This window comes from Anoplopoma fimbria, chromosome 22 (genome assembly GCF_027596085.1).
Source record: "Anoplopoma fimbria isolate UVic2021 breed Golden Eagle Sablefish chromosome 22, Afim_UVic_2022, whole genome shotgun sequence".
Lineage (NCBI taxonomy): Eukaryota > Metazoa > Chordata > Actinopteri > Perciformes > Anoplopomatidae > Anoplopoma > Anoplopoma fimbria.
Window position 1 is genome coordinate 11,994,464 of NC_072470.1, and position 144,179 is coordinate 12,138,642.

The following is a 144,179-nucleotide window of genomic DNA, read 5'->3' on the forward strand; positions in this document are numbered from 1 at the left end:
ATGTGTTATCCTTGCTTTTGTCATTATATGGACTATATTTGTTTATAGTATTAGTATTTTTTATTAACAACAGACAAAACTTCATCTTAATAACATTAAAGCTATGATATTAAAAGTGCCTATGAAAAGACCCAATTTTATTCACCTCGCCCTTTAACTTTTGGGCAAGTGAGTAGGCATAGGTTTGAAGCACTCAGGTTGAAGCAACTCAGTTGCCCCACGTGGCATTTTACTTGCCGCTGGCAATCTTCCAGTCCTTATTATTGAGCCCTGTATTTACATGATTAAACATTGAGGGTAACGCTACACACAGGCGCAGCACCTTTTGAGCTGCATTTCGAATATGTTGATGTGAAAAGGTTTGATGGAGGAACCCTTAACTCCACCTGTTTTTCTGCCTCCCCGCCCCGCCTGACTCTGTATGTGTGTCTTTCACTTTCAGATGATCACTATGACATTTCGCTAAGCGGACATCTGACTTGCTCGCCTCAGACTCACCTGTTATTGCCGCAACCGAGATTCCTTGCTGTCTGTCTGTCTGTCTGTCTGTCTGTCTGTCTGTCTGTCTGTCTGTCTGTCTGCTCATCTTCCTGTCTCTCTCTTCATGCTTCTTTTCACCCTCACACCCCCCAGTTCACGACCCCCGCACTTACTCCTCTGTACTTATTTAAAAGGACAGTTATTGTATTCCTTATCAATGTAAATAAAGTCTGAAGGCAGTGTGCGCCTCCTAATTATAGCACCACTTCCTTATTTTACATGGATTGTTGAAATGGCGATACATACAGTATAATATCAACATACAATATGAATCCCATGTGAATGTTTGACACTTACAAACATGATATCTAAATGTGTTGTGAGTCTGTTGGAGTGTTTGCTAGTAAGTGAAAAATGTTAATGTTTTATTATTTTTATTTTGTATGATCACTTTGTGTGTGTGTGTGTGTGGCTGTGAATGTTTATTATTCGACCATTCATATGCCTCCCCCTCCCCCCACCATTGGGCTCAAACAATAGCAAGTGACCCCCCCTGGTTGATTTCGTCCAATAGGAAATTGGCACAGAGTTCGACAAGAAGAAGGAGGAGCTTAACGAGGTGCAGGGCTTAGCCAATCAGCTCTCAGAGGCTGGAGCCGCCAATCTGGTGGAGCCCCGCCAACTCCAGCTCAACACGCGCTGGGTTGAGGTGGAGGGCAAGTTCATACCCTTCAAGAGACAATGCGTGAGTTTCAGTAGGCACGACTTCTATTTATCTACAGTACTAACAGAGAATACTCTACTAATCAGACCATGTTATGATACTAATACTACTATCCAAGCTCTAAAGACAGTGTTTGAGTCTCTCTAAGAAGGTATACCAGTTGATTTCACGAACTATTAGCATGAAATTAGCATGAAAAACTTTTAATAACAACTATCTGAAATGAATCCCCTTCAAAATGTGTTAAACAAGCTTAGTATTAACATCCTAGTTTACAATTAGATAGAGAATAACAAACAAGTTGTTAGAGCCTTTACACACCGGGGACGTTATATTTTTTCAAACTTTTTGAATAGTTTCACAAAGAACGCTAATATTACGCACAAAAAAAGCGACGTTATTGTTTTTTTAGGATGAGGTTGATTTTTCATCATGTTGTGCAGCACGGCTTGAGTTGCGTCTATATTTAAATCATGTAAAAAGCTCTGTAGTCCGAACCTAGACCGCAAACTTCATTACTCCTTCCACAAAGGGAGTGCACATCAGATCCACTCCTACTGTTCTTACCTTTCATAATAAAAAATGTATATAGATATATAATATTCTAAGGCAAGTATTTCACGTTTTTGTGCCATTTATTCGCCACGCCCCTCGATGCGTAAAGGCCTTTATGCTTAACAATTTAATAAAATATGGTTTCATTAACCAACAAGGTGTATTTAAATATATAATACACTTTAATCTCTGAGCTGAGTACAGGCTCATAATAATACCACCACCTGTAAACCCATTTTGGGAAAAGCACCTGTTGGCATTCTTTCTAACAGTTAGATGGGATGATTTGTGTCCACGTGTCTGGGTAAAATCTGAAGCTAAAGCCAGCAGTCAGTTAGCTTAGCTTAGCATAAAGACTGGAAGCATGGGGAAACCGCTTACGTGACTCAGTCCCGTAGTTTATTACAGCCTCCTGACTCTAGAGCCTCCTGCTAGCAACATAGGAAGCTTATTTTTGGTAGCTAGCTAGTTAGCATTGTTAGCTAACTATGGTGCTATTTATTAACTTGTAAGTTATTAATTGGATCCTGGTAGGTTGAATTTTTTTACTTTAGGTGATGCTAGATAGCACCATAGTTAGAGTACAGACATACGATCTTCTCGTCTAACTGTTGGCAGGAAAGCAAATAAGTGTATATTGCAAAATATTGGGAAATACACTGAAATCAAATCAGTTGAAAAATAAATTTATCTATATTCACCTGTAGCAATAAATATCTTGTGTTTAGGTTATTATTGTCAACAAATCCCATGAAAATCACCAGACTTATCCTTTAAGATAATATGAATCTTATTCAATTAACATATTTTCACTAATATCGGTTTTATAAATTATTTTAAATATAAATCAGGATTAGATTGTTCCCTTTCAAAATAAAATGTGAGTTGCTCTTTATTCTTTTTTTTTTCTTTGCAACTTCTCATTTACATGTGTTAATGTGGTCATGTGAAGCACGTTCACATGTCCAAATCTCATTGGTTGCTCTCTCTGGCTCTGTGTCACCGCATGCTCTCCCCTCACACCACTCGGCCTGCCAACCAATCACATTACACCATCACAGTTCCCTAATCTGCCAATCACTGAAGATGTATGTATACTGTCAACCAATCACGTGAATCAACCTCTTACACTTACACCACATGGTATCAACTTGGACAAATGCACATCTGAACTGTCAGATTTTAGATTTCTCCAGGCGCACTGAGAGGAATCATAAACACAAATTTATTTGTGAGACCACTCATTCGTTCTCAGTGATGGTGTGCTTCAGTGTTGTACAGTGAGGCCTCTGAGCTGCTCCATTCCAATTGTTTAGCCACTTCGCCACATTGCTTAAGGACTCTTGAGCAGTAATGGGTGCACTTACTTTCCCGTACTCTCACAGCTGGGTTCTCCCTAATAATAGACCACAGCCCTTGAAAACGTATGTAACATACATGCACATGCAGAGTTTGAAGTTGTAAGTGTCCACAAAGCATCTTCCCAGTGTCCTACAGTATTTAACTCATTACAGCCATCATATACGATTGCTTCATGAGAGGAATTTTGATGGGAATCCAGGCATTCCTGTATAAATTTAACAGTAAATCCATGCAGCCTGGTCTCTTAAAAATCCCTTTCCCAGACAGCAAACGCCATTGTCAATAATGTCTGGAGAGAAACAAAACTTTTTCGCTAAATACAATTGTTTTGTCAGTTTTAGAAATGCATATCGAATCAAAGTCCGTTTAGGGAGGAGGTAGGGTGGATGGATAGGTAAGACAAACACAGGACTTTCACCCAGACAACTGCTTTTGGTGACCTGTGTGAAACCAAAAGTCCAAAAATGACTAAGCTTTTTTGTTGCATTTTTATTTTGCTTTGTTCCAATCCACATGTTTTAAACTGACCGTAATATGGGAAAGAATATGACTTCCACAAACGTAACTGAAAATGCAGCTTAGTTGTATGGGAAAGTTAATTTTAGGAGATAGGGTTGAGCTATAGGATCTAAAAGGAAGAAATAAGGAGAACCTGACTCATTGTAAACATTTAGGTGGATTGTACAAAAAAAAAAACTTACAAATTAGAAAGATGTTCATTGTAAAATTTGACATTTAGGGCTCTTTTTCAAGAAGCCCGTTGTTGGTAACATGACGGCAGGGTGCTGCTGGATCACCAAAATTCCAAACCAACTCCTTGCCACACCAGAATGGGGCTGAGCAGCACCAAATCATTGTGGCATGCTAGACATGCAGCATAAAATATAATATCCTAATACAATACAAATTCTTATACAATGTATATTATGAAAACATATACAGAAAGATGTGTATTCAGTCCAAGTAATGTAGAAGACAGAGAGGAGTAGACCAGATCATGAGAGTAGGAGCCATTTTTGGGTTAGTTTCTTTACTCCCTTGAACATTTTGGTGTGCAGTCAACTAAAGACACAAATACAAGCATTGAATTTGTAAAACAAATTTTAATTCTCTGTGTCTTGAAGAGCAACATCAGGCTACTAAACTGAGATTCAAAACAGCAAAAGAAGGCAATTAAAAAACTGCACGCCTACACTGGTTTAGTTGTAAGATGCAGGAAAGGAATCTTGGTCTGTTGGCATCACTCTGAAATCTAAACAAGACTAGAATAACTCCTTGGGCCAAACTTCACAGTGATAGTGAGACGCACTAACCTGGGGACTAAATCTTCTGTAATGTCCACACAGTGGCAAGCTGTTTTATTGTTTCCTTTCCAATGTTATTCAATTTTCAGGATGTCTATTCTGGGACAGACCACATGCTACTTTAAACCTCTTCCTCTCATCAGCTAGATCTGCTCTGCTCTCATGTCTCAGCTCCACACATTAAAATCACAAACACATGTATAAAAACGCTCAAAATTGAAACATGCAATGTGTGAACAGGTTGGTCTATGTGTGTGTGTACACTAAGACAGGTTTGAGTTTTTACTATGAATGTGATTTAACAGATGACGGATAATGTGTAGGTTTGTCACACTGGATTAAAATAATTAGTTGCAAACATAGAAATCAAATATACTTGTAAGATTCATGTGCAACCCTGTTACTGTTTTTATGATTCAGTGATGGCCACAATATTTCCTTTAGACCTTAAAGGATGAGTTCACATATTAATTTAACAGTACTCCCTCCCATATAAACATTGAAAGAATGGTAAATGTCATAATTCCTCCTGTCCATAATGGCTGTCCCTGGCCTTTTTTAACTTTTAGTGAAGACATGGGGGACACAATCCACAGTCCTAATTCTGTGTAAGATTTCTATGACACGTATAATGGCCATTGAAGGTGAAGCCAAGCGAGAGGGTCAAAATTCTGACAAAAGAAAGCTATAAATTTGTACGATTTTAATTTATAAATCCACAAGATAATAACTTGGATATGCTTTGAGATTAAAGTGGTAAATTTATGAGGAAAAAACTTGAATATCCACTTGGATTTTTACATTCATAAACTCACAAGAAAAAAAGAAAAAGTTTGGGTCAACCGCATCACACTACAGATGCCACCGGTAGACACTGGTAATGTGAGTCACCCAGTGAGTAACAGTGGTAATGCTAGCTGCTGTGTGAGTTTTGTTGTGCCTAAAATAGTGTGTTTATGGTAAGGTTCTGAAAGATGCATATGCATGCTTTCTTTTGTGTTCTTTTATGAACAGAAATAAATACTAATAGTATATTTTGCTCACGTGCCTGTGTTAATGGTGGAGTGTGTGGAGTGATGAGATTGATCCACCTGTGCAAAGTGAAGGTTTCGTGACAAAAAAACATGGAAAATGTCATGGAAATTTGTCACTTTAATCTCAGAGATTATTTTCTTGTAAAATTCTCAAAATGTACAACTTTATCACCAAATATATATATATAGATATACACTTTGTAAATTATTTTTTTTCTTGGAAAATAGACAATGGCCCTAATATGGAGTAGAAAATTCAGTAGAAGTAGTCATCAAATAAAATCAAGTTGGAATCTTCCAAAGATACAGCCTTTTTAGTATCAAATTCTGTTTGCTCATTTGTTAAATCAAAAGAAAAATGTGTGAAAATGTTTGGCTAAGTTGTGGTAGGCTAAGCTAATCGGCCGCATGCTCTAGTTTCCCATTAAAGGTACCGACATGTTAGTGGTATCGACCTTCTCATCCAGCTCTCAGGAAATGTTGAGCTATTCCTTCAATATATTCCCCATTGTAGAACAAACTTTACCTCCGTATAGCTACAGCAGCTAGACAATGCTAATAGGCAGCAGGGAAACTGAGGAATTCAACACTCAGGCCTTCCATTTCACCTCATAACACACATACCCGTGTCAGATGCCTCCTATATTGCTGTGCAAAACAGCTGTTAAAGGGGCACTTCCCTTCCTAGTCCGCAAAAATAGTTGTAAAATATCTCCTGTGGCTCTCAAGGAGCTTTATCAAGTCTGAGGAAATAACCCAGATGATGTCATCAGGGTTATCTATAACAAATTTAAGCTTGCGTTACAAACTGAGGATGGAGTTTGAAGGGAATTCACCAGGCAGGGAGGGTTTAACGAAAAATGCTATTGAGTTGTGTTATGGGAAGTGTTATTTTTTTGGTGTCTGACCCATACTAGGGACTAAAGTCAGGATATCTTGGCCTCTGCTGCCTCCATTTTGTCTCCAAACTTTATGGAAGTGCAATACTAAATCACAGGAGTGCCTTTTAAATGATGCAGAAGTAGCAAATTTACATTTCGTTCCTGCAATAAAAGTAAGAAGCCACCAGATTGAACAGTTGTATCCCTTCAGAGGACATTCAGTCCGTCAGCTAGTGAGTGATTCAGCTTGTGCACTCCACACCCCTTAAAGACATTTTTACTGTCGCACCCGGCAGAGCTGACTCTTTAATGCCGGTGGCGATCATTAACATTATTTATTTATTTTCTTAATAATCCTAATGTGTGTTTTTTATTTGGGGTCAATTAAAAAAAATGTCCTGAAGCAATTGCTCAGGTGACAGGAGCATGACAATGAGGTGAAATGAACAGAGGCGAGTGTTAATACCCCAGTATCCCTAAGGAGCTTCAGTTGCAGAGGCAGCTTCGTCTGCAATGCTTAGAGTATTGTGCATCGTGGTCAAGGGAAATATAACATTTATTTCAATTGCCATTTCAAAATTTGACTCATAATCAAAGACTTAAATTACTCATTAATTATTTATTAAAAGTGAGTTGAGACAAGCTTGAAAATGATCATGATACACAATACAGATTGATAATGTGTTTGAAGAGCAATTTTCGGTGAAAGATCACATGGTATCTGCTGGCCTTGATACTATCTGGGGCTTCATTTGTCAAAGCTATTAGTTTGTCATCTAAAGTTTATCTACAATAAGTAATTTGCATATTTATTATTAAATACTTTTAGTTTTTACCAAACAATACATAGATCACCACTCTCACTTGCCTCTCAGGACTCCCGTAGTTATACATTTTCTCATTTATGTATTTTTTTTAATTACATGGAAATTCATTGGCATCCAATGGACTCTTTTAATAATTGAAGTCCCAGATCACTTTCTCAATCAGTTGAAAATAAGATTTGTCTCCCTTAAAGCTAGATTTAAAAATGTTGCCTGGTCAGATACATGAACTAGCATGATATGAAACATAATTTATATGAAGCAATAATATCTTCTTTTTCTGATCTACCTCTCTTCTTTGTGTGTTGGTGTTTACTCCTTCCTGTTTGTGGGCGTCCAGGAGTACGTAACAGGGCTGCAGGCATTGCTGCGTTCGGTGTCAGAGACAGACTTCAAGCTGAACTCTCCTGAATACTGGCCCGCAGCGTATTATAACCTGCCTCAGCAAGAGCACTGCCTGAAGGTCAGCACCACTTTAATGTTTATGCCCGAGAACCACAGAGAATATTTCTCCGGTGATAATATCATGAACAGTCAAGCAATAGCTAATAATGTAATGAAAAATATACACAGTATAAACACATATAGTTTTTTTCCCAAATATTTTATTTGTTTGAAATCACAGGCAGCTTATTCTTCAGAGAGGTAGAGTATGTGGAGAAGAAGGGCAGTCAGGTCTTCACTGCTGATAGACACAGGGTGGGATACTGGTGCTGAGACTGTGAACTAGGCTGAGAAGATTTATACAATCTAATATCTGTCTGTTCCATATGACAGTACAGCCAGTTAGCTTAGCATAAATACTGGAAGCATGGGGCAAACATTTAACCTGGCTCAGACCTGAGGTAACAAAATCTACCTACCACACAGGAGGTGAAGGGGAACATCGACGAGTTGCGAGGCCCGGTGGAGGGAGCGTTGGCTCGCAGAGAGGAGATGGTGTCTGGGGCTCGGCCTGTGGAGGGTCAGAGGATCCAGGAGACCGCCGCCCTCCTCAATACTAACTGGGACAAACTGAACAAGCTCTACCATGACAGACTAAAGTAAGGAGGCGATGGAGGGATTTTTGTGTGATTGCATGAATATTGACTCATTTTTGTGCACGCATTTGAATGAAATTCTGTGTGTGTGTATTTGTAGGCGTTGGCAGGATTGCAACGCCAAATGGCAGAAGTTTGTTTCGGATCAGAGGGCAATGGAGGAGTGGCTGAATGACGCAGAGGGCTCTTTGAGACTGGCCGAGAGTGAGCCCGCAGGAGTCAAACAGCACCTCAAGGTAACTCGCATATAAAGATTTGTTTGCACGCACATGGCTGATCGTACCCAGAAAGCTGCCAAATGTATTCCAGCTGAGTCATATTTAATCTCCAGTGTCCACCAACACTGCTAAAGTACCCTTTAGCAATGGCACTAAATTCAATCTGCTAGCGCCTGCACTTTCTTTTTCTTAGTTTTCTGTCTAAACTGAATTACATAAAAAGAGACACATTCCCTGTCACATCATGATTAAGTAGCACACATGACATGACCTAACAAGATATGACATATCATTGCCTAACCTCGTATCAAGACATGATCTGGCATCCATGACATCAAAATGTGTCATTGTGATTAATTCATGGTCTATTTGATGTGAAACATCATATTATCATCTCCTGATTAAATCATTAGTTAAATATGCATCAGGACTTCTGTCTTCACTCTTAAAGACCTGGTTTAACAAAAATAATTATGTGATTTGAGTTTATCACACCGAACAAAAACGTGTTTTTAACCACACAGCCAAATTTGAATGATTTCAAAAAATCGTCAAGAATATAAAATTAAGTTTCAGCAGTATTATACACTGCTGGCATGCCAGCTGGAGGAATGAGATTTTAAAAGATATTTATATAGTCTGAGAAAAAAAACACTGAGAGTAAATCTTTTTCACAAGTTAACACTAGTTTCAGCAAAATGTTCATCCGTATTAGCCATCTTTGCTATATGTTGGGCTACTAGCTGGTCTGATGAGGTTCCATTCTGTAAAATCCTATTAGGGGGTTGTACCTCCTACACAGTAGTTAGTGGACAAGGCATTTGAAACACTTTACACTCAGGGACAGGAAGATGAAGGCTCAGAAGAATCGGGTGTAAAAAGTTCATTGCAGTGGTTGGTGTTGGTGGTGATCCTCAGCTCTCCATCAAGGTGGCTCTTGACAAAATAATCCACACTTTTCTTTATGTCATAATTTTCTGTAATTCAAATATGGTGACCGAGCTTTTTATAAATCCTGGCATCCAAGGAATGTGCATTTGCTGTGGTATGTACGTAGTATTGTAACTCGCAATTGAGCAGCAGAACCACTGATGTTGGTGCGTCGTTGAACCATGCTTTTATGCCCGCCGAAAATTCCTGAACAAACAATGGCAGGTCTAATTCAACAATTCAGTACAATATAGTTCAGTTTTTATATATTTTTTCAGCAATTATTTTCTCACATATGTGTATTAAAGGCACAATCAGTAGGGTTTTTTGTTAAAAACAATGTCGTGCCCCCATGTTTGAAGAAATCACAGGCCTATGGTAGATATAAAATGCTAAGGTGCCCTAAATGGTGGGCCGTTGTGCAAGAAAATGTGATGAAGTTCCCTCTATAGTGTCCTTCAATTGGAGAAAATGTGCTGAATTGTCCTCCAAAAAAAAAACAGATGTAGTGCAATAATGTGTTTCCTAAAAATAGAGAAAGTGTGATCAAATGCCCTCGCGGGTGCCTATAAAATTGAGAAAATGTTATGGAATGCCCTCGAGGGTGCTCTTCCAGTGGAGAAAGTGTGACGAGGTGTCCTCAGTGGTACCCTTTATATAGAGAAAACATTATGAAGTGGATACACTTTCAGTAAAGAAAATGTTGTAAACTGTCCTCTAGACAACTCTCCTCCTTCCGGTTGGAAAAGAGTGATGAGGTGTCTTCCAGGGTACCCCTAAAATGGAGAAAACATTGTCGTCCAGGATGCCCTTTTAGTGGAGAAAGCTTAATTGGTGCCCTTCAGGGTACCCTTAAAATGGGGAAAACATATGATGTGCCCTCCAGGATGCCCTTTTAGGAGAGAAAATGCAATAAACTGCCCTCCAGGCTGCCTTTCCAGTGGAGAAAACGTTATGACTTTGTTTTTTAGTATAAATGTAGTGTGTTTTGATAATACATGTAATAATAACACCTAAAAAAGAGAGCCAAAACAGACATGACATGATATGACATCACAACATGTCAAAAGCACACACACACACACACACACACACACACACACACACACACACACACACACACACACACACACACACACACACATATGCTTGAACCAGATGGTAGATGTCGAGAGGAAAAGGCAGTGAGGGTCTGACAGTGCAGTCAGCCTTGATACAAACAAAACACTTTCCTTTTTAGGCCTTATGTAACAATATGATGTCATCAAATTCGACATTTCAATGTGACATCAACCCCAAAAGCTGAAATTGAAGGATTATGAAAAGCAATTTAACACAAGCATAGAACAACGGACTTTTACATCACCGAGACACGGATGAATAATGTATGAGGGATCATTCTCAGAAATGCATGAGGGGATGCTTTCACAGACGTTTCAATGAGTTGACTTTAATCCCCGGTTGCTGTGGTTAAACTGATGCAGATATGCACTCAACCTTGCATATGAAGTATTGCTATATGTATGTATGTATGTGTGTGTGTGTGTGTGTGTGTGTGTGTGTGTGTGTGTGTGTGTGTGTGTGTGTGTGTGTGTGTGTGTGTGTGTGTGTGTGTGTGTGTTTGCATCATCAGACATGCCCACTTCACTTTGGGCTGCTGTGATCAGCTTGCAATGTCCACCTGCACAGACGAGGATGCCAATGAAGTGCCAACCAGTGTGTGTGTGAGAAAGAGAAAGGGTTGTTAAGTGACAGAAAACCATCTGGTTCCCTTAATTCAAAAGCTGCCACCTGAACCTCACACAAGCCTGATCCCCCATTGTACAAGCACACACTCACTGACTGAATTGGTGTTGATGAACTTGTTGGGGCATTGTATTCACTTTGAGGTGACTAACCTCAACCTCAAATGGTTGGTTCACATTTTAAAAAATAGTACTAAAAGCATTTAAATGTATAGTCCACCATTTTGAGAAATATAGAAGAAGTTGTGCAGATCGATGTCAATCTCATATCTCTGTGCTTAATCTAAAGCCAGGAGGCAATTAGTTCAGTTTAGCGACTGGCCAGGTCTAGAAAAAAGTTCCAGCACGCAACTCCCCATAATACTACAAGTTGTGACACCGTTTTAAACAAAAACGATGTATGTGTTAATTTAAGTACTTTTGACCTTTTGAACTGTTTCCCACAGTTTCCAGTCTTTATACTAAGCTGATTTAACCACCCCCGGGCTCGAGCTTCATACTTAACAGTTAGATATGAAAGTGGTATCAATCCTCTAACCCCCAGCAAGTAATTGAACACATTTCCCCTAAAATGCTAAACTATTCCTTTAAAAGTAACAATTCATATTCAAAACAAAATGTCTGACCAATACCTCAAGTGTGCATGGTTTAAGGGCTTTTCATATGGCAAAAAAACTTCAAATTGAACAAATAATGTGAATGCCTTAAATTTATGAATATCATTAAAAAGGCTTAAATTAATTCATTTCAATTAAGGTGGAAATTATATTCATTATTTGGTGAATCCAAACTGTTTGTACCCTTAAAGAAACCCTCAAACCATGCAAGTAATACATTAAAAAGACCACATTTGGACCGAACTACTGAATTTGCATCCTAATTGAATGAAAAGCCTTATTAAAGGTACGAAATATGGGGTATTAATTGATCTCTGGCTACCATACCCATTATTTAATGGAATTTCAGGAAATTGAAGGACAACCATGGTCTACAACTGAGCAACAGTCACCCTGAGGTGGAACTGTAAAACAGAGCAAAGGTCATAGTAGTATTTCCATTTTCTTTTAGGCTTTTACAAACACAAGTCATCCAGCATCATACACACTGCTGTTGTTTTTTTACATTCTTGTTTCTGGAAGTTTCGAGCACCTCTTTGCCAATGACATCACGCACTTCGTGAAAGACGGAAAGCTTCAATGGGGCCGGGACCAACGTGTAGTAGAGTCATGTCTCTCGGCCAAGTCACAACAAGAAATTTGGACTTAATAATCACCTGATCTGACATAGTGATCATCGTAACGGATAAAAATATCCTGAAGTCTGAACCTTAAAATAGGACCAAGCATGTAAACAGACAAACCAAACAATGAAAAAGCTAATCACCCATTTTGTGTGTTTGGTCAGGACCTGACGGAGGCCATACCCCTCCAGGAAGTGGTGTTGTGCAGAGTGAACTCCGCTGGAGAGGACATCAGCCAGTTGAGCACGCCGGACGATGCCTTGCAGTTCCGAACGCAGCTTCAATTACTCAGCGCTCGCTGGGCTAACGTATGCCAGCAGCTCAATGAGCGCAAGAGGAGGTGTGTTTCATAAATAATCAGTGTTTGTTTCACTTTCAAATGCCAAATAAAGTTCATTTTTATGGAGCATTTTGTCGGCACATTGGTGCTCTTAGTGGCCCCAAAATGTGGACCAACTCAATGTAAAAACATTGCTGCCTGATAGTCAATTAAAATCAAGAACAGGAAATGGTGAAATAGTGTAGGGGAGAATTGAAAGTTTTATTTTTGTTCTTTTTGCATTGTTTAAATCTGGGGTGGGGGGGGGGGGGGGGCACTCTGTTGTGTGCCTTATGCGACTGAGTCATCAGGACTTTGTTCCATAGGGGGCATTCCTATCTCACCCTCCTTTTTGTCTCGCTGTCGCCCCCAACTCCTGCAGGTCTGCAGAGGCACGCACGGCGACTGCCGAGCTGCAGGAGAACCTGGGCTCCATGCTGGGCTGGTTGGACAAAGCGGAGGGCGTCCTGGCCATCCCTCTGCAGCCTGCTGAGCCACAGCACATCAGAGACACTCTGGGCAAAGTCCAGGTAAATCATCGAGACACAACACAGCAGTTATAATTAGCTGCGCGTGTGTTTGTGTACAGGCGTGGGTGTGTTGATCAGTGTAATTTAATTTAGCTGCTATCATAGTCTTAATGAGATACAGTTCTTTATTATTACACTCAGCGTTTAAAAGAACATTTGCAGGCACTTACATGTGTGTGTGTTGGTTTGTTTAATTCAATTCAGAGGGTATTATGTTTTCCAATGAGTTTCTATAATGTTTAATTCTGAAATCCAACCTCGAAAACACTTTATTGTTAGTGTGTATGTGTGTTTGGTTTTGTTGGTTTAGATAATTAGATTGAAGGAGCGTGTGTCCTACATTGAGTTGCTGCAATTATTTCTTCTTAAATTCAGCCTGTGTGTGTGTGTGTGTGTGTGTGTGTGTGTGTGTGTGTGTGTGTGTGTGTGTGTGTGTGTGTGTGTGTGTGTGTGTGTGTGTGTGTGTGTGTGTGTGTGTGTGTGTGTGTGTGTGTGTGTGTGTGTGTGTGTGTTGTCAGGCACATGTGGAGGAGCTTCCTGCCAAGAGTGGGGCGATGGAGGATCTGAACTCCAGGCACAGACAGATATCACTTCCTGCTGAGAGACAGAAAGATATCAGGATGATCAACACTCGCTGGGCTCAGGTTAGAGGCAACCACTATGAATGCTACGGCTAACAATACGCCAGCGTTCTTTTTTTTAAATAATAATCTTTTCTCATCAGTGAAATACAGAAGCCCTGAGAGGCAAGTGACCAAAAGAATATGGTGACGCATGTCTTATTTTAATGGTTTTCTCACATCTTAAAAACAAGTAAAAAAATAAAAATAAAAAAAAGGATAACCAGGATTACCTTTCTAAGTTCCTCCATGTATGTGAAACACGTAGGGAACAAAAGATTTGCCAGGCTAAAAAATAAGTTTTAACATCATTAAAAATGTTTTGTATTTGTTGTTGTAATACTAATTTTTCCATTTGGCAAAACTTTATAAATAAACAAAATACTTTTTTTTTTTACCTAAAACAATCTGACAATCTAAAACAATTTAGATCGGACCAGAATTCTTATTTTGCTCACTTGCTTCTTAGGGCTTCTGTAGAACAAAGCTGTACCAGAATATAAAATCATACCACGTACGTCATGATGTTTTGCAGCAGCACCAAACATCCAACAGACACAAGTTATAAACAAGCTGGTGACAATTTGGACAGTGGAGCAGTCGTTTGTAAAGACAAATATTTTTAATTTAATTTTGTTATTTGCTTTAATTTATGTTATTTTTTATTACATTTTTATATTGTGTTTTTAATTTAATTTTAGCAAACAAGAATGTGTTCATTATCATATCACAAATCCTGTGTACTAACAACCAAATAAATAAATTTAACCTGAATAAATCACAGCCTGTTCCTGTTTAGGTGTCCAAGGCTCTGCCTGAGCGTCAGCTGGAGATCGAGGGTCTGCTGAGGGAGCTGGAGAAGTTTCAGGGTGAGCTGGACGCCCTTTCAGCCTGGGCGTCAAGCACAAGGGACAAGCTAGAGCACAGCCCAGAGGAGCCGCCACCAAGGGTGGGACGCGCACACACACAGCACTAATGCCCTATTTTGAAAAAAGTAAATTCCGTCCTGTTTGAATAAAACCATTCCCCATTCATTTTCTCCAGCTCATTGAGGAAGTGCATGTAAAGCAGCCAGACGTGGGGTTAGTTTTGAAGCGAGCCGATCAACTGTACAAGGACAGTCCTCACAGCCAACCGGACAAGGTGAGGAAATAAAAACAACCTGGAACTCTGTTGAAACAAAACCAACAGCATTCTTGTTGCATATATGCTTTTTAATATTCCCCACCTGAAGTTTCGATATATAAAATCAAAGACTTTAATTGCATCAGTACATCTCATTTATCTCTGACTTTGTGTTTGTGGTGACAGATGAGGTACGTCAAGTTAAGGGAAGACTGGACTGTGATCCTGGAGCTGGTTCGGCAGCATAAGGAGAGGATGGCTGCCATGCTAGTGGCCAAAAAAGCCAGTAAGACTTAATTTTCTCCATGTAGATGTAACTTTAAATGCAGTCACTTGGTTTGGATTTGTTGGGGGGAAGCCTTATTAAACATCTGTATATGGTTGGATAGTTTCACAACTTAGCTAGAGCAAATGTTTGGACCACTTTATCAAAGCTATACACCAGTCTGGATAGTTGGCTTTGTTTGTGTGTGTCGTGTTGCTGTTTCATAAATTGTCAAAAAAAAAAAGTAAATGTCCATATGCAATAAGTGACCTCTATTATGTAGCTTGTAGCGGTCCATTACAGTCTGACTAGTTTTCGGGAGATTCCTTCTCACAATGAGAAAGACGTTAGGTAAATATGGCCGCCATGTGAATATTGTCTGTTTGCAGGTTTAGTTGTGGCTTTTTGCAGGTTATTGTTCAGGTGTGAACACGCTCTCTCTATCTATATATATGTATATGTATGTATGTATGTATGTATGTATGTATGTATGTATGTATGTATGTATGTATGTATGTATGTTAGTGTATGTGTTTGTGTGTGTGTGTAACCTCCCAACAAACAAAATAAGCCTGGGAAGAGTTGATCCTGAGTTACAAAATGACAGAAAGAAAGAGAGGGAGAGTTTCAGTCTGTAAATCATAGACTGTAAATGGAGGGGATGTAGTCATTGTGACGTCACCCATTGGACTTCCTTTTGAAGCCTCAAGTTTGACAATTTCGGCATCGCCATCTTTGATAACGGTTGTTGCCATGTTGTGTTTTGGCAACCAATGAACGAAAGTTACCATATTTGGAATTCGGAGGAGTGAGGTAGTGACGGCTTATACGTCTCTGGTAGCGGCAACAACCTGTCAATCACAGTAAGCCCGACCTAAAGTATACCCTGCTTTATGGTTTATTTGGCTCTAAAGGGACCATCATTTACTAAATGAACATCATGCGGTATTGAAGAAGACTTGAAACTAGAGATTGAGATCATAAACAATGTTTATTGAGGGAATAAATCAAGTGAAAAGATGGGTCACTTTTGCAACTGGAGGCATCCCCCCCTGCTGGTCAGTAGAGAGAATGCAAGATTTAAGACACATCCGTATTTGTATTACACAGCAGAACCGAAGGTTGCCGTCTGCTATAAATGGAAATAAATAAGGGGTTTTAAACATTGTCCGGTGTGTGTGTCCCAGATGAAAGTCTGACAGGGAGTTCCATGCCTGAATCTGCAGCACTGGCTCAGTTCAACAAGTCCTGGGCAGAGCTCACCGACTGGCTTACTATGCTGGATAACATGGTGCAGAACAAGCGTGTGGTTGTGGCCGACCTGGAGGACATCGACGAAAACATCGGCAGTCTCAAGGTCAGGCCCTCAGAGATTACTGTTAACAGCCAACACGGAAGGACCTGTTGTGGTCTGTGTACAAAGTAGTGATTCATTTGATCTGCTAAAGTGCACTAATCAATGTTAGAAAAAACAATAAATTATAAATATTGATTCTGGTGTTTTCAGGTGTCTCTGCAGGAGATGGACCAGCGACGCCCCCTACTGGAGAGACAGGTCACAGCAGCCCAGAACCTGAAGAACAAAACCAGCAACCAGGAGACCCGCAACGCAATCACTGAACGCAGTATGTCTCACACACACACACACACACACACACACACACACACACACACACACACACACACACACACACACACACACACAGACACACACACACACACAGACACACACACAGACCAAATCTTATTCAAAAAGCCTGTACCTTATCTGCAATTGACATGACATTTTCACCAGATGTCGGTAACAACCCAAGTAATCCATACATACAAAGAAAACCAAACAAATAAATTCAGAAATTAAGTTATGTGTAATAAAATGGAATGACACAGGGAAAAAGTATTGAACACATGAAGAAAGGGAGGTGCAAAAAGGCATGGAAAGCCAAGACACCAGCTGAAATCTATCAGTAATTAGAAAGCAATCCTGCCCCTTGTCAGTGCAAATTAATATCAGCTGGTTCAGTCCCAACTGATGGCCTATAAAAAGGTGTCTCATTACCAAGGTGCCACACAAGAAACATCTCATGATGGGTAAAAGCAAAAAGCTCTCTCAAGACCTTCGCAACCTTATTGAGGCAAAACATACTAATGGCATTGGTTACAGAAGGATTTCTAAACTTCTGAACGTTCAGGTGAGCACTGTTTGGGCCATAATCCGGAAGTGGAAAGAACATAATTTCACCATAAACCGGCCACGACCAGGTGCTCCTCGCAAGATTTCTGACAGTGAAAAGAATTATCAGAAGAGCCAAGGACCACTTGTGGAGAGCTTCAGAAAGACCTGGAATTAGCAGGTACAATTGTTTCAAAGAAAACAATAAGTAATGCACTCAACCGCCGTGGCCTGTATGCACACTCACCACGCAAGACTCCATTGCTGAAGAAAAAGCATGTTGAAGCTCGTTTATAGTTTGCTGCACAACATTTAGACAAGCCTGTGAAATACTGGGAGAATATAGTCTGGTCAGATGAGACCAAAATTAAACTCTTTGGATGCCATAATACACACCATGTTTGGAGGTCAAATGGCACAGCACATCACCCAAAAAACACCATGGTGTGGGGCTGTTTTTCAGCATACGGCACTGGCAAACTATAATTGAAGGAAGGATGAATGGAAAAATGTACCGAGACATTCTTGATGAAAATCTGCTGCCACCTACCAGGATGATGAAGATGAAACGAGGGTGGACATTTAAGCAAGACTATGATCTCTAACACACAGCCAAGGAAACTCTCAATTGGTTTCAGAGAAAGAAAATAAAGCTGCTAGAATGGCCCAGCCAATCACCTGACTTGAATCCAACAGAAAATCTATGGAAAGAACTAAAGATCAGAGTTCATAGAAGAGGCCCACGGAACCTTCAAGATTTGAAGACTGTTTGTGTGGAAGAATGGGCCAAAATCATACCTGAGCAATGCGTGCGACTAGTTTCTCCATACAGGAGGCGTCTTGAAGCTGTCATTACCAACAAAGGCTTTTGTACGAAGTATTAAATAAATTTCAGTAAGCGTGTTCAATACTTTTTCCCTGTGTCATTCCATTTTATTACACATAACTTAATTTCTGAACTTATTTGTTTGGTTTTCTTTGTATGTATGGATTACTTAGGTTGTTACCAATATCTGGTGAAAATGTCATGTCAATAGCACCTATAGAAATATATTTACTGAGAAAAATGGTGACGTGTTCAATACTTATTTTACCCGCTGTATATTAATGATGATTGCAACTTTTTGACCGCTCCTTCTTCCAAATTGCGACCGGATAGAGCATTATCGCCAACATTTGACTGCGATTGTTTGACGCAAAAATAACTGCCAGCTTTCGTGCTTACTTGACAGTTGTGACTTGACTTTGATTAATGTGTTGCTGTTAGCATTTTCACTAGTTTGATGGTCCTTCCCCTTCGGCCACGTAGCCAAGATGGCGACCATTGAGGATGAGAAATGTCCAGCGTTCCACACTCTTTTCTTGCACTCGCTATTTATATTTGTGAATCAGTGTTCTGCAGTTTGAATAATGAAAACTGCTTTTAAAAGTGACAAATAATTGTCTTTTTTATTTATATGCATTTATACTGAGTCTGCATATGCTATTTATACAGATCCAATCCAACAATGACTATATCTACTAACAAGTATTGTATACTCATCAAAGCCAAAGCAAAAATATATATCTTCCTTAGCTGTGCCATATATGGAGCTGTTATTTCTATATTTATTTTAAGAGGTTTTGTTTTTTTTTGTGAAAGAACCCTGTCAACATTTCCCAACTAATGTGAATGCCAAACGAGTAGTACTCTTTAACCCAACCCTATAAGGAAGAATTATGTTTTTCATTTTCTTTCTTATTTACTTTTGAAAATAAAATGACAATATACCAGCGGCCATACAATTTCTTTTACCATAATAAATACAGCGGCTACCATTTCTGGAATCATGTTTGTGCAAAGCAGAGCTGAGAGTGAGCCATTACCTTTCTAATGCTAGCTAAAACTGAGGCGATGACCACTGCGGTCTGCCCACGTTAAGCTATCTACTTAGCTGTAGCTATAAGCTTTAATACTTGCCATTTGCTTTCTTTCTGTCATTGTAGTTGACAGGCTTCAGACTCACTGGGAAGACTCTCAGACGAAACTCTACGACAGGACAAAGCAGCTCCACAACATGATGCAGGACTCCACCAATTGGCTGGATGCCAAGAAGGGAGTGGATCACCTCATCAAGCGGGCCTGTGAGAGGATGGAGTCCTGGCAGGAAATCACGTACACGGTGGAAGCCTTGAAGAAGCAAAACGCTGAGCTGAAGGTCGGGCAAAAAGTTTGCAGATATCTGTTTTGTGTCTAAATTAGCAGAATTATTTCTCATATTTTAGATGCACACAGAGTTTTCCCACCTTGAATGTACGATATATATATATATATATATATATATAAACAAATGGCTAAAAAAACATATCACTCGCACTTGGGATGACTGTAAAAAAATTACATTGTGAGAGTGAATCATCACATTTTAAAGATCTCTCAGTCAATTTCCCTCTTGTCCTTCACCTTTCTCTTCTTAATCTTGTCCTTCCTCAGCTCTTTGCCAAGGAGCTGCAGCAGTGGCAGGGTCAGGTGGATGAAACCAACGCACTGGCTGACAAACTGCTGACACTGTACACCAATGACGACACGCACAAGGTCACCCAGGTCAACGACAACATGGTGGCCACATGGACACACATCAACAGGCGGTTAGTACACTGTACATATATATATGGGATGTCGGACTCTGTTAGCAAGTTAGTGGGCTCAGTTCAAAAAGCCTTAATGGAGTACCCCAAAGTTCTGTGCTCGGCCCACTTTTATTCTCTATTTGCTTAAACAACTTAACGGCAAATTGAACAATCCAGTGATTTTTATTACGGCTATCTAGGTTTTGTATAACTGTGGACCGAATTCATAACAGTTTGCATTTAACATTGTGCAGTCTCAGCTAGACAAAGGATGTTCCGTTTGATAAAAAGCTTTCGGATTATAAATATAGGCTAAATATTGTTTGGGACTGTTTCTCTCTTGAGGCTTCAGTAGGAGAAGGCTAGTTGCCGCTATACTTTTGACTGGATCTTTATTATGGGGAATTTTAAACATGTTGGAATTTCTGTCCAGATAATCATAGTTACTGATCATTTTGTATTATGGGCTCATTGTAATCTAGTATTGTCTTTAGCTGTATTTAAGTATTTCTTTTTTGTATATTTTGGGTCATTTATTTGAGTTCACATTATAGCAGTCATCTTTAGTTGGATAATTTTCACAGAATGAGTCATATTTTCCACTTTTCGCAATGTAAATACACAAAATAGATCATGGCTTGTTTTTCATTTGATATTTAAAAATAGAAAAAGAAATAAAAAAACTAAAGGTAACGACAGAAGGGAGTTTTGGGGAAATATGCATCACCCACTTCTCTCAAACTTCCTAAAATGTAATTTCCTGAAGCCTCACGGAGAAGGCGATTCTTTCCATTACAGATTTCATTAATGATATCATACCAGTTCTCTATAGATGGCTCGTTAAGCTTAAGCTATTTCTTTTTGGTTGCTTTTCAAGCAGTTACACTTAGTATTCCACATGTATTTTGTATTAACGTTTGCAGGTGTTGAATGTGGAAGCCCAAAAAGGAGGTTGTTACAATTAAAAGTGTTTTTTATTTCCCCAAATGTAATCCCTAATTTTATATAAATCTTTAGGCAAAAAGTATTTACTTTTGGACTTCTTCATATCCTCACAAAATTTTGTCCAGAATTAATTTGGAATGAACTGTCAGTTTCCTTTGCTTTATGTAGGTGGTGTGTTTTTAGTATTTTTTATCTGCTTTTAGTGTTGTTCTATCCATTGCCTCTTTTTGTATTATTTGTCTGTAACTATTTAAGCCACTGCCACAACGTGTCTTTTGCAAAAGAAGATACCAAATTGGGACTGTTATTATTTATAGAATATTTGAATGAAACTCAACCTGAAAACTAAAAAAAAAGAGCTTAGAAGGGGGAAAAAATGATTTAGTTGTTACCTAAACCAGCATTGAGAGATTTTAGCACCGTCCACATAGCCGCTAGTTTACCTTGGTAACATGTATCTTGTCATGTGTGTATCTGCAGTGTTTCGGACAGAGAGGCGGCTCTGGAGGCTGCCCTGAAGTTGCTGCAGCAGTCATACCTCGACCTGGAGAAGTTCCTAAACTGGCTGACGGAGGCTGAAACGACCTGCAACGTTTTAATAGACGCCACCAACAAAGAGAGAATGCAGGAGCAGCCGGAGGCAGCCAGGAACCTGCTGCAACAGTGGAAGGTAGGACACACTCTTATATATAATATATTTTCCTTTCAAAGAGAAGGATACTTACTACCTAACCGGCCCAGCTCGACACCCAGCGCCAATTTGTTTCCCAGCTCCTTATGAACAGATGTGACTAAATCTTTCCTGGGTGAGTCCACTTTTGTGGTTGCAACTAAATAAAGTTGTTTAAAACCACTATTTTGGAATCATGACAGTTATGAAAAAAATACTCCAGCTCTGAGATAACCCTGTCCCTTTCTTAAATAATGCTTATAACTCCAGTAGAAAAAAATAAATACAAAACCAGCCTGCAATTATATATTGAAAAAAAATGGCTTAGCTAGCCTCTTTAGAACAACACATCAAAAATACTTTTTTACAAATAAGCTGTTCAGCTTTTCTCTGGGATCCCTTATGATTGGAATCCCTATCGACCTCAGTGTGGGCGCTGCCTTGGTCAGTGTTTTGAAATCCTGGACGCCATGGTGCTGAAAAATCCAGATTAGCGCTGGGAATGGAGCCAGTCGTACCTCCTTGCATTTTCTCTGGATTTCAGGAGAGAAATCTTTGTCTAAATACCCCTTGACACCCTTGTATTTTACCTGTTGTTGTTGTTGTTGTTGTTGTTGTTGTTGTTGTTGTTGTTGTTGTTGTTGTTGTTGTTGTTTCCAAGCCTGTTGCAAACAATCATCTTTTGTGTAATGATCTAAGATTATAATGTAATATATATTTTTTTTCCTTTGCAACTCTGAATATCTGCAGGTTATATTTCCCCTCCAGCTTTTCAGTTTGAGTAGTAAAATCTTTCCAATTACCTTACGCTCTCGCTAGCCTCTATTAAGTACCTTCTGAGGCCTCTCTGTGTTCCATTAAGTTGATATACATGTTTGTAGAAATGCTGGTATGAAACATAAATTTTGGTTCAGAAACATTGAGATTCAACATACACATGGTTTGCAGAAACTTTCAATGCAATAAACTTGGATTCTTCCAATTGCCATAAGGTGGCGACTGCTCTGGTTGCAAAAATAAGTCTGATTGTGTAGAAGTCTATGAGGAAATGAGCCTACTTTTCAATTGATTTAAAAAAATATCCTGACAATGACTGATACATTGGAGGTGGGGGGGGTTCAAGACTGTCTTCCTTGACTGTCTGCCCGGCTGGTATGACAGGAATGCTGACATAGCAGGATAGAGAGATCTCATTGGCTGGCCAGTGCCTTGCAGACAAATCCTCCTCCCCCCACTGCACCGTGGGTGTTAAAGGGAAGGCTCTGTTCTGCGAGAGAACATATTTTGACCCTCAGCCGTCACCCTGCACCCACACACACTTTCTGGTTGAACGGCATGTGCACGATCCACTTGCACAAACACACACACACACACACACACACAAATACTAAAACAGTATGCTGCACACATTCAGTATTTTGGAAATGAATTTTCAGATACACACTTCCTTTTTGACACACACACTGTCAGTACAACAGCAGCACTGTATGCAGAGCTGAGATAGTCTTCTGTGTCCAATTATAATGGCGGGCAGCAACGCAGCGTAGCATCCACGAGCAAACACACACACACACACACACACACATTTGGCTATAACACTGAATGCAGATAACGTTTAATTGGAAAATGAGCACACTCATAGTTTATGCACCCTTTCAAGTTCTCCCTGCCTCTCTCCTCCTCTTCTCTCCTCACCCTCTCTATCGTTCAAACTCAAACTGACTCACACCCTCCGACTATGTCTCCCTTTTTTATGGGCAACTCACTCTCGCTCCATCCCTCTTGACTCTCCCTCCCTGCCTCTTCATTTCCAAATCCCTCTCTTTGTCACACACATTTAAACAGAGGGCATGCTCATATAGTCACATTCAGAGCTAATCTCGAGGGACTGGAAGAAGCAGAAGATGATGCTTCTTCTTCTTCTTCTCCGCCTCAACACCTAGTTTTGGGATTCCAGAGTAAAGTTTCGAGGATGCTGCGCAGGAAAGTCTACCATGTTCAGGTTGGGAAAGAAAATCAAGTGCTGTTCTTCTGCAAATAAGCATTGTAATCCGAAGTCAAGGCATTTTAGTTTTAGAAGAATGTGCCATCTATTCCAAAATATTTTGGTGAGGTAGCTTGTAAATTGTAGGAATTTCGACGTTTGACAACAGCTGCTGGTTGACATGTTTTTAAGTGCGTATAATTCCACTAGTTCGAAAGTTCAGTGAGATATTTTGTGTATTCACGCTTTGCTTATTCAAACTTTTAAAATTGTGGGCATAATGCTTTTCGTATAAACTAAAAATCTCATCCTACGTAAGCTGATTCTGCTCCAACGGAAACCCAAGTAGGAAAATATTGTCGCCAAAGAATTAAGTTTTACGTAAAAAATGTAAAACTTATAAAACCCACAGATGTCAACAAAAAAAACGAAAAATGATTCAGAAAACAATTCTTTCGGTTTGGCCTTTACATTTTTAGTAGTCTATCCATTCTCCCAGTTTGATCAACTAAATCAGTTGTCCTTTTTCGTGGTCTTTGTTGCTGTTTTGGGTCCTGAATAGTGCCCATTTCTTCCTATTTCCTTCCATCTGTGCTTCTTTCAATCTCAAACAATGTGTCAGTTCTTCCGTATTCCGTATCTTCAGTATTTCCTCTATCGCTACACATTGTCTCTGGGTAGGGGGATCCACCACACCCCATTTCAATATTTTGACCAACTTTTTGGTCAAAATATTGAAAAGGGCTAACAAGTTTTTTGGGGGTGTGACGATGCAATGCAAAGTTGCAGCAGTTTTTCAATAAAACGTTTGAATATATGTCTAAGGTAAATTGTTGCATAGCTTAAGCTATTGAAAGCTATTATATTGAGTTTCCTTTCAGCAAACGATGTATCGGAATTTGAGTCACCTCTGGTAAACAGTTACAGTGTTTATCGCAGTGCTTTTATTGTGAAAGGTAAGAACGTAAAGGAGTGGAGTTGTTATGGGCTAATATTTTGCTTATTTGCCTTAATATTCACACTCTGTGTGAATGACAAAAACAACAACAAATTAAATAAAGATTGCCATGTGAATTAATTCCACAAAAAAGGCCCAATGTGCAAAGACCTTTACTTCCTTTTCTTCAGTGAAATTGAAATTACACAGATAGCACCATATAGCTCATTATATATCATATCCTAGTATCCATGTTGCGTATACCATTTTCTAAAACATTAATATTTTGTGGCATTTCCAAAATATATTCGAGCAATCTGCATGTATTTAAACATAGATTCACCATGCTGGGGTTGGTGTGGAGTACTCTCCACACCAACCCCAGCATGGTGAATTTATGTTTAAATATTTATACTTGAACTTTGGTGTGATTAAGAAAATGGATACATTTTTTACAAGAGAAGTCCTTGCATTATTAATTCTAATTTTGGTTCCTTTGTACAAACTTATTATTTGGATAACGGCATTACCCTCCCTGTTCTATTTTAATCTCTGAACCCATCATCTATCAGTCTAACTATGGAGCTTTTTTCCCAGTGTGTTCTTTCAATTTGAAAGCATGTCTGATTTAATTTAAGATTTTGTAATGCTTTTCCCTATAAATCATGTCCTCCCACCAATATCTCCTATTTGTGCTTGGATTTGCTCTGTTTCCACTGAAAAAGTTTGGTCAGAAACAGAGAAAATCCAAGCTCAATCAGGGGCTATTCGAGTGTGGGAACAGGGTTTGGGGGGAAAGCATTTTCAAAATCTGAGGTTAAATCAAGTCTTGCTCTCAAATTGAAAAAAACACACCCTTGAATGACAATAGGAAAACAACTTGATATATGATGATGGATAAGGGGGAAAGGGGCTTTACTTCTGGGGTTGCGAGCAAGACTTCCTCTTTACTAATTGTTTCCAGTCCAATTAAAAACTGAAGATGCGAGACTGGAGTTGACAGATAACATGTACCACCGCATTTTTTGCAAGTAGCCAGTTTACAATCTAATTTTAAACCAGTTAATAGCTAAATCATAGTCAGCTGGTGGGTTCCCAGAATGCCTTTCGGCCAATGCATCCGGCCCCTTTTGCTCTCCACGTGGACTGTTTACATGCATTCATCCAAAGCCTGCTTCAACGCGATAGGTCAGTACTACTCAAACTACAAACGCAAACCAGAACAAATCCGATGCCAAAATCTTGCCCCGTTGTCTTCAGATTCTACATGTGAATGCATAATCTGTTTACAGGTATTAGGGCTTTTTTGACTTCAAATAAATTAAAGTGTGAATTCCTATTAAGGTTAGGGCTGGGATTGAGCAGAACAACTCACAGAGGCAGAGTGACTTGATTATCTTAGGTAGACGCTACTCCACTGTATCTTTACATAGACAATAGTTTTTTGCTTCTTTATTAATGCTCAGAATGTTAAATACACCTCTTTTAAGAGCTTCGGTAATGGATCGTCTGTTGGAAAATTGAACACAGGTGGGACTACAGCTGTCAAAGTCGCCAACTGATTCCAGGCTGAATAACACTTCCATCCACAATACATTAAGCCCTGCACTATGGCTTAATCCTGGTGGTTGCTGCTTTTAGAGAGTAAATCACTCTCAGATCCTGATCCCATTACTGGGCATTCAAGCAGGGAAAAAAAAGGAATTCCTGAAAGATGGCTGCTATTACCAAGAAAATGAAGTGTGTGCTCCAACAGAATTTACTGCTATTGCTTTTTTCCACTAACTCTTACTGTGTTTGTGTGCTACTAGGACCTCCAGGCAGAGATTGACAGCCACACAGAGCTGTATCACTCCCTGGATGAGAACGGGCAGAGGATCGTGACCTCGCTGGGGGACTCCGAGGATGGCGCTCTGCTCCAGAGACGTCTGGACAACATGAGCCAGCGCTGGAACGACCTGCGCAACAAGACCCTCAGCATGAGGTGAGGTCGGGACTCAGTCTTCTGGACCCCCAATGAGTTTATATAAAGCATAAGAGAAAAAAAAAAACTTGTCTTTGTGTTGTAAGGGCCCACCTGGACTCCGAGATGGCCCCGTGGAGGAGGCTCCACATGTCGCTGCAGGAGCTGCTGAACTGGCTCAGGCTTAAAAGTCAACAGTTGGAAAAGGAGCCGCCGGTTGGGGGCGACGTCCCCGCCGTGCAGGCGCAGCTGGACACACATCGGGTAGGAGGAAACACACATACTGTGTGGGACACGGACAATAAGACTGCCTGTCTCTGCGGCATTTTTATTGAAGAATGTGACATTTCTGCTGATTCTGGAGTTGTTTGTGAAGTTGGCCTGAAAATACAAGACGTGTGTATTTCCTTTCTATTCCATAAGTGGATACAGGTGGATGTTTTTAGTTATTAGTAACTGAACATCATCTCTGCCAGTAAGTCATTTTTAAAAAGCCAACTATAGCCATGTTTCTGTAGTGCGCAGTTTGGGTCCCAATAGAAAAGCTGTATGTAAACAGCCAAATGCAATAAAACTTCCTCAATTGTGCAAAAGGAAAATTGTTGCACTCTCTTGAGGTCGTTTTTGCCTTCGTTGAAAAAGAGTTGATGCACTAAAGGGGGAATCATCTTTTTCCGAATAAATTTGGATGTGGCGAACATATTACTCATTTGACTGATCAGCTGTTTCTGCTGTCAGCATCTTCTCGGATATTTATATTGTCCTCGTCTCTGGACAGCATTAAACACGGCCAATCGTTGCCGACATGAAAAACAATTAAAACTTGCCCAGTTGCAACCAATTGTCGAAGACCTCTCTCCTCATTTGGATTGTGTCAGTTTCTACACAGCCGTGTGTAAAGAGTTGCGTAAAGCGCCAACTTGTGACGAAAACTGCACTTCTCTTAGCCAAGTTTATTCCTGCTAGGTCCATTGATGGAAACTCGCTTAATTCACACATCCTTTTACCCCATTATCTTTAACCACGTATCCTGTTCAGGGTGGTGGGGGGACTGGAGCCGATCCCAGCTGACGAAGGCAAGGTACACCCTGAACAGGTCGCCAGACTATCGCAGGGCTGTCATATATACACAGACAACCATTCACGCTCACATCCACACCTACGCCAACTAAATCATTGGATCTAATTTATAGTTTAATTTATTATTCGAAATCTTCGGTTGGGTTACAAAAAATTGCGGTACTTACTTTGTATTTATCCATCCTGAGTCGTAATAGAAGAAAACACATAAAAAAAAACTTCAGATGATCTCATACCCGTGCAGAAAGTAACCAACAAAAAGAGCCTGATTGCTACTTTCTTAATAAAAGTTTTGTGGTTTCATTGTAAAAGCAGCCATTTACATCTGAGGCAGACTTAATGTCTCCCTGTCTAACAATATGCAGATCAAAGGCTCAGAATAAATGGAAAGAATAGTGGAACAGGTTAAAGGAAAACTCATTTTGTGCACCATTTCAGATGATTGGCTCTGCTGATTTGGTCATTTCATGTGTAAAACTACAATGAGTCTGCAAAGCTGCAAGTTCTTGCAGATATGCATTAGGGAAAAAGGCTTTTAGTCAAAGCTTTGCATAATAAATCCAGACATGTTTTAGTTTTAAGGGGACACTTGAATCTAACGGCATCATTCTACCCATGGACAGAATAAATGCAATGGGATATGTTGAATCCTGAGGCTGTTTTATGCATCCTTGCAGCATGGGTCTTTAGCTATTTTATCTCGCAAATGATCACCATGATACCTACATAATGCTACTTTCAATAAAAGGCAAAAAAACATTCATTGAAATAACTCAATCGTTTTACATTTTCTGTTATATGTGTGTGTTTGCACAGGGCTTTAGGAGGGACTTGAGAGCTAAAGAGCCAGTTGTGACCAAGGCTTTGGACGATGTGGGAGTCTTCCTGTCTGAGCTTCCCCGAGAAACACCATCACCTGAGCAGAGGGGTAACTCGCACGTTTCCAAAAAGAATTCATTGCATATAAGGATGCTGCAGGAATGAGTCATAAAAGTGGTAAAGGAGGCAGCTTTTTTTTAACTTCCGGTTCCCTTGTCTCGAAGTCAATGGGTTTTTTGAATGGGCTTTTGGTTATTGGTTGAATTAAGCATAAGAGATTTTAACGTTTTGTTTTATAACATAAAAAAATAAGTACCCCTCTGGTGAATTTTGAAGCTTTCAAGTCTCAAGTTGCTAACAAGTGGCTAAACGAGATGACTAAACGTAATCACACTAGTCCGCCTTTAGCTTAGTGGTGGTGACATGAAGTCATGTGCTCGTGGTGTAGTTTGTTTATTGGCGCTTGCCATGGGGTGCTCAAGGCGCCCAAATAAGACACAGTCTAAAGCGTAGTTTAAGACCGGCGTATTAACGCGACTCGAGGTGCTCACCCAGAAAATGACGTAATCACTGCTGGTGCGTGGTGCTTTAAGGCTTTGCAAATGGACCAGGCGCCACTTTATCTTGTGGCATCTGGTGTGAGTGGCATGTGATGTGGCTGTAAATATGTAGTGGTAACTAATATATTTGATACAGCTGTATCTGTAGGGATTTATTCCATATAGGCCGGGAAAGAAAACCAGTGCTGTTTAGTTTGATAATAAATGCTCCTTTTTTTTGGTAAAAAAGATGAGGGTATGTTACTATTAGCCCCCACCTGTTGGTCACTTTGCCACACGTATTATCTCATTAAGTGCCATCTAGTTCCAGTATATTGGTGAGAGGTCATCTCTACGACCAATCTATCGAACACTTGGCAACTCACACCAAAACAATCTTGATTGATAATTGGCACTACAAGTATGAGGAAAAATATACATATTTTTGATTTTGGGATGAACTGTCCCTCTAAAGATCCATTGATAGGATGGATTAAGATTGAAGTGTTGTAAGCAGCATAAACTCTTTTGTAGTGTTCTTTGATTAGGTTACTATGACCAAGATACATTTACACCTTGCACATTAAAATGTGGAAACAGGAAATAGCTCATTCATTACCAGAGCAAGAGCTGGATCAGCTGTAACACTTGTAGTCCTACATAAAAGGCAAATATGAAGTGAATTTATCATCTCTGACTCATACAATGATGTTTGGACCCTAGTAACAGCTTGGTAACATCCACACACGGGGGTTAACGCACACACACACACACACAAACACACACAGAGTTTCCTGCAGCAGCCTTGTGCACCATGGCTGCAGCCCGGTTACCAGGCTCGTAGAAAACAGCTGAACTTTAACTGCGGCCCGTTAAACCCATTCAGCAGCCAACTCAAACGCACTTGGAGAACACAGAAAGGAAAGGGTGAACTCCAGCTGCTAACAAGCACTTACTTCCTCTCAGAAAGCCGTTCCGTCTCTGCGGTTTGACCTTCAAATTGTCCACGGTTGGGGACAAAAACGCTGAATTGACACAGTGCTTTTGAGAATATGAATTGCTTTAAATTCAGCCGGCTTTCCTGAAGGAGAACCTGTGTCTCCACAAACAGCCTGAGTGGTTTGACATATACGTCGCTCCTAATGCTTTATTGTAAAAGCTTATCCTTGTGCCTTTCATATAGCTTTTAAAGAGGTAACAAGGCTTTTAAACTCAAATCCACATCTTGAATAGAGTATGAGCCCTGCACAGGTGAAGACATTCGATGGACAATAGCAGGACGAAATACCACTGCAGCTGCTCTACTTCTTCATAGTAATGCTTGTGTAGCAGCAGGTTTATTTTCCTCATGAGCATATGCATTTCCACACAGATTGCAGGTGGAAGTTATTAATTTCATTTCATCATTTATTCCCACAAAACTGTTCAAATAAAAAAAAAACAACAAGGAGGTTACTGCTCCGCACTCGGCAGCATTAACTCCTAAATCCTGGCCGGAGGAGGAGCCGACTCCGCTGGGCACCAAAACCACCACACTGCTGCCGTCCCTATAGAGGGAAGGGAGGCATTGGAGACCCAGAACATGAAGTGCTTGGTGTAGACTGTCAGACCCTGCTGCAGTAAAAGGAGAGGTTTAAAACTCTGGTGCTCGGAAACATCATAGCTTTTATCCACAGAAACCGCTAAAGTCAACCCAAAATGAAACTATTTTCTTACTGTTAGAACACTTTGGGGTATTTCACATGGGAGATTTGCGCTTTTATACTTGCTTTTCCCACTGGTATGAAGTGGGCGGGGCTCAGTTGGAAACAGGTGTTGCCATGCACCAAAATGGGGTTGCTGGTTTATCAAAGCTTCTCAACAGAATAAAACAACATGATCTACATTAGAATGAATTTTATAAATCACACATGCAGAGACTATCTCATTTATATAAATGGTGAACATAACAGGATCATCCCTTCTGAGGCCATCAGAGAGAGTAATCTTAATCAATTGTATCAAAGGCTTTTGATTAATTCCAAGATATTGAGAGTTCTTCTACTATCATAATTTTTTCAGAATTTCCCACAGGAATTATTTAAATATTAGATGTATTGGTGGAGAAAATAAGGTATTATAGATTTGTAGATTGTGTGCCACAGCCTTTGAGGATACAGATTGCTGCTTTCATTGTCCCCAGATGTTAATCAAGGACCTCTCCTTTCCACGACCCTCAGATATCAGCCCAGAGGAGCGCGCCCAGAATGTTGGGCGAGTCCTACGCAAAGAAGCAGACGACGTGGTGACCAAGTGGGACGGGCTCAACGTCGACTCGGCCGACTGGCAGAGGAGGCTCGAGCTGGCACTGGACCGGCTGATGGAGCTCCAGGAGGCGGAGGATCTGCTGGACGGACAGCTGAGGCAGGCCGAGATGGTGAAAGAGGCGTGGGAACCAGTTGGTGACCTGCTGATTGACTCCCTGCCGGAGCACATCGACAGAGTCAAGGTCAGATTGAATGACGCTTCAAAATTTAGCAGTATGTGGCATCAAAGTACGTCGGAAGTTCTGAGAGGCAAGGAGGGAAAAATGTATCTGTTGATCTATTTTCAAAGTATGAGTCTTTGTGTTGTAAAACTCATTTCGGCCTCAAGAGACCCATCGTCTAAATAGGACTAAAACATTAGTTTTTTCAGACAGGTTTCTAACATTTTAGTCCTATTTAGGTCGTGGTGTGGTGTTGTGTTTTAGTCTCCTGCGGCCAAGGTAAGTATTATAGCAAATACTTATCCCTTTTGTAAGGGAATCTGAACTTTGGGCAGAGCTAAGTGGAATCCTGTGTATTCACTCTTTAATGCTAAGCTAACCAGCTGGCTGTAGTTTCATATTTAGACTGCAGAGATGAGAGTAGTTTCAACCTTCTCATCAAACTCTAAGCAAGAATGTGAATAAGCGTACCTCCGAAATTGTCTTAATATTCTTTAAGAAGGAAAAATGAATACCTGTTTAATAGAAGTCTTCTTTTTATGTTGTTGTGTATACTATTTGGCATCTGCTTTTATATTAGTTTAATACAGAATGACATCCACAATTTTGATTTGTACTTAAAGGGATAGTTTGGATTTTTTGAAGGAGGGTTGTTTGAGGTACTTATCCATAGTCAGTGTATTTTCTACAGTACGCCCCCAGTTTGTAGAAACAGTCAAGAGTACCAACACTGGAGCTTATCACTGTACTGCTATGGCCTGGGGCAACAGCAAAACATACTTAAGACAACTCAAAGAAAAGCCCAATTATCGAATTCAATATTGATTTAAATGTACGCTATATTTAGAATATTTGCACGCTTTATCTTGCCGTCAGAGAGCTCTTTCCGACGGGAGGATTGAAGCCGTTCTCTACACTGTCTTCCAAGCCACAAGACCCCGTTGACATTTTACCTTGCAGTTGTTGGGGGGTTAGTTCAGATTCACCAAAGTCACACAATAACGCAAACCAACTTGAGTCAAAATTACTGTTTCTATCAATGGAGTCTTGTGGAATTTGAAGAGAGCAAAGATAACGTCTTCAGTTAACCATCGGGTAAGGCTGTCTAACGGCAAGATAAAGCCTTTGAAATATTTGAAATATAGCACTTATATACTTGTAGTAAATGTACCAGGATCTTAAAAAAAAGCCCACCTTGCATCTTTCAACCAGTGATGTTACACTGATAGCAATGTGGCATTAATCCTACTTAAGCCTGTCAGTGTTTTCCATACATCAGCAAGCATTAAACAAGCAGAATAAGTGGGGTTTACATGATGGATGCATCTGTTTCTCACTGTTAGATGAGTTGAGGTGAGAAAAAGACTGAAAGGGGGGCTACTAACAACATGTCTGCGTTTCCCATCTGTCCTCTCATCAGTGTAAACAATGCAGCGTAATACAAATGACCTGAGAATTTATTTCGACTGTGCTGTCTGTGTTCCAGGAGTTCCAGGAAGAGATTGCTCCGATTAAGGATGACGTGATACACATGAACCAGTTGGCGTCCACTTTCGGTCCGCCCGACATCCAGCTGTCGCCTGGCAACCTGGACCGCATCGAAGATCTCAACACGCGCTGGAGGCTGCTCCAGGTACAGACACACACAGACACTATTATTTAATATGAATATATGCTGTACATACATTCATCTGCAAGTCTCCTCAACATTGTGACTGGCCACATGTTGTGTTTGAGTCACCATGCAGTGATTGTGTGCCTTCTGATGCATCCGATGTCCAAACGATGTTATTTTGATTTTTGGGATCTTTGACACCTTTTATGTTAGAAGTTTCAAGTTTGAATGACCCTGCAAACTGTACATTTCTGCAGGCTCTCAGTTGTTTTATTAGATAAAATGACAAATCCAGATTACCTTGTTGAAATTGAGCGTGCACATTCTATACACTTGTGTGTGCGTTTAATGCGCTGGCTAAAAAATTACGCTACACTAGTTTTCATTGTATTTCTATTACTAACTATTTCTAACAGCCCAATGCAGAGCCCAGCAGGAGTCCAAATTTGCAACCCCCCACCCGCCTGCACCCACAATGCTCAAATACCAGAACCTTCCCGTTACCCCGCAATTATTTCCAAGTCACCTTTGATTAAACACACAGGCTGCTACAGAGTCGCTCCATTTAATGTGCTTTATTTTTTTACTGCAGTTTAAGTTGGGTTCTTGAATCACAAATACAACAGAGAAAAGTATTTTTCACTGGGGTGCTGAGTGTGCTCCATGGCCTTGTGCCAATACCCTTGAATTTATATGAATGTATTTTGTGGGTCATCCATCGGAAACCTGATCTAGTGCAGGACTCTGGCTCCATGTACACCACTTCAACACCAATGCGAAATCCAAAGCTCGACAGGCCTGTTTGTGACTTAACTTTAGGGCAATAGTGAGTTTTTATAACTTGTTGCCTTTGCTGCCTTACATGTCCAACGTTTGTGTGTATGTGTTACTTTGGGAAAGCTGTAATAAGGAGAGCAAACACACACACACACCATGTGTGATCAGAGGCAGCGCAGGGTGTGCCTCCATCAGTTTCAATAAACCCTGTGGCAGCCATGCTGGAAGTCAGACAGTGATTGTTACCGTGGGTGACAGACAGAGCCAATCAGCTGCCAGAGAGACCGACTGATGCGGAGGAGTCCCGGGCGGAGACGGGCGCCGTGGTGACACCGCAGTGACGGGACCAGACGGCCAGTCTCTCTGAAGTTAGCACCTGACCAGATGCTAGCAAACACTAAAACACACACACTTACACACATTGTCTTGTAGTGAAGGTGAGAACATCAGTGTAGTTGATGCAGACAGACAGCAGTAGAATTGAAAATGGAAAAAAAGAAGTAAATAAGTGGCCATATTATTTTGCTTTTTTAGGGACAAAGTAAAAACACACATTTTTGGCTTTGAGTTCAACTTTGGTGAACCTTGACAAGGGAATTTTGCATTGTTGACCAATAAATGTAAAGTGCTTACCTTTTGAATCCAAAAGCTAATATACCTTTTTAGCTGTGATGCAAAATTTGCTTAATTTAATAGTTTTCTGTCATAGTATGAACTGCTCCCCAAAAGAGGAATGGCTAGAAACTTAAGACACAGTAGTTGATGGTGCAAATACTGGTCTTGAATAAACTGTGAACTTATTGTCCTGTTAGCAACCAAGCTAACAAGCTTGCTAACTGACTTAGTAAACAGTTAACAAGCTTGTTTGCTCAGAAAACATTTTATCCCTCTTCAGTAAGACTCTTGATATTATGTACAAAATGTCTGGATGAAGTAAAAGGCACAGTGCAGAGAAAAATAAAAAGAAGCTCAGAGAGCTATTGTGACTGACTAGCGCTAGCGTGTTCTGGGCTGGTTAGCGGGTTAGTGGTTAGCATGCCAGCTACAGTAGTTTCGCTGCGGCAGTTTCCACCTTAAAAAATCTCTGGAGTTTACTGAAAGGAATACTTCACCCCCAAAATGTTGATTTCTATTAGTGATAAGAGATGACTGCTAAGAGCTCAAAGGATATAAAAGGCAACTTCTAGAACCTTCTTTCCTGAGGCAGTAAAACTCCTTAGTTTATCCTCCACCCTTTCACATTTTGGACAGCTTACAAACTTAATTTAGTTGCACAATCCTGTTTTATAATGACACCAAGTAAATAAATTGATATGAATGATTATTTTTGGGGTGAAGTATTTCTTTATGCAATCAGTGGATTGGTGAAATGGTCTTTGGAATGAAAGTGTAGGATTCTTACTTTCATCTTTCACTTTTAGCGGCTTCATAAATACATCCGTTGGTCAGAGATAGCGAGATACTTCTCATTTTCGCTCAGGAGAGATGCGTGATATAAAATGGTAGGAAAGTAATTAAGTATTTAATTTGGACAGAAAAAGGGATTAAACTGCCAGTTTTACAAAAGTCAGTTTCCATTGCAGGTGGTTTATTGGGAGCAGGATGTTTGCCCAGGAATTTTGGCATCAACGGCAGGGTGATGGATAGAAAATCTGTGTGTGTGTGCCTGCTCCGTGTGCTTTAATGTTTTCTTCTTTAGTAAATGTGGCTTAAATTTGGGGTGAGTGCTTATGTTTGTGCACACGCACATTCAGGTCCGTTTAGTTGGTTCAGAGTGTTCTGTCATGCCTAAAAGGTCGAAGCTGATTGGTCAGCGTGAGGACATAGTGCACTCTGAGTAATTTCAACAAATTCCTCCTCAACAATCCCGCTCCTCTTGTTTGTACAATTCTAATTAGGTTACCATGGATACGGCGAAAAGCAACTCAGACAGAAATGGATTGGGTGAGGTGGACTCGAAGGTAATTTCTTCGTTTGGTTTCATGTCACATCAAAGCCCCCCCTCCCACGCCCCCAAAAAAGGACTGGTCATCACTGTTGTATCTTCATCTTCATCTGTTCCATACCAACTATATCTCATCAGTGGGCGACTTATTTTGGTCATGGATGAAAGGTTGGCTGGTTAATCAGCTGTCCACTCAGACTGGGTAATAATACCCCATCTCAGCCTCCAGACTTCTATCAAAGAAAGTTGGGACGCCTATGAGCTTTCAATAATTCACCTTCTTTTTTTTACCTCCTGGAACAAAAATCAGTAGCTAATCAGTGTCTGCCAAAGGTCTGCCTGCCGGCTGGAGCTGCATGTGTTGCCTGGGAACGTTAGATCATTGAACATGGTGTCAGGAAGCGTCAGTGATTACAACACACAGCAGCTCCTCTGGGGACTATAAGGATCCAGCTAGCTATCAAGTATTGGTACCAGACTGAAATCCTGCCTGCAAGCATCAAATATCTTTTTAAGTGAGTTATACATCAGATTTGAAAATCTTAATGGAAGCGAATTATTTAAAAAAATTGCAGTGTGATAAATGGTGATAGAGATACATTTGCCGAATAAATAGGTTCAGAAGTGAAGGTATTGCGGCGGCTCAGAGATGGAGCAGGTTGTCCTCTATTGGGGGTTCAATCCACGGCTCCTTTGGTCACATGTTGAAGTGTCAAGATATCAAACCCAAAATGCTCCTGAAGGCTCCACCGGCGATGTATGAATGTGAATTAGTTTGAATCCTTTTTACTTTTATACATATTTAATAAACATTGTTCAGCCAGATGTTACAGTAAACCTTAAATGACAGCGACCTCCAACAGCTCATTACGTGGCGATGGCACATGAATCAGAATAACTTTTGCAGATTGAAGCCAATGCTGAAGTATCTTAAAACCTGCATTCTCAATATTGACCAGCAGGGGCAACAGGGGGCAACAACAGTCGGGTGCCGCTCCCAGAGCTGTATACTGCGTTTCTACGTCAGTCCTCCGCATTCCAAATATGGTAACTTCTGCTCATTGGCTGCAAAAAAACAATATGGCGACAGCCGTAATCAAAGATGGTTAAACCAATGGGTGACGTCATGATGACTACATCCAATTCTTATATATGCAGTCTATGGGTGGAACACACAAATTCCCAGGTTCAGCTGAAAAAGGTTTAATCAAAGTCCATGTAGGTTGAAGATCTTGGTGGATGGATGGGTCAAACACGGGACTTCCACCCAGGAGACAGGTGTTCGTGTTCTGTGTTGGATCAAAAGTCAAAGTTGACTGTGAATGTTTTTAATTATAATTAATAAATCGTATCTACACAACTTGTGATAAGTTACAAACATAGCCCACTTACTTTAACGCCTACCAGAATCTTTTCTTTCCTGAACCTAACCAATAAGTTGTAGTTGTGTCGTTGAACCTAAATGTTTCCATAATGCGCTGTTGAGAGGTCATGGTCATTTCACGTATTTCTGTGAGATCACGTTGCCTTGTTCGTGGGAGCCCTAGATCCAAGAGGGGGCCAATTACAGCTTATGGAAATGGACCCCAATGTATATTTAATGGAATTGAGTGCATTTATATAGCAGTCGTATCCAGAGCATTTTACATTTGTGCACGCTTGTTACTTTTTTTCGTGTTACATCGACCAGAGTAAATCATCTTTACAATAAGCATTGATTTTTATTACTTGGACATCACTAACTCTCATTCACACATGTATGAGTATAGATGCGCGAAGATTTACTTTCCCTGTATTCTGATACTGTAAAAAACAATCAGTTATAAAGTATATAACTGAGGAATCCTTTCTAAAGTTTTGAAATTTAAAAAAATATTAGAATCGTTAAAGTTAAAGATTTTCACGCCGGTGATGCAGTGATACTTCACATGAAGTAAATATTGTAAAACCGATCTCAACAAAAGCATCCTTGCAAAAACGGTGTTTCCTTGGATGAATGAATCTATGAGCCGGGAGACAAGTGTGTGGCACCCCGCTTGGCTCAGCCCCCTCCTCGCTGTGTGTACCTACAGAGCCGCGCTGATTTGGCACAATTATCTCAACTCCATCTAGACGGACAGCTCATTCAGAGCTGAAGGAGACTCACAGGAGACTGCATCCTCTCTAATTCCTCCACTACAAATTCAATTATCTCTTCCATGCTTCCCCCCCCCCCTTCCTCTCCCTCCGTCTGCCCATCCTTGTACTTCTGCTGGAGAATATCATGTGCCATGGTTCACAATGATACATGCAAAAAATCACTCCCAATGTATATTCACCATACCATTGCATTTTAAAGCTATTCATCACTTTCAGGAAGCATAAACTGAAAGTTTTGTTGTGGTCATAAAATGGTCGATGGATCTATCTATCTATCTATCTATCTATGGATCCATCTAAATTTCTTTCCATCTTTCTCTGTCAGATCTCCATCAATGAACATCTGAAGCAGCTGACAGACGCTCACAGGGACTTTGGCCTTCTGCACGGTGCGTAAAACACTTTCACACACAAAAGCGCACCCACACCTACCAGCAAACAGAGAGTGTTGGTCAATTGAGCAGAATCTCAGGTTGTGTGCGTGTGACAAAGAGCTAAGACAAAATGTGTTTGACCAAATGAGGCACCCACCTCCTGGCAGCATCTCTCTGAGTCAGTGGCACTCAATAAGTGACGTGTTAGTGAAAGAGAGAATGGAACAGCGCTCGTTTGTCAACAGGTCACTGAATAATGGAAGAGGGAAAGAGTATATAAAGGCTTGCCCTCATCTGGCTCCTCATCGAGCCTATGATGGCGTATTGATCTGTTTATGCAACCTGTTTATTTTAGTTTTTATCACCAAACTCCAACATCACCCAGCACTTTACCCAAAATAACCAAGGCTCTCATCCGTATCACAGTCCCATCGACAGGACCCACAGAGTGTGGGTCCTGTCTTTTTCTCCAGCGTTTCAAAAATACAAAGAACAAAAGTGGCAAGAATTAATTAAACCGTGTTTGACAGCGTTAATTTTTCCCCAAGAGTGTTATTTGCTCAATAATTAGCCTCAAACCTACTGTGCTGTGATTGGCTAGAGCTATTGGGCTGGGTTGGTATAATACCTGGCAATAGAATGCTGCAGAATACTACGCCGTGCCTGGCGTACCCTCCTCTCTTTAGCCGAGCTGCGCACCTTTCAGGCGTTTTTTAGATGCGTATAAAAGTTAAATGACTAAATAATTGGTTTTAAATAGGTAATGTAGAAATCAGAGCTAAACTTGGCATTCAAGGAAAAATGACACAAAGTTACTCTTGGAATACATTTAACATTGGAGATTAATGTTTTTATTTATTTAAGGACTTCCACCTGGAGCCACTCATTAATCTGCTAGCTGCTTTTTCTCATCAATTCTCTTTAGTTTAATTACAAGACCACAGATAACAAAGGATCACTACATCACTCATACGCTCATGGCGGTGATTAAAATTCCTGAACCACAAGGGGGCTTATAAGAAAGGGAAGAAACAACAAATGAATTAACGATTCAAATGCAAATGAAGTGGTTAATATGGCATTGACGTGTTGTGTAAGATCGTGGAAAAGGTAGGAGAACACCAACTACATGTATAAAACATCAAGATATCAAAGGACAAAACATAGATGAGACACTATTCCCAATGTCACATGTGCTCATATTTGAATGTTTCATCTAGTTTGATAATTGAGCCATAGTAAATATAGCAGGACAGTTAGAGACGGTGACAGGGTTAAAATAAAAGTGACAGTGATGATGAGAGATGCTGTGAGAATGTACACGTTTTTCATATCTTACTGCTGTGTTGCCAGGCACCGCATGTGTTCTGGCAGTTGTCCCACAAAGCATCGCTCTGTTTTTTAACTGCAGCAAATTTCACCCGTGGGGCGCAATAACGCTTATACAGCGGGTAGTTCCAGCCAAGCGATCTGATTGGTCCGAGATGCCATCCAACTGTGCTGACAATTCCCAGACAGCACAGTCTGCTTAAATGGCTGGTGTGCTAACTCTTGTGGGCATAATAAATGAGATAATTAGCAATAATTCTTGTTTTTCTGCTGTTTTTCATTATCGTGTATATATTACTTTGAAGAAAACTTTTCATTACACATGATGTTTTGCCGCATACACATTTCCTGGATGGCCGTGCTTTTGTTGGACTTACTTGATTGTGCAGTAAAATGTGCTTGTGTGTTTTAATAGCATGCATATAGTTTGTACAGTCACTTTGACCTTTGTTTCTCTGTCTCAGCAGGATCTGTAGATAGCCCCTTCGAGCAGGGCGTCTCCCCAAACAACGTGCCCTATTACATAAAGTAAGTAGCTGAGCTGTTGCCAGCAGATCTCTCAACTAGTGTACACACAAATTCTGACCGAATTATTTAGTACAAGTCAACACAGTCTCACTGCAGTTTGTGAAATAGTCACAAAATGCTCACTAGTGGTTTTGTGTATAGGGACACAAACTGTCTGGGTTTTTTTGTGACGGTCTGAACGATATTTTTCAGGACGACATTTGCTTTAAATTGTAAAGTTTTGTAAACCAAACCACATAGTTAGCATAAGGGAAAACCTCATGGTTGGCCTTAAATAGCTACATAGAGTTAGGCAACACAGCCAGAAATAGTTAGGTTAAGGCAACAAAACCAACAGTTAGGTCTAGGCGGGGAAACCACGTAATTTGGTTTAGGAAAACAAAACCACCACAATAAAACGTGGTGCCGACTGGTTGTGAGACTCCTTAACTTATCCTCAACCCTCCATATATATATTATAGTTTTTTGTTTTTGTTTGTTCTGTGTTGCCTATGTAGCAAATTGGGACTACAATCTAAATTTCGTTGAGCAACCCTGTCATACAATACATACATACATACAAATAAACCTCAACGTGGTGTAGACTGGTTGAAAGCCCTAGAAGGGTGTCTCTATTTACTCCTAGTGTTTACAGAATATCAAAAGAAATATGAATGACCATAAAAATAAAACATAAAATATTGCAGTCAACTTTTAAAAAATCTTTATCTTTACAATCAGTGGGTAAAAATTAGCAATCTCTTTTTTTGGGGATACAAAGACCTGTACTTTTATTCCGTCTCTATTGTTTATGGATAACGTAATCTTCTGAATTCCTATATAATTAACAGAGGAACAGTATTAACCCAATCGGCAGCTGTGGTCTTTGTTAGCTACAGAGCTCTCAGTTGACAGTCCTACGTCTTGTTGCTCTCGCTACCGAGGTTTTAGCTCCGAGGTTTTAGCTCCGCTGTTTCGGCTTTGTTATGCTGAAAAATCGTGCAGGAAGGCTGAAAAGGCTGAAAGTCAAATATAATCGTTTTTTACGCTACTAGTATGAGTATATTAAGTTTGGGTAACATATTACAACTGAAATGCGTTATACCTTAACCACTTAAGAGGTATTGCAGAATGTCATTGTTGTCAACTGTTAGGCTATGTTAACCAGTTACTGTGCACAGTAAGTGCCGGGTAATTACACTATAAGTTGCAGGTATTATAAAGACATCATACGACTGCTGTATGAGGATATGCTGAAGTGCTATCTGTGGCAGAAAATATATTTTAACCTTTTTACCCACTGATCGGTTAAGATGAAAGACTATTATACAAACAATATGTTAATACATTGTTAGATACATGTAATATGTTTTGTATATCTGGTCATTTATATTTATCTTGTTCATTTCTGCATCCACTAGATATATATTCCATTTTGTTTTCAATACTATGAGCCACATGGTACAATCCTAATGAAGGCAAGATTGCTAAATATTTGGTGATAAAAGAATGGTTTTCTGAAGAAGAGTTAGGTTTTACATTTTGGTGGACTTTCACTGAAGCTTGATCTGCTCATAACAATGTATGCATTCTTAAAGTTAGATAACAGAATGATATTTGTGTTCTGTGCGAAAGCATTCATCACAAAAAAGAGTTCAAAGAAATGTATTGATAAAAATGCTAATAGTGTGTCAATGCCTTGAGTTGGATCTAACTTTGTGCTGGATTGATGCAGTGACGCGCATGACTGCTGTGTTGCTCAGCCCTAATCTGTTGGCTTGCCTGATATCTCCTAATATCCTAATATCTAATCTTGTCTAATATTCATTCATTTGTCTGTCGGTCTTTCTTTGAAGAATTCATAAAAAAAGTCCTGTTTCCGTAATTATGAATCACACTACTTTTCCCGCCCCTTAGCAACTGGTTGAGGTCTGTGTCGTTGGTTGAGGTTAGGCATTGACTACGAGTGGTTAGGGTCAGGATAGCCCACTGGCAAAGGACCTGAACAAATCAGGTAACCAGTACTTTACCTGAGCATGGACGCCTGGCCAATCCTAGCACTGAATGCTACGAAGGGTCTTGCCAAGAAAAGCAATGGGATTCATAATAACACTGTCCTTTCACATTTAGTGCATTCAATCCTTTATCTGTGCATCCACCATTCAACCCATACTTTCATCCAACTATCCATCTATCCATTCAGCCCTGATAACGTTTGAGCTCAGTCCATAGGGACCTGGCTTGGGAACCGAAGTGGTCGCCGGTTTAATTCCCTGCACGGATCAAGTACAAAGTGTGGAGAGGTAGCTTGAGAGGTGCCAGTTTGCCACCTGGGCACTGCGCAAGGCCCTGAGCAAGGCACCAAATCCCCAAACTATTTGGGGCTATACTAGTATGGGCTAAATGCAGAGGTTAAACTTAAGGGTGTGCTGTGCAATGTACAATAAAAGCTGAGTTTAAATTATCATGGGTCAGACCAACTGGAAAACCTTTGTGGTACATAAACAGTATTGGCCAGTCGTATTGTTTCATTTGCCAACTGATGGAATAGCTTGTTTCTCACTGGCTGGTAACTGGATCACATTGGTGACACCTCAGAAGCGACAGTCCACTCGCTTTTTACGCAATAGATGCCTGGTTAAATTTTAAAGTCAGTGAATCCTTCAACATGATAATGTCAATGCAAGTTATACTGTTCTGCAACTCAGGTGAAACTCTGATACTAAATGGTTTAGTTGTACACTCTGCCTTTTCCCTACTGCTGACGATCATCTTTACAAGGTCCCAAAAAATCTGTTCAAAATTACATTAAAACTCTGTTAATGTCAAAAGACAAAATAGTGAGTCAAAGCTTTTAGACATTATTTCCTTCATTATGTTTCAAAACATTCTTGTGGAGTAAAGGAGTCCCCGGTGGGGCTGCAGTGCTGTGGTGAATGCTGGGAGACTGTTTACTACTCATCAGCAGATAGCTTTTGGAGATGGAGTGTGTGAGCACAGTAGTAAGCGCTGTCTTGCACCTTGTGCCTCAGTGCTGCAGAATGCACAAACTGTCACGTAACTGCTGTTGAGTAGGGACACGAGAGATAACTCGATACATTTTTTGATTTTTTTTCTGACCCTCATGCAGTTATTTGGCTTCAAATAATCCTACACAATTGGAGGAAGGCTATGGTAAATTTAGTGTGGCTTTAAACTTTTTAACCTAGTTTTGTTCAGACCCGCTGAAGTGTACGCATCATAAATCATATAAGCGTTGGAGCAAACGGATACAAAATACATAAAACCAGATCATACTTTTGAAAGAAGAATTAACTCTACTCTCCTATTACAAATTAAATGTTAAAATCATTAGCATAAAATATAGCTTGCTCAATTCAACACACTCTGGGTTTTGTCGCCACAAATTTATGACCCATGGGCTTATAGTAGCTTATGTGAGCTAACGTTAGCATATTTTGGTTAGGTATTGCTGTGTAACTTACTCTACTGAGACATTTCAATGGCTCCTCTCTACTTGTGGCACTAAATATTAGCATTTATCACCAAGGCTTCGTCAACCAGTGTCTAAAATGGTGGAATTTCATAGAAAAATTTTCTATTTTACCCTAATGGGACCATCATTTACTAAATGAACATCATGCTGCATTTAAGAAGACTTGAAACTAGAGATTGAGACCATAAACTCATGTTTACAATGTTTACGGGGCGGCTGTGGCACATGAGGTAGAGCGCTTGTCCCGTAACCACAAGGTTGGTGGTTCAAACCCCTCTACTGGCAACATGCCGAGGTGTCCTTGAGCAAGACACCTAACCCCAAGTTGCTCCCCGGGCGCTTCATTGCAGCCCACTGCTCCTCCGGGATGGGTTAAATGCAGAGAAATAATTTCCCCATTGTGGGACTAATAAAGGATTGATTATTATTATTATTATTATTTACTGAGTTAATAAATAAAGCGCAAAGTAGGGTCATTTTCTCAAAGACATCTGAACAATATGACTTAATTTTACAACCAGCAACCCTGATGGCCATTAAGAAAGAATGCACTTCCAATGTCCAATCCTTTTATACAATCTCTGTTTATTACACTTTTTGATTTGACCAAGGCCTGCAGCCTCAGTGGTCCACATATGACACAGGCTTAACTCTCCACCTGACATTCCTAATTCATTGGTCAGAATAACCCCACAGTGTCATTGGTCAACCTCGCCTCCTGCTGCTTCTCCGCTCCAAAGAGCTCACACGGTAGATTGCACGGGCTTGGTAATCAGCAACTAGCAGTTTGGTGTGTTTAAGTTAACATGTAATGACTGAGTGAGACGTGAAATTAACTGCAAGTGTGCATGTGGGGAAAAAACACTCTCGACAGAGAGAGAAAGAGGAGGAAGGAGGGAGGGGAAAGAGAAGTGACAGATTCTCCTCTCCACATGCAGTGAAAAAGCTGGACCTGACCAGATGACCGAGGCCCTGTGAGTGCCAACTGAACGCAAACACACACACACACACATCTGTCTACACACACTTAAACATCCTTTACTGTACTTGGCATACACACACAATAAATATCTATATATATTTTTTTATTGTAGAGAGAAAGAGGGAGAAAGAAAACGTATGGATTAGCATCACAGATTTACGCAAACAAACATTATGTGGCCAAAAGTATGTGGACACGCAAACATTATACTCATATGTGATTGTTGGACGTCTAATAACAGCCTCCACTGTTCTTCTTCATTTACTCATGTACTGTGTTCAAGTACATTTTGAGGTACTTGTACTTAACTGGAGCAGTTTCATAATATTCAAAAAAAAATTCTTTGACTCCCCTACATTTCAAAGGGTGACATTGCACTTTTTACTTCACTACATTTAATAATCCAACGATATGTTAAATTATAGTGACATTGGCCATTCTGTAATTCCATAATAAGTATTTTTTTTACTATTGATACCTTAAGTACATTTACGCTGTAATACTTGGGTACTTGAAAGAGGACTCCACCAACGTTGCACATACTGTAAATACCAGTTTACTATTCTCGTGTAGTACTACTTGGCCTATGTGAACGATTGAATATTGTCTTCTGTGGCTCTGGAAGACCTTTCTAAACTCAGAGGAAATATCCCTGATGATGTCATCGGATGTTATTTCAGCTTGGGCCTGACAGAAAACCTGCATTACAATCTGGAGGTGTGGAGTTTGAAAGATGCAGTTGTTTCCTAGGTCTTGAGGATCTAATAAAAGACATAATTGAGTTGCATTATGGGAGATGTAGGAAAGAGGGTTTTGGGGGTTTGATGCATACTTGACAAAAAGTCAGGATATCTCCAACTTCTCGTCTTAAATCTTCCACTTTAAAAAAAAAAAAATTGTCTCAGAGGAGTGACGGAGAGACGCCGTATACGGTTCTGGTAGCGACAGGGACCTGTCAATCAAAGTAAGCGCTAAGCACTCATGGTCTTTCTTACTCTAAGCTTGACTATAATTTACTAAATGAACATCATGCTGTATTGAAGAAGACTTTAATCTAGCGATTGAGACCATAAACAACTGTTGTTGTTTACAATGTTTACTAAGGTAGTAAATCAAGTGAGAAGAAGGGTCTTTTCGCAACAGGAGGAGTCGCCCCGTGCTGGTCAGTAGAGAGAGTGCAATTTTTAAGACACTTACGCAATGGCTTCCCTCGGCAGAACCGGAATTTGCCGCCTGGTTTCCACCAAGCAGTCCAGTTCACTACAGCGATCAGCTGACTAAGGACCCGGTGCCAAAAGTGAGTCGAATCCATAGACTGTATATAAGAAGTGGACGTAGTCGCTGTGACATCACCCATTGGTTTGTGGACTGCTATTTTGAAGCCTCGAGTTTCGAGTTTTGGCCGTTGCCATCTTGGATAATACACGACGCCATCTTGACTTTTTGCAACCAGTGAACCGATATGACCGTATTTGCACTGCGGAGGAGTGGCGTAGAGACCCTGTATACGGTTCTGTTAGCGGTAGCGACCTGTCAATCACAAGGTAGCCCCGCCCTAAAGCATACTCTGCTTTATAGTCTATTTTACTCTAAATGGACCATAGTTTACTAAACGGAAGAGCCATCCGGAAACTGCAGACACAAACTTAGAAGCATACTATTGTCTAACATTTCACTATGTATGCGTCATTGGAACTAAGGGGCTCAAACCATGAAAGCATGCTCCGAACCAAAAGTGCGCAATGTTTACAGGGGTGTCTATATACTTTTGGCCATGGGTACATTACATCCTTCACACACTTCACACCCACTCAGGCTACGATGTGCCTCGTGCATACAAACACGCTCTCACACATTCGGGGCACAGCATGACAACATATGGCCGACCAACTGCTTCTCGTGCGCGATCACTCGTCTGCTTTTGAAGACGATTTCTTTGAAACCTGCGACATCCTCCTCCTTGTTGATTCGCCTCACCGAAAGCGTGCTCCACGACGGGTGGAGTCCGTTTCAATCCGTGACCTCCTACACAAACGTGGTCAGCCGCAAAATGACATCCAAGAGCTTAAAATCAGTGATTGGGGAATTGTTTGATGTGTTGAATCCAACCCTCTCCCTCTTCTTTCTCCTTCTCCATCTGTCATCGCCTCTCTGCCACACACACACACACACACACACACACACACACACACACTCAGGTATAAAGACATGCTGTTGTGATTGGGTAAAATAACAGTTGAGACTTGCCTATAAATTACAGGCTGTTCTCTCTCTCTGCTGGTGCAACATAGCCTACATTTCTCAAGCCTTAAACACTGATTCCCAAAGCAAAGAGGACCCCCCTCCCCCTCCTTCTCCCTGCTCCTTCTCCACCCCTCTCTCTCTCTCTCTATCTTCCTGGCTCTCCTGTGTGCCTTGTAAAAGCAAGAAGCGCCTCCGCCTTCTTTCCCTTTTTTTGTCTCCCACTTTTCCTTTCTTCTTTTCAGTCCCTCTTTCTTTCTCTCTCTCCACGGCCTTGGGTGAAGAATTCTGTGTGCCTTGAAAAGCAAAGAGCCTCTCTCTCTCTCTCTCTCTCTCTCTCTCTCTCTCTCTCTCTCTCTCTCTCTCTCTCTCTCTCTCTCTCTCTCGTCAGGGAGGTGAAAAACCTCCTCGGATGGTGTTGAGGCTCCTTTTGCTTTCAGAAACAGCGGGATGGGGGGAAGGGAGGCAGAGGTAGAGGGGGCCTGAGCTCCGCCTCGTCTATCTAAACTGCGTCAAGTTTGCCAGAAGCTGAGAGGACTAAACCGGAAACTGTGCTGAGTTTAATTTCAAAATAAAGGTGTCAGCTTTTTTTTGTTTAAACACCCAGGGCTGTCTCAACCCACTTGGCAGGTGGGCCCCCAATTGACCCCTGAAGCACTTTTTTGATCACACGATTATAGTTTGTGACATGATATAACCTCAAAGTGGGGCCAAAATGATTGTATAAAGCACTGCAGAGATATGAGAGTTAAGCCACCACTTGCATTGAGTTACGTTCAGTTTAAATTGATATGGTACATTGACTCGCATGCATATAGCAACTTTCTAGTTTTCCGATCGCTCATTTCAACATTCAACCATTCACACACACACACACTAAAACACTGAGGGCAGACACTGCCATGCAAGGCCCTCCTGCTAATCAGGATCTCTTCTAAATGCTCATTTTTACACACAAACACACACAATGGTACGGCCCTCTGGAGCAATTTGGGTTTCAGTATTTTCCTCAAGGACACTTTGAAATGCGAACTGGAGGAGCCAGTTAGTGGGCAACGATGGGACCAATCTATGTGACTAGATTTTTCTTATTTCCCAAAATATAACATCCATCCATCTTCCGTAACCGCTTATCCAGTTAAGGGTCGCGGGGGTGCTGGAGCCGATCCCAGCTGTCAATGGGCGAAGGCAGGGTTCACCCTGGACAGGTCGCCAGCCTATCACAGGGCTGACATATGGAGACAGACAACCATTCACACTCACATTCACACCTACGGGCAATTTCAGAGTCATCAATTAACCTAAGCTGCATGTCTTTGGACACTGGGAGGAAGCCGGAGAACCCGGAGAGAACCCACGCTGACACGGGGAGAACATGCAAACTCCACACAGAAGGTTGTCTGGCCCGGGAGTTGAACCCGGGCCCCTGCTGTGAGGCGACAGTGCTAACCACTACACCACCGTGCAGCCCAAAATATAACATTAGTTTGTTTAAAATAACTGCAGCTTTCTAAGTGAAACTTTTATTTTTGAAGCATTAAGCGGAAGTTTTCCTCGTTTTTATTCCGGAGGGTTGACCCTTGTGTCTCGCTGGCCAGTCAGCCCGAGCAAACCCACCGCTGCTGCTTGCAGAGGAACACACACACACCGCCACACATACACATAGGCTACACAAGGTACATTTCGGACGCCTCTCCCCGGTGGTAGAGGACTCTCGGTCGGGCCGCGGAGGGGGGTCGGGACATCGCTTCGGTTCTACCCGGGAGTCGGTGTATTTCTTTTCCCGGACGCAGAGCGCTCTGATCGGCCAGCGATGCGGGAGCAGCTTCGGAAGTGAGTGCCGGGCTTGGGGGGACTGGTTCATGGCGGTGATTAATAACGGTGATGGTAATGGTGCTTGGTCGTAATGCAGTAAACCCGTTCACGCAGACAACACATCGGCTGTGGTGTGTTCACGGGCAGCGAAGAGGAGGTGAGCCGGGGCAGAGCTATCCCCCCACACTCACGCAAAATAGACATTAAAACTGGATTAGGATGCATTCAAATGCTATTTTGGACGTGGGGGGAAAAAAAAGATTTTCTGACTTCATGTTAACCCATTTCTGCAAGTCCACCCGAGATGCATCTCCTAGCATGTTAGAATATATGTTTATGGCAAAGATACTCCCAAGCATAAGTTTACAATATATTTATTTGCATTTAGGGATGGAGCCCATAGCACATGACAGGAAAAACCAAGAGGAGGAAAACTGCTGTATTCTTTGGTAGCCATTACACACACCAGCCCCTTCCTTTCACAGCGGGCGGCTGGTCGTGGTTGTACCCGGGGAACCAGGTGAGGTGTGCGGCCACTGAGGCTCTTCAACCCGCTAACCCCCGGGTCCCCGAGTCGTCCATTTCTTAATTCTGAAGCCTCTCTTTCTCTGGCTAGTTGCTGCCATGTTGGAATAAAAAAAAAAAAAAAAAAAAAAGAAGGGCATTGAGTGCTTTAAAGCAAACGGAATGCAAATGGAGCTTCTCTGCTGCCTGCCTTTTATTTACCCTTATGAATTTGGCCCGAGGTGTGTGTGTGTGTGTGTGTGTGTGTGTGTGTGTGTGTGTGTGTGTGTGTGTGTGTGTGTGTGTGTGTGTGTGTGTGTGTGTGTGTGTGCGCTCAGCTTTTGAAAGAGAGGAAAGAAAAGGGCCATACCGAGCAAAAGCGGCGATGTATCACTGTGTTGCATTCCTTCACAGTCACAAACGCGCACACGGAGGTGCAAAAAAAAACCACAATCACCTCTGTGCCGGATCGGTGTACGTGCACTGTGCACGGCGATTTGGGATGCGCTGCGTTGGATCTATTTTCGGCTGGAAAAAATGATGCCGGGCCTCGTTTTTTGGGGGGGGGGTTTTCAGCGCTAACAGCAGGTTATTAGATCCCCCCCCTGTGGTGACCATCCGCGGTCCAGATCATCTGCTGATCCGTGTTTTTAGTTGTAAAGTGGGATGTGCTTGTCCTGCACTGATAGTACATGAACACTCTGTACATATGTGTGCACTTCAGGAGTTGGTTAAATGAGAGCAGGGGATGCAGAGGACTGGCTGGTGCAGATTTTTTGGCACCAATGTTTTGTGTGTGTGTGTGTGTGTGTGTGTGTGTGTGTGTGTGTGTGTGTGTGTGTGTGTGTGTGTGTGTGTGTGTGTGTGTGTGTGTGTGTGTGTGTGTGTGTGTGTGTGTGTGTGTGTGTGCACTGATTAAATACAGCTGATGGATAAAAAGCCTTAACACACAGATTCAACTCCGGTTGCTGGATGGTGGTGCTGACGTGCTCGGGCATGATTGTTATGGCTTCTGTGTGTGCCGTCTTTGTATTCTGCATAGATGAAGCTGTAGATTAGCCCGATTAGGTTTTTTTTTTAGGGGTGCCAATTTTTGCATTCAGAGTTGGTGAGGGAAGAAACTTTCTCACATTCAAGATGCATGCCTTTTCTGTTCAGGTGTCATGTTTGAGTAATAAATTACGCTGGCTCTGGATGATCGAGGCAGCAAGAAGTCATTGCGATATAACTCTTATCAGCATGCAAGAACAAATGACTTGGCACTTACTTGTTCATTTGGTTGAAATTACTTCTAATCAGACTGGTCTTGAGAAAGAAATTGCGACCATGAATCTGTCAAAAAGTTTTAAGGTGATACTACTGTCCTCAGTCCTCAGAGGCCGATATTTTCCAAATGTTCTAAAACATTTAACGTTCTTAAAATCTGATCTGAATGGAAAATTTGGTATTGCAAATGAGACCCGATGATTTCTAATCCTGACAATTTGGATTCACATTTGGCAAAATGCTACATTTGTGTATTTCATCAATTTTAAGCAGAAATCTGGATTCATTTGACGCCAAAATTCTGTATCATTTGGATCCCACTGCAGAGGTTGATTTGAATGAGATTGACAAATACCCTGTGGCTATACTTCACTTCTAATAATCTTACGCATTATAGTAGTTACATTCAAACTCTAAAGTTGAATTTGCTTGCAAATGTTAGTGTACTCAGTAATCAAAGAAATGTTAAGCACTGTGAAATACAATACGGCAACACTTCTTCCTAGAAACACCTGGAAAACTGCTGTCAATACAATTGTTATAAAGTCTAGTTTGACATAAACACTGTAACTACATTGTTAGTGCCAAAACATCCAACATATGTTTTTTATGTTCGGTCTGTAGACTGTATATAAGAAGTGGACGTAGCCATTGTGACATCACCCATTTGTGTTTGGACTGCCGTTATGAAGCCTTGAGTTGGGCGATTTCGCCATCGCCAACTTTGATTACGGCCGTTGCCATTTTCGATAAGGAGGAGTTTTAAGACATTTCCGGATTGGCTTCACTCAGACGGACCGGAGGTTGACTCCTGGTTCGGTTAGACAAATTACATTTAAATTGCTCATAGGCCAAGGTATCAACACCTACGAACGAGTACACAGTTAGCCCCTAACAAAACAATGACAATTTAGACAAGTTGGCTACAAACAAAACCTCAAACAATTTCAACAGAAACTGACAGAAATTAACCTCTACATTTTGTAGTATAAGACACACAAAATTGATAAAGGCTCCCACTCAAGACTAGCAGAAAAGTTTATGAAAACAATCCCTTGTTCACAGAATGGAAATACTTGTATAAAATAAGATAAATTAAGATAATCCTTTTAGTCCCGCAGCGGGTACATTTACAGGATTATAGCATCATAGAGGATAGTGCAAACAAGAGACATGGTAAAACAAAAAAAACAAGATCAAAATAAGTATTATAAATAAGCAAATGAGCAATAAAAAAAGCAGTAAAGAACCAACCTGACAACCTGACAGCAGCCGGAAGGAAGGACCTGTGGTACCTCTCCTATGTATTTATTGCAATCACAACAATATGCAAAAGCGTAAAAAAAAACCTAGGAAGCTGGTTGTGAAGGATGGACAGGCTTAATAACTGGTAATCAAGGTCTTTGTCACAGGGGACAAGAAGATGGTCTGAAAAGTTAAAAAAAATAAAATAAAAATGGCCCCTGATTTATGATGGGACTTGCCTTGTAAACATCGGAAAAAAACATCGTAATTTCTGTAAATGTTACCTTCTTGTTTGTTTAGCAGTGAAGGTTATTGTTCTTTGGTGGTCCTTATCAGCATGTTTAGTACTATATAAAGTTATGTTTTCGAAATAATGAAGCAGTCTGTACACATGTAGCCTATTTAAAGAGAGTTTGCTGCTTTGGCAGGCAAATGTTTGCTAACTTGCTAGCTGGAACATTAGTTAGTATTTAGTTAGCTAGGTAGGTAGCTGACGTGAGCTTCAGCACACCTAAATCATATATCCAAAAGCTGTATTTGGGTTGGTGTTTCCATAGTCAATGTATGATGTGATTCTGAATTAATTCCCTTTTAAAAGTTGAATCGCTGACCGTCAGATACACCACAAAGCCAGCTAGCGCAACAGCCAGCTAGCGCAACAGCCAGCTAGCGCAACAGCCAGCTAGCTTGTTAACACGGAAGTCAGTGGAGCCAAGTAAACTCCTGTTAGCATGACGTGATATTCATTAGCAATTGTTATTCCCTCATCTTAAGTAGGTAGACAATACACTTTTTGTGAAATGGTCGACCAGGTTTTACTTTTTCTGTTCAGATCTCGGGGCTGGGCGTCAAGATTTAGAAATCCCTTACTGGTCATAGGGATTAATGACCTGTCAACCTGCCAATGTTTTGAGTTACTTGGACAAAGTCAGTTAGATTGTTTTGATCCTTGATTGGAAAAAGGGAGATTTCATTATCCGGATCATTCTGATCCAGATTACAACTTTTGAAATAATGGCCAGAGGGGATAATTAGCCCGCAAAAATCCTGCAGCTCACAGCCCAAAATGTGAAATATGAATGTCCTCCTACCGAGCAGGAGAAGAGCAGCTTCTGTTTTCCCTTCTTCCAGACTTTGTGGGGGTGCTGTCAGACGTGCGAACAAGCCAGAGCCACCATCACTGCAAGGAAAAGTTCACACCATACTGCGTGTATGAAAGTGGCCACTGTGCAGAATCAGTTATTATTATGAATCTACTCTCATTCAAAGTCATTTTCTCCTCCTCCGAAGGCCTGAGGTTGTATTTTAAAAATGATGAAAAATGACTTCTTGTGTGCAGAGAGTCAAACCAATGAAGCATTTAGTCTTGCCGGGTAGATAATCTGCACGTAGCCTGCAGATCTGATTAGTAGTAGTGACGATGATGCCAATGACAGATTTCACCTTCCCTCCTTCCAAGAGGGAACAGTTGTTCCAAGTGTTGTATTACCTATATTTACCAGTGATTTCAACCTCCTGAAGCCAAAAGCATCAAAAGACCTCTTTTCATGCAATTTCACATTGATGATTACAGCAAGCAGAGGCTGTAAAAACAAAACATTTGCCAAAGGTCACAAAGTAAAATGTGTGAGGAATTAATCTGTTCCATTTCGGTTCAATCATCTCTTTGTTGAAAGATGATCCACTGGTGGGAAGGCCCGCCATTTCTGTGCATGTAGCTGATTATATATCGATCAATCTGTTTTCTCGTCGATAAAATTAGGAGAAATGCCCTCACATTTTCCTAAATCTTAAAGTGATGTCATGAAATTGCTTATTTCGCCTACTAGATTGATTAATCAGTCGACAGAAATGAAAGAAAAACATGTTTTATGATGTAAATAAGACTTTGCTTTTAACAATTAGTCATGTCTGGGGGTTTTTTCCTCCAAAAAGTGAAATTACTTCGTTAACTAAATTTGCAAACACCTCCTTCTCTCTCTTTAAAAAACAGAATCTATTTCAAAAGTTCAACCGCTGGACACAAGATGTCTATTCTCAGTATGCGTGACCTGGAGGCTTCATGTTTCCACATCACACTTGTGTTGGTTACATGCCTGACAACAATTTGCTCCGAGCTAGTTGTGATGCAAATCCTGCAGGTACGTCAATGTGTTAAACTGAGATTTAAGTCGGGCTCAGACAATCTTTTCACCATTCAGCAGATTCATTTGAAAACAAGTTCTGCACAGCAAAACACTTTTTTCATGGAGGGGACGAGTAATTTTAAATGTGATTACATTTTTTATATTCAATCTTTTTATTCTTTTATATGGAAAAAGTTTCAGACATTTTGAGATTCTCAAAATACTATTGTTAAGCTTTTCTCTGTCTTGTGAATATAGTTTTGGGATTTGAATTTGAAGACGTCTCCTTGAACCTTTTTTTTTTTCAGCTATTTTAAGACTTTATATAGACCAATTGATTAATGAGTAACTAATCGGTGTACTATGACTCAATCTTGTAAACACAGTCACTGCCACAAATGCTCCCTACAGCACCAAATGTGGATTAATCCAGTGCTGAAAATAGTCCCCGACAAAAATGCACTATTTGCTTGTGATATGAGTAGTATTTTTTTAAAGCCACAGTGTCCAGCTTTTTAGGAAATTACAAAGAATTTTTTTTTCTCATTTATATGAAAACTGTCTCTGTGTTGTTTTTTAAAGATTTAAATGTTCAGTAGGAAAGGGCTTGGGGCTGAGAGCCACAGGCAGTGTTTTCCAGTAAAATGTGGTCTTTTCATTGGCTTTGTTTACAATAACTAAAATATAGATCCACCCCAAAATTATCCTTTCAAAAATCTCCTGAATATTTTAAGAGGCAGAAGTGCAATGATATTATCAAAAAGATCATCATTATTGTTTTAGCTCTGTTTGATCCTTCAGGTTTTGTCTGTACTTTTAGGTTCTCTTTCACAGACAGCTTCCTCTAATATGCAGCTGATGAATATGGCTTTCATGCCCCTTTACCCACTTTTTACTCCTGTTCACATTAGATCCCCGAAGGCCATTGTTTGAGCTCATCCAGATACCTGGGGTGCAGGAAACATTCTGTCAGGGCTCACTCTCAATGATAAGCAGAGGAAGACATCGGTATAGCCCATAAACCACCTTTTAATCATTCATCCAAGAGCCATAATTGACTGCAGCGAGAAGTGACACTCGTGTCTCTGTGCGGATCCATTATTTATAACACCTATCTGTCACCGCCACAAAAAGCTTTTCAGCTGCCTGTTAACTGTAATATGGAGCATTGTGTTTTCAGGGCTAGGGCGTGTGGCGTGTGGGTGTGTTATTGTGTGACCAAAGTGTGTAATTTTCTATTCAAGCCAACTACAAGTTATTCTGCACAGAGGACGGCCTTATATTTTCTGAAAGAAAGAAATGCCCTGAGTAATAAAGTGATTAGATTCAGACTTTTTCTTCAACATCCAGTGATTGTTGTATCGTACAGTGTGACGTCTAGCAGCATAACCTTATATAATGTAAATTTGCCCAAATGCAAACATTTTAGACTCTAGGCTGAAAACATGGAGGTGCTTGATAAAGCTGGTTCCAATGGAAAGGCACATTCACACCAGATCTGGCCACGCGGCTAATACGCCAGTACCAGGTAGTGCGGTCGAGCAACACTTGGATCTTTATTTAAAGCCAGTTTCTTATGTTTTGTTTTTTTCCCTCTCAACTAAAAAAGGGCCATGATACGTTTTCTAAGGACAGTGTCAGTTTTGAAAGAGCATAAAAAAAAGTTCGTTCAGGCCACCATTGATCGTGTGTGTGTGTGTGTGTGTGTGTGTGTGTGTGTGTGTGTGTGTGTGTGTGTGTGTGTGTGTGTGTGTGTGTGTGTGTGTGTGTGTGTGTGTGTGTGTGTGTGTGTGTGTGTGTGTGTGTGTGTGTGGGTGGGGGGGGGGGGTTCTCTCTTCCGAACAAATATCTGCTTTCCTATAGGAGGCTGGAGACAGATAAGGTGTTGAGGACAGGTGGGTGGTGTGGCAGACATAGGGACGGGGAATTTGTGGTATGAAGTTAATGCGATTATGAAATGTAACACAATACTTAATTGATTTTTCTAGGGGAATCCGCTTTTGGTTTTGCCCTAGGGCTGGCCGATAAAACGGATTGAAAATTTTCACAATAAAATCTTCCACATTAACTTCTCTCTGTCTCAGACTTTCTTGGAGGCAGGCAGTTAAATAAGCAAATTACATTGTAGAAAAAAATCCCTTAAAATTTGTAGTTTGTGACAGCGTCCAAAGAAAACCTGCCCTCGCTGGTATTCACTACAGCAGAATGATTCCATTTCTGTTGGCATTGGAAGGCATACTTGAGCAATGGCACCACCATCGGTGTTTGATCTCAGCTGCTCAGGTTGTGGAGGGTAGACCAGCTCTTAAGCCTAGCAGGTCTGTTGCAGGGGTCATGGGAGTTTTCCCATCCATGTGTTTTGTGGAGTACTGCTGGAATGCAGGGTACTGGGGTCGTTGTCTCAAATGGTGATTGTGATTTTCACTGGGACGATTTGCAGCCAATTATGACGTGGTCGGTGTGAGAGTCAATACCTCCTAGTCTGAGGCCATGGTCCTCTGCTGGATAACAGTGGGTTGGGCCCTCTGGGTTGGTATTAAGTTACTTCCCCAAACAAGGGAGTTCTAGTATCTTGGGGTATATTCACAAGTGAGGGTAAAATGAAGCGCGAGTCGGACAGGCGGTTTGGTGCAGTATCAACAGTGATGCAGGCGTTATTCCAGATCGTTGTGGTAAGGAGGAAGCCGAGCACGTAGACAAAGCTCTCGATTTACCAGTCCATCTACGTTCCAACCCTTACTTATGGTGATGAGCTTTACCTCCAACTGGTAAGAGGCCCCAGGGTAGACCAAGAACACACTTGGGGGATATATTTTGTCTGGCCTGGGAACATGTCTGGGTTCCCCGGGAAGAGCTGGAAAGCTTTGCTAGGGAGATGGAGGTCTGGTATACCCTGCTAAGTCGACCCAGACCCAGATAAGCTGAAACATTAATAGATGGTTGGATGTCTTAAACTTACTGAGGGTTAGTTCTTGTCCTCCAAGGAAATCATGCAGAGGACGTATTGTAAAGTTCGGTACAGTTACATTGGATGCTTTTCAAACTTAACAGCATGAATACAAACTTCATCATTTTATCATATTTTGTGCCATTCCAGAGTACATTGAGAATTTAAAGGATGTTGAAGATTGTTTACCTGTCCAGCAGGACACTGGGCCAAATTAAACAGCTTCAGAATCAGGGATTGATCAGGTTCATTCTAAAATAGACGTGCTCCTTTTTTCGGTTGTTTGTTTCTGAGCAGCTGATGCAAACCGATGCAAGTTACGTTTATTGCTCGAGGACGTCTTGTTCGATTTTCTCAACGGATTTAGGGTATTGAACTACAACAGTTAAAAGCATCACATCTCAGCGACTCAGAGTGTTCGATTCTGAACGGCCACTAAAGCATCTGGGCTCATAGCGGCTAGCCATCGACGAGCCCGGTGTGACTGAGCCCCCCTCCTCATTATCTGGAGTGGGAGTGCGGGAGAGAGGAAGGAAAGAGGAAAAACAAGGGCAATGGAAAAAAACACAGCATATGGATTATTATTTGGCTGCTTTTCAGACAAAGGTTAACTTCAGGTGTGCTTGTGTGTGACCAACTCAACATGTGTTCTTTTAACTAGCCGGGAAAGGGTTGCAGTTGTGTACAAACACGCCCCAGGCCAGAATTATGAAGCGGAAAACAGGGCTTTTGTCTGTGAAGGAACGCTGAACAGCACTGTATTTTAAACAGCTCTGCTGTGTTTTTTTTTGCTGTTTGTTTTGTTCACCTTGAAGTTTTATTTTTTTTCCCCCTTGACCCACAACACCCACTGTGCTCAGTGGCCGCCCACTTTGCACACCTACTATTCACATGTATGTAAGCCTGATCATACACACCTGTTCTGAAGAAATGGGAATCTGTGTTTGGTCTTACAGATGGAAGAATATCTTTAATTTGAACTATTTTCTCCGCCGCCAGCTGTTGTCTCATTTTCACCATCATATCAGCCGTCAAAACGGCTCTAATATTTCATTCTAGCTGGCGTTGAATAGGCATTTAACTGTCCTATATTTAACTTAATGACGAAAGCGTCACAGACACATTGATTGACACATACTCTTAAATAAGAAAGCCGCTCTCATTTCCAGGATTGCAGAGAGCCAAATGTCTATTTATTAACCATCTGACATATAAAGTGGAAGGCACTAGAAAGTATTTCTTAAGATACCACTGTTCTTCATCTCCTGTGAAGGATTTTTTTCAAATATTTGATGTAATCTGAACAAAAAAAACTTAATTGCCTTGCTGGTAAGCCATGCGGCTTCCATTAGCTTTATGTAAACAGGCAGCTGGCACATTACCATCACATTTACTATCTGACATTTCTTCACACTCTACATATTTATTGTGGCAAAAAAGCATTTCATTTTTTTTTTTGCTAAAATGGAAGCACATGCTTATTAATGCGACTGGAATTAGCCGTCCAGATTTCCTTATCATGTTAGTACACTAATTATTACAACAGCAGCTAAATGGAATTAATGGCCACTTAATCTGCTCTTTGCTTTACAGTAACATAATTAGTTTTTGCTGCCATTTAATGTAAGTAGAGTTTTAATGATTTTCCAGCTGACATTTCAATTCAAAGTGGGTGTTTAGAGATGCCATGGAATGCAGATTAGAGCTCAGATCGTGACACTCGGCTGGGATTACGTTAGGTGGAAATATTGAGAGACTTGGCTTTTGTGCAACAGCAACATAAATGTATACATATTTAAGCTAATAAGCAGCAGTGAAAGATCCCCTATTATACAGCCTCTATGCATATACTTAACATATTATGAAGAAGACACATAATAGAATGTAATGCTGTTGAACGGAAGCAAAGATAGGCTAAAGGATTTGGATCTTATAAACAACTTTTAACCCCAAGCAGTTTTCTTTTTTGCTCACCGTGGCCTCGTTTTTCACTGCAATATATATATATGTCCTTCAACTCTATGGAAACAGCACAGTCATGGCTGTCAGTACAGATAACTCAAAAATGTATTTTGTGCTGAATAACACAATTATATAATAAAAAAAATAAAAATATATTTATTTTACACAAATTGGGGAAATAATGGAATCTATATGTACTTTTTTTCCAGGATCCGGTTAGTGCGAACAGTTTATTTTTGGTGAAATTTTAAATGAGAAATCTTGATAAAGCAATTCTGATGAAATACCACTGTTCACGCTTAGATTTGGTTATTTTTCCTCACACATGATTTGCTCCCCAAAAAAATTATCTTTTTTTTTTTTAAGAACAGTGTACTTTTGTGCTTTTCTTTCTTTTTAAACATTAGCACTACAGCCAGTGCTACTAAGTACTAAACAAGTTGAAATTTAAGTACCACTTTAAATTTACCATCTATCTTCTCATGTGGTGTCAATTTCCTGCGTTAAAATATAAAATGATTTCAAGTCAATAAACTTCTAGTTCACAAATTCTGAGACAACCTTCAAGTGTGCTTGGTTTCCATTACAGTTATTAGAACTTCTTTCTTGCGCTTACTGACTGACTCGACTGCTGATCCTTGGTCGAATGTTCACTTTTTCTATCCCAAACATCACTAATAGAATTTGGGGAACTTGAATGTAGCTTTTAAGCCGTCGCACTGGCGACAGGTATTAAGTTTTCGGATTGTCTCAGCTAAAGACAAATCCATTTCTTGTAGGTGTCATCATTTGAATTCTTGCGGCCTGTTTTTTAAAAATCGCTCTGAGGTGCTTTATTTCGCCAAGTGCGACGGGTCACAGGTGGAAATTGGTTCTGACCCAGGAGCGAACAGACACAATGAAGGGTTGACATGGAGAAGAATTCAGTAGGAGCTAGAATAATAGAAAGGGGTTCAAAACCACCAACAACAAGCACGAGTTCTTTAAATATCACTGCTATCATTCATATTCCGTTGAGAAAATACACGTCCCTCATTGCGTTCCCTTTTCACTTGGATCTGTTTGTCTCCTATACAAATACACACACATGCACACACATACAAGTACACAGTCTCCTATAAGCGGCGAGCAGCAGTCACGAGGACAGAATGTGTGAGGGAAGAATGACACAGCAGCCATCTCTTCCTCCCTCTGCCTCTTTTCTCTCTTCCTCTTCATCCTCTGTCACACTTCTGTGTTGCAGGGAGTGATAGAGTCTGGGAGGTTTTGTGCCACGATGGGTTGTTATTCTCAAAGATTAGAAAATGGAGGGGGGCAAACACATGAGCGACAGGATTAATGTCGTAGTAGTGTGTGTTCTTTAGGGAGTCGGATCTAATTCATCAGATTTATTTCAGTATTACCCAAAATTACTTTCCATGTCCTTTCGGTATTAGTACGCTGTTGTTTTGCTGGTTCTGATGGTCATATATACATGAAGAAACAGAAGTCTTTCAAATGTGTCTCGGTAACATGTTTATTAAATGTTAGGCACATTTCGTATTGGTATAGTGGACTTGTTTGGGTAAGCAAAGCTCTCGGTAGAGCAGAGCAAACGGAACTTTGCCTCTGTGTTGCGCTCTCTTTTGACTTGTTTATAGATGTTTTATTTCTTATTTTATCAATAGTTTCTCTTTTTTTTTACTGTATATTTATATTCACACCTACGTTTTCACTTTTTCACATAACAGTCTGGTCTATTCTTTATCTTTATCTGTCCAGCTTTTTGTTCTTATCCCAAGCTGGTATTTCTGTTGATGTGTAAAATATATGTTCTGAATATATAACTAAAGTTGTTCCGATACTGAAACAATCAAATTCGGACGCAGCAGTAGTTTTTTGGTTTTTTTGAGCTGATGATGGAAGTGGCTAAGGAGTTACCGGTTGATTTACCTCAAAAAGAATTATATGCTGAGATACAAGTGCTCTTTCCCCATGTAAGTCTATGGGAATAAGTATTTTTGGGACCAACGTCACCTTTTGGCCACGCTCATGTGATTGGTTGAAAATAGTGGAGACAACTGATTGGATAAAGATAATTCTCTGTTGAAAAAAGTGCATTTGTGAATTTGAGGGGATGTCGGGAGTTTCAAAGTGAAGTTGAAACATGAAGAGCAGTTTGTAAAGGCTTAACAGTTTCTATATAAATGTAACAACATCCAAATGTTTTTGATGGAAACTTTAAATAATTTTAACTACATATATTTTTGGATTTATATTACATGTACGTAAAACAAGAAATATTTCTATGTGCATCAGAAACATATTTTAGAATCTTGTTTTTCTTATAAGTGGGTTTTTTTTAACATTTATAATGATAACTACTTTTGGTGATAGTCATTTGTATATAAATCACAAAATACATTTGTAAATCCTTAATTAATATAGAGACTGATCTGACCCCATAGCTTACCATTCTGTTCCTTCCCCTCTCCCCCCTTCCAGCCACCAGACCCAGACAACATGCTGGGATCATCCCAAGATGGCCGAGCTCTACCAGTCTCTGGGTAAGATGCCAGTTCTCGCACACGCAGTGGAGTTTGATGATTTTCTAAGGTGTTGGTTTTGAGTCCACCATCTCCTTCCTCTACATCTCAGACTCTTCACTCTTGTTTCTCCCTCTTTAGCCGACCTGAACAATGTTCGATTCTCGGCCTACCGAACAGCCATGAAGCTCAGACGCCTGCAGAAGGCTCTCTGCTGTAAGTACTCTTGGTCTATGTATAGTTTGCATGTATATACACCTCTTCTGATTGTGTTGTCACATAGGGTTTTTGTCTCTTGCTTCAAGTACACTCCTCATCATTGAGTGTTCATCTCATTGTGTTCCAGCCCTCCTACACTCCTCCTTTGTTCTTTCTTTTCCTGCATTTCCATGTATTTATTTTTTTTAATTCACCTCATATGCCACTTCTTCTCCATAGACTCCTCTAAACTTCCTCCCTTAGTGTATTCTTTTATCCTCCTCCTTTTCTCCACTCTACTCTAACAGTGTGCGTGTGTGTGTGTGTGTGTCTGTCTATATGTGTGTTTACTCGTCCTTCTCATCTCCCGCCGGTGGAGCTGAAGAGTGTGAGCCACCTACAAGCTGTTATGCGTGTGATATGTGTTATATCGTGCTGTATTGCATAGAAGCACTATTTATGTTAGGGAGGCTTTCAAAAATAGAAATGAACAGGTTTCGTGATTAACCCTGGCGAAAGAAGTGCAGATGTGTTTTGGGGGTTTTTTCTAACCCTTTTTGCGCACATTATTCCCAGCAGGTCCCCTAGTGGGCATTTCTTTATTTTGCTTATCACTCCCTGTTTCTTATTCTCCTTTCTTTTCCTAATGGCATTCCAAAGTGGTACAAAAGAACCAGTCTTCTTTTTGTAGAATTCTCTTTTCACATGAATACAAGACAATATATACTTGCTACAGTGGCTAAAGCAACACATAGAAACCGCGATTTCATTAGAATAAGAAATAAATTATCTCTAATGCAAAAAAAAGCGAGGAAAAAAATAATAATTGATAACGTTATAACAAAAAAAAGTGCAAGAACCTGCAAAAGGACATATTTTTTGTAGACCTTCGATTTTTGTTCACCATGTTGCTTCTGGGGCTTCAAATATTTTTAACAACGGATTACATGTGTATGGCAACATTGATGCTTGTAGTGAAAAACCCCAAACTCATTTTTCCCCTCGGCTCTACAGAGTTTTCCAAGCCTAGCTGGTAAAGAGACACCGGCTGTCTTTCTGAGGAGTTGGTGCAGACCAAAACAGAGCTAAAAGAGAGTGAATATTGAAATTACATTCATGACGTAGACATAAACGCCACTCCAAATTAATTATAATGTTACTCTATAACTGCTGGAGGAGGAAATCAACTTTTTACTAGCAAGTTAGCCATAACCACCTATAACCTATATGTGTTATATTTTCAGCTTGTGGTGCTAAAATATCAATTAATGCAACTTCAAGTAGAACCACAACCTTGACGTGCAAGTTTTACTTCCTTTTTGAATTTTGAATTGAAATGAACATTTACACTATGTGATTTTCTGCCGCTCGGGGTCCTCTCGATCAAAACCTTAACAAAGGTAAGAGTTTAGTGAAGTCATAAAGTAGCGTGGGATCATGGGAGTTGTTGTCTTTACCACCATGACCGTTGATGCAGTCAGCTTCTCCAGGTTAGGCCTCCTTCAGTGTTCGGGAGGTTTTTAAAGGAAGACTTTTCAGCTCCAAAACAAATGGACCAAAACCAGTAAAAACTCTGAATAAAAATAATAGTTCTATGACAGTTTGGCTGAGCCCCTGCTAAAGTCTGCTCGGCTTCTTTCTCTGATAACTAGATCCAGAAGTTCGGTGACTAAAATAATTAGTTAAAAGAAGCCACGTTTTGAAAGTGTATTGTAAGTAAATTTATGATATCAAGCAACACTTGACGCATGCAGGGGACACATCACCATATATAATAAAATGGATCGTAACCTTAATTGAATTTACAGATTTTAACTGGGTTCGAAAATTGTTGGAAGCATTTGGGATAATGTAAGTACACAGCTCAACAAAATACATAACATTGGTTTAGTCAGTTTAATAATAATAATAATAATTGATTGTACTTGTATAGCGCTTTTCTAGTCTTCCGACCACTCAAAGCGCTTTGACATTACCAATCAATCACCCATTCACACCCATTCATACACTGATGACAGGAGCCACCATGCAAGGTGGCACCTGCACATCAGAACCCTAACTAACATTCACACGCATACATACACACACCACAGGAACAGCCTGCCGGCATGGACTGCCGGAGCCAGGGATCGAACCGCCGATCCTCTGATTGGAAGACGACCCTGCTCTCCACTGAGCCACAGCCGCCCATCAGTTTAAGACATTTTAATGCGAAAAAGTTCCATGCTATACATTTAAATCCTTTATCATCAGCATCTATTCTGTTGTGTGCTCTTAGAAGAAGAAAAGGCAGGCGAAGAACACAGCAGTTTACAGTTTTGTGGGTCAAAAAAAATCATAAGACAGCAAACTTGCAAGACAGCGTATCAGAGTTACCGCTGGCAGATTCTAATCGGAGCTCTTGTATGTAAAAGAATATTCAAAAATAAAATATTTTGTAGTCTGCAACCTTCAACCCATCAACGTTCACTGCTCATTTAGCCGTTCTTTTACCTTCCATTGACTCATTGACTGTGCCAGGCCTATCTCCTCTCTATGCCCGTCCTTTTAGTGGACTTCATGAATGATAAAGATGAATAATGTAATACTTTATTGATCCCTGGAGTTAGTCCCCCTTCTCATTACTGACCTTGAGCAGCTAAAGAACACTTTGAGCGCAGAGAATTTAAACTCAGCGGTGTCTGTTGAAGCATAGTGCAAGCTTGACCGCTAACCTCCGCTCCTCCGCTTTGTCTTTCCGTAGTGGACCTGCTGAGCATGCCGATGGCGTGTGAGGTGTTCGACCAGCATGGTCTGAAGCAGAACGAGCAGCTGCTGGACATCTCCCTGCTGGTCACCTGTCTGACCAGCTTGTACCAGCGGCTGGAGCAGAGCCACTCTCACCTGGTCAACGTCCCGCTGTGCGTGGACATGTGCCTCAACTGGCTGCTCAACGTCTACGACACGTACGTGTAGCACGCCGCAAACACAGAGAAGAGTTTTTAAAAATGATTATTTCATTGACATTTAACAAACTCTTACATGCAGTTTTTTTGTTTGGTTGATAGTGGTCGCACCGGAAAGATCCGAACTCTGTCATTCAAAACTGGAATCATCTCACTGTGCAAGGCTCACCTGGAGGATAAATACAGATGTAAGTTATAAAACACACATATATTAGTATGCACTCATATAAGGGATTCAAATGGTTTAATACATACACTCAGCAAGTGACATCACTGCTCTCATTGCTCTGGTACAACTCGGCTAATCACAGAGGAGCATTAAAACTGTGACTGGGCTTCTCCAGGAAATCACATTGTTGTCTGGATTGTGCAGAGGGGCAGGACGGGAACACACAATACCACAAATCTGCAGCCAGATGATACAGGGTTTTTTTTAACCGTTAATCAGTGCAAAAATGAATAATAGAAATAATTATAGATCATTGAAACTGTTTCTATGACCTCAGAAAACCCACCTTTTTTAGTCATAATCCTGCTGTATCTCTTGTAATGTAAGGTATCGTGATTGATTCGGTTCAGCAGCGTAATGTATTATAATTCAGAATTTTAGCTTAAAAAAAATAACTTACATTTTTAACATAAGTGGTTACAGTGTTGATGTTATGTCAAAGACGTCTATGTATGGTGTTTCACAGATATCTGCTGAAATGAGCATGCTAACCAGCTATCTCCAGCCGGCTTTCTTTTAATACCACTTGTACCTTGAAAGGCAAGAGTGAGACTGACTACGTTCACCAGTGAATCACAAATAGACACCATTCTTGGCTGTGTTTGCCTGATCTGTGCCCTAACTTAGATTAATTGTGGAAAAAGTGAAACGGCAGGAGCTGTTGTGTCATTTTGCGTCAAAATGTAGTTGTTGTTTTTCAAAGTTTTCCACCCGTGGCAGACTTGTTCGGCCGTGGGAACACAGCCTCTTTTATTCCTTCAAACTCCTTCTTGAAAAGGTCGGTGTTGCTATATTTGCTCTTATCCAAAAACCTGTTGATGTCAAAATCCTTCATCATGCTTAGAGAAGGTGTGTTTCTCCTTCAGACCAGAAATGTGGGATTTTCTTTTGGGCATGCATCTCTACTCCAGCTTTGCAAACGATTGGCTAGTTGGTTTGTGTTCAACATAGAACTGGTCGTAAACAGGAAAGAGGCTGTGGCTTTCATGAGCCACATCAAGCTCAGAATATTGACATATATTCAGAATAATGGAATAGTGGAATAGGAGTGTGTATGTAAACAAAGTCAGTGTAGCATCCAGTCTGCCCTCGTCCACATGAGAGGACAAGGAAGTAGGGCTGCCCCGAGGGCTTGTTAATCATGCTGAAGTTACAGGGTCCGTGTACTTTTGAAAGTTTGTTTATTGGATTAAATCAAAAGGAGCAGAGCATCAGAGATTTAGCGACAAGAGTCACAGAGGGCTGTGAAATGGCAGCAACAGAACGTTTGTTTGTTGATCAGGAGGGGAGACTGGGCAGTCCTCCCAAGATCAGACTTACAGCGCTCGGTCTCCTGGAGCTGACCATCTCCTCCCGGCAAAGTGTCCCGATGGCAAAGAAGACAGAACAAAAATATGAGTCGTTTTACTCGTTTCTGCCACTTTGGACAAACTATGAAACCTACATGGACCGTACAGCCCCCAGTCAGTGGCACAATATACACGAAAATAACTAATTACAGGCCAACGGCACACATGAGGATAATGAAATAGCTGTGTTATTCTGACCGGACCTCAGAGATTCAGCAGTTTGTTCCAATTTTGTGAATGCTTTCCCTGCTGTAAGTTAGTTGTTGGCTTTTTTGATGGGGATTGATGGTTTCTGGTTTTACATTTGAATCATTCTCGTGATCGGGACATTTCAGGAAACATCCACTTGGACTCTAGGATGAACTGATTAAGATTTGGTTGGCAAACACGCTTGTGGCCATAACTTAATCAATTATTGGCAAATTCTGACAATTTTAAACAAATGTCAAATAATGAGGGGATGAAGGGATGACATTTTGGGTCTAAACGGCATGTAGACTTTTATTATTATTATTTATCATTTGTGACCGTTAATTTGGATTGCATGGACCCATTCGTAGAGGTGATATTCTGCCCCCTATTAGTATGTATTTTGTGGCCAGATATTAAACAATGCATTTAAAACTTAAATACTTTATTGTACTTCAGCCAAAAAGTATGCAAATGGGGAGGAAGAAGAACAGGATTTATGAAACCTGATAATGTCTCCATCATAAACAGGGGGAATACCGAATTCTAACCGACCTGTCTGATGTGTGTGTTTGTCTCTCATTTCCCCCTTTGGATTCCTTCCGCCGTCTCTTCTCCCCCTCTCTCTCCATCCTCCAGTCTTGTTCAGGCAAGTTGCCAGTGCAACAGGTTTCTGCGACCAGCGTCGTCTGGGTCTCCTCCTCCACGATTCCATCCAGATCCCCCGGCAGCTCGGTGAGGTCGCCTCCTTCGGCGGCTCTAACATCGAGCCCTCCGTCCGCAGCTGCTTCCAGTTTGTACGTGACACACTCGCATGAATGCTTCGTTCTAAGTGTTATGTTTTGAGTTAGCAGTCCGGTTTGACTCTCTGAACCCATATGCAGTTGTAACGAACGCACTCACTAATAATAGTAACAGTCAAATGCTGCAATAGCCCGCATGTCTATTAGCACTGATGCCTAAGGCCCTACAGATGAAGGTCACATATTGGCACAGCCCCACTAAGTGTCTGAGTGGGTATTTACATAAGGTTAATTAGGTTTATTTATAGAATATATTTTTATATATATACAGTGGGTACGGAAAGTATTCAGACCCCTTTAAAAAAATTTTAAATTTGCTAAAATCGAAAAAGTTCATTTTTTTTCACATTAATGTACACTCAGCAACCCATCTTGACAGAAAAAAACTGAAATGTAGTCTGAATACTTATGACCATGTGATATTTCAGTTTATCTTTTTTAATAAATTTGCAAAAATTTCTACTAACTTTTTCTATTTTAGCAAATGGCTGCAATGAAACAAAGAGTGAAAAATTTAAAGGGGTCTGAATACTTTCCGTACCCACTGTATATGGTGATTTCCCTCCAATGTATTGACTGAATGTAAATCCATTGGTTTTTTTAACAAAGGGGATATTGTGGAAAATGTGCCGTTTTCTGAAGGGGTGGTTGTATGAAGTACTTATCCATTGTTGTCGCCTATCAGTTTGGAGAAACAGACAAGAGTACAAGCACAGGAGCAAAGCAATGTAATACTTTGAAAGGGGGCGGCAGCAAAACATATTGTGGACCCCTAAAGAAATCATTCAGAAATCCTTTTAAGCGTATGTTATTATTAAAATATTTTCACCGCTTTGCCTTGCCATAAGACAGCCCTTTCCGATGGGGAACTGAAGTTCTTATCCATGCGATCTTCGAAGCCGCTAGACTCCATAGATACAAACATAAATTTTACCATTCAGAACCTGGAAGTTGCTGATCTACCGCTGCCTCAACCAGTTAGTTGGTTTGTGTTGTTGTTTGACTTAACTGTTTTGAAGTGTCAGTTAAGATGCACCAAAGGAACAAACTAGGTAGCGGTAGACCAGCAACTCCCAAGTTCTACAAGGTAGAATTACCGTTTATCCGTGGTTCTCACAGGACAGTGATGGACAATATGATGATCTCATAGAATATGATGCATTGCTGTAGATTAAACTATCCACAAGTATATAAAGGAGTTAAGATTAGTTCAACCTCAAGTAAAAGGCAACATACACATATTAGTAAATCATTTGACTGCAGAATCAATGCTTTAAGTTTACTTGGTACAAAGTTTAGAAATTGCTTTATTTGTTATGTCTTCAAGGTGTTCACTTGTTATTTATAGCTAGATAACGCCAATCTTAATCTGGAAATAAAAACAACAACAACAACATTCACTCAAAGTTCATATGAACAGCAGGCAAAATAGACAAAGTTGAAGTATACATTGATTGCTGTGGGTTTAAAATAATTCTGAAAACTTCTTGAGAGCCTGGAAATCTTAAGCTTAGGTAGCTTGAAAGTGCTTGAAAAAGGCTTTGGATTTTACTCTTAAAAACCTGTAAGAACCTTTTAGCCTTAGCCCCATTGTTTAAGCATTATATAGTTTATGTAGCCATGAAATGCCTATTTTAGACCCTTGACATGATCTAATTCTAAAACAAGTCTACAAAGAGTAAAGAGTTTTTAAACAACTCATGAAGGTAACATTAGCTTAATTAGTTAGCTGGCTACAGCTGATAGAGCCAGCAGATGGTCGTCGGCCAGAAATGAGACGCACTTTTTTTATCAAGCAAGTCTGAAATCACAGACCCACTGGTTCTACAAGGACTAATAAAAACCTTGATATACAGTGGGTACGGAAAGTATTCAGACCCCTTTAAATTTTTCACTCTTTGTTTCATTGCAGCCATTTGCTAAAATAGAAAAAGTTCGTTTTTTTTCGCATTAATGTACACTCAGCAACCCATTTTGACAGAAAAAAACAGAAATGTAGAAATTTTTGCAAATTTATTAAAAAAGAAAAACTGAAATATCACATGGTCATAAGTATTCAGACCCTTTGCTGTGACACTCATATTTAACTCACATGCTGTCCATTTCTTCTGATCCTCCTTGAGATGGTTCTACTCCTTCATTGGAGTCCAGCTGTGTTTAATTAAACTGATTGGACTTGATTAGGAAAGGCACACACCTGTCTATATAAGACCTTACAGCTCACAGTGCATGTCAGAACAAATGAGAATCATGAGGTCGAAGGAACTGCCCAAGGAGCTCAGAGACAGAATTGTGGCAAGGCACAGATCTGGCCAAGGTTACAAAATAATTTCTGCAGCACTCAAGGTTCCTAAGAGCACAGTGGCCTCCATAATCCTTAAATGGAAGAAGTATGGGATGACCAGAACTCTTCCTAGACCTGGCCGTCCAGCCAAACTGAGCAATCGTGGGAGAAGAGCCTTGGTGAGAGAGGTAAAGAAGAACCCAAAGATCACTGTGGCTGAGCTCCAGAGATGCAGTAGGGAGATGGGAGAAAGCTCCACAAAGTCAACTATCACTGCAGCCCTCCACCAGTCGGGGCTTTATGGCAGAGTGGCCCGACGGAAGCCTCTCCTCAGTGCAAGACATATGAAAGCCCGCATAGAGTTTGCCAAAAAATACATGGAGGACTCCCAAACTATGAGAAATAAGATTGTCTGGTCTGATGAGACCAAGATTGAACTTTTTGGCGTTAATTCTAAGCGGTATGTGTGGAGAAAACCAGGCACTGCTCATCACCTGCCCAATACAATCCCAACAGTGAAACATGGTGGTGGCAGCATCATGCTATGGGGGTGTTTTTCAGCTGCAGGGACAGGACGACTGGTTGCAATTGAAGGAAAGATGAATGCGGCCAAGTACAGAGATATCCTGGAAGAAAACCTCCTCCAGAGTGCTCAGGACCTCAGACTGGGCCGAAGGTTCACCTTCCAACAAGACAATGACCCAAAGCACACAGCTAAAATAACAAAGGAGTGGCTTCGGAACAAGTCTGTGACCATTCTTGACTGGCCCAGCCAGAGCCCTGACCTAAACCCAATTGAGCATCTCTGGAGAGACCTGAAAATGGCTGTCCACCAACGTTCACCATCCAACCTGACAGAACTGGAGAGGATCTGCAAGGAAGAATGGCAGAGGATCCCCAAATCCAGGTGTGAGACACTTGTTGCATCATTCCCAAGAAGACTCATGGCTGTACTAGCTCAAAAGGGTGCTTCTACTCAATACTGAGCAAAGGGTCTGAATACTTATGACCATGTGATATTTCAGTTTTTCTTTTTTAATAAATTTGCAAAAATTTCTACATTTCAGTTTTTTTCTGTCAAGATGGGTTGCTGAGTGTACATTAATGCGAAAAAAAATGAACTTTTTCGATTTTAGCAAATGGCTGCAATGAAACAAAGGGTGAAAAATTGAAAGGGGTCTGAATACTTTCCGTACCCACTGTATGTGGGATGGCAACATCACGTCTTGATGATTTTCAGGCTGTAAAAGTCTGAGTCCTTGATTGTTTCGGCCTTTAGATTTCACAGAGCTTTTCATTGGCATTAGATGGAATAAAAAAGTTGAGAAACCTTTGCAGACTGTAAATTAACATAATGTTGTATGTTTTAGACACCTGTCATCACCTCTTATTCCAAACAATGTCACCAACAAAAGCCATTTGCTTACATTTTCAGTTATTATGAGGCTCTACACAAACACACACACACACACACACACACACACACACACACACGCGCAATGTCACACATGCACACCCCTAAGCGTGCACACCAGGTTGACTATCATCTAGCCCTAAAAAATACTCGAGATGGCTTAGCTTCATTGCAGCTGCTCCCTCTGAGGAATTTGGTGTGCATGTGGACGTGAGACAGAAAGAGGGAGATGTGGGTGGTCAATTCCAGTAAAACAAACAAAAAAAAGCTGATGGGGGAAGTGATGGATGAAGCCAATATGTTGTCTAAGATTATTCCCCCCGTCTCCGTCTCTAACACTTTCATTTTCTAGCAAGAAACATGGAAAAAAAAAAGGTTTCGTCTCTGCCTCAACACCTGGTCACTGTAGTTTTTAGCAAATAATAGGAAATTGTGCATTTGCATTTACAAATGTTTTTATTTGTTGGGGACTATTTTCAGCGTTGGATTGATCCCCAATGGGTTCTAGTGAGTATTCGAGACAGTTGGACGGTGTATGTGGGATTGAGTCAAAATAAACTTCAGCTTGTTTGTCACCCAGTGGGACACTGTGGCTCATTGATTTGTTTTTAATAGTTTTTGGACAACTCTATTGCACAGAGAGAGAAAAATACGTTTGTAGATGCATTTATTTACTGTTATCTCACATCTTAACATTCAAGGTTGTTTTTTTACTTCATAGCAAAAAAAACATCAAGACACCTGAAATATTTACTGGAGTCCACTAAATCAGTTATTTTTTTAGCTTCCATTCTTACAAAAAAGTTGAAAAAAATGAAGCTTTTTTTTTAAAAGGCTTAACGACAACGAATATGGACTGAAGCAGAATATTTTGTACCCAGGCACTCTTGTGTGTTAGGATTCATCATGGCTAAGTTGTACTAATTAGAGTTGTTTTCTGTCATTTGCAAACCATGCTAACCGTAAGTTAATTTTCCTCCCAGGCCAACAACAAACCTGAGCTGGAAGCCGCCATGTTCCTAGACTGGATGCGCCTGGAGCCCCAGTCCATGGTGTGGCTACCCGTCCTGCACCGCGTCGCCGCCGCCGAGACCGCCAAGCACCAGGCCAAGTGCAACATCTGCAAGGAGTGTCCCATCATAGGATTCAGGTCGATAGAGCCACGCACTCGCAGCACTACCACTTCTCATTCTCACAGTACAAATGTGCATTAAAGAATTCATGTTTTTTGTCTAGGGCATAATAGGTGAATGTTCCAAATGTAATCCACTATTCAAGCATCACATCTGAATGTCTAATCAAGAGAAATGGGCAGAATTGGAGCCATTTTGCCGTAGAGCATTATATTCTTCATCTCATCACATAGAGGGCAATAAAACACAAAACTAATTTCATTTTCAATTAAGCCCAAATCAAAGCAAATGAGAATTATGCTCTTTCCTGGTGCAGCACTGAACCATCGTCAGGAAGGTTGAAACTGATTTAAGTGCAATAGCTTCTGGATTTAGTGAAATAATGTTTTAATATATCAATGTGTGGTCCATAGCATAGATCAGCTATATATGTTCTTTCAGATATCTTTGCATCTCACCATAGTCTGTTTTTTTCCACTAACTGTGGAAAAGTCATTGCTTCTTATTGTAGAGATAAGAAAGAAGAGCTTTTTCATTTTGAAAGAAGAGTGAGCATCCTCGCCCCAGTAGTGTTCTTCTTTATTTAAACATTACGACAAGAGAAGAGGGATTTCTCACATTTCTTTTCATGTGTTGCACATAAAAGATAAAAAGAGAGATGGCTCCCTGGTTGGCTCCAGAAAGCTATTCTCTTTATCATGAATGTCACCCGGTGAGGTGTTTTATAACCAGCTATTTGAAACGTGATGCTTCAGCGTCTGTTCAAAGAAGCCGTATTGATAATTGCCAAATTGATGTCGCCAGGGAGTCTATTCTATTTGCAAGAAGCACTCATACGAACAGATTCGTCCTTAAGTAGCACATACAGGGGATTAAAGAGAATTTATCATGTGCGCTAATTTAGTCTTTTTTAGAATTACTAGGGAAGTCCTGCAAGGCAGGTGAGTCTGATTTTACATTTTCTCTCCTGTGTTAACAGGTGAAAAAAGGTTTTTCCAAAATAATCTTTGAAGTGCCTTTTTTTCATGTTTGAAAAGAAATCTCACCAGTTGAACAATTAAGATCTGCCAGGATAATTTTTCGAAGTTCCTTCACTTAAATTAAGCTACTAAGTTCGGTCTGTTAAAAACTGACCGGTATTTTTTTTTATTTTTTTTTCAAGTGTTTATTTTGAAAATACTAATTTTGCCCCAAATTCTTGATGGGAATAAAATCCCTGATGTTTTTTTCTGCCATGCACTCTAAACACAAAGCATTCTTGTGTGTTACGTAAATTAAAACTCCACTGGAAGAAAACATGAATGTGTTTAGTCCCCCAGCCTCTTGTGGCCGAAATGAGTATTGCAACAACAAACTTGGAATGGATCCTCACACGGCCTTTCAGGGCTTCCATAGTTTTCACATCTGCACATACAAAACTGTTTGTTGTATTTCAGTAAAAACAAATTAGCTTCACACTTTGATAGAGTCATCGAAGTTGAGATCCAGCTGTGAACCTATATATCTCCTAAAACTCATTTCAACAGCAGCAGCATGTCACCTTGTACACATAAATGATTAATGCTATGATTATTCTGACAGAACTGCAGTCAAATGTGTAACCTCGACCTTTAAAAAATGCGGGTGAAGCCCAGGAGGCTTTTTTTGGCCAACTAGAGGTTGGGACCCATAAAAGGGAGGTGTGTCTTCTCTATTGTTAGTGGGCCCCTTCATTACAAGAGCAGTGATACATTTCAATGAAGAGTCTTAGTTACTAGGCTGAAGGAATTTTAACCACTCCTAGATTGGAAAAAACAGAGCTATGAATTGAATCTCCTTTACTGATTCTCTCCCTTTCTTTTTTTTTCTATTCCTTCTCCTCCACCATCTCCCTTTTTTCTGTTTTGCTCTCATTTCTTTCACTCCCATGTCTCCCCTCTCCACCTCCTTTTGTCTCCTTCCTTTTTGCTTTCTCAACCTCCCTCCTGCATTTCTTTCTTTCTCTCCCCAGATATCGGAGTCTGAAACATTTCAACTATGACATTTGCCAAAGCTGCTTCTTCTCCGGTCGCGTCGCCAAGGGACACAAGATGCAGTACCCCATGGTCGAATACTGCACTCCGGTATAAATGTGTTTATATTCCCGCTCTGTGATGTATAAATGAAAAACTGTGAAAGATGTGAATATTTAGGTGACTTGTCGAATCATTTCATTCCTCCTGTTGTGAAGATAACCATCTGCACGCTGAGGTCCATGCAGTCTGTCCGAAAGCTTGCCACCGCAAATTCATATTGAGCGAAGAGTGTTGAGGCTTTTCCTACCAGTATACATACAGTAACAAGCCTTTTGGTTTGGTGAGCAGCCAACTTTGTACATCGGACTGCCTTCAGTCACGACAGCTAATGACCCTAATTAAAATGTAGGACTCAAATTTCCAACAAGCATGAGTGAGATTACACGCACTACATTCTGGTCTATGAGATGAGAGAAAAATGTTGGCAGTAACTTTTTCAGTTCAGTTTATTTTGTATAGCCCAGAATCACAAATTACAAATTTGCCTCAGAGGGCTTTACAATCTGTACACATGCGACATCCTCTGTCCTTCCCTCACATCGGCACAGGAAAAACTCCCCTAACAAAATACTTTAACAGGGAGGAAAAAGGAAGAAACCTCTGGGAGAGCGACAGAGGAGGGATCCTTCTCCCAGGATGGACAGAATGCAATAGATGTCATGTGTACAGAATGAACAGCAGAACAGAGATACAACACATTCAATGTATATGACATAAATGATTCATATAATAAGAGTATTAAGCAGAGTAACGAAGGAAACATTAAGAATACTTATAAAAGCAGCAATGACTATAGTAGAATTAAAATAATGATATAGGGAATAGTATTAGTAATGTGACTAATAATAATAATCAAAGTAGCAGTGGGTGTCAGCCGGGTCACAGCAGGAGGCACGGCCGTGGTTTTTTCCCCAAAAATCTAAACCACCTCCATGTCTGTATGCTAAATATGAGCTAGCAGAGGATTAGCCTAGCACTTTGTGTTGTTTTCAGGTTAAATCTTTACAAATTAAACAAACGTTATATACGTTGTAATTTGTCAATTTTGGAGTTGCTCTTTGGCAGATATTTCATAGATATTAGAATAAGCTAGCTGTTTCACCCCTATTCCAGTCTTTATACTGGGCTGAGCTAATTGGTTCACTTCATATTTAGCATACAGGCAGGAGAGTGGTATCAGCCTTCCTCAATGTATTAAAAACTTATATGAGGGGTGATGTTAACGTCTAGCTGGTGAACATAGTGGAGCATTTAGCAGCTAAAGAGCCAGGTGTTTCTCTCAGTAGATTGTAGAGACCAAGCTGCTGCACCAGGAGGGGGATTAAAATGTTTTTGAGCATGTGAATATCTCATATGATACAAAGAAGTCATGGAAACATATCAGAATTTTTATACAGGGCCACAGTGTAAACGTCAAAGAGGGCATGAACTACCTTTTTTTAACAAATGACATAACAAACACTATCTCTCTTCTGGTGTAGCAGTAAACCTGAAGCTGTAGACGCTTGTTCTAACATCTAGTGTAAATAAAGGGTTAAAGGTAAAGGGCTGAAATATAAACATTGAAGCCCTGCATCATCTTTCTTATAACTGTAATGACACACTCAGACCCAACAACGAGGGCGTTAACTTCACTCACTAGATGTATAAATAAAGGCTTAAGGGCTTGAAATATATTAGCAGTGTGTTCCACTGTACAAGGTGTGTTTGTGTGTGTGTGGGTATGTTGGTGTGTGTTTTCCCCACTCCCATGGAGTGAACAAAGCCACCTTTGTGCCCTGTCTCTCTCCAGACTACATCGGGGGAGGATGTCAGGGACTTTGCCAAGGTGCTGAAGAACAAATTCAGGACTAAGCGCTACTTCGCCAAACACCCACGCATGGGCTACCTGCCCGTCCAGACCATCTTGGAGGGGGACAACATGGAAACGTGAGACTGTCCCACACATACACACACACATCTGAAGGCAAACAGGAAGATAAACTAGGTTTTTATAACAAATTGAGACACCTGAATACCGCACTCAAAAGTCTCTGATTACTCACAGACCCATGCATGAACACACAAGGAGACCTGTTCATACACACATGGATGCATGGAAGACTAGTTTGCCAACAGATTTAGCTGTGATAGTGTTTGTGCAGTAGTGTGTACCAAATTGTTTCCAGCTCTTCATCTGAGTGTTTGCTGCCTACACAGCAAATGTTTAGATTGTTTAGTTTATGTGTTTGATGCTTCTTATTGCTGAGGGATGTGAGAGAGGTAGTGGTGATCCTTGAAGAGTCACTAAGCAAAATTTGTGATTTTAAATTCATGTTTTCAGTAATTTATGTTTTGGGTTTTCTTTTACCTGCAATGGCCCTAATACGCCATCCTAGAATACCGATGATTATGGAAATACTACAATAAACTAAAGATACCATGTCAATAATAATAATAAAGGTATTGGATCTTTAAGAATGATGAATCTGTTATTATTCATTCAAGGCTGAGTCTTCAGTGCCGCCCTGTAGATCTAAAACACAGTGACCCTGTTATGCAAATGAAGAAAGAAAAGAATGGCACCAATACACAATATTGTTAAGGTTCAGGCACTTATGGTGTATAAAGTGATCGATGACTTGAAGGCTAAAGCTACTGTGAGAGTTTCAGACACACACAGAATATACATGCTAATGTATGACTGAGTTGTGTTTGTCCCGCGATTAAAAAAACACACAGGCCTTTTATATTGTGTTCATGTGTTAAATGTTCAGGTTTGTTACATCACATCGTATGAAATGCGAATCGATAATCAGTTCCTTATGAAGTGATGGCATAGCAGATTGTTTTGTGTGTGTGTGCAATATAACTAAAATTTTATCACGCTGTTTTGTTTGTGCTGTTTTGTTTGTGTCATTCTTACCCCCCCCCCCCCTTTCTGCCAACAACCACTCCCATCATGCTTTGCTTTGCTGTGCAGTGTCCTTCCACTTCCTGTGTCATCTTGCGTTTTTTTTGTCTTTCAGTCCTGTCACTCTGATCAACTTCTGGCCCGTAGACCATGCGTGAGTACCTGGCTGGCACATGCGCATACACACTCTGGGGGGTGTAAAAGGAAACAGAGGACAAGATGCATGTATACACACGTGTGTATTTATTTGTGTGAGAAGTACAACTCGGCCATGGCCGCTCCTAACACACAGGACTGCATTTGTACAAAATATGTGCATAATAGATGAGTTTTATTAATTATAGAAAGTGGATCTAGTGAAAATAAAATAAAAAACACCAACTCATTTAATCTAATGAATCACTTTCGAAACTTCAAATAGAGGATAGGAGATATTCGCTGAACAAAAAGTGTTGGCCTACTGGATTAGAATCACAGACTAAACCCTTAAATTTGACGCCTTATGAATTATGTGGGTTATTTATGACTCTGGGTAATGCGTATACAATATAATGATTTTAGAAATAAGACTAAACACTGCACTGGAATAGAGATTTTGTAATTTGATTACTGGGGCAAGGGTCGACGCTTCAGGTCAGCATCATTAGATTCACGTGCAGTAGCACAAAGCACACGCAGACATAGGTAGTCATTAGTAGTCGTGCAAGTACTTATGAACGTCCGCATGGCTGAGTTGTACTTATCAGTACTTTCTCAGACCAGGGAACGAGGATGCAGTGAATGCAGCGGAGGCTGCATGGTCATTTCACACAGTGAAACACCACAACAGTTACAGATCCACACATACAGACACACATACACACACTTGGGACTTTAAGCAAATAATATCATGCGCTAATGTACATGCGTGTTGTCCTCTACCATTTCTAGCCCCCGATCAAAAACACACACAAACACACTCTGTACTTCTGTCTTTGTGAGGACCCTTATTTGCATAATATATTCCCTAACCGTCACAACTAAATTCCTTACCCTCTCGCTAACCTAAACCTTTTTCTTACCTGAACCTTCAACCAAGTATTAACCTTCAAACAGGCCTTTGAAGAAGTAAGGACCGGCCTAAATGTCCTCATATTCCAAAAATGTCCTCACCCTGTTGTAAACTTAATTGGGTCCTCACTACATAGCAAGTACAGGAACTCACACACACTCAACTCCACCAATTTTACAGTCATTGTGTACTGCCATTCTGTTTGTAGCTGTGGTGAGTTTACATCGTAAATAGTTTCTTGCTGCCGCTTGACCCGACATCACCATGCAGATTGTGTACGTCGGATGTGGACAGGTGCAGTGTGTTTGTGCCGCAGGCTTCCATTTAAATAACATTTATTCTGTATAGAAAGTGAAAGATCACTGTGTTACTATATATATATATATATATATATATATATATATATATATATATATTCTGTATTTAATCGTGCAGTGATGGCAGATGGACATCCGCTAATATAGCTCGTTTCTACTCGTCCAATCACCCAAAGCCCTGTGCGCTACCTGTCGTCATTCACCCATTCACACACTGATGGAAGAGGCTGCCATTCAAGGACAAACTGGAGGGTGGGTTGGGAAGGGATATCAGCTGTAACAGCCATATGAGCACGGTGCAGACCGGCGGCCGTGTTGCTAGCCGGTGAGGCACGCTCACATGTGCTAACATGCACTTTAAGGCACATGCGGCCGGCCAAGCTATGTAAACAAAGCACAGAGAAGCTCAGATTACAACATAAACAGAGGGGGAGTGACTTCTTAATACAATACCAGATAGATATTTTTAAAATAGATCCTAATATGTATAATGTCTTTAATTTAGACAGTAACCCATTGCTACAAAACTGACACATCTTAACTCAAAGCAAACAAACAAAACTCATGGCGCAAAGTTTATTTATTCCAAGCACAGTTATGTTAATTTGAGGAACTGATTTTGTAAAGGGAAAATACTCTTTTAAGTAAACATAAGCTTACAAACAAAGGCCACAAGGAGATGGATCTTCATTACCCTGCAGAACTCACACATCTAGCAACCTGAGCAGATCCGGTGCCTAAATCAGCATACCAATAACCACAAGTGGCATATAGATCATTTAGAATCAAGTATCGAATTGTAATACCAGTCCAAAGGACTTTATGTGTTTGGATTTTGGAGTGGTTCTTCCTTATTCAGTCACCTTTACTTTGTGATCAAAACTCATCCGTAAGGCTCTTGACAGACAAATCTTCCAAACCTCAAGGTGCCTTTTGTAAAACAACAATTTTTAAAAGAGTCAAACCTTTATTTCTCAAGGACTTAAACATTAAGTAAGAAAAGTTGTTATCCTCAGGGATTCACGGCTAGTGATGTCAAAATACTTTCCCTGTGCAGTCGAGGTGCGAGATCTCAGATCTGATGCATCTTTTGAAGCAAAGGAAAATGTATTCAAAAGCAAGTAGTGCAGGATACAAGCGGGGGAGATTATTTACAGAGTACTTCACACCGCCACACATCTGTGCCTCGTACTGTCACTCGCGCCATAGGTCTCCTGTAGATCATTGCGGCTTGTGCATGTATGCGCCGGAATTAATGAATCCCCCCAGGTTGGATTCAATATCTCTTTTTTTTTTATTATTCTGTTTGTTTTTCTCTCTGTCGCAGGCCTGGATCGTCCCCTCAGCTCTCGCATGACGACACGCACACTCGGATCGAGCACTACGCCAACCGGTAACGCACTATCTGCATTCAGCAGGACGCGATGGAGTAATGCTCCACTTTAGCATTCCCCGCTGCTATCCTCGGCCCTTCCGAGTGCTGCTGATAATGGCTCCTCCGGAGAGCTCTCCGAGACACCAGAAACATTTTGATTGATGAGATTTGGAATCATGAATTTGGAGAAAAACGCTAGAGCATGGCAAACTTCCCGCATTGGGATGTCTTTCTTTCTTCTCTTCTTCTTTGCAGCAGTTAACTCACAGGGGATCAGTTGCCCTAATTCCTTGCCAATGCATTCTTGGGTAGTCGCGGTCAACATTCCCATGTTCATTCCATTCAGTAGATCTAAAAGCTGATCATTAAAGAGTTTTATGGTGTTTAAAGCTGTAAGTCACAACTTCGAGGTGTTTTTACCTCAGAACAAGTCAGATTATTTTCCTCTAGTTAAAAGCTTCACCACCCACTCAGGCTTGTTTAAGTGACTCAAAGCAATTGCTCGCGACTCAGTGATCCTATTTTAGTAATTTAGTTATTATTATATGCTAACACTGAAGATGTGTACCTACCTTTCAGGCATATGTCATATACAGTTGTCTGTGTTTGCATGTGGTGCATATAGAGGCCAATTGATGTCGTTTATCATCTATATTCCACTGTAGATGAGTCTAAAGTACAGAAAACTTAACTCCCAAATGTGTTTCTTCCCACTCTGCATTTATACATCATGTGCTGTGCAAAGGATTTGAAGTTATACAAAACATTAAATTAATAAATCACAACTTAAAGCCCCACAGCACAAGCGTTCAATGACACTGAGGTACACTCAGTTTATTAAGTACGCCCATAACGCAGTGTAATACAACCGAACTGCAATAAATCCTCCCTTCATAAAGGTGATAATCTTCAGTTATTGTCCGAACTATTAACTTAATGATGGTGGGCTAAATAACAGAAACACCTGCAGTGAAAGCCTGCAGCCTCCAGAATGATTAACGTCTCTGAACAAAAACTGAAAGACTTATAATGACAACACATCAAAGGAGACGCACAGGTGAGCATAGGGTTCCCCATTTGACAAAAAAGTTTTAAAAAGTCTGAACAAGGAGCTAAAGGTATAAGTAACGGATAAAATGTAAGTAAAGAAACAACATGGGCGAACTTAACAGCAACTGATGATATTTCAGATATTTGCCAAGACAACATAAGTGATACATATTTAGTCACAATTTTGAGTTTCCGGTACTTTTAGCAGCTAAACGACTAATTCCAGATCAATATTCCAGATATTTATGACTGTTTATGTCAGTGCTTTGAAAGTAGTCTATGTACGAGTGTCTCTCTTTTGAATGGACAATGGGATATCTTGACAAACTCTATACCAACTATATACTTATCCATAGTCAATGTATTACCTACAGTAGCAATGTCTTGCTGTGGACCTATTTCAGCCACCTAAACAAATCATTATCAGTTTATGTGTATGCTATATTAACAATATATTCAGCTGTAGTTTACCTTGACATTAGAAAGCTCTTTCTGACCGGAAACTAAAGCCGTTATCCATACTCTCTTCAAAGCCACAGGACTCCTTTGACCTAACAGTAATTTTACCCTGTAGAACACGGGAGCTGCTGGTATACCGCTGCCTCAACCCAATAGTTTGTGAACGTAGTGGTCGTTGCGTGACACATTGGTGGACTGTCGTTTTGAAGCCTCATGTTCGGCATTTTGGCCGTGACCCTCTTGGATTACTGCTTTCGCCATCTTGTCATTTTGCAACCAGTGAACTGAAGTGACTACATTTGGAATGCGGAAGAGTGACGTAGGGACACCGTATCCCTGAAGCACACTCTGCTTTATGTTCTATTTGACTCTAAATGGACCATGATTTACTAAATGAACATCATGCTGTATTGAAGAAGACTTGAAACTAGCGATTGAGGCCATAAACTCATGTTTACAATGTTTACTGATAAATCAAGTGAGAAGTTTTTCAAATACTTTTATATAACCAGAGGAGTCGCTCCCTGATGGCCATTAGAGAGAATGCAGGTTTTAGACACTTCAGCATTGGCTTCACACTTCAGGACTGGAGGTTGGCACCTGGTCATAGAGTAACTTTGGGGTTAGTTTTGATTCACCAAAGTCACACAATAACATGGACAGGTTAACCAACAAAGGCAGTGGTAAAAACAGCAAATCTCACGTTACTTGAGGTAAAATGTATCAAAAGAGTCTGGGGGTTTTGAAGAGAGAAAACTTAAACAGGGCTGTCTGACTGCAAGGTGAAGCGGTAAAGATATTCTAAGCATAGTGAACACTTAAGCTGATATAGATTTTTTTAGGTGGCTAAAATACATTGATTCTACCCCTGTCCATAGCAGGGCATTGCTTTGCTCCCGTGCTGTCTGGTACTTCAAACCGGTAGTCTGCTGACCGCCTTCTATTGTAGGTAATACACTGACTATGGAAAGGTACCTCATACAATCCCACTTCAAAAAACCCAAACTTTCAAATTAAACATATTATCACTGCCTGGGTTTTTCACAACGAAGAAAAAACAGTATTTGACTAAAACTTTTTGATGATGAATGTGCTACTACTCAGTCAGGTTCTAATGAAAAGGACAAATAATATAAGGATTAACAAAAATGTCAAGATATCCCTTTGCATACAGTAGAAATGTAATCTTTTCCAATGATAAAGTGATGCATTAAGTTTTTGGTGAATAAGCGCTCTGCAGCGAGAGTCCAGTATAAGCATATGCTAATGCTTCTGAGATGTTGCTTGTGCCGTCCAGTGCGCCAGCATGTGCGAGAAAAAAAAAAGATATATAATATTGTGTTGCCACACTGAGTCAGTCAGAGCTTATTCAACAAAACGTTTCAATGTTCCTGCAGTTTGCAGTGATCCTAACTGCCTAGAAACCCACCACTGAGGGGACAAGAAGCAGTCAAATCAATCAAACCATGAGTCAATCAAGCAGTCAATCGATCGGTCATCAAATCAATCAGTCGTTAGCTGTTGGCATTCCTCTTTGGTGCCAGTATGAGGTCTGAGTTGGCTGAGTATTTTATCCCTGCCAGAGAGTACTTGACACCACTCACTGTTGCCTCGGGCTAACACACACACACACACACACACACACACACACACACACACACACACATAGAAATACACACCAGCACACGCCGACGGACACATATGCTGAGTCACACTCCCCCTCTGGCCCTGTGCTCTCAGCCCCTGTCGCGTCTAGATCTGGCGGATTCCAGATACCATCCAGCGGATTAAAGGAAGGGTGGTAGGGTGAAGAAGTAACATAATTAAGCCTCCAGTGAGCTGACTGTCCCCAAAACACGAGGTTATCTCTTGTTTCAGTAGCGTGCAGCAGAGTACAAAAACACCGGCCTGGGCAGATGTCACAGTCCATCTGCTTAAACGCTCACTGCCAAGCACCAAGCCTTTTTCTTTTATTATTTTAATGCTGATAAAGTCCCAAAATCTCTTTACTTTTCGGGCTCACACTCCAACTGATCTAGTAAAGATAGAGACAGAGCAATTTAAATCTTCGGCTTTTCGCTCGCAGCTATTTCATCGTGATCATTTTTGGGAGAAGCACAGCGGGGAGGTTAGTTTGCAAGGCCTGTCTTAATGGCCAGACTATGGTTTCTTAAAAGATAATAGCAGGGTTATTTTTCCTTTGAGAGAATTGGTTCAACAATATTACAAAAAAACATATTTTCTCACTTATTTCTAGTGGTATCTAGCCATTCATATGGTTGTTTATCTCCCCTGCCTCCACACCAATACAATATGAATATGAATGGGATTTTATTTGCCCAAAACAGGAACAGATTTAACAGTAGTGTCTTTTAAGAAACAATATGATCCTCAGATCTCACAATGAACAACCGTTTAAGGGTAAATAAGGGAACCAAAAGGGTTCTTCCTCAAGGTTTGAGGTTCAATGCAGAACCATTTCGTTGTGAAGAACCCTCTAATTCTTCAAATGTTCGCTATAAGTTTAAGGGTTCCATTAAGAAACCATTTCATCCGAAGAACCCTTTGTTGGAAAAAATAGTTCTTTATGGCTTGTTGAAAGCTTGTGTAAGTCCCACCCAGCCGAAACATCCCCCAAAACTGTGATTGTGAACCATGATTGTTGTGGGTAACGCTGCAACACATCATCCCCAGCCCTTTAAGAGCCTCATGCAGTACCCTGGGTGGATTCTAGAGGAAACTCTACTTGTTAGCACAAATGCGTAGAAAGGTTTTGGATAGAAAACTATAGAGGGTTCTTGGTGTAACCATCACACCTCACGAGGTTCTCTGTAGAACCTCTTGTAGGGGCTCTGGTCGTAACCTGGTGACAAACTGGAGGACCCTATATGGTTCTAGTTAGCTCATTTATTTCTAAAGGTGATGGTCTCTATGGAAACTGTTTGGGGCACTTGGGTAAATTGATTAACAAGTACACTAGTAGGACAAATTTCCATCACTTCCATTGGCAGCAGAAATCTCAGAGACATATTGCTCAAAACATAGACAAATATAACCAAAAACTATCTGCATGGCTGCATTTCAATCATCTAATCATCAATTAATGCTAATTACATGGCTAATTTTGGTGTACTGCGGAGAGTGAAACGAGAAAATTGTTGCCACTCTGTAAGCTAAATATTGAGCTAGAGCAACAGCTAATAAGCCTGAATGAATAACTGACACAACAAACATTGCTCACTCCAACGTTGAAAAAACCCAAAACACCTAATCGATGATTGACATGTAGTATGTTGTTTGTATTGCTCAGCTGTGGACTAGCCGTTTCCTCCTGTTTCCAGTCTTTATTCTGGTCTAAGCTGATCCACTCCTGGCTTTAGCTCCATAGATAAAGCACAGACATGGAAGTGTTAATTTTAATGGATTAAAAAGGGAACCATAGTATTGTATTATAAGAAGCCAATGTATGTCCATTCAAACTCTCCCTACTTTGGCCCTCATTGCTAATACAGCTTTTCTGTGTTAAGCATATGTTGTCATACTATTTCGTCTTCCCACATTGCATACAGTAATACTGCAGTGCTTGTGACTAATGCACCAGAAATGTGACTGCTGTAAAACAGTTACAAAGGCTGTAACACAAGCGAGTCCAACCAAATAGCCGTATTATGTTAGAGGTCTGCCGGTTGCCACTTTTATAAGGCAGCTTTCAAGGCAATTTAAGCCAACTAGTATAAAATATAAAAAGGCAAAATACTGAAGGTGCAGCATGATTTTATAGTGCAGCAGTTGTAAACACTATAATCTAAAGTGCAGAGGGTAACAGAGGGCTGCAAACAGCGTGTGGGTGTCTAAGCATTTCATCTGTTAAGGGTAAAATGATAACATATGACAAACACAGAGGAACTCCAACAGTCTCAGCACCATGATCACCAAAATCTAAATTTTTACTGCTGCTGTTTGCACACAATACTGGAGACACCAGGCCTACTTTTCCTCCATTCAGCAAAAATATTTTACCATTCATTCTGCGAAAACCAGCTTCCATGGATTCCATTTTAACCTGAAACCGCTTTATTTTGTGTTTTTACATTAACTGGATGTCGATCATTTGGGCTCCTGCTAGAAACTCTTGAATGATGAACATTGAAGGAATCCTAAAACAAGAAAACAAAAACACAGTTTGGTGATGTCCTCCAAGATACTTTAGGACATCACCAAACTGTGTCTTTTGTAATAGTTTTGATAGAAAGACCCCTAGCAGCATAAACTTACATAGTTAGTGTCTACGTGTTTTCGTATCCATCTGCACATTAGATTACCCTCTGAAGAAAACCACAATCGTATCAGTATAACATTTTAATTTTATTTGAGATGGATTTTCCCTCCACAATCTGCTACTTTGGGACTGACTGCTCTGTTTCTTCCCCCTCCACAGGTTAGCAGAAATGGAGAATCGTAATGGCTCTTATCTGAATGACAGTATCTCACCCAATGAGAGCATGTGAGAACCGCTTTTTGTTTGCTTGCTTTGTGTTTGCTAACCCACCTCACTCACTGATTGGCTCGCTATGTGTGTACCGGCTATGTCGTCTTTGGTCCCCATTGGCTGGTTGGGATATATGTCAGTGACTATGTTTGTATGTGCTCAATATCCTGGATACAACCTAATTTTATCTTATGTCATTATATTCCATACAAATTTATATACCTGATATTACCACTTACTATCATTACATCTAGTCGATTGTATTCATATTGTCCTGAGGGACAAGATTTCCTCCAGGTGATTATAATTAACAGTAAATATAAAGTAAAATTGCCGCACATTAACAAAATCCCAGGATCCCAATTAATGCTAATCTAAACGTACAATTTTCATGTAAGCATATATGTTCACAATCAGTTTAAACTCATCACTGTTACTATGCATTTGCTTTCTCTGACTCCCTTACCTCAGAAACATGTTAACTTGTTTTCTGAGTTATTAGAGCTGGTCAAAACCATTCAAATCATCATGAACGTCTCGGCCTACTTAGGCATTAAGGTCCAGTCCCACCAGAAAATGGCATGAAACGTTTAGACGGTTAATTCAAAAGACATGTTTTGATGTCAACAGTTTATACTCAGACAGAGCAGGTTGAATAAAAGTTGATGAAGCAACACTATTTTAATTTCAGACTGCTTACTAAGTCAAACTAAACCCAACGTGTAAAACTTTGCATTGATTTACTTTGCCAGTGAGCAAATCCACAGATGGCGGTGATCGATTGTAAAGACTTTTTTGCGGCGAAATGTTGCAGTTTTAAATATAACAAAATATATATTTTGAAATACATATTTTGAACAAGTTGTGAAGAAACTTTAATTGTTCAGACTTTATCCTACAGATGCACAAAGCAAAATGTCCATGTATTTTAGAATACTGTCTGCTGCCGGACTAATTTCCCCTCAAGAAAGCACCTAGTGTCGATGGCTGCATCAATATTTTCATCATACTCCCATGAAAACCGCACTTAAAAATATAATCACTATAGTAGCGTCAGGGAGTGAAGCTAGCCCAAAGTTTAGCAGCTAAGTAAGCTAGCTAGCTAGTAAACCACACCATGCTCTCATGCTAAATACAAAGTTACCTCTCATTTGGTGATAGCAATGTGCTTTCTTATGTGTGCTTGTGGATGAAGTATGTTGTTACATTTTTCTCATTTAGCAGCTTGCTGGATAGCTACATGATTCGCTACACCATGATTTAAAGCTACACTGGCTTAAAAAAAAAAGTTTTATCACTGTGTAGGAAAGCTCCTCATAAGTATGTGTTGAGGTAACGAGTACTAGCCAATCACAGGACAGTCAACGCTGTATCAGGCTTTGATCATACAGAAGTCGGCGTGGCTTCATCTAGAGTTAGTTGGAAAAACTGTAGAAGCTTCAGGGACATTGAAGCATAAAGTTTTACATGTGTCCACATGGATACTAACATGCAAAGTTAAGCCTGTAATTAGAATTGCAGAGTAAAAAAAAATGCTCCAGTGTAACACATCAACATAACTTTAAAATGCAACTTGCTTGATGAAGCGAAAAGATCTAGAGGCTATTTTAGACCAGAGCTGAGAGGGCCACACACTCCTCCCATAATTAGAGTCTTACTTTCAAGTCCGCAATCATCTTAAAGGGGATTTGTTGTTCCCAAACAGCACATATCTGCAGCTCTTATATTATTCAGAATGTGAAAACTGGCTGATTTTGAAAGCAGTGCAGTGAACACAGCAGCATTTTAAAAACCTGGCCCAATTAAAACCCTGATACCACGGGCCACACGTGTGATCTTTTTATAGTTGGCAGGGCATTGGTGAATCAAACTGCTTCAAAATATTCAGGACAAATGTGTTGTAAAGACGACAGCTCTGGCCCTCTCTCTGTCCCCACTGTGTTTTAGATTCTTCGTCTGTGGTGCAGTCTTGTTGAACAGCTCTTTCAGTCACTTGCTGATACATTTTTTTCTCCATTCTGCTGTGTGTGTGTGTGTGTGTGTGTGTGTGTGTGTGTGTGTGTGTGTGTGTGTGTATGTGTGACTATATGCGTGTGTGTACATGTTTGCCGTGTGTGTGTGTGTGCGCGCGTTTGCAGCGATGACGAGCACATGTTGATCCAGCACTACTGCCAGTCTCTGAACCAAGGCTCTCCTCTCAGCCAGCCCCGTAGCCCTGCCCAGATCCTCATCTCCATGGAAACGGAGGAGAAGGGAGAGCTGGAGAGGGTCCTCAATGACCTGGAACAAGAGAATAGGTCAGTCGAAAGACACATCTCTAAGTTATTATCTTCTGTTGGCTACGTCTTTACTCTCTGTAACAGGTTTATCTTGTATAAACCTTTACTTGGCTCAGGATCAGTTGTTACGCCGCCTTCATTCTGCATTAAATGACTCATAGATTGCAGAATCTAAAAAAGGTCACTAATTTCTACAATCTAGGTTCTTCAGAGATCTTGGGTCCACATTTTTGTGGTGCCTCTTGAAACGTCCTCCGGCCCCAGGTTGGCATAGATGCTGCAATAGCATTAGTTAGTTCAGAAGAAATGGCGAGTATATTCATTGAAAAAAAGGGATGGTTCATCCAATCACCTTCCACATTTTTTTCCCATCAAAAGAGTTTCCAATTAAGCCGTCTCAGATGGTTTCGTGTAACAAACCATCCGGTGGGTCAGGTTAATCTATAGGGGTGCTTGAAAAAGCATGATTAAGAAAATAATTTTTTATTTTATTTAAATACTGGGCATTAATAGGTTTTATTTTTATATTATAAGATGATTAGAGCTAGTGTTTAACAGTTCATAATACATTTTCTAATATCTAATTTACATTGCCGTGAAACCAAGTTTCTTGCAAAATCCTACATTTGACAAGGTAACATTTGAAAGTATTATGAGAGCGTTATAGTTTTTGTTGCATTAAAATAAATATTTTTTTAAACATGTTAAACTGAAGGCATGTTTAAAAGGTTGATTATTAATATCCCTATTGCAAACTATGCTACGTTTGTATCAAAAGAACACAATGATGAATGTTAAAATGTCAGCAACAGCAACATGTCAGAAAATTAAGAACAAAAGGTGAAAATAAAACATGTTCAATCAAAAGTCATTGTTAGAACTGTACTGGTTTTATTAACTTACTAGTACCCAAATGTAAGCTTTTGTACTTTGTCTGTAAAAAAGGCGCTATAGGTGTGTCCCTATACTCGATCAAGTAAGACTGTAGCAGCAAAGCAGTTGCTTATGAACATAACTTTTTATTCGTAAAAAGAAAATTGCAGTATTTCTTCTTTCAAAAATGACAGTGTAGCTTTAAGGAGAAGGCAACTTTTGCTTCCCTTTTAATCGTGTATACTTTAATTACCAGACAGTATTGGGAATCCCGGGATATCCCTTTTTTTAAGATTTTTTGCTAACATGTTGCCCTGTTTCCTCATGGAAATTCCTCCAAGCCGCACAGACCAAGTTTTAAATTTTCATGTTCAAGTGTTAAGTTGAATGTGTATACCTAACAGGGTTTAAAGGGATATGAAAATGTCTTTAACTTAATTATATAAATCTTCAACCCCCGTTTAATTTAATTATATAAATCTTCAACCCCTGTAAAAGTCTCTAAGTAAAAGCAACCAAGTACCAGTGTACTTGGATTTAATCAGGCCTAGAATACAAATGTCCTTAAATAGAAATCAATAAAGACTGAACATTTGACGTCGGTCTTCTTAATAGGTTTTTCTCAACTCAGCCTCCATTTGCTCATTCCAACTGGAGAATTATGTTTAACTTTGGGGGAAAGGATTTTTAAAAAAATGACTCACTGAATGATGCTTACTGGTACTGTTTTATTTATATTTTGCACAATGTTTTTCCCGTGACCCAGCCTCCCTTCTATAATCAATACAACAAAAGTTCACCTTCTCTCTTAAGCAGCGGGTGTTTGATATTTCACATGTGTATCAGAGCTTGCAAGCAGCAGATTAATTCCTCTTGCTTCCCTCGCCGCAGGAAGCTGCAGTCCGAGTACGACCGCCTGAAGAAGGCCCACGACAGAAAGGGCCTGTCCCCGCTGCCGTCGCCCCCGGAAATGCTCCCGGTGTCACCGCAGAGTGCGCGCGACGCCGAGCTTATCGCCGAGGCTAAACTACTGCGGCAGCACAAAGGACGTCTGGAGGCCCGTATGCAGATACTGGAGGACCACAACAAACAGCTGGAGTCCCAACTGCACAGGCTCAGACAGCTGCTGGAGCAGGTACTTGTTCACTCACTACGGCACCACAGTATACAAATATATAACTGTTGTTGCTGCTCAAATCAATTGTCACCCAAAACAACCTGCATGCCTCATCTTTTTGTGTGAACTGAAGGATATTCTTATTGATATTCCAGCATTTTTGAATACATAATTTTCACCTATGATTATTTACCATATCTCTTATACAAAATGAAACCCTTTAGATGCCTAGTTCTGACCATAGACTGTATACAAGAAGTAGACGTAGTCACAGCGACATTACCTATTGGTTTTTGTACTACTTTTTAGTATTTAGTAATATGGCGGAATCCCATTTTGGTTTATTTAAACTAGAACGGACATGAGAGGGATGGAACTAAGTACAATGAAACCCTAAACAAGACAAACATGTTAAAATAATCGTTAACGAACGGTGATGACATCATGAAATATAACGCAAAGGCTTCATTCTGAAACTCCCAAGAATGAATAGAAGCTTTGAATTTCAAGAAATGACAATCGGTACAGCCCTAATTGTAGCACACCCCATGGGTCAGTGTCCAATTGACAATAAGGCATAAAGTTCCACAGTCTGTAAGCACAGAGAGGACCAAGATAAGTGAGTTTAGTAACAAAGAGTAAAGCCGCTTTAGATCCCTCAGCAGACAGTGGAAACAATTATGACAAAACCGCTTCTGCCCACTCAACATCTGCTGTTAAACATGCCCCTGAGCAACGCAGTGAACTCCGGCATTGCTGCAGTGACCAGCAACAGACGCCCCAGCTACCTAGCTGATGTCCTGGATCAACAAAACAAGGGCCTCAAAGTTGATGTGAAGTTCCCACCAGAGAGCTTCCATCTCAGACCGGAGCAGCTTCCTCCACGCTGTCTGACTGCCAGTAACAGCTGACACAGAGGATCGAGCCAACTCCTTGGTCCAACACACACACACACACACACACACACACTTCGTTCGCCTTTGGACTCCTCTAATTAAGCCGTGCGGCGTGGCTGCCAATTTGCGTTGTATCTAATGTGTGCGTGTGCGTGCGTGTGTGTGTTTCAGACGGATTCCAAGGTGAACGGCACAGCACTGTCCTCTCCTTCCACCTCCTCTCAGCGCTCCGACTCCTCCCTCCCACTGCTACGTGTGGCTGCTAGCCAGACTACTGATACAATGGGTAAGGACACACACACACACACACCCACACTAATATCCTTTAATTTGCAGCCACCCTTTTAAAAACATGGAGGATATAAATAGAGATGTGTGATTTCACAGCTTGTAGATACCATGATGTTGGACGTTGTTCTACATCAGACTAAAATGTACTGTTTAAGTGTGTGTGTGCGTGGAGTTCTGGAAATGAAAAAACATCACCTCCTTGCTGTTTCAGGTGATGACGAGCTATCCAGCCCTTCCCAAGATGCATCTGGGTTGGAGGAAGTGATGGAACAGCTAAATAATTCTTTTCCACATAGCCAGGGTACGGAACAGCGAAACTTACACAAAATCCACTCACTTTAATGTTTCAAATCAGACGATTTTATTTATCTGAAAGGGCACAAAAATGTTTTTTAAGTGAAGCTTTACATAAGTCATTCAACTTAGAGTAAAATAAAAGTTGGTTTTCTTTGATTTTATTAAAAGTGTCTTTAATTGATAACTATTATGAACATTTCTAGGTAACTGTAGCACCAAAGAATGAAAAGCCAGCCTGTGATATCAAAGTAAGAGGTTTGAAACCCGTCTGGCTGGGGAAACTAAAGCGTTCTGTTCTCTGCTCACACAATGACTTGAGTGAGTTCCCATCGATCAGCAAAGCAGCATTAACAAACGTCACATTATATTCTTTTGTCATGTCAGCTATAGGTCAAGGTAACCATGAATGCGTATTCAGAGGCTAATGAAACCATCATCAGACACAGTAATGACAGTCGAACAAAACCACATAGAGAAAAGGGAAGAACAAACTGATATATATATATTATATCAATGAAATAATTGAAAAAAAAATGAACCTTTACTCAACGTGTGCGCAACTAATGATCATTTCAATCAATCAAATGAATCTGTAACCAGGGACTTGGGAGGAGCAAGCAAGATGCATTTGTAATTCACGTGTGTTTTCAATTGATATACTAATTATGGAAAGTGTAAAACAGGCTTGTTTATGATGTAATTTTTTTTTTACAGCCGACTACTTAGAGAGTCTTCTAGCACAATGCTAACGAACAATCCTGTGGTTTGTCAGTCACATGGTAGCCACGCTCAGAAAACTACCCTGCTTTTTGGTCTATTTTAGTTTAAATATGACCATGAATTCCTAAATGAAAGTCATGCTGTAGAGGAGAACCCTTGCAACTAGAGATTGATAAACTCCATAAACTCATGTTTACAATGTTTACTGAGGGAATAAATCAAGTGAGAACATTTTCTCATAGACCTTTATTCAGTTGTTCTTTAAGGCACTTCCGCATTGGCTTCTCTTTTCAGACTCAGAGGTGTAGGTTATAGGACTGCAAATAACACTGAAAGACCACGATAAACTTTTTACAGTGTAAGTAAAAAAAATATAATAAATGATACAAAATTGGAAGCAAGATTGCTAATAATAAGAAATCTAAAGCGTTATCTATAGTATCTGATTGATTGTGAAAGTAAAGCAGTGTTCAGATTCTACTTTTTGCTATTGTATCTCCTGCTTTGCTGAAGTGCATTGTGGATATGAATACTTTTTTTCCCCCTCCGATCAAATGCACACACTGAACTTAATTACATCTGTAAACCTTAAGTAAAGCGTTACTTGCCCCTCCCTTATCTTTCACCTTACCTTTTAACGACACAAGGCTGATTTTTTTTTTCTCTCTCTCTCTTTCTTCCTTTCTTTTCTTCCTTTTCCTCTTTTCCTCCATGAGCCAGCAGGGAGAAGGGGACACCCATGACAGGTTAGTGGCTCAACTTCACCTCTCCCCCTTTTTCTAATCTCATTACCCCATTTCTAAGGAGTATCTCAGCTTCATGCAAGCACCATGTTTGTACCACTTTTGGCCCCTTCAAGAACACCAAGTCACAGTCATGAGAGAAATCCCACAATTGGCCTAATAATGGGATTTCATTTTGGCTGTTGTAGCAAGTAGAATTGTGCACTAAACACGCAACAGAGTGGGAACGCCATGGTGCAGTGATGCAGTGTCCTCCCTCCCTTTCCCTCTCTTTAATTTCCTTTCCCTTTTCTGTCCTCTGTCACACTGCCGCTCTGTTGTGCGTGTGCGTGTGTGTGTGTGTGTACATAGAACATCTCTCTATGCATGTAGTTTTAGGATGAGGCGATGTGTTAATGTCACACCTCTGTTCACAATTTGGGGTTCACGGTAAGATTTAACCACAATTTAATGCCATGAAAACAGTTAGCTGTCAACAAAGTTCTTTGTTGCTCTGTCTGTTATTTATGTATTATATTATATTTAATATATTTATTGTAAAAGTGTTAAGTTTAGACATCATTACATGGTGTATTTGTTCCTGCAAACCTTCATTGCAGTCCGAGCAAACCAGTGACTTTCACAACACAAGCTGTTTAAAACTCTGCCAGTTTCTTTGTGCTCTCATTCGGCCCACTATGGGGTGCCATTGTAGCCTCCTAACCACACTTTTCACTTCATTGATTTTTTTGTTTTTCATTTGCTTAAAAAATGGGAGATGTTGGTTGGCATTTCATAGATTCATGGAACCAAGCTGGTCCCTTTTTTTTTTTTTTTTTCTCAATCAAAACCTATGCAAGAGGGAGTATGCTTGACATTTTATGACCCAAACAACATCACAGGTTACTCATTCCGGGGCTGCAGGCATAAATCATCGCCAACTTCTCTCTTTATGTAATACTGATTTGCAGATTTGGTTATCATCCTCTCCTTGATTCTTCCTAATGGGTAGTGACGAGGTCAAAGCTTCCGCACCAAATATCACAATGTACATGTTAATGTACATAGCTCCCCTAGCGATAAAACAAACTGTTCATTGTCTCACTGTGAAATTCGCAGTTCCAACATCAGATAACATGAACAAAGATAAGAGATATTTCTTGTGTTTAGAGCAGTGCTTAAAGTGGAAAAAAGGACATATCCGTGTGTGTATCTGCCGATAACAGCAGTCTCTTGCATCTTATTCTGATTGATTCATTATTTATTTAAGCATGTTATATATGTGATTTTATTATTGTTTATTAATTGTAATAGAATTATACTCAGGCTATGCATCTTCTGTAATAGGCCTATAATAATATTCCAACTGAAACATTATAGGGTTCAGGTGGTGTGTTTGTATACCTACCCATAGTGTTAATGATTACAGTGCCTTCCTGTGTTATTTGCAGTTTTTAGTATGACTTTGTAATTTAATATGGGATGCCTACAGCCTGGCATCAACAGCAGCAAGAAAAACAGGTTGTGAGCTATTCATTCAGGTCATAGCAGCCAGTCAGCCAGTCAGGATGCTTGAACATTTTAAGCAGCAGACTAAAGAGACACATTTAGATTTTCTACAGTGAATAAAAGATTCTAAGAGATATTTGAAAAAAGGTTTTTGACCTGCACGTTTTACATTTGGCCCATTTTTATTACTATGGTGACCGTGGCCATATGGTACAAACAATAATGGCACTCTTGTATTTACGCCTAAATTACGTTATTTTGTTGTTGATGAAGCAGCTACAATGTAAGCAAAGCATAGCACAAATCAATCCAAGCTCCATTCAGAGAACACGCATTTTTAAAGTTATTTGCTTACCGTCTTGCGGACAGACCTAACAAAGCATGAATTCAGACTTTTTGCAAAATCTTTTGTAGTTATTTTGCCATCTTTTTTATCTATTATTGGAATTAAATCACAGTCAAAATTAACTGATAAAAACAAAACAATTTTTTTCACCTGATAAAACAAAAGGGATATCAATTAAGATCAGATTTATAAAATGCATTAATTCTCACTAGCCTCTCAGGGCTTCCTTAAAGCAGACATGCTGTTTGCAGGTATAGTTTTTACCATGCTTTCACCAGCGTTTTTAAAATGCTAACATTTGCTAATTAGTATTTTCTCACTTGCCTCTTAGGGCTTCCGTAGTGTTGTCATCATGTAGCTTCGCAGAGCTTCTGTAGATGTCTTGTTATGTACGCAGCACACAGAATAGCCCATTTTTACCCGTACATTTTTACCCGTGAAGTTTGTCTAAGCATTCCCTTCCCCTCTCTCTCTACAGGTCCCAGTATTGGCAGTTTGTTCCACATGGCCGATGATCTGGGCCGGGCCATGGAGTCACTGGTCAGCGTGATGACGGACGAGCAGAGTGCCGAACAGCACGAGGCCCTGCCCTTCTGACGACCCCCCCCCCCCTCCAAATCTTCATCCCCGGCGGCCTCCCTCTCCTCCCCTCCCTAGCGCATGCTTTTCTAGTCATATCAACTGGATTGGAAACACAGTTTACAAAGAGAATATATAACGTCTATTTTTGTGAAGGATTGCGGTTCCAGCAACGACGCGTAAAAATACAAACAAAAGAAAAACATGTAGATTTCAGTAGTTTCTTGAAGTTGTTTTATTAATAACAGAGTTCGGTTTTTAAACTTCTATGCAATGTATAAAACAAGTATGGGTAAGGGGGGGGCAAAGAGAGATGAGATACAAATAAGTGCGGTCGAATATTTGCCATCTCTTTGTAATTGCGGACACAGCTAAAGCATTTCAGACATTTGTATCAAAAAAAGGAATGATTGTAATCATAAGGGTGCTTTCTAAGAGTAAAATGTCTTTCTAAAACAGCGTACACTACTGTCAAGGTAATGCAGGCATCCTGGATCTTTACAGTACGTTGTCTCTTGTCTCTCTCTCTCTCTCTGTGTGTGTGTGTGTGTGTGTGTGTGTGTGTGTGTGTGTGTGTGTGTGTGTGTGTGTGTGTGTGTGTGTGTGTGTGTGTGTGTGTGTGTGTGTGTGTGCCTAATTTCCACATTACACTACGGCTTTTTTGGGGGGGGCGGGGCTTTGGCTGACAAACCTCAAGTTGTATTTGAATTGTTCATTTTTATCCACCCATCTATCCATCCATTAGTCTGTTCTTCGTCCCTAGGATTAACATCTTTATGGCAACCATTTTTAATACCTGTATTTGTGTTCAATACAGTGTGCTCTGTGAATAAACAGATGCTGTAATAGGCCCAATTCAAAACTTCGACTAGTCAACAATATAACTTCAAACCTATTGCACATATCGGAAATAATTAGACGACATTAGGTTATTTGCAAATAATTAAACTACTTTGTTGAAAAGACTAATCTTTATTTTCTAGAAGAAGTAGGGAAAAATCATCTTGGTGTGTTTTTTCTTCTCCGTTTGTATCTTCTTTAGCAGCAGAAAGGCCAAGAGTTGGATTTTCTGCGTCATCCCTATTGACTTTATGTCCCCAGTACGGGTAAAGCTTTAAAAACACTGGATCTTACGTTTCCCATGATGCAATTTTGTAGCGTCTTCCAACAGACCGTCTGCCTGGTCTGTTTTATTTCTTCAGTCAGCATCAATGATGTGCGTATCAGAGTTTAAACCAATTTGAAACAGAAGAATGCTTCGTTGAACCTGTAAGGACAACCAACAGTGAATACGTTTACATGCACCAAATAATCCGTTTTTTGCCCTTCTTCTGAAAAAGACGATATTCCTAATGAGCTGTTTACATGAAAGTTAATATTCCAATAATATTCCCGTTTACACGCAGCCATGCAGATTCCAATTATTGTAACACCTCATCACCGGGGCCAGTGAATCACACGTTGGCGCCATTCTCGGCTGTGTTTGACGGGTCGATATCTTAACATGTCGTTTAAATATTGGAAAGTGGAATGGCAGGAGCCGCTTGTGCCATTTTGCTTCTTTTGTTGGGGGGTTTTTCAAAGTTTTCCACCTTTTGGCGGACTTCCTCAACTGTGCGAAACACAGCCTCCCTTTTTCCTTTGCTTCAACCACTTTCTAGAGAAGGTCGGCGTTGCGATATATGCGCATATCCAAAAACGTGTGGATATCCAAGTCCATCATCATGCTTTAAATAACTTGTGTTTCTCTTTCCAACCAGAAATGTGGGCTTTTCCTTTGGGAATATGCATCACTACTCCAGCTTTACAAACGATTGTCTAGTTGGTTCGAAGCTGGTCATAAACAGGAAAGAGGCTTTGTGTCGCACAGTGCAGTAAAAAAAAACCTATTGAGTCACATATTCTGAATGAACTTCATACATGTCCAAAGAATGCTCCTAAAATCTGAATAATATCGTCATATCCCACGTTTTAATCAAAAGATGCTCCATTCAGAATTAGGCCTAATTTACAATATCCAAACGGAATATGGTATGAACCATTTCAAATTCAGAATATTGTCATATTCAGAATAATAGTGGAATATTAGCATGTAAACGCAGTCAGTGATGTCACAGTTTTGGTAAAAGGTCAACTTTTAAAGCTGCCGATATCCACCTTCAGAAATATATCTCCAGTTTTACATCAGGCTTTGAAAGACGTCCTGATTATTGCACTGGTACATCTTAAGTTAGGATTTTATTACAGCATTTTATCATTGTCTTTTTTTTAGGGCCTGTTGAGTACACACAGTACAATGTGTATTAGTGTATACATTGACAGATTCCCCCTGTCAGAAGTACTGTAAGAGGAACTTAGAAGAATGTGATTTTAATTGAATTCGAGCACTACAGTGTTACAAGGCTGCTGGTCGAGATTATTTTTGAGGGAATTCTTCTGTTTTGAACGCTTAACAAAGAAATATTTTAGGAAGCCGAGAAGCTCTACCTCGTCTGAAACTGTCAAAGTCCGGATCAGGCAATTTCCCCACTGTACTCAACCCCACACTCCTCTCAGATTGTTGATGATTATTACTTGGCTGGGTGATTAACGGAGCCTCCAATCCGAATGTTTGGATGCATTTACTGCATTTCTCACCTCTATCAGAGATTCATGACTCAAGTATAAAAACGGCGTTTGACGCAAATCAAATGAATCCACGTGCACTACTGTCATACCTGGGTCATTAGATATTTGTTTTCTGTGTGGAGGTTGCGTTTATTATAGCAGTGTCTTTTTGTCTTCGGTTAAAAGGCTATTTTGTTTTGTGCTCCGTGAGGTGTTACGATATTAGCATGTGTGACTTAATAAACTCCAATCTTTATTTTATGCATAACCACTCAGAGGAGTCCATGGAGAGCATTGAGGCGCAATACACTTTGTTTGTTTTCAGCATCATTTTCTTGCAGCATGATCCAAGAGGTTTTTGTTTTTGATCCATACACTGAATTTGATTGATTGATTTTGTTGTTTTTTTCATTTCTAACATTTGTGTTTCATTCTCACATCATTTTTTCAAATAACGCGTCAATACTTCACAACATATCAGATTCCACCAAATATATGCCTTACTACTGTATTATAAAATGCTTTACTGTATATCAATAAAGCACGCAGTTATGTTGATTTGACTTCTTTGATTTGTTTTTTATTTTATACAGGATTCGAATAAGTGCACGGTGCAATAAAAGCACAAATTTAACAGAAGCCTCAGGTTTAACAGTAAATTACTGCACCCATATCTGGGGACATCTACATATATGAAGCAAGCACACACAACAGTCATATTACCTGTGTGAAATACCATCAAATTAGATTAATGTTGATTAAGACACACTATTATTTATTTTTTTTAAATAGAAATCAAATATTTGTACAGAAACTAATACAATAACATAGCATAATATACCATGATTTTCCTTAAGTCTGGGTCTGCGTTCTGCTTTTCAGTATAAACAATGTATTATTTTAGAAATGCTTGGTAACCAAATAAAAGTGATATGCCGAACATGGTAGCAAGCAGTTCCTTATTTCTACACCCAGCAGTCACAGATTCATTACAAGTGAAAAAGAAAATATTTGCACACTCGTCGCCACGATGAAAAATAGATATTTAATAATTTTCAACTTTCCAAATGTAGGAAAGTTAAAGAGTCTAGAATGCAGCCATATAACGACACCTAGCATTAGTTTTTTTCCCCTTATATGGATACAATATAAGGGGAAAAAACAGATCATCCTCTGGTTCCAATTAGATTCCTTAAAAAGGACACCTAGGGCTAGACATAGTATCTCAGGTAGATTTCTAAAACACATATTTAGAAAATGAGAAATATATTAGATTTTTTTTAGAAAAAAATAATCTTACAATAGCAAAATTTCGGGGGGGTCTAAATCACTTGCAATTGTCACTAAAAAATGTTTTTAAAGCAGAGAGAATTTTCCGCTGTAAATGACAGCCAGCCAGACCCGCAACAGTTTGCGCAAAGTGATTCTGTGTTGGTGTCTGTTTGTGGACCTAAATAGACCCCCTTGTGACCAATTTGATCCAGTGCCTTTTATGTGAACCTGGATTAAAGCAGTAAGTCGTCTGTCCTCTTCTTGGATCAGGTTTGAACATGTGCATGTTTGTCCGGTATGTGACGTAAAGTACGTGACATAAAGTACTTGATGTAAAGTATGTGACATAAAGCACGTGACGTAAAGTACTGGACATAAAGTACGTGACGTAAAGTACTTGACTAATGTAATGAAGGCTTTGGAACTAATGTAACATAACAAGCGTACTTATTTTACCTCAAACCGCAACCTTTTCCTAGACTTAGTCAAATCGTTTTTTTGTCTAAACCTAAGTGGTGCCAAGTGGTACCCAATCCGTTGAGAAGTGACCCAAAGGGCAATGAGTTGGGAATGAAAACAGGTTGACCCTGACCCTCAGCACTGAGTGTTTGCTCTTGTGACAGAGTGCTGCTCTACTGACGTTTGTGCCCAATGCTCCACATTCCTCTCCACATTCCTATCAAAGTGTATCGGAAGGACCTCATCCTGTACGCATACAGGATCGGGTTGAGGGCTGAGTTGGTGTGGGAAAGCAAAATGGCTGCTAGTGTGAGCGACATGGGCACGTCACACTTTGGGCAGAGCAGTAGAACGCAGTTGATGAGGTGGATGGGCATCCAACACACCATGAAGAGAAACAGGACCAAGAAGAGGGAGGTTGCCTTACGTATCTCCTGACGGGTGTGAAGGTTGGATTTGGCCTCGTTGGACTCCCCTGAAGGGGGGTCAGCAGGAGCAGAGCCGGAGCTGGTAGATCCAGCTGAAGCGATCCTGAACCCTGGTTTTGTAAAGACAGCGGTGGTCTCGGTTTCAATAAGAGACCCAATGCCAGAATCTACATTTCCCCCAGCCCTCACTTCACCCTCACATTTTCCAGCCTTTTCCTTGGCTTGTCTGCCTGTTCCGATCTCTGCTCCACCTCCCGTGGTTCTCCCAGCAAAAGAGCTTCCGGTGTCTTCTGTCCCAGTGCTCCCACTGCTTGCGCCTCTTGTGTCGTTTGCTGTTCCCCTGGCCACAGCGATGCATCTAAGCTGGCGGCGGACGGTGAGGAAGATGTGGCCGTAGATGATGAACATGGCCACCAGCGGCACCATGAGGCAGCAGAAGAAGTTAAAGTACACCATGTAGTTCATGTCCACCACACAAGTGAAGATGCAGTAGCTGGAATGACAGGGACCAAATTAAAGAGTTCATTGTCAAAGGCAAATTAAAATGGCATGTGACATGTGCATATATATCTCAATCCATCCATCCATCTGTTGCATTTTCCTACAATCTTGTGAAAGTTCCAACTCTCATTTGGTCCTTCTGTTCATCCTCCATCCATTCATCCACTCATATCATTCTCTTACTCAAAGTCTGCTGGTTGTCTCTTCCAGTCCATGAGCGGCACAGAGCCGGAGATGGCTCCCAGGACCCAGGTGACAAGCAGGGCCAGCTGGGCGTTCCTGGGGCTCATGACGCGTTGGTACTGGAAGGGCAGAAGGATGGCCATGTAACGCTCAGCTGCTACTGCTAACAGACTCAGGATGGAGCTCTGGAAGAGAAAGAAGTATTTCTTAGGAGGAGATATGCTACAGAGTCACTAGCATGATAGGAAATTGTATGAGTTCTTTGGTATCCTAATGACAAAATTAAAAAAACCTTTAAAGAAATTAAATGAAGTGTGGATTTTGGCTATTTTAAAGTTTGGGATGTGTATTTTCACATGTGGCTCAGACGTAGACCGGGTCATCCACTAATTGGAAGCTCGCTGATTTGATCCCTGGCTCCTCCATGTCAAAGTGTCCTTGGGCAAAGATACCCCACATTACTTGCGTTGGCTGTGCCATTGGTGTGTAATGATATTTCTAGAATATAGTTGGATGGTTAAAATAAGTTTTTTTGTACAGTGTTTTATCCTTTTAATGCAAAAATTGTTCCTTAAGCTAGAGATAAAAATCATGATCAGAATGCACCAAATTGCCCCATTTAAATGAAAATGTATGGTGGGCATGCACCCAGATCACCCTATCACCAGTTAATAAAGTTAATAAAAAAGTCAGTCAAAATATTTATTTTTCACCGGCAACCATTCAACGTGATAGTTATATATCATTAAAATTACGGTTTAGGCATACACCATCTTCCATCAAGTCTTTGATTCTTTTTACAGGTTTAATTATCAATAGTAGTAATAGTAATAACATTTCCAGCCTACTTCCCTCCCTATTCATTTTCATACTGTCCCTTAATCAAGTTATGCATGAAAGAACTGTGACTTTGAACCTGCATAGGGATTCTTAGTCAAAGTGAAAAGAGAGAAGCTCCAACATCTTGGGTTACATACATTGCATGTTATGTATGGGTAATGCTCTTGCCCTGCAGAAATCCAATTTGCAATCAATCACCAAAGCCACCAGGTAGGATGTTTCTACCTGTGTGAGCACCATCAGGATGCTGATCAGTACCAGGCAGAGGGGCAGGTTATGATGAGGTCGACCCAGGTCTGTCAGCACTGCACAGGGAATGGCCACCAAGCCCACCAGGATATCCGCCACTGCCAATGATACCTTCTCACACATGCACACAGAATAAAATACACTTTTGGTCCTTTAGATATCTGCTTGTAGTTTTCCCAAACCACAGGTTTGTATTTCATGATGAGAGTCCCACAATTCAGATGGGGTTGAAACAGGCTTTGCAGAAGCAGATTTCCTCACCAGGAAGTAGTTGGTGACAGTGCGAAGTTTCTTGTTCCGGGTGACAGCCAGACAGACCAGGAAGTTGCCAATGATGGCCAGCACTGCGATGATGAGCTCAGTGGCGATGTAAAGCCCCTTCATATGGGGTTGGTATCGGTACGGCATCTCTGCCGTACAGCTGCCAGGAGTCACATTCATAATGAGAGGGAGACAAAGACTCTGCAGTCATGGAAAACCTGGAGATAAGGGTATAAATTGAAAAAAAACAAAAAAAAAAACGTTTTAACTATTTCTAAAGAAAATCTTATGCAAGAGGTGTACAAATCTTCCACTTAATTTAATTTGTCCTCAGACTAAGAAGAAGAACAGTGGTTGTTATGAAGCACAGCGTGTGGCCTTTGTGTCGACCCACTGAACAGTGAAAATTGTTCCTGATAAGGGACAAAAACAGTGACACAGACACATACACACACAGACCCAAAGTGTTCACTATTTACACACACTGATAGGGATTCAAACCGGATGCTTGTTGCCGTGCCGACATGTGAATAGATGGATAGTAAATGAACGGCAACAGTTTCAAATAGGGATATCCTAACTTCCCCACAATTTAGGGAAAACAATTGAGAAAATCTGGAATTTCTACAATCAGTCTTAACTGATTAGAGACTTTACAGAAATGAGTGTTTATGTTTGACCATCCCCATGGTTATTAAAGTTTTGTTTTGGTTCACCTTGACTGAGAAAAATTGCGACAATCTCCCCCTAATTCTCAGCTCTACCCTGATTTCAACCTTTATATATTAGTGAAACAATAATTTTAGTAAGCCTAAGTTGCACATAAGGAATTCCCAGAAACATAGTAAACATAACAAATGGTGTGCTCTGTTTACCGAACATTCTAGGTGCTTTCTTCTTTGAGTCAAGAAGTGCTAAATAAACGTTTCATATCATAGGCGAATAAGGGAAAAGGCAGCAGCTATATATAGTTATATTTTTCTCTTTATTCATTAAAGGAACAGGCTGGGTTCTGCTAAACGTACATTATGTTGTAAAGATTATTCCATTTATCGATTAGCCAGTCGAGCAAAAATGCCAAATATTTGCTAGTAAAATGTGAGGATTGTCTGCTTTTCTGTGTTTCATAAAAATGTATATTTAATATTTTTAAGCTTTGGAATGTTGGTCGTACAAAACAACACAATTTAAGGCGTAACCTTGTAACCTGTGTTGGGCATTTTTTTATATTTTGTGGACTTTTAACAGGAAAATATAAAATAAATTTGATAACAAAAAATATTGTAAGTTGTAGCCCATATTTTATCACGGCTTAACAATATTTAATTAGTTCTGTTATAATGGAGACACATTTTAGTGAGCCAATGATCTATTCTGACTAACTATCAAGGACAACATCTGCTGTTTCTTAAAACTGACATATTGGTCCTGCTAGCTAAGTAACCATTTTGATGCGATTTCTGAGTAAATCTCACAAGAAAGAGTGAAAAAAATATATAAATATGGGGTATGAAAAAAATCTAAGACCCTCCCATGCCCTCCCAAAAAAATCTCCCTGAGCAAAAGGAAAAAACATATAACATAAAAAACCCTCTCCTGACCCCGCCTCCCCTCTTATCATGTTCACACAATCAATTACAGATTATGATTAAAGAACTAAAACGGGCTCGATAAACCAAGACAAATTCCTGCATGTCTATTGTTTTTGGTGGATTAAATAGTTCAGTGTGTACTCACCTGCACTGTAGACTTCAGGTGCAGTCATCACAGAGTTTGAAAGGTCCATTCCATCTAGGGCAACTAACAGAATGTGAGGATGATGGAGAAGAGGCATCAGAGTCCACTGATATGCAGGACACACTGAGAGGAAGCTGTGAAAGAAGCAGTAGGAGCATCAACTGCCTGGATGAAACCACACCCTCCTCCACTTTTTCCTCCATCCCTCTCTCTATATGAAAAAAAAAGATAACGCAGAATACGATTAATGAAGCAGAAGCAGATGCCACACGGCTCTGGATCTGGGTGAAATGGAAAACCAGATATGTTTTGATGTAAATTTCAAAACATTCAGCCAATTCAGAACAAAACAAACATGTCGTATTAGATGTTTAGATGATTTCAATTATGTATTATGTATTTCAATTATGTACGCTTGAGCTGCGCTTTCATATGGTGAAATACTTTATGATATTTCAGCAAAGAACAGTGAATGGGCCAAAACAAATAATATGTGATGTGCAGCTTAAATACGAAAAAGTGCGCCACATGAATAGGAAATGATATCTATGAATTAAAAACAAACAATTAGTTTTATTAAAGTTGTAAAAGTTCACAATGCAGAAAGATGCACACTGTGAGTACAACACAATTAAATACTCTATGATTAGATTATCATTACTGATGTATTTATGTTTAAGTAGAATTGCATCGATGAAGGTCAAGAAGGATATATTATTATTATTAATTATTACTATTAAACACAATTTCTTCTATTATATACGTATATATGATAGCCCATATATAGTATATATACGTATACTATACTGCTGGATATTGTAATATTTACTCAAAGTACAAGTACCTCGAATTTCTTCAGGAATTGAGTATATTAACTCAGTAACATTCCGTGTGTGTATATGTAACTTCCTCGTTAAATGATATATTGTAAAAGGTATGACAAAGATAAATAACTTAACAACAGTTGACTGGATAAACAAAATGCATACGTAAATATGTGATTGTTTGAATTTTCTTCACATCAGGACCTTCTCAACTTTAACGTCTTCAGAGTATTTTTGATTAATGGTTAATATATTTTTGATTTTGGAAATTAATTATAAAGTTTGAATTTATCTTTATTCCCGTTTTATAAAAACATTTGGTAGGACATATTTCAGTACTGTTTATTCCAAGGTAAGGGCCACAAAATACACAAGTATGGTGGTCGTTCCCGCTTTTTACCGCTGGATGCCGCCAAAACACTTGATATAACGCCATGCTTGACGCTATACACGGAACATTTAAAAGCAGGCAGGGTCACTACGTCATCGTGGTATTTTGCATTGGTGCCGACTTTGGTGCCAGTTCTATTAAAGTAAATGTGGCGAGCATGGCAAGTCCCACTGTAATTCATCATATCTTTGTTGTTTCACCTTTGACTAAAAATGCTTCCATCAAATAAAAAAAACAAAAAACACTTCAAGTGATGATGACTTTTTAATCAAAATGTAAGTGTTTGTTTTCATTGTCATTATTCTCAAAACAGATCATGGCTCTGTGAGCATCTACTATAGCTCAACTCAACAAGATCACCTCATCATGGAACATATGGGGCTTTACCGACCTATTATCGCTGATAAAATAAGACAAGATAAGATAATCTTTTATTAGGGCCGCAGCGGGGAAATTTACAGGATTACAGCAGCATAGGTTATAGTGCAAACAAGAGACATAGTAAAAGAAAAACAAGATAAAAAGCATCAGACTGCATTTATAAGCAAATCAATTATTTTTTTTCCCTGTTGAGGAATTTTTTTTTAAAGACCATTTATGATTTTGAGCTATACAAATAAATGGAATTAAATTTAATTAGAATTGAAGCCTCTAATTATAACTAATTTGGCCTGTCAGAATTAGGTAAATATAGCACTTGATCATATGCTACAATGCTTGGAGTTTGCCTCAATTATATCACAAATGTCATCTGGTCTATGTTTTTCAGCTAGAATATACAGTACCAGTCAAAAGTTTGGACACACCTTCTCATTCAATGGTTTTTCTTTATTTTTTTCTACATGTAGATTAACATTGAAGACATCCAAACTATGAAGGAACTGGTACTGTACATAAGCCATGACAGAATGTAGCTGGTAGAGTGACTGGTACATTTGCCATAACCTCTACGTTCACGATTTTATCTCCAAATGAATGTAGTGCATGTAGAAATAAAACTGGCGTGGCAACAACGCCAGTCCGGCTGGCGTCAAGGAACATATAAACAAGGTAGGGACCCTACCTTGTTTATATGTTCCTTGACGCCAGCCCCGGTAGTATTTGCAGATCACGTGACCCTCCGTTCAACATGCTGGTGATTTGTTTACAGCGTTACTTGAAGCGCTGCAGTCAGTGAGGAGGACGTGTTATTAACATTTGATATGTAGTTGCAGCTGTAGCGTGATATAATGCATTTTATATAAAAAAAAAAAAGATCCACTTCAACTACAGATATACAGGCGTAGTTTACGTGAACAGACAGAGATGTCCGGTTTCAGCGCTGAGCTGATCGACTACTTGGAGGGAAGGATCACTTTTGAGGAGTTTGACCAGCGGAGGGATGAGCGCAAAGCCAAGGTACATCTCAAAATGATGGTGATCATAGCGAGTTAGCTAAGCTGGCTAAACCCCCGCAGCCCAGAAGCAGAGCTGAGTTAGCATAGCTACAGTAGCTAGCTGGTGCAGCAGTATAACCCTTTACACCCTAACATTACATTAGTCTTAACTACGACCATTATGATTGAACTGTTTTTAAAAGTCCAACATTTTACTGAACTAACAATGTGCATTGTTTGTTGTGTAGGCAACATAAAGTCAATATTTTCGTTCCTCCAAAATGATGGACATCTTGAGCGAGTTAGCTTAACCGGCTAAACCCCCACAGCCCAGAAGCAGAGCTGCATTAACATGGCTAGCTGACACAGCAGCATCACCCTTTACACCTGACGTTGGTTGAACGTTAGCTACATTCGTTTTAACATACAGTACCAGTCAAAAGTGTGGACACACCTTCTCATTCAATGGTTTTTATTTATTTTTATTTTTCTACATTGTAGATGAATATTGAAGACATCCAAACTATGAGGGAACACAAATGGAATTATGTGGTAAACAAACAAATGCTCAACAAACCCAGAATATGTTTTATATTTAAGATTCTTCAAAGTAGTTGAATGAGAAGGTGTGTCCAAACTTTTGACTGGTACTGTACTTTACAACGACACTATCGCCCAATACAGTTGTGTTGAGAATGAAACGTCTGCTCTAAGATGTGAATTGTTGTTCAGGTAACGTTAACACAAAGTCTATGTCTTCCTTCCCCCTCTCTCAGGAGTCAGAGGTATCAGCCGAAGGTGTGGAGGAGGATGCTCAGCCCTCTACATCTGCACAAATCCCGGGGAACATCGGTAAAAAACTGCTTTCGGTGGGGCTTTTAATCAGGACGTAAGTTAGTCTCGGAAATCGGGGTAAACTATGAGGTCAGAGCACCTTTTTGACTCTGTGACACACTCAAAGTCTTGCTCAGTTTCCTTGAGTGAGATCTGATACTTATTGATGCATTTTAGATGCAAATCTAGATAGATGCTGCATCTTTTCTAATGAGAGCACTGTGCTTTTAACTAATAATACCTATTCAATTATTATTAATGCTATTTTACCAGTAGGGAGAGTAGTTGTTTTTTAACTCTGCGTTATAGCCTCACTATTAAAGTGCACCACGGCTGTGGCTCAGTGGGGAGCAGGGTCGTCCCCCAATCAGAGGATCGGCGGTTCGATCCCTGGCTCCGGCAGTCCATGTCGATGTCTCCTTGGGCAAGACACTTAACCCCAAATTGCTCCCGCAGGCTGTTCCTGCGGTGTATGTATGTGTATGAATGTTAGTTAGGGTCCTGATGGTCAGGTGGCACCTTGCATGGTAGCTCCTGTCATCAGTGTATGAATGGGTGTGATTGGGTGAATGATTAGTAATGTAAAAGCGCTTTGAGTGGTCGGAAGACTAGAAAAGCGCTATACAAGTACAGTCCATTTACCATTTACCACCAATTACATGGGTCAGAGTGATGGCGGTCATCTCTAAATGTTGCTGAGAACTGAAACTATCAAATGATTAGTTAATAAACTCCAGAGGAACCAATTATTCTAATCATTTAGTTACATTTTTTTTAAATTATTATTTTTATTATTTACTTTGTTTATTAATTACATTAATAAACCACACATATTGTCACATATGATGATAAACTGAATGTCATTGTTTTGGGACTGGACAAGCAAGACAAGAAAAGTGAATATATTGACTTTATTGGCTCTGATACATTTTGATGGCTGTTTTGTTATTTTGTAGAGCAAAACAAAATAATCATATTAAATTGTACTGAAAATAATTGTAAAATGAGCCCCTTACATAGCCTGAGAGGCAAAATCCAGTGTAAACTGCTCCCAATAATAATCAAAGGTGACTCCTCATCTGTATTTTTGTCAGCTGGACAGTAAGAGGACAGGGTTAAGAGAAGTGATGCAAAACAAGTATAATTATTATATTATTATATTACTTATTAGTGTTGATGACATCACTTGACAAAACTCTCTCCTCCTGTCAGAAGAGGGAGTCAGCCCGGGGGTCCAGCAGGCCTTTGCCTCCATGCTGGGAGAAAAGCCAGAACCACCATCTTCAGATGAGCAGGAGGAGGGAGAGGAGGACAGCTTTAGCTTTGTTGATGATGAAGATGATGAGGACTTCAAGCTGGAGGAAGAGGAGAAAGTGAGGATGGAAATGGAGGAGGCAGCGAAGAGGCGGAAGCGGAGAGCGAAAAGAAGAAGAGGACGGAAGGGTAGGAAACAGAGAGAGTTGGAGGAAGAGGAGGAGGATGCAGATGAGGATCCGACAGTGGGGGACGTGTTTGCGCTGGAAATGGAGCTGAACCGAGAAAACAAGAAAATGATGAGGGTAAGGAGGAGGAGGGACGACTTTGTAAGTGTGTTTCCCAGCTCTTAATGGGTCTAAGTTTATGACTTTTTGTGTTTGTCCAGGAGCGGCGTCATCGCAGCAAACTGCCGCGAGCTCTGAGAGGCTTGATGGGAGAAGCCAACATCCGCTTCGCCAGAGGAGAGAAAGAGGACGCCATCTTGATGTGTATGGAGATCATCAGACAAGGTATGAAACAACTTGTGTGTGTTTTTGGAGTTATCAGTTTTTACATTTATTACTTATCTAAATTAATTGTCTTCCCCTTCTTGTCCAGCTCCTTTGGCCTATGAGCCTTTTTCCACATTGGCCATGATCTACGAGGATGATGAAGACATGGACAAGGCGCTGCAGTTTGGTCTGATCGCCGCCCACCTGAACCCTTCAGACTGTGAGGAGTGGATCAGACTGGCAGAAATGTCTCTGGAGCAGGACAACATCCGACAGGCCATTGTCTGCTACTCTAAAGGTCAGCCTGACACTCAAAAGTATCTTTGACTTTTGAGTATATACACCTATATTTTTAAACTCAGGAAAACACAGTCTGTGGGCTCAGACTGTTCATGATGAAGTAACTGATTACAACAGACGGGTTGTATGAAATACTTTTCCATAGTCGGTGTATCACATACAGACCTACAGTAGATGGATAGCAGCAGGCTTGGAGAAACAGACAGGTGTACCAGCACAGGAGCAAAGTGATGTACTGCCTAGTAAAACATAATTTGGCCACCTGAAAAAAATCAATATCAGTTAAAGTGTGTTCTATATTAAAAATATTTACCTTTACGTAACGCAGTGAAAATAACAGACTACAATGACAAAAAAAAGTAATTTTACCTTAGAGAACACAGGAGTTGATTGTCTACGGCTGCCTAACTCTGTTAGTTTGTGATATTGTGTGACTTTGGTGTATTTAAAGGTTAAGTTTAGATTCACCAAGATCACATCAACAAAATAACCAAACGAGGCAGCAGTAAACCAAAAACTCCCATGTTCTGCCACGTAAAATTACTGTTTTTGCCAATTGAGTCTTGTGGCTTTGAGGAGAGCATATACCGATATAGCGACTTCAGTTCCTTATCTGGCAAGGTAAAGCAATGAAAGTATTCAAATATGGCGTTGTTTTTTTATAGGTGGTTTAAATATGTTTTAGGTCGTTTTACTAGTTTACGGCATTACTTTTGCCCATAAAGTAACTGCTTTTGACTGTTATCAAGGTCTTTGATTCATCAGACTGCACAACTTTGTGGCTAAATTCCTTCTCCCCATCATCACCGGGTTTCCACGACTCTGGAAAAGGATATGTTGTTCCTAAAGAAGCTTCTCTTTCCCTGCATTTTACTAAGAAGTCTCTAAACAGACTAATCCATAATGAACAAAGTTATTTGCATTATTCCCATTCTCTCTTGTCCTCTACCACCACAGCCATTAAGTATGACCCCACTAACGTGCGCTACGTGTGGGAACGCTCCAGCCTCCACATGCGTCTGGGCGAGCACAAACAGTGCATGGACGGCTACCGCAGGATCCTATCACTGCTGCCGATGGAGGACGGAGAGCACTTCATGCAGCTCTCTAAGGACATGGCCAAGTACAGTGCACACAAACCAGACCCAGTCCTCACATACATCCACAGAGGCCGGGCCTAACACAATATGTAATTTATACAATGTCAAGACTGTAGGTTACCACAAACATCTGCATCTGTGTGTGTATATATGTCCTGTTTAGGAGTTACTATGAGAGTAATGACTTGCCCTCAGCTCTGGGTGTAATAGAGGACGCTCTGGAGCGACACCCCAGCCTGGTCAGCGATGACTTCATCAACATGGCAGCTGAGCTCCTCATCGCCAACCGCCAGTACAACAAAGCCCTGCAGGTAGACCTCTATGTGTTTGTGACAGAAAAGCAATAGTTTGTTTTTGTCCTATAGGCCGAGGTAACACACAATCCGACCTACCTGATCGTATAGTGATTGAACATATTTCTTGGTCAAAAGAACAGTGGTAAACACATTCCATTTCCAATTCGTCATAATAAAAGTCCCCCATTATTTTTACTGCTTGCTCCCTGCAGTATTAAGCTTAGTTTATGGGTGCACCTCTATATTTTTGTAGCTTGGCGTGTTATTAATAGTATACTGATAAAAACACTATTCACATGTCTAGGATTATACAAAGAAGGCTAGTTCGTATTAGATACTTCTGAAAGAGAAGGTCTTAAACTTCATCATTTGAGTCTATATTTTGCAGCCAACCTTAGTTTCTTTGTAATACTTCACTTGTTTCTTTACAAGGCTTGTAAAAAGGAAATCAAGTAGTCCATAAATATGAGATATGAGTTTACAGTTAATTATACTTCCCCCATGGCACTGTGGAGGTTGGTTTATGCCGTTTTGCCGGTTACACTCGTTGTCTTCTTGCGTCTTCGCAGTACATTTGGTTTGTACGCTCTCCAGCGTTTCGGAGAATAATGCTACAAATGGCGCATTGACATAAATACCTTTGTGTACGCCGGGAGCTTCCAAGCCGTCTACCTAGGATCGGGCTACGGTGCCATGCACGAGTATAAACAAAGACTTAGTAGGGTTGTTTTATTGAAGGATAGCTGCTTAAAAAGCTCTTATGATTCTGCTAATTTTCCTGTAAATATTTTACAATAAAAGTCCCCTGTTATTTTAAGCTTTTATTTTTTATGCATTATCAGGAAATGTTGGATTTGTCATCAGCAGTAACTTAACACAGCTCAGTTTGCGGGTCTCAGCTGTGTTCCAGATCAGTTTTCCCTTTGCTTGTGCTTGGGAGACGCACACGGTGTGTGGGGTGAAGATGATGGAGACCTACATTTCATAAATTGTCCGGATTGTACCCACATGCTGTCCACACCTCATTGAGATCTCTGAGTGAGAGATCCCAGCCAGGTCACCTTGGCGTGTGCTCTGGTTGATGGAATCCCAGTGGGAGCAAGATCCAATCTTTGAGCGTACAGATTTTGACAGTTAATGTGTCCTGGCGTAAAAAGTCTCATAGAAAAGTCAACGGTAACCTTGTCCTTAGAGAAAGAAAGCAAATAAAAGGTTTATTTTGTATTACTTAATGCATATGCTTCATGTCTGTTTTCTCAGGTCTTGGTCCAGTTTGCAGGTATAGTTTTGGTAAGGGATGAATCCAAATCAGGGTGTGAGGAACCAAGACAAGAAGAGAGAGTGGCAGAGGAAATGACTGAAGAACAAGACGAGAAGGATGAGGAAGACACACAATCGAAGACTGAAGAGGAAAAAGCTGTTAAAGAAAACTGTGAGTAACTCTTTTCTTCTTGGACTGAAGAATGAACTGATTAGAGTTGGTGGTTAAATGTCAAGGCCACTGAGACCTCACAAACCTTGGTTTTGGCCATAACTTAAGAAGTCATGTGCTTCATATGACAAATGTCACACAAATGTCCAATAGTAATATTACCCATTCAAGATAATACAAGGTGATGCCAATTGTGAACTGGGTTGCGATGGTTTGTCATTTTTAAAAAGTGGGTCCATGGAAAAAGTCCTACCAAACCGGGAAACGTTGCCGTATTACTCTTGTTGCCAAAGCTGCTGTTCTTATAGCTAGGCATAGTAGTCGACCTAAGTGTGTCTATTTCAAAAATCAAATTACTTATTGTGCCCAGTCGTCCGCCCTTTGCTACTTCTTATCACTATGTTACACAGGGGCTTGGTCTGTTACATTTAATCATCAGCGGCCTGCTCCCAAAAAATTGACTATATCCAGGGTTTTTTGTTTTGTTAAATTTTATTTTTTACATAAAACCTCCCTAGACGTCCTCATTCTGCCTGAACGTGTTAGAGACACCAAAATGGTACTCAGTCATGCTGGCTTACCATCAGTGAAAAGTCAAATGGGTTGCTAGAGGATTCTACCCTTGGTTCTTTTCTTTTTAAGCTATACATAGATGACATAATTCCTCCTAATCAGTACTTTAACATCTATTTTGTGCTGATGATACCTTTCTATATGCCCCAGGTTCCACTTAAGCAAAGACTAGTTTTAAATACAGAAAAAAAACAAGTACAAGGTCCTCCACCTCCACCAGTGACACTGACTTTGCTGCCATTAAAACATTAAATGGCACTCACATTACTCTTGCTGAGTCATATAAATACATAGGAATTTGGCTTGAAAACAGACTTTTTATTCAAAATTAATATTCAACATTTGAAAAAAGAATTATCCCTAGGCTTCTTGTATAGAATTTAACGATATCTGTCTTCTAAACATAAAACTTATGGAGATATTCTGTATGGCCGTGCTGCCCAATGAAGACTTCAGTTGATAAACCCTCTGTTTCATAATGCATTACGTTTTTATCGAATGCCAAATTTCGGACTCATCATTGGACCTCGGTACAGTCAAGAAGGAAATGCAGACTCATTTTATAATTTACAAAGCTTTACTGTTGAAGCTTCCTCACTACCTCAAGTCTTCTGTCATTTATATCAAATAACTACAGTACTGATCCAGTAACTATCTAAGCTTAGATATCCCTCATGTACGCACTTATGTTGGCAAATTGGTTTCAGGTAATATGCACCTTTTTAAAAGGAACAAACTGCAAACGTCCCTCAAATTAGAGTCTTGCATTCCCCTTGGTGATTTCATATCAATTGATTAAAGTTCTTAAGAATCTTGTGATTGTTTTTAAATCCTTTTTATTGTGTAGTTGTGTTTATTCTGGTTTGCCCGTAGTGTTTCTTGTTTTCAGGTCTCTTGGAAAACAGATCTTAATCTCAATGAGGCTGCATGATTAAATAAAGATTAAAAAAATACTTTTAGCATTTTACCAGAATGAATAGAACCAGTTAACAAGCTTCATGATACCAGGTATCCAGGATCACTGATGACGGGCTCAGTGAAGCCATGTAACCTAAAGAGAGCCAGACTAAATTAAACTTGCACCATGATACAAGCACTCCGTCTGCTATCATTGATAGTGGCTACAGTAACTGTAGCTAGCTTGTTTATGTTGGCTGTCTTTTTCTGGGGACAAAGAGAAGGGCTGAAAATACTAGTTATAATTAAAATTACATTTTTATTGCCTTAAAGGAGATGTTTAATTAACCCAAGGGACACCTGTCTTAGAAAGAAAAGTGATCAAATTGCTGCTGCTTATTCAGTAGATAATTGATGAGCTCATACTTGACATTTTGAACAGAAGTCAGAAGCAAAAAGAAAATTGTTTTGTTCAAAAGCCAGTTTGTCAATGCTGCATTGTCTAACTGTCTTGAAATGTGTCAGCACCATGATCCAGTCAAATGCATACAAGTGATTATGATTATCCATGAGGAAACAATTTCTTTGTGTTCTTTCATCCATGAGCAAAATTAGCTCACACTTTTCTGTAGTGTACGCTCAAACTTCTATGTGGGTTACTGAAAAGTATTTATTTTCAAGTCATGTCTCCCTTTTATCCAGCAAGAACATATGACTCATACTTGTTCCAAAATGTGAACTATTTAAGAACCATACAATCAAATACATCTTTGTTTTTAACTCATCGTCATCATCATAATTGTCGCTTTGCTAAGCCACGCCCCCCGCCTCTACCCAGTCAAGCAGACAGAGTTACCATGGAGCCCACACTGTCAATATCTGCGCCCCTCATAGAGATACAGATGTGTTTTCAAAAAGACACATGATAGTGTAGTTCTCTGATCATCTGATAGATAACAAACAAGGTTATCAGTAATTTTTATACCTTTTGTCCAAAATAATATGCAAATAAGGTATATTTTTCTTTTAATCTGAATTTGCAGAACAATATGCTGATGCCATTGTCTTCAACTGTGATTGGTTCTGTTATAAATGCAGTCTGGACTTAAGCTCTTAGCTGTGCATTTTCTCAGACGTCCCACACTCCTCTGTTATCATAATTATTATTTTTGGAGCATAGTAACGCTGATTGAGTATGTATTTATTTGTATGTCTCCAGGTGAAATTAAGGATGTGCATGTATCAGACAGTGTCCCAGTGGACCTAAAGGCCAAGCTAACTGTCTGCCTCATACACCTGCATGTCAACACACCCCTTGAGGTAAACAAAACTTAACGATTTTCATAGCAACACTTGTATCATTTAGAAAATGAATTTGAATGAAGCTTAAAATATTGTTTTCTTTTTTTGAGACTGAAAATGAATACAAAACATCTGTCTCAATTGCTCTGTTCCCACCGTCTCACAGGGACTAGTGTCATCACTGATGGAGCAGAGTCCAGAGGAGATTGGTGACTTGTACCTGGATGTAGCTGAAGCCTACTTGGAGGAGGGCAAGTATATGATTGCCCTGCCGCTGCTATCTGCCCTCGTCATATCCGAGAAGTACAATCTGGCAGTCGTCTGGCTCCGACACGCAGGTGGGACCAACAGAAAGCAAAAGTTTAGGTGGTAATAAAATGTCATAAAGCATATAAATATGATGTGTAAAAATGATCAAATATCTTCAAGAAGTAACACTGACGGCTAGCATTTGAAAAGGGAACTGCAGGCCAAAATCTAAATATTGGTGGGAGTTGTCTCCCTCCACAGCCCTACTCCCCAGTTTCAAAGTTCACACTGGTTGCTAGGTTGAGGACATTGATGCACAAGCGTAACATTATGTTTTGCACGAGTAAAAATAACGAGTCCTACACTGTAAATTAATCAGCTAATGTTTCCAATGTATTTATTATTTTTCATAACTGTCAATGTTAACTTGATGCATTGCTGTCTACGATTATGGAAGCCAAAAACAAAAGCCCACTGCTCTGACAATACACACTCTGCAGTTTGAGTTCACTGGCTGCCGGCCTTACTACTTTCCAGACCCTGCTCAAGGGATTGTCAACCGGCTATTTGTCCTTACAGTTTAGCCAGTGTGTGCAGCCTCCCCCTGTATGCTAGTGATGGGAGCCTCTGGCTTATCTGCCAGGAAAGTCAGCCGGCTGACACAACTTTCACCGGCAAATGAGCGGGGAGCATTTTATGATCTAATACAGTAAATACATTACATATTCTTTCTTTTAAAATGAAGAATGAGGGTCAAATTAAAAAATTACATTTTTACTTTCTGTGTAAGAACATTCAAAGGAAAAAAAATGATATGTCAGCAGTTGAGCAGATTTCTTCCTTTTAATGAAGACAATAGAAAATACTTTTTGGACATTTGTGCAAAGCCTCTGGGCATTTTGTGTAGATACAGTTCAACAGCAAATAAATGTTGACCTCCAAAATGATCACATAGTTGGATCAACACATCTCTCACATAACCTTTATTGAGGAGGAATTATTGCAACCTGTTGTATTAGACTGCATTAGTTTTAGATAGATGGACATGATAAACTGGCAACTGAATGTGTATTTCTTAGCGAACTTGAAATGACAACCCTACATTTTTCAATGATTAGACAAAATGAAATGTAAACCACTGTTACATGAGCACCCTTTATCACTTCTCCCACGCAGAGTGTCTGAAGGCGCTGGGCCAAATGGAGGCGGCAGCACAGAGCTACACTAAGGTGGTTGACATGGCTCCGCAGCACCTGGAGGCTCGGCTGTCCCTGGCAACCCTGCAGCAGCAGCTGGGCCGGCCCGAGTGCGCTCTCAAGGCCCTGGAGTCAATGTACGACAGCGAAACGCTGGCACAGGACTCGTCAGCTGCACAAAAGGAAAGTGTGTTTTTGTATGGAGTCATGAGGAGCCGAGCATCTTTAGATACCTCGTCTTAAGAGGCCTACATTTTACCAGTTTTACTTCCCAGGAATATACAAGACTTGTTCTAGCGTATGGATCTAAAAAATAGGGGCCAGGATTGTTATTCTAAGTGAATACTCATAGATCTATTTACGCTGTGGTTGTAGGAACTAAAGCTGCTGCTGCATCGTTCCACACTGCTGAAGACTCAGGGACAAACACAGGACTACCTGGATGCTATGATCACCATGATCTCCATGCTACTCAAGGTAACACGCTCATAAACACACCCACATGCATAGTGGGTGTTTCATCTAAGGAGATTTTATTTCAACAGTGAGTTGGTTGATGCTAATGTGTGATCATGTGTACAGACTTTGTAGAGATAAATTACATGATTTCAAGTAAGTCCTAGCACTGGATTATATGAGGTCATACAGGGTCTTTAGTAAAACAAAAGACTTAAAAGCACAATTCCTTTTTTTCTGCTGTCTTAGGTAGCTATGCAGCGAGCTAAGGTGTGTGTGCGTACTGTATCCATGTCAGGCGAAAATCACCTGAGACTGGTGAAGGCCATCTTGCCAGAGATCGCTGACCACGAAGCTGCCTATCTGGACAACACTGGTAATGATGTACTTATGTGTGTGTATTTATTGGCTGTCTGCTTTCAAGTCACAGTGAAACAGAAGTCAAGCTTTTGCTTCTGCACTGTGACGTTTTCACAGTGAAATGGAATAAATGATTGGTGTAAAGTTACAAGAGAGATTTAAATCAAATCCTTCGCATTTGATTGGACTGCTACAAATTGTGCGGGCTTAGAGTTTAGAAGGATATGGAGCTACACACGCAGCTCCCTCACAGGAAACTCTGTGTCACTACAGTACATGCAGATGTACAGCACCAGGCCTCCCTCTATGCCGCCAGCGCCCGAGCTCAGGGACATCACAATATGGTCAGATATTAGCCCCCTTCACACAGACATTCCACGGTACTGCTGCAAAGAAGATTTTCTGTTTTCGCCGGGTATCCCAGTGCGTGATCTCAGATGCCACTCGGTCATCCGAGGAGCAAAAGCAGCATGACGTTTAACACAAAAGCTTTGGCTCGGCTCTGTGCCAACTTTGTCGCCGGCTCAGTGGCATAACAACTCTGTCCCCACATTCCACCTCCGTACCTTTCATACAGAACAGCAATGCGGAATAACAAGGCAATAGTCCCGCCTTGAACAGTTTGTGTAAAAGGGGCAAGTGTTCACTTTCAGCACTTACTCCCGGGCGTAGTCATCGTGAGGTCACCCATTGGTTTGTGGACCGCGGTTTTGAAGCCTTGAGTTCAGCGTTTTTGCCGTCGCCATCTTGGATTATGGCCGACATGTTGTTGTTTTTTTGCAACTGATTAACGGGAGTTACCATATTTCGAAAGAGGAGGAGTGATGTAGAGGCTCTGGTAGCAGCACCGACCTGTCAATCACAGAAACCCTGCATTAAAGCATACTCCACTTTATAGTCTATTTTGCTCGAAAAGGCAGCATAATTTACTAAATTAACATCATGCTGTATTGAAGAAGACTTGAAACAAGAGATTGAGACTATAAACTCATGTTTACAATGTTCACTGAGACAGTAAATCTGCAGTTCCGTAGAGAGAATGCAAGTTTTAAGACTTCCACATTTGCTTGTGTCATTCCAACTCATGATGTCATACCGATGGCATCATCTCATCCCTGTGCCCAGGTAAAACCAATGTTCTGTCCAAAGAAGACTGGTGGCAGCTGCTGGTGAGCTGCGTGCTCACACTGTGTGAGGTGAAGCGTTACGAGGAGGCTGAACTGCTGGTGGAGTCCGCCATGGAGTTCTACTCCTTCTACGACAACAAGCCCAGGAGGAAGGAGATGGAGTGCTTCGGCCTGTCCGCCACCATCCTTGACCAAAATTATTACAAGGCCTACAACTACATCAGGTAGGCTCACATGTACAGCTCCATCAGGCAGAGAATCAGCTGTTCACTAGTATGGCTTCTTTTGTGTCAGTTGTTTAAAAGTACAGTATGAATTGTCGTTTTTTTTTTTCTCTTCTCAACAGATTGATGCTGATGGAAAATGTGGATCGGCCTCAGCTTTGGAATATTTTTAACCAGGTATGTGCTTAAATATATCTTTTCAAAAACAAAGCTCCTTTAGTACGCAATATACCACTTTAAATGGATGTTTTGAAGTGGAGTTGTATGAGGCGCTTACTCATCAGTGTAACACCTACAGTAGATGGCAGATGGCCGATCCCAGTTTGGAGAAACAAACTGGAGTGTGAAAATGTCATGTTTTTTATATCAATGTTGACTTTTGTGACGATATATTTTTGATAATAATATCGCTCACTGTACTTGTTTTTTATTTTCTGATCACATTCATGAGCCTTTCATTTGTTTACCTCATTTCCCCCTTAAGCATTCACTATGGAGTGACATTACATATGAAAATCAAGTAACATTATTGTGGTAAATATTGTGTTTATCTCATAAAACGCATATACTCATGAAGTTAATCATGTATGCATTATGATTGTACATACATTTCATGTTTTACTTCATCCAATGTAACTACATGAATATATAGTGTCATTGAATGAAATAAAACAATAAATGCTGTGCGCTGACTTGATTGGTTAGTTTTGGTGTTTTAAAGGGTTATTTTACACAAACTAACTAACTGATTGAGTCAGTGATATAACAGCCACTCCTGTCTTCTGCTAGATAAAATCACTGTTTTTGTAAAAGAAGTCTGGTTGCTTTGAAGAGCAGAGATAACGGATTCAGTTTCCCATCTTAAACAGCTGTCTGACCGCAAGGTCAAGTTGTAAAAAAATATTCTAAATATGGCGTAAACTGTACAATTTTATTTTTATTTTTTAGGTGGATAAAATTAGTTTTGCAGCTCGACGGCGGTGGTACTCCTGTGCCCCACTTCCATCTGTTTCTCCAAACTGGGATAAAGCCTCGAAAACCAATTAGCAGCGACAGAAACACGAAATAGTCTTTGACACTGTCCCTGTTTCTGTGCATGTGTCTGTTCTTAGAACATAAAAACAATGTCTGAAATGTTTTTGTATTCCCCTCAGCTTACCATAACCTCCCAACACCAGCGACACCATCGCTTCTGTCTACGTCTTCTGTTGAAATATCCCGATAACCACGCCTTGTGTGTCCTGTGCGGACACAACGCCATGGTGTCGGGGAGCTTCAAACACGCTCTGGGTACCAAACACACCCACACACGCTACTACTGACTACTTGTTCTGCATGTTTCAGATAATGGAATAGTATTGAAATTCTAAGCTAATTAAGTTCAAAATGGTTTGAAAACAAATGTGTTGCAGCATCCTTCTCATATCCTTGTTGCCTTAAAAAACCCACCTTGATATTTTGTGTTTTTCCAAATTGCAGTTGCGTTACATGCAAAAAAAATTTTTAATTGCCAGCAATATGGACAAACTTAAACTTAAGTGATTCATTTCTAAATGAAGCAGGATGTAAACTAACCTGTCTAGTAGAGCTGGATCGATTTCCAGGTTCTGCTGGTTCAGTTTATAAGATTAAACTGCTTTATTTATATGCAAAACGGCAGAACTGGCATTTGCAATTATTGCAAATCAGTCTATTTATTAGTTTCTCTATTTCATACACTTCCTTTTATTTGCTTATTTGTTCTCATAGCCCCCTAGAGAGAATATATAGAGTTATACAAGTCTTTGTCATAACTAAAAGATTGCTCAGCAAATATAGATTTCTACAATCTCCTGATTACTCTCAAGTATGTAGTCTTGAGATTCATTTTAAAGGAGATCTACAAAACATTGTTACTAAAAAGAAATGCTGAAAAATATGATTGTTGGCTGATTGTTTGTTCAGAAGGCTCCCGTTAGTTTCTTCCTTAGTTTTACGAGTTAGCTTGATGTAAGGAAATGTTTCTCTATAATTTTCAATTGGTATTCCTCTAACACATTTTGTGTTTCTTTAGGCCAGTATGTTCAGGCCTTCCAGACTCACCCCAAAATCCCACTCCACAGCCTTTGTGTGGGTCTCACCTTTTTCCACATGGCATCTCAAAAGTATGTCGCCAAACGACATACGCTGGTGCTGCAGGTAGTTTTATTTTTTTGTGTGTCTTGCGTGTTAATGCGGTGGCGATCCCTTCAGATGAAACGAGCAACATCTGTATTTCCTCTACTCCATTTTTTACTCCATAAATGTGTGTTTTCAGGGTTTCTCCTTTCTGTGGCGGTACGTGGAGCTGCGTGGAGTGTGTCAGGAGAGCATGTACAACTTGGGCAGAGCGCTGCACCAGATAGGCCTCACACATTTGGCCATACATTACTACCAGACGGCACTTACACTTCCTGCTCAGAAACTGGAGGTGTGTATACAAATATCACCTAACCATTGCTTTATTCATGTCATCTATTTTGCTTAAGCGCTCTGCCTGCTGTATTATAGTTTACAAACATCATATTTCATCTCCCTCACGTTTCTTTACGACATTGATGAATGGCCCTATATCCACAACTCTCTTTATTGCCAGTTTTGTGCACAGATAATTTTCCAGTAGGCCTCAATAATGCAGCTTTCCAAGAGCTTTTCCTCTTGTTGTCTGTCCCTCTCTTCCTCTTTAAACCACTGGTCCTTCTTGCAGGGGATCCCTGATGACCATCTGGATCTGAGGAGGGAGATCGCCTTCAACCTCTCTCTCATCTACCAGGCCAGTGGGAACATGGAGATGGCCCACCAGCTCATCAACACGCACTGCATTGTTTGAAAAATGCACACAAACGGCTCATTGCTCTGTATTTTTATATGTTTTGAGTTTAAATTTGAGACTCCATGCAAGTATGGCCTTGTAAAAATACAGAGGACTAAAAACGATTATTTTTTTTATGAATAAGCAAATGGGAATAAATATTTTAATTAACAAATAGAAAAGAAAATAAATCTGATATTAATACAAACATAACTGAATCAATACATTTATATTGGTAATGAAAAAGCAAATACATGTTTTTTTTATTCATTTATACATCTATGTTGTATACATTTTGTATTTAATAGGTTTCCTTGATTGATTTTTGCGTGTTAAAGACTTTTTGATAGTACTAATTTCACTGTAGCTCGATGGGTCAATAGGATCCTTTCAGCTATATTACCAGCTGACTGGTAGAGCTGCCACTGATATTTAGCTAGCTGCAAGATCTTTAGCTAGAGCATGGTGACCAATCGTTTTTACAGTGAGGTTAGTACCACCTACCTCATTAACGTATAGATATTTAAGACTGGGGTAGTAATTGATCAAAAAAAAGAAATCTCCAGTCCTATGTCAGTTGATGTCAGATTTTCTCATATAGGATTTAATTGAGATTGTATTATATGTACATAAATGCACAGCCCTTATGTTGCAAAAAAATCTACTTTTTAAACCACTAATGCTGTCCATTTTGTGAAGCCAGCACTATTTTTGTTAATTAAACATTTTCAGACCGAGAGTCCATTAAGGTTGATTGATGTACATTTTTTTTTTTAAATCATTGTCTTGTAATTGTTATATTTATTTTTTACAGTAATGTGCCAAAAAGATGGACGGACAGACTTTTCCTTATTGTTGTTTCGACGGATTAAGGCGGGCGGATTAATTGACAAATCCCTCTTTTCTCCTATCCTAACCGTCTGCTTCCATCATGTTTCCTCCCCGGGTCACTGCACTCCATCTAGGCCAGGGCTAGGGGCGGGACAAGCCTAGTGGTGAAAGGGGGGGGAGGTTTCTTTTTTTTTGTTCCCTCAGTCACTGAATAATGTGGTAATATTGTTCCAAAACACAGTATAGAAACTGCCAAAAAGTTGACCTTCTGAGTCCTAATAAGAATTACAACATTTATTGGCAGTTTTATAATTTTAACACTGTATAATATTACAGTATTTATCCTATAATATCTCTGTCTGCATCTAGAGAATGTGGTAGAGTTTAGTATTTTATATTTGCTCCTAAATTATCCTTAATAGTGTGTGGCCCCTTTGTCTGGTGACCCTTTTTAAAGAACCACAGTTTGGGAACCCTTGATCCATTAAGGGGAGGGGGTGCAATGGCTGAGCTCGGTCAGTATGGACTCCCACACCAAGGCCTGGTTTTTGAAAGCACTTCTAACAGAAATATAATTTTTTATAATCAGAATGCGGTCAGTTTTTGTGTGTGTGTGTGTTGTTTAATCTCCCGCTAGCATGGCAGAGCGCAAGCAAAGCGGCCACGGAGTGCGGCGGAAACGGGGAGGCGGATGTGAAGCGGTCCAGACAAATAAATAAGATATGAACGCGTCTTTTCTACCCAGCCTGATAAGTCAACGACGCCGTGGAGTGACGGACATGGCAGCCACGATTCAAAAACAGGAATAATAAAACATAAAACAATACAATTTAAAAGGGAAGTTTCGCTTCGAGCGGTGGTTTTTGGTTGGGGACAGCGGCTCTGCGCACGGGCTCTGGAGCACCGGATCCCGGCTTGGAAGCCAATGAAGAGTCGGTGGTGCCCGGGCCGTATGGAGTACCGTCGTCCATAATTAAACGAGTCTCGGGGCTATTTTTTCTTCTTTTTTTGGTGTGGTGGTAAACGACGTTAGAATCGCCGTAGCAGAGGTAAGCAATGCGTCTCGTATGTAACGGTAGACATGTAGAGTGTATTGTTGATCACAGGGTGTTGCTGTGATGTGTGTCTGCTAGCCTCATACGTTGCTATCAGGCTTATGTATTTCATCACATTTTAGCTTTTTTTCCACTAATCAATCTGTGTACCGTGCTTTGTAAAGGGCCGCCTTCGACTGGGCTGGTTATTATGAGCTGATGAAGTCATGCTTTTTTATCTGCTATGGCGATAAGCATGGGCACCAGTGACAAATAAGGCCTAATAGAAACAACAACAACAAAGACAAAGCCAAAATAAAAATGACAGCATTATGCGTTGCTGTCAAACGACAATGAGCGAAAAAGTCAATGATTTCAACCTGCTCGCTCTGTTAAAGAATGCAAGACAGATCAGAGCGGTAGTGTGCTCACACAATCAGATCAATAACAGCACAGCTCATCTCCTGTTTCCTCCCTAATAGCTCCACGTTGGATCCGAAAACTAATTGTAATCCGTATACAATAAACCACAGTGAATTTTAATTTCATCAGGAGATGGATGTCAGGTCAACTGTGTGCTCCTCCTTGTTTGCTGTGATCTGTGACTGACAATTAGGCTTTTAGTTCGCACCAATAATTTGCTTGCAGATGATGGGATCCATTATTTTTGCTGAACAAAGTCCCATTTTAGTGTGGATGTGTAGTATTCCTCAGTGCATGATAAAGAAGTTTTTTGGGTGATGCTGGAAAAGATGAATGCAGGGGGATATATATTTATAATTTTCCTCATTGACACTTGAACAGGTAGTGTTCCACTGTCTTGCTCAGGGTCACTTTAGTAAAAAATCTATAAACTTCACCAACACTCTGCTGCACATTGGCATTGCTCTCCTATAGAAGGGAGATTCTCAAGTGTCCTATGCCTATTTTTGACGACAACGTATATTGACCCGATATTTGATTCAACTTTCACTATCAATTCGTCCTGCTCCATGCTTTTCCCTGAATTAAACCACCTGATCTACACCGGAAAAAGACCTTTTCTAATGTACGTATTTGTCATTTTACTTTACTTTTGTTTGTCGGATCTTTTGATGTTTTGTTGTCAGGATGAAATGAGAATTTCAACAAAAGTAAAAATGTATTATTTTGAAGACGATAAACCAACCCTATCTTTAATGTCAGGCATTGGAGTGTTTTCTAGCCACAGGAATTGAAAAATCATAATATATAGTGGGGGGCTGCATGGTGGTGTAGTGGCTGGCACTGTCGCCTCACATCCCTTTGGGATGGAATTGGGTTCAATTCCCGGGCTAGACGGCCTTCTGTGTGGAGTTTGCATGTTCTCCCCGTGTCAGCATGGGTTCTCTCCGGGTTCTCCGGCTTCCTCCCACAGTCCAAAGACATGCAGCTTAGGTTAATTGATGACTCTAAATTGCCCGTAGGTGTGGATGTGAGCGTGAATGGTTGTCTGTCTCTTTATGTGTCAGCCCTGCGATAGTGTTGTTGGACTTCATAAAGACTTTCAAAAGACATAGTCAAAACTGAAGGAAATGAGGTTAAGATATCCTGACATTTATTCCGGGTGAAGCCCTTAATTTCCGATAATGCAACTGACCCAATTTTTTCAGTAAAACCCAAATGCTCACTTCTTTCAAACGTCACAGTTTGCTTAAAAACCTTACCAGTAGTTTTGGTTTAGCTAGGCCAGTGAATCAAACGTCTTCAGCACTTTGCCGTCTGTCCCATTGGATCGGGTGCTATGGCATGCACAAGGTTAGAGGTTACTACAAGAGAGCAATGAAACAAACAAACAAACCCACTGGCACTGTGGAATGTGATGGGTGTGTATGGGACAGGAAGCTGTCGCCTTCTGACGGGTCCACCTCATTGTTCTCCAATCACGCTACAGCTATTTCAGGACTGTGTGTGTGTGTGTGTGTGTGTGTGTGTGTGTGTGTGTGAGTGTGTGAGTGAGTGAGTGAGTGAAAGAGAGAGAGAGAGATTATGTCTTTATGTGTTTATCTATGTGTAATGTTCCTTTTTTGTACAAATGTTTTCCAGATTTATAGCAGTAAATTGAACTTAAAAGACCTTTCATTTGTTGTCTATATCGCACAACACCCTACCAGGGATCGAGGGGACAGTTTATATTTTGCAGGCAGAGAAGTGTACCGCCCCAACACAACAACGCTATTTAGGCAAATAGGATACATTTCTTGGCATCTCTTCAGGGAGTCGTTCAGCCGTCTTGACTGAACGAGGCTGATACAACCAATTTTATTTTCATTAAATCAAAATCTCTCCAAGTGCAGCTTTTAAGCACTGACACTTGCATTATTCAGGCATTGTCTGCACAGCCGCGTAACTCAAAGACAGCCCCACCTAGAAGATTAACAGCAGTGTTTTGATTTCAGTGAGAGTTTTACAGTTCGAGGGATGAAAATCTCCTTTCGTCCAACCCACAAACATTTAGGTTTTATAGGAAACACTTGAATGTGCATGCTTTTCTACCTATGATTCCTATGTCTTAGCATGAGATGAAAGTACTGCCAATCCAACACAGCGTTTGGGCTGAAGTGAACTACTTTCAGTGCCTACAGCCTGTGTGCGTACCACCACCACCTGCTGTGGTGTATTGATATCAGCGTCTGTTTTCACTGGGTTGTGTGTATATTTAGTCACAAAGTCTCACCATTTATAAATAACCTGCAAACTTGAAGCTGCTGCTTCGGGATAGAGTGCACTCATCTCACACAAAACGGTGTAACACTTCAGGTATGGGGGAGCCAACTTGGACAAACTGGCAGAAGAGATTTTAGATAGATAATATTTAATATAATTGCAAGTTTCAAGTCTTCTACAATATAGCATGATGTTCATATCGTAAATTTTAGATAGATGATGAAGCAGAATATGCCTTATCATTTACAGGCTACATTGTGATGACGGGCCCTCCCAGGCCGGACAAAAGCGTTGTTGTGAGTTAGGTTGTACTTAGCACCACTCTCTCGTGTCACTTCTGCTTGAAAAAAAATAAAATGGGGACAGCCAAAAACTATGATGGCAAAGGCCAAAATTCTTAACTTGAGGTTTCATAGCCGTGTTCTGTAAACCATTGGCTGAAGTTATGGTCCACTTCTTATAAAGTCAGTGAGTTTTTAACGTGACACAGTCAACAGTGAGCTGGGGGGGACATCTAGGGATTGTACTTTTAAGCTAATGGGGTAACCCTGCCACTGCAGCAGCTCACATTGATCATAATAGCTTATGATCTCAAACACCTTAATCGAAACCCTGCTCAGATGACCACACACACTTAGAGTCTTAGAGACCGCGGGGCAGTAGAGCATTGATGAGTCAGCTCTGTGATCCAGTCTATACACTCAATCAATCCACTCGCTGTCTCCTCTCCTCTCTGTGTGTTTGTGAAAGTATTCATGTGTGTGCGACTTCACTAGTGTATGTGCTGATATCACGGCGTCAGTGCCCCCTCCCAACCACTCACCTTCTCTTACTGAATTCAGCCTGTGCATAGTTGCAGTCTGCTGAGGCGGAAATAAAGCATGACCTACTTCAAAGGAGTGTTGGTAAATCTATGTAAACTTGAAGATTTATGTGGAAACTCAGGCCTTATCCGTTTTCCTTTGATGGCAGATTTTCACAGCCCTGTGGTTAGACAGTGGACAGGTATGCAGATATATTATGCTATAATTATGAGCTATTACAAGCTCCTATCGTGGGGTTGAATGTCTCTGATCCAGTCCTTCCTTCCATTCATCATGCAGCAACTGTAATTTCATTAAATTGAAAGACTTCTTCAGTATAATTGGATTAGGAATATTTACCTGTGTGTAAATATTCCTGTGTTATGTCAAACTAATGTGGAACAGAAATGCATTGCAACACCACATGTCTGATCCCAGGCTGATAAAAGATTCAATTTTTTCACTAATCCATACTCATTCAGTGCAACTTCTACATGAAATTTGTAGTAATTCTATATTAGAATTATTAAAATTAAGAATAGTTGAATTAGTATTAGAATAACACTATTTCTACATTTTTATGACATTGCATGATATTTACTAAATGAACTTTACGCTGTATTGAAGAAGTCTTTGAACTAGCAATTGAAACCATGAATTTATGTTTACAATGTTTTCTGAGGTAGTAAATAAAGTTTCAAGGGTCTTTTTCTCATAGACTTCCAGCAGACTTTTTGCAACCAGAATCAACCCCCGATGGCCAGTAGAGAGAATGCAAGTTTAAGTTTAAAGGCACTTCTGCATTGGCTTCACTTTTAAAAATTGGAGGTTGCCGCCAGCTTGGGAGAGGCACTCAAAAAGCCGTCCTGCAAGCCGTTTGTTGGACCTGCCATGCCATCCCGACAGCACATTAAAGGTTTTTCAGTGCGTTTGAAAGGGGCCTTGTGTCCAACATTACAATGCCAATGCCCACCTGGGCAAAGCAGACGTGTCCAGCTGTATAACCCTCAACCTGAAAGAACTCTTTTAGTTCTTGGGAACAAAGGAGGTATTTGGTCTTAGTGTAGCCCCGCTACAGTCATCATAGAGCATAAAGCAACTGGGATGCACCGACAGGGCAGTAAGTTCACTCACTCTCTTAGATGAGCTGTCTTAAATGACAGAGAAGAGGTTCAAAGGGACCCTTCATCAAGTCCAGAGAACCAATGGCTGTTTCCACTGCAGGTGGGAGGCATGCATCATGCCTCCGACTGCAACTGGAGTTGCTGCAGCCGCCGCCCGGAGGTCCGTCTCATGTAGCTGCCGCATGCTCTCCTCCCGGCAAAATTGAGTTGTTTTCTTGTTTCTGCCACTTTGATTTAAATCCAGTGAACAAATGTACTCAGACCCTACAGCTCCTGGTTAGTGGCACAGTAAACACACAGATGGCCAATGTAAAACTAAAGGCCAATGCCACAGGTGAAGATTAAAAGATAGCTGTTATTTTGACAGTCTCTCAGTTTCAGCAGTTTGGTTGGTAAGGTAGTTGGCTTTTTTACTAATCGTTTCAACTCTTCCAAAATTCATTGAATCGTCTTCTGAACTTGATTGAGACTGATTTTGAAATCAGGAAACACTGCTTAAAGTTTAGATGCATAGCCACAAATGGGTCCAATCATCTCGGTGTCATCATCTCCAGAAAATATGCACAATATAGCTGTTGCATAATTTATTATTATTATTATTCATAGTAATTCAAATATCATCTTAATGTTTGGTAGCATTGGGCCTTGCTTTGCACTGGCTGACACATGCACATGCAAAGTTAAGCATTTGGTGGGACCAGCACAGTTTTATGTGGATTCCCAAATGTGGAATGCTTGGCTGTAAGACCCAGGCTGACTATGGTTAGGGGTAGGTGGGGATTTGGCAGGAGAATGTATGTTTTGAATGACCTTCCAGTCACCATACAACACTGGGGCATATAACTTTTGAAATATTATGCACCATTTTTTAACGCACTTTTTGGCATATTTGTCCTCCTCTCTCTGCCATTCCACCACGGTCGGACCACCAAAGGAAGTTTTGCCACTGCAGCATTATCTTTTAAATTTGAGGATTAATTTGTTAAAGCAGTCAGCATTTTGGTTTTACAGATGTTGACCTCCAGCTTGATATCAGTCAAACTAAGGAGCTAAACAACCTGACATATCAGGTATAATTTATGAAGGAAAAAACAACATGAAATTAAAGCTGCAAGCAGCGATGATCGGGCCCTCGCAGCGCGCGCGTCGGGGTGGCGGCGAGACGCCGCGAACTCCTGCGACAATCGGACACCACGTCCAATAGTTAGATGCCAAAAAATACAGAAATTGAACAAATTACTGTAGCGGCCCCTATTGGATGAATGGAATGAAAATTGCAGGGTTTGTTACAGGATGCGATGCAATTTTTTTTGCATTGGAATCTGTTCAGAGCTGAACCAGCATCATGCACAAGAGATTTTGGCCAGATTGGACTATGTACCTTGGAGTTACAACAACTTCCTTTTTCATGGCGACAGGCACGAAGTTGCAACAAAATGGTCGCCACGTCAAGGTCCTTGGATCAAAACTCACCATTTTGATAAATTTTGATCATAAAGGTCCCAAGACCAAATTTGAAGTTGATTGCATAAATTCTGTAGGAGGAGTTCGTCAAAGTACGCCTGAAAATGATGAAAAATGCCTTAAAATGCAGAACATTGAAAAAGTTACTGTATCGCCCCCTAGTGGTAGAATGGAATGAACATTTAAGGGTATGTAACAGGATACTTGTGGACATACGCTGCAAATTCCTTGGTTATAAGTCAAATGGTATTTACGTTATGTGTACTGATGTAGGCAGCCACGCCCCTATCAAGTTCATCGGTACATATATATTCTAAATGTAACGTGATCTCGTTTTTTTTATAACTTTTGATGAGATCGATGAAGGATCCACATGAAATTTGGTGGAAATCGGACTGAGCGTTCAGGAGGAGTTTGCAAAAATATGTTTTTCAAAAAATTCAAAATGGCGGACAATTTCGGCAGGCGGAGCTTAGGGATGTCAAATTTGGTGAGTTTTTGAGCATGATAAAGCCCTCAAAAAGGCAATTCATTTGGCAGAAGAAGAATAAGGCCCTAATAAGGAACACTACAGTTTCAATAGGGCCTTCGCGGCCCAACGTTGTCGGTGCTCGGTCCCTAAAAATAATGAAATGCCCCCACAAAATTGACAACATGGCTGCACAGGCAGCCCAGACTCCAGTTGCAGATTGAAGCTGTGTGGTAATGCAGCAGATTAAACAAGGCATTCTGTCAACCGTAAATCCCCAGCATTCTCTGTTTTAATCCTACTACTGGATCATGGACACTTACCTCCCGAGAGGTTCACGTGCGCGTGTGTGCATTTCAGTTTTATTTAAACAATAGGGAGCTGTGTGTTTTTGACAGTAGTGTTTTCTGTATGACTCTAAGGATGGAGTGAGCTGGTGTTTTGTGAGAAAGCGAGAGTGAAGGAGTGTGTTTTTAATTTGTTAGTTCAAAGCATGCGGACATCACTTTACGAGTTTGTTATGGTCTGTGTGAGTGTGTGGCGGCTATTCACAAGTGGCTTAAAACTCTGTCAGCAGCACTATGCTAAGCACTGTCCTCTCCCCTAAGCTATTTATAAATCAGTCCAGAAGAGTGTGTGTGTGTGTGTGTGTGTGTGTGTGTGTGTGTGTGTGTGTGTGTGTGTGTGTGTGTGTGTGTGTGTGTGTGTGTGTGTGTGTGTGTGTGTGTGTGTGTGTGTGTGTGTGTGCTGAGCTGCTTAGTTATTGTTTTTTGGTGTAAAAAAACATGAAATTTGTCAAATTTATTTAGAGAATTTTCGACAGTAAAAGCTTGGAATTTCTTTTGGGAAAGTAAGGAAACTGCATTGTGATTCTGACAAGAAATTATTAAGAAATTATATATATATATATATATATATATATATATATATATATATATATTCAGGCTATAATGAACTGTCACTCTTCTTTAACTAACTTTTGACTTTTAATTGTTGGATGAGTACAATGGGACTGACATAAAGGGCTTTTGCAACTTTTTCTCAACGTTTCCTCTGAAAATAAGCCTAAAATAAGCAACATTCCTGCATAAAATATTGACATCCAAATTACCTGTAAAATGTATGACTGGTTTAAAATTTGCGTTGTTATTGGACTGTGTGCAGTAGTCGGAAGGCATGAAATCTCTTGTCAATGCAGATATCATTGAGGCCTGGTCCAACAATCCAGCATTAGAAGGAGGTGTATGATGGAGCCTCTTGCAGCTTCACTTTACCCCAGTGGTTGATGGTCATCCTTTGGCGAAAGTTGTTGTTGTAGGTAACGTTGTTGTCAACCAGGACAAGCTCCACCTCCCGACTGTGGAGGTTGTCTTTTTCCTATGTCCAGTTTATGGACCCTAATAGTATTAGAAAGCTGTGTTTTATATTTGGACAGTTTTGCATAATGTAACCTGTGTGAAATATCCTCCCAGACACCAAGGTATTTTGATATATACCCGTATTTTCAATTAGAAGACCCTGTGTGGATAGGAGGATCTATGAGTAAATGCATCAAAGCATTTATTTTGTTTTTTTAAAAGGACCCATCTTGTTAACATTTTCAATCAAACTCTGCTACATGATAATGAATAAAATGAAATGCATTGTATAATGAGCTGAGCTCATCATTTCCTCAACAAGGTCGGCACTACTTGTCACATGAGTCTTCCACACACAAGAAAACAAAAACCTTTTCTCACACTTTCCCAGTCCTCTCTCTACTGTCAGTTTCTTTCTTCCATAACTTCAAGCTACCAAATTGCTTCACCCCTTTTTTATCAACCCTTTTACAAGTTTGTGCTTTGCTTTGCTTTGCCATCCCTTTCCTAAAGCTTTTAGAGAGTGTGGTAAAAACTTCAATACAGAAGAAACTACAATCTCCATGCCATTTAGCAAAAACTGTATGTTTTAACCTGAAGTTTTTCTACTTTTTATATTTACCATTTATCAAAAGAGTGCGTTGGGAGTCAGCAGGTCTATGCAACCAGTCTTTAGCCCAGATTTTCTCAAGAAAAGCAACAACTTATTTCTTTCACCATTTAACCTACTCTCATAACTTTTGACACACAAACGCAATATATCTGAGTGCAAGCATATAGTTTGAGGAAAAGCAGAGCAAATCTAAGCGCAAGCAGGAGCTTTTTGAGTGTGAGGACAGGGTTTTGATGGGAAAGCATTACTAAATCTGAGTCCTGCTCAAATTGAAAGGCCACACTCTTAAATAGAGAAAGGGGAAAACGGCTCCATGATTCATTTGAAACCTATCGTGTGAAGGAAAGCATTTAGTTGCGAGAATGCCACCACCCCCACCTCATTTAAAAGACGCCACAGGAGTGTAGTAAAGTTGTACTTTCCAATGTTTTTGAGGCATCTTGGCATTCTGAACTGCCAACTTCACCGTGTTTGACTTCACCATACCACAGACTGTATGGGTTGTAGATACTGAGGTAGTGGCCAATCACATGTCGCGTTAATTAAAATTCAAAAAATGTTTTTGATGTTGTGCTGCAAGCACAACCATTCAAATAGTTATGTGTGTTTATAGTTTGTTGCTCTCCCCCAAAGTGGTTTAAAAATAAGTAATGCAGGTTTAAATCAAGACATATGGGCATTTAAAATCTTCCATGATATATCCTCTGTCTCTTTCCCCTCCCTCCAGCTCTCGTCAGCAACACCATGCACAGCTAATTTAGGAGCTTTGGGGGATGGTATGCTTGTGTGTGAGTGCACATCCATTCAGACTTCTAATGGCAAGAAGGATAGGAGAGGAAGGAAGGGAGTGGCCGCGGATCTGTAGGTCTGACAAGACTGGTGCGGAAACTGAGACACGTATTCACCTGTCACCGTGGCAACCAAAGTGTGTGTGAGTTTGAGAGAGAGATCAATTGAGATTGAAAGAAGGAAAGACGAAGAGAGAATGTAATGTGTGTCTGTGTGTGTGCAAGTGTTTTTTTAAAGATTGCTGACAAAAAGCCCTACCTGTGTGTTGCCATCCAGAATATATTCTTTTGGTTTAGTGTTGCATTTACAAAAAACATGTTGTGTGTTTTCAATGGAAGCATTTTCTAGATTTAGGAGATTTTTTTAATAATAACGTTTTTTATATGTAAATTAAAAGCATTAGTTAGACATTTTGGAAAATGAGAGTAAGATGAGAAGATTGATTCTAAGGCTATCGCAGGGAGTGTAAAAGTTTGAAATATGCAAATCCCAGACCATCAAGAGCATGGAGGCCTCTCTCCCCTGCAAGCTGTCATTCCCAGGTTTTCAAATAACAACGCTTTGTCAGGCCCTCGGCATTTGATACCAACGCTCCAGGCAACCTGTTTGAGACGCACCAGGCTTTTCCATCCTTCCACAAGTCCATTCATTCCGTCCACGTATGGTTTAGGTCGGGGTTGATGGACAGGTCAAACAAATACAGACTATCCAAAACCATCAGTCTGCACCTCTATCAGCAGTGTCACCAATCACACACTGAAAATCTAAACCCCAAACTGATCACAAAAGCATGGATCATGGAGCAAGATAAACTTCTGCACTAATTATCAGACATAAACACACAGTTACAGTGTGCCCTGTCTTTCCTTCCTTACCAGTTTCTATGCAAATTATCCACCACCTTATCAAAATCCAGAGCTCTGACCAGATTGGTATCCATGCTTTACTTGCATGGATACCAAACAGAAGTTAATAATAAAAGTTACCACTACAATTGTGTAAAAGTAACAATTTGCCATACTGCATACAAAGTACTACCACAAAATACTGACCATCATTCTTATGTTTGTTTCCCTTGTCTTCCTCTTTCCCCTTCAACCTTTCTTACTTCCTCTCTCTCTCTGTGTCTCTGTCTCTCTCACTCTCCCTATAGGTCTTCAATCTCCCTTCACCCCTCTCCTCCCTGTGGATCATAGGAACGCCCCGTCATCACCCCTTTCTCTCCAGACAGACCAGCAGATGGATTCCCGGATCGCCTTTCATCCTTAATACCTTGTCTCTCTCTCTCTGCCCATCTCCCAACTCCACCACTTTCCTATGTCATAATGGGTACCTGGATGGTTTACAAAGTACTCTAGGTCCCTAGAGCAAGGCATTGCTCTGCTGTTGACACTTAAGTGTTTGTCAGAATGGACAGGTGTCTTGGGGTGTTAGGAGCGACAAATCAGCATCCACATTCACAATGTAAACCTGATATCCATGACGGATCTGAGAGAGGAAAGGGAAAAAAAGAAAGATAGATTCAGCTAACGTTCAAATTGCCTCGTATCATCTTTAATGACAGCTAGTGGAATCTGGGAAATCTGAAGTGCCTTGCCTAAGGGAACGCCAGCAGGGATCAAGAAATGTACATCAAGGAACCTCCAATCATCCTTTTGTACCGACACACCTCCATCCTTTTCCACAGTTTTCTTCAGTTCAGTTTGGTCTGGTGGTGTGCTTTTTAAGCTACGTGTCTCCTTCCTTTAATTCTTCCCATCCCTCTTTGTTTTTCTTTGTTTTTTTGCTCGCCTATCAGGCCTCCACCATTCGCCCCTCTCTCGCAACTGCAGTCCTCTCCCCCGCCCCTGCCCCCAGTCATCGTCCGCCTGCCTCTCCACCTCCCGTACCCCTTCCCCCCACCACCATCATCATCATCATCACCTCCACCACCACCATCTTCATCCAAAGCCCAACTCCCACCAGCACCAAAATCGCCACCACCAACTTTCCTCCTCTCCCCCTCGCTTCTTGTCCCCTCCCTTTCTTGCCTCATCTTCTGCAGAAACTATGGCTATGGCTGCCACTGCCACCTCTCCCTCATCCCCGTCGTCCTCATCATCGGCCAACGGCAGCGCCAGGGAGCACCTGCTTGCGGTGCGTCGGCGCACCCCACACACCCGGCCATACACAATTTGTCCAGATAACCTCCGCAGCCTGTCGATGCAGGGCACAGTCGGGGAAGCAGGTGCCTCTGTGTCCACCTCTCCCACTACGTCGTCAGGGAGCCAACCAGAAACAGCGGGAGTGGGGCTCCAGCGGGCCAATAGCGACACAGACCTGGTGACATCAGACAGTCGCTCATCACTCGCGGCGTCTACATACCAGCTGACTCTAGGCCACAGCCACCTGGTAATCTCCTGGGACATCAAGGAAGAAGTGGATGCCACCGACTGGATCGGCTTGTACCACATCGGTGAGCAAATTAATGGTTGGAGGGTGGGTGTTATGCTTCGACAACAAATGGTTGGTCGAGGACTGCATTATCAACAATACCCGCAATATAAGCGTTGTGCAGTGCGGCAACAATTAGCGAGCCAGTGGAACACACACACACACAGCTTCCATTCACATGATTTGTATCATATGAAGTACCATTTTGCTATCTGCATAACTTTAAGGGTACTGGTATTTGTAATGGCATTATCATTTTTTAAAACAATACTCAGCCTGATAAAGTTAGCCTAAACTCAATTATTACAGTATGCAGGACTAGCTATCACACAATTCAGAAACACTACAATGTGGATGTATTAGTCCTGAACATTGCTTTTTTCTAACTCAAAGGCAGAAATATTAATATTATTTTTGTTGAAATTCCTGTTACATTCTGCTATCATATTGACAGCCAGGCTGGAAACAGGACTTACCCCTGGGGAGAAAAAAAACCCAGAAATCCCCCTGCATGAGTCAATACCATACAAGAGGGCATGACAGATTGCACAGATTTTCTTTCCATTTCCCCCTTCACTTTACAAAAGTAAAGAGTGTATTGTGAGCTGGCTTCATCATTAGAGGACACTGTTTACTGTAAGGGTGTGTAAGAAAATTATTTGGATGAGGAGGAAGCTGAACCTATATTCCTGCAGGTTAGCTTGCTACATCTCCCCCGGCCCCAGGAGCCCTCTTTCATTGTTGATCGATTTCTTTTTTGGACTTAAATCTTCTTCTGAATGCAATTTATTTTTTATCTGGAGGATAAACTCCAGACACTATTGTTGGATGCTGTAGCTTCTGCCATGCTCCTAGTTGCTGCCGATATGGTCTCTTCCCGCTATCAAGACCTTTCAACCAGAGAGCTAGATAAAGCAACTTTGCTGTGAAGAACTGTAAGTGAGTGAGCAAGGTTGGTCGACGGCACTTTGTGTACTGCTCATATAACATTGTTGTTATTGAGTTAATAAACTACTTGTTCTCCATTCTTATGGTGTTCTCAAAGCAGTTATGTCGTCACAGACATCCTTCCGGTCCATTCTCACGAATTGAGCGACATTTGTCAATTTGGTTTAACTGATTAGAATTTGGTGTTTAAAATTCATTGTGATGTCACAAAACACAATTTTGGCCATAACTGAAGAATTCATATGCTAATTTTGACAATTTCACTTGATGTTTAATAGGATAAATTGATGACAATTCGGACATACATGGATGTTATCTGCAACAATACTGGTTGATGGAGGCATTCAAGCGCAAGGCAGTACTTCTGGTTCATTTTAATATGGTAGCATGTTTAATGTGAGATAAAAGCCAGTCTGTGTTAACAGCTGGGCTTGGTGATGCCCTGCAGTTCTCAGGCTCAGGTGTGAAAGAGCAGCTTTATGCAGCAAAATAATTACTCTACGCACCATTTTACAAAGCTAAGGGCATCTCAAACCACAGATGACCAATTTTGTGTGTGTGTTTATGTGTGAAAGAGAGTGATTGCCTGTGGGCAATCCTCTATCCGACATGGAGAAAGTCGTTGAAAGGTGATCTCTCCATCCATTCAACCTCTCTGCCGCTCTTATATGGTAGGCAGGGGGATTTCATTTTTTTTTTCTCCCCAGGGGTAAGCCCTGTTTCCAACCCGGCTGTCAGCCATGCCTGAGTTCCGTTACCTAGCCCTGGTGTGTGTGTGTGCGTGCGTGTGTGTTCAAACCTCTCAGGCTGTAGTTTATCAGGTTTGCATGACTGTAGGGTTGTCAGGTCAGACAGATGTGTGTGTGTGTGTGTGTGTGGAATTTGCCACCAACAAAGGCTTAAGAGGTTATTGATGGTGACCTGGTGTGACAGGGGGCATTGATCCATTAGGACACTGGCCATTTGTCGCAGGACGTACACATAAATGTTTGATGGCTCTACAGGCACGGACAGGGATGTGGTTTATGACCTTAGGGCAGACATTCCCTCAGGAACCAGTAAGCTCCATGCTGGTTTGTCAATGTTACATGCTCCCTAACCTGTCATATGCAAATCCCCAAAAAATCAGTGGTAATGTGGAATCACGGATCATACTCTGATCCATGATTAAATTATAATTATAATAATTATAATTAAAAAATGTTTGTGTTTCACAGATGAGACGTGTGTGGCCAACGTGTGGGACTCCAAGAATCGTGGAGTGAATGGCACACAGAGAGGACAGATCGTTTGGAGACTGGAGCCGGAACCCTACTTCATGGAGCGTAAGTGGACCCCATGGGTGCTGTGTTGGTCTTAGTTACAGTTATTTGTAGCTGTGTATAGCGTCTTCAGTGGATATGGAGGAGCTTTGTCAGGTTTGAGAAAATAACTTGATAATGTCGTAGTGATCACATCATTTCTGTCTTTGTTTTCTCCACAGCAGAGACTAAGATCTGCTTTAAATACTATCATGGCGTAAGTGGAGCATTAAGAGCAACAACACCTTGTATCACCATCAAGAATCCTGGAGTAACGGTATGTCAGTGTGTGGGTCCCATCTAAATTTCATGTTATTGGCATCCAGTGGCCAGTGATCAGTTGCCCTATTTATCAAGCATTTCAGAATGAACAACTTAATCTTGATCTTTCTCCATACACATAAAAAGCATTTATAGCATTTTATAACTACCTAATGTTTCAAATTACAATGGGCGTCACCACTTCTACATAGGAGCAAGATACACAAACATTATAGTTGTTTAGCCTCTCTATGTTGTTGTTTTCTATCTCTTTATAGTCGTTGCGCATCTTTCTGTGGTTTTGTTTCTCATTGTGGTCATTTTGTGTCTCTTTGTAGTTGTTTTTTGTTTCTTTGTGGTCAGTTCGAGTCTCTTTCTGGTTGGTATCTGTCTTTATGAGTAACATTTTTTTTAAGTGAAGTCCAGGGGACCCCTGAAATTTTGGACCCCTGGTCCTGTGCCCGGTAGGTGCGATCAGTAACCCATGTCGGCCATGGTTTCGGCTTGTTTTTAGTCTTAGGTTAACCTCTGTGTGATTCTTCAAAGGGATTAAAAAATGGGGCCTGGTTATCTTCTCCAACTAATACAGTGAATAAATAAAGGCATACGTGAGGGTCCAGTTCAGAAAAGGTGGTTTTCGAGAAGAAAATCTTCTTAACTGCGGCCTCTTAACCCAGAGACTTTATTGGGTAACATATTTTTGGCTCCACTCGGTTAAGGAAGAAGCTGGAAACAAATTAAGAGATGGAAGGGATGCAGTCAGAGTGAATGGAAGGCCGTGAATGGAGTGAAGTGGACGTCACCTTGGGTGCTTTGAAAGGCGCCCTCAAATAAAATGAATTATTATTATTATTATTGTCACCGAGCTCTTGGCAGCACAAACTGAGGCTAAAAGACATTTGCTCCAGTTGAGTCAGTAAAATGTAAAGCAGTCAGCTTGAATCAGTACTCTCTCTCTCTCTCTCTCTCATTATTCCTCACCCTCTCTGATGTTCCTCCTTTTAACTTCATGTTCACGTCATCAATTTCTTATGTTTTTTTTCTCAAAGAGTGAAGTTGGTTCACTCTAAAAATGGGAAGGGTAAGGGGTCCACTCATAATGCTCTCCCATTGGTTGTTTTTTCTCATCAGGTGGGCAGTGAAGGCCAAGTGGAGGACCAATCAGGGACTGAGCACTGTCGTAAACTAGTGAGCTTCACCCTATCCGGTATGAGGACTGATTCAGTGGAATTGTGGTGTACTTGTGGTCCAGTAAAAGATAGACACAAAAGTAAATGAATGTGTGTTTTTCCACTTCAGACATAAGGGCGGTTGGCCTGAAGAAGGGCATGTTCTTCAACCCCGACCCCTACCTGAAAATGTCGATCCAGCCCGGGAAGAGAAGCGGCCTCCCCAAGTTCACCCACCACGGCCAAGAGAGACGCTCCTCCATCATAGCCAACACCACCAACCCTGTGTGGCACGGGGAGGTCAGCACAAACACACACACCTAGAGAAATGCACACACCATGACTATCAAAAGGAATAAAATAAGGGTTGCAAAATGCACAATGTGGTGTGCTTAGGGTTGCAAAGGGTCAGAAGATTTTTAGTACATTTCCTGGAAAATGTCAAGGGACCATTCATTCAGCAGTGCACTCTTCCATTATATATCAAGCATGCCATTAAATAGGAATCTACCCTCTGCACAGATCATTCTCCCATCAAATGTACACAATCCACACTATTGAAAAACACTACTATGTAGAGCCATAGCACTACATTTTCATGTAATTACTGAACACATTTATGGAATGAATATATTTTGTATGATATTTCAGTCAACCAGCAGATATTCTTTATTGTTTTATTGTAAAACAATAAAGAATATCTTGTCCACTTAGACAAGATATGAGTTGTCCACTTAGACCCTAAGTTTGCACACAACCTACTTTCCCGTTGAATAGCCAACTAACTCACCACATGACACATTTCCCACTGTACCAAAAATCAATCGTTTTATCTGGCAAATGATTGGATCATGTCAGTTTATGATATGGTTAATCTTAATTGCATTATGTACAGTAAATACAGCCTAAACAGAATATATCCCTATATCTCCATTCTATTCCAGTAATTTCCTATCAAGTCCCATAAATTCCTGTTAATTCCCCAGCAAATATCCCCCTTGGATATTCCCAGAATGTTGCCACCCAGGAGTCATGATATATGAAAATAATGGGTTGTTTTTTATGGAAAGTAATTTATGTTTTTATACCAAGACAGCTTATTATTGTGCTCATACCATTACCATTTATCCATTTTCCCGAGACCATAGTCTGGATTTCAAAAATGACCTCATGAGGGTAAACACTATCCGCTTATGTTTTGCAGAAACAAGGAAGAGCTCTAATGTGACATTTTGTATTTTAGCTTCCTGTTTACACTTTAACTGTGAATATTTCATCTTCTGTAGTTTAAAGAGGACATTTTTTAATACTTCTACTTGAACATGTTGATATGCTTAAATGTTCAAAAACACTTTTCTCATACTTTCTGTCTGTATATACCAAAAATAACGGATGTCACTACGGGTCTGTTAATCCTGGTGACCACCAAAGGAAGTGCTTTAACCATGAATATCTGTTTTACACACACCCAGGTTGAGAATTTATATACAGCATATACAAAGTCATGTGTAACCTTGCATGACCCGGTTGGTATGGGTTCCAGTGTCATACACAAGATCATTCCCACGGAGTCTTCATGGTATTTATGGGGATAGAGTGAAAAGGCACTGCTGTGACACTAGGGCTAGGGCTTTTGCTGGAGCAGGGATGACGGTCATTTTTATCAGGCAGAAAGCTGTCGTTCCACCATTTTAGCTTGAGCCACAGCACTCTGCTAACTGTGAGAACAGGCCATGAAACAGACCGTGAGAGGGGAGCTTGGACGCTATCTGTGTCCCAATCCAGCGGCTGCAGCCTTCGGAGGACCCGGCCTTCGGAGGACCCAGCCTTCGCGGTCTACGTCGGCCGCGTCCTTTGAATACTGCAAAGGCTGGACCGAGCGGTCTCCGGAATGAGACGGTCTGGTCTACAGAGGATTTCCTGTTTGCGTCACTAGCTTTTTGCGCCCCCACCCTTTTGCCGCGCCCGTCTCCTAGCAACCAGTTGCGGTTGTCATAAAATAGTATTTTAAAATGGGTAAAGCTAAGTTGCAAGATTAAAATGGACGAGCTGTAAATAGCACAGCGGCTCCCGGTAGCGTCAGCTGGTTAGTTAATAGCGTCTCATAAATTAACCGATTATGATTTATCATCATAAGTGTGATCTGATCAGGTCTCTTGTCTTTTGTTCTAACATTTGAATCTGTACAGTGGCGGGCCGTCAGGGCCAGCAAGGCCTTCTCTGCTGGCCTAAACATCATCAGAATATAAATATATAATATATATTTTTTCCACAAATATGTATTAAATTATTCCCTATAGTCTATAGTCTAGTTGCGCTGCTTCCAGCCTCAGGTCGAGATCGGAGGGCTGGCCTTTACGTTAGAGCTTTTATCCAATCATATTTCAGCCGTCATGTGTTGCTAGGGTCCAATAAATCTGCCCTTAGGCCTTCAGAATCAACAGTGCTGGCGCCTGTAGCTTAAAGTGAACGGAATCGAAACTGGTGTTAACCGATCAGATTTCGAGTTGGCGACACCGGGGCCAGCATGCAGGCGTACAATGACGTCAGCACGGGCACGTCTTTTGATTGGATGCGCGCTAGTGAGAGGCGGAGCTACGCAGAGCTAGCAGAGTGAACCTGAACTGTTCAGGGTGAACACCCTGTGGCGACGTGAACGAGCTAATTCGTGTAGCTAGCTCTACAACCCACAATGGCTGATGGAAGATATTGTGAAGATAGATTTGGTCGCAGATATATTTACATACAACTTGTACTTACAACGCCATTTTCAAGACGGACTGTTCAAGAAAAGAAGAGGTCGGCCAACCCCGATGCTAGCGAGGATGCTAGGATGGATTTTGTGTTCAGATAAGCCGGTGTTTTTGGCAATAATCAGTCGTTTTGGTGAGTTCAAAGCATTTTTTTATTTTTTTATTAAATAAATATTAACGAAATAAAATATATAGATATATAAAAAATAAATGCTTGATGCTTCTGCAAGAGATGATGTGTGACACTGGCTCAGCTGTGCCTGCAGGGAAAGGACTCAAGGAGACTTGTTGAATTGTTTTGGTTTAACTTGTATCAAAGTTTCACCACTGTCGCAAATATATTCTCAAGAACAACTGCAAATTATTTGTTTGTTTTCTTTTATTTTCAGTGAATAGTTTGTCTTTATCATCACGTTTCTTAAATGAAACAATGCGCTGTTTAGTGAACACACTTGTTAAAGCTCACATACTGTTGGTGTTAATAAAACTTCTTAGACTAATCCCGTAAAAGCGCCTTTTATTTTAACGTGTTGAAGGTATCCAAGCGATCTTAAAGCTGGTAGTTTATCACTCTTAATTGTAAATGCGGATTTATTGATTTTAAATGCTTCGGAAATATTAATATAATTGTGTTGTACTCGACTATGTTAAGGTGATGCAACGCCCAGTTATGATGCGTTTCTGTCTAAATGTATAGTTTCTAGAGCCATGGCGTCATAATGATGGTATTAAGAGGTGGATTCATTCAGGGAGGTAGCTGTCAATATTAGCTTCCCACCAAGTTAGCCTGAGCAAAAGCACTCCGCTAACTGTGAAAGCAGAAATTAACAGGAAACAATGCACACAGTATCAACACCAGCCTTCTCTTACCAGAGTTCATCCAGGTTGGCCGGAGAGAGGACACCTGCTAATAGGAAAACAGGATGCAAGACAATTTATAACTCTACCGTGAGAGGGGATCGGGGACACTCTCTTTACTGAGAGTACATTATCAATATAGCAAACACCAAGTGGACACGCTCTCATTAGCACACTGCTAAATCAGCTTAAGCGGAAGCGCTCTGCTAACCGTGAAATACAAAAAAAAACAGTGACATGAACATTAACTTTATAGAAAACAATGTTAATGGATCTCACCGAAGGATGCTTACAAGTGGTCTTTATCACGCTAGTGATGACCGAGAATAGGAGCGGTCAGAATGGTGAATGGAATCTCTGTGTAAAAGAGGGTATAGATTCCGTTGATATATTGCTGCCCCAGTGTACGATTTTAGAAAGCATGCCAGCTTTTAATAAGTAAAAGAGGCAAGACTAATGCAACAGCGGCGAATGTAGCTCCCATACATTTTGTTAAATTTTTGTCTTGATTTGTTGTCATTTTGTCTTTATTACTGGAGCACTTATGGCATATGACATAATACACTCATCAACATCGGAGAAGAAATTGTGGGGATTGGATTAATTTGTGGGTTACAGACCATGAAAAGACCACCGCTCATGGTCGACCACCAAGCCAGACCGGATGGACCAAACGACACTAAGAGCGGAGTTGAGGGGGCAGAGAGCCAAGACGGAAGCTAAATTAGCCCAGCTTGGACCTAATGTCATTCCATCAACCAATCTGCTCCTGGCTAATGTCCAGCAGCAGAAAAATCCCAGTTTACCCAGAAACGGGAGGTCGGTGACTGTGAACTCATCTTTACAGAGACCAGGCTCCACATGGGCATCCAAGATCAAGCTGCACATGACGGGAGGGTGCAGGACTCCGCAAGAACAAGAGGAGACAGACTGTTTACATCAATGGTGCTTGGTGCTCAAACATACTCAAAGTTGATGGACAGTGATGTCGAATTTTTCATTTTAATAGTTAGGCCATATTGTTCAGAGAACTCTCACAATGAACTTACAAGCAGCCTAGTCGGGATGGGATCTAAGAGACACTGTAACTTAAAAAAACTGTAACACTACTAAATGTCCACATAATTACAATAAAAACTATCCTTTCTACCATTGATCTTCCTGTAGAAGTACACCTTTGTGGCTCTGATGACTGACGTGTTGGAGATTGAGGTGAAGGATAAGTTTGCCAAGAGCCGACCAATCATCAAGCGGTTTCTCGGTCAGCTGATCAGCCCTGTGCAGAGGCTTCTGGAGGGGCCGACCGCTGAGTGAGTCTCCACACACACAAAGCTCTATTCACTTTTAGTGCACATCTATGATAGGTGCAGATTTATGGATTACTCAGACAGAAATGGGGGACATCTGAGGAGGTTGACAGTCATCTGACCTTCAACACTTAACCACAGTGAATCAACATAGTGCAGTCAATACGGATCAATAGGTCCTAATCAGCTCATTGTTCAGACATTGATTTAATATTGATTTACAACTGAAGACATCATATACTCTAGTGAGTCAGGATGTATAGTGTGTATGCACAGGTTGACAGTTTTAAGTCGAAGGAGGTGGGGAAAACTCATTGCACTTGAATGGCAAACTTTTTATATATCTACATATATGTTTTGTATTGATATCCTGAGAGCCTGTCAGCATGGACATTGTGTGTGTGTGTGTGTGTGTGTGTGTGTGTGTGTGTGTGTGTGTGTGTGTGTGTGTGTGTGTGTGTGTGTGTGTGTGTGTGTGTGTGTGTGTGTGTGTGTGTGTGTGTGTGTGTGTGTGTGTGTGTGTGTGTGTGTGTGTGTGTGTGTGTGTGCAGTGATCAGCCAGTTAGCTACAGCCTGTGCCGTCGTCTCCCTACGGACCATGTGAGCGGGCAGCTTTCGTTCAGGTTGGATGTCACCTCCACTGGACATGAAGGTGTGTGTATGTTTACATTCTTTTTTTCGTGGTTATCTAAATGAGCAAAACACACATTAGTGTACAGCGTTTTGCATGATCAAAAATTGTTTCTTGGTTAACAAGATAGTCCATCGTTTATATATATTTATATATATATATATATATATATATATATTTTATAGATTTCCATGGCCAACATTTGTTTTCTACCACATGACTCCCAGGGGGCTCTGTGCTTATCCCCAATCTTCTTT

The 144,179-nt window shown here is 40.5% G+C and overlaps 4 protein-coding genes across 7 annotated transcripts in view; 3 read left to right on the plus strand and 1 right to left on the minus strand.

The window, feature by feature from the left end:
- The first annotated feature begins 35,677 nt into the window (after positions 1 to 35,677).
- Positions 35,678 to 95,616, plus strand: LOC129111958 (dystrophin-like). Of its 2 annotated transcripts, XM_054624121.1 has the most exons (19): positions 35,678 to 35,736; positions 38,185 to 38,248; positions 40,030 to 40,090; positions 61,138 to 61,199; positions 61,320 to 61,394; positions 64,120 to 64,321; positions 64,424 to 64,509; positions 66,728 to 66,885; positions 71,573 to 71,739; positions 73,713 to 73,824; positions 75,569 to 75,705; positions 76,785 to 76,823; positions 79,365 to 79,430; positions 85,360 to 85,425; positions 87,549 to 87,707; positions 89,454 to 89,697; positions 90,747 to 90,861; positions 91,078 to 91,167; positions 94,939 to 95,616. In XM_054624121.1, the coding sequence occupies exons 1-19, from the start codon at positions 35,680 to 35,682 to the stop codon at positions 95,055 to 95,057; spliced, it is 2,079 nt and encodes a 692-aa protein (XP_054480096.1). In that variant the 5' UTR covers positions 35,678 to 35,679; the 3' UTR covers positions 95,058 to 95,616. The 2 variants fall into 2 exon arrangements, with proteins under 2 accessions (XP_054480096.1, XP_054480097.1); XM_054624122.1 differs by lacking the exons at positions 35,678 to 35,736; positions 38,185 to 38,248; positions 40,030 to 40,090 and adding an exon at positions 48,276 to 48,621.
- A 3,934-nt stretch (positions 95,617 to 99,550) lies between these two features.
- Positions 99,551 to 102,019, minus strand: LOC129111960 (adenosine receptor A1-like). Its single transcript, XM_054624124.1, has 4 exons — positions 101,840 to 102,019; positions 101,555 to 101,689; positions 100,490 to 100,674; positions 99,551 to 100,298 (listed from the first exon to the last, which is right to left on the minus strand). Exons 1-4 carry the CDS (start codon positions 102,017 to 102,019, stop codon positions 99,551 to 99,553), a joined length of 1,248 nt encoding a protein of 415 aa, XP_054480099.1.
- Positions 102,020 to 105,908: 3,889 nt separating this feature from the next.
- On the plus strand, positions 105,909 to 121,839 carry gtf3c3 (general transcription factor IIIC, polypeptide 3). 2 transcript variants are annotated; one of them, XM_054623888.1, is made up of 19 exons: positions 105,909 to 106,189; positions 106,944 to 107,019; positions 108,214 to 108,560; positions 108,644 to 108,767; positions 108,856 to 109,047; positions 110,007 to 110,172; positions 110,313 to 110,460; positions 111,706 to 111,877; positions 114,567 to 114,667; positions 114,816 to 114,987; positions 116,075 to 116,275; positions 116,468 to 116,571; positions 116,800 to 116,926; positions 118,036 to 118,261; positions 118,384 to 118,438; positions 119,416 to 119,551; positions 120,315 to 120,439; positions 120,558 to 120,710; positions 120,987 to 121,839. In XM_054623888.1, the coding sequence occupies exons 1-19, from the start codon at positions 106,097 to 106,099 to the stop codon at positions 121,107 to 121,109; spliced, it is 2,841 nt and encodes a 946-aa protein (XP_054479863.1). In that variant the 5' UTR covers positions 105,909 to 106,096; the 3' UTR covers positions 121,110 to 121,839. The 2 variants fall into 2 exon arrangements, with proteins under 2 accessions (XP_054479863.1, XP_054479864.1); XM_054623889.1 differs by lacking the exon at positions 105,909 to 106,189 and having other exon boundaries at positions 107,012 to 107,056.
- Positions 121,840 to 122,804: 965 nt separating this feature from the next.
- hecw2b (HECT, C2 and WW domain containing E3 ubiquitin protein ligase 2b) overlaps positions 122,805 to 144,179 on the plus strand; it is a 62,716-nt gene continuing 41,341 nt past the window's right edge. For both annotated transcript variants that reach the window (XM_054623627.1, XM_054623628.1), the window contains exons 1-8: positions 122,805 to 122,971; positions 133,415 to 134,716; positions 136,860 to 136,967; positions 137,126 to 137,220; positions 138,336 to 138,411; positions 138,504 to 138,673; positions 143,152 to 143,294; positions 143,843 to 143,943. In XM_054623627.1, coding sequence (XP_054479602.1) covers positions 134,311 to 134,716; positions 136,860 to 136,967; positions 137,126 to 137,220; positions 138,336 to 138,411; positions 138,504 to 138,673; positions 143,152 to 143,294; positions 143,843 to 143,943 — 1,099 coding nt within the window. In that variant the 5' untranslated portion in view covers positions 122,805 to 122,971; positions 133,415 to 134,310. The remainder of the gene's footprint in view (positions 122,972 to 133,414; positions 134,717 to 136,859; positions 136,968 to 137,125; positions 137,221 to 138,335; positions 138,412 to 138,503; positions 138,674 to 143,151; positions 143,295 to 143,842; positions 143,944 to 144,179) is intronic.

What these genes read in the sequence shown, in the direction of transcription:
- LOC129111958 (XM_054624121.1), top strand. Translation starts at nt 35,680, where the DNA reads ATGGATACGGCGAAAAGCAACTCAGACAGAAATGGATTGGGTGAGGTG. An exon ending in CGAGCTCTACCAGTCTCTGG is followed by an intron (nt 61,200 to 61,319) that starts GTAAGATGCCAG and finishes CTCCCTCTTTAG; the next exon opens with CCGACCTGAACAATGTTCGA. An exon ending in GAGGGGGACAACATGGAAAC is followed by an intron (nt 75,706 to 76,784) that starts GTGAGACTGTCC and finishes TTTGTCTTTCAG; the next exon opens with TCCTGTCACTCTGATCAACT.
- gtf3c3 (XM_054623888.1), top strand. Translation starts at nt 106,097, where the DNA reads ATGTCCGGTTTCAGCGCTGAGCTGATCGACTACTTGGAGGGAAGGATC. An exon ending in TATGGAGATCATCAGACAAG is followed by an intron (nt 108,768 to 108,855) that starts GTATGAAACAAC and finishes CTTCTTGTCCAG; the next exon opens with CTCCTTTGGCCTATGAGCCT. An exon ending in TTTGGAATATTTTTAACCAG is followed by an intron (nt 118,439 to 119,415) that starts GTATGTGCTTAA and finishes TATTCCCCTCAG; the next exon opens with CTTACCATAACCTCCCAACA.
- LOC129111960 (XM_054624124.1), bottom strand. Translation starts at nt 102,019, where the DNA reads ATGAATGTGACTCCTGGCAGCTGTACGGCAGAGATGCCGTACCGATAC. An exon ending in TCCTGATGGTGCTCACACAG is followed by an intron (nt 100,675 to 101,554) that starts GTAGAAACATCC and finishes TTTCTCTTCCAG; the next exon opens with AGCTCCATCCTGAGTCTGTT. An exon ending in AGACAACCAGCAGACTTTGA is followed by an intron (nt 100,299 to 100,489) that starts GTAAGAGAATGA and finishes CTGTCATTCCAG; the next exon opens with CTACTGCATCTTCACTTGTG.